This window comes from Pelmatolapia mariae, linkage group LG20 (genome assembly GCF_036321145.2).
Source record: "Pelmatolapia mariae isolate MD_Pm_ZW linkage group LG20, Pm_UMD_F_2, whole genome shotgun sequence".
In the NCBI taxonomy this organism is placed as follows: domain Eukaryota; kingdom Metazoa; phylum Chordata; class Actinopteri; order Cichliformes; family Cichlidae; genus Pelmatolapia; species Pelmatolapia mariae.
This window is the reverse complement of record NC_086244.1, coordinates 23,211,345-23,331,389: the sequence shown is the minus strand read 5'-3', so window position 1 is coordinate 23,331,389 and position 120,045 is coordinate 23,211,345. Positions and strand designations below refer to the sequence as shown.

The 120,045-nt window shown below is 38.9% G+C and overlaps 1 protein-coding gene across 1 annotated transcript; it reads right to left on the bottom strand.

Annotated features, from left to right (window-relative positions):
* Nucleotides 1-9,149: 9,149 nt before the first annotated feature.
* opn7b (opsin 7, group member b) lies at nucleotides 9,150-91,931 on the bottom strand. The gene is made up of 6 exons (XM_063464605.1): nucleotides 91,619-91,931; nucleotides 24,890-24,977; nucleotides 24,643-24,805; nucleotides 23,289-23,416; nucleotides 15,997-16,331; nucleotides 9,150-15,889 (listed from the first exon to the last, which is right to left on the bottom strand). The coding sequence occupies exons 2-6, from the start codon at nucleotides 24,975-24,977 to the stop codon at nucleotides 15,389-15,391; spliced, it is 1,215 nt and encodes a 404-aa protein (XP_063320675.1). The 5' UTR covers nucleotides 91,619-91,931; the 3' UTR covers nucleotides 9,150-15,388.
* Between the last annotated feature and the right edge of the window lie 28,114 nt (nucleotides 91,932-120,045).

The following is a 120,045-nucleotide window of genomic DNA, read 5'->3' as shown; positions in this document are numbered from 1 at the left end:
ATTACCTTTACAGACATTATTGTCATTTGAAAACAGTCATTTTCAGAGGCTCAAAAGTAACAGGAAAATTGTATTATATGACTAGCAGAGTCCTTTTTGTTCCATGATATACTAGGCAGACAAAAGATGTTGAGTTGAACTTGTTTTTGTTAGCAGTTCACTGGAAGTCAATGATATGTTGATGCACGTTAGGGAAGCCATCATCATTAATCTGAACAAAATACAAAACAGAATAGACCTACTCGAGAGAAATCAACAATCTGGTACATTCTCAAAAATGAATGAATGCACTGACCAGGATAACGGTCCAAAGCCTGGTGCAAAAGCACCCCAAGAGTTTCTCAAGGCAAATAAATTAAATATCATTCAACGGCCAAGCATGCTTTTCAGAAACTGAAGACAAAACTTAATGCAGAAAGACCCACAAACAAGGAGCAACTGGAAGTGGCTGCAATAAAGCAGAGCATCTCAAAGGAGGAAACACAGCATTTGGTTGTGCCCATGGGTTCTAGGCTTCAGATGGTCACTGACTACAAAGGATTTGAATCTAAGTATGAAAAACAATCCTTATATTTAACATTATGTTTGTGTGCCCAATTAATTTTAAGTCTCTGAAGACAGTGGACTGAACTGGGTCCAGTTCCTCAAGAGTTAATGCAATATTTTGTTAAACCCTCTGCACGTCAATCACATCTAGATTGTCTTAGTTAAAATTAAAAAATGTCCAAAGAGTTATGAACATAAAATGCTAAAAATCTTTATGGAATATTATGCAGAAACACAATATTCCTCAAAATTGGAAATATGTCCCAAATTACTCCATATTTGCTACAGACTTTATGTGAGCGTTCTGATCATATGTGACTTTATAACTGACAGCAAAGAAGTAAAATGATAGTAATACGTCAGACTGAGAGCTTAATTTACTGCTCGTTAGTAAACTGTTGTTGATTTGTGAATGAGTGGATAAAGGGATGATTTTGAACACAGTCCAGAGGCTTTATTAAATCAAGTAATCAGATTTTCACTAAATGCTATCATGAGAAAGTATAACATGTTTGGCTGAAGACTGACAGAAGCTCTTATCCATCGTCAAATGAAGTGTTTGAGAGATGAAACAGAGATATCAGTGGCGGAGAGAACATTTACTCTATTCCCCTAAACACTTACTTGCTTAGGTCCTGCCCCGATCCTGAAATGACATCCATGTGAGTTGTGGTTGATGTGAAATGTGCACAGACCTGTATCCCTTCAAAAAGGAGTCCTAGAAGTACACATACACACATCTGTTAGTGTTTAAGAGACTATTTTGAGATGCTCCCCAGGCTTAAATGTTTAATCCAGTTAAATTTGTACTTCTCAAATTGTTAAATCCACCATGTGGAATGTCAGCTGAGTGTACAAGGTCAGCAAAACGTTGAAAGTAATTATTCAGTGAAAGGGTAACACACTTTTTCTCCTGCTTCTGCTTCAGCCAAAACAAGTTAAACCTAGTTTAATTTACTGCCCCTTCATGTTTTTCAGCTTCTGCTACCTTTATAAATACAACTTTAAGCCTGTAATGATCAGTGCACCCCCCAAAAAAACCCCCACACCTACAAGCAAAAGATGGATTACAAATTTAGACAAAACTTTCAGACAAAAGAAACATTAAAACAAAAGCAGCCGTCACTTTCAATTAATGAATAATTAAATATAAAATGAAATTATATACAATATACTGTCAAGTGAGTTCATTTTTCTAGACATGTAGAAAGTTAAGTCACCACCACATTTTAAACAGCTAACTAAAGGTCCGTGTGTTTTCCAGGTTGATAGAACAAATCTTGCAAAATGCCACCTGAAAGCAGTTGTGTGTTACATGAATGCATTGAACTGATAGATGCTTTTTTGCCTTTGTAAGTCTATGTTGAACCAACCCCTTTTTCTCCTCCTACAGAAGTGACTTTCACTTTCCCACACCGTCAAGCTGATTGTGACATCACTGGTCTAATCCAATCATCTTTCTGCCAACCTTCTTCAGGCCAATCAGCCTTCACACTGCATACTTTAAATCTTACTTTGGATCTGTCATTCTCCCTTGCCGACGCATTTGTGCAACCCACCTCCTCCCCATCACCATCTCTCCATCATCACTCAGACTCCATTCAAGCCTCCATCTTCATCTCCTCCACCAACGTCATGACTCCAGGGGGTCCTGCACTAATTCCTATCACTGCTGGGATTCCATTCTGCTGTGACGGGCCATCGAAGTCTAGCCACAAAATACCTCAAACTGAATTCTGTACATCAATAAATCATGTTCAGTTCCTTCTAATGGCCTCTACTTATTGAACTACAAATACTAATAGTAAAAATGTTGTATTATTTAAAAACTACACAAAAAATATTCTACAAATGTAACTATTCAAAAGTAATAAATAAAGTGGAATCATTGCACAAAGAACAAAATGGAAACATTATTCATAGAACATTACTATTCATAGTATAGTATACACAGTAAATTACTATCAAACTGAATGCAAAGTATAATGTGATTCAACAGTAAATTATGTCTACTGCAGTTACAGAAACTGTACCAGATGGTTGAAGGACTTTAGCAGGAAGTCGATGAACTGAGATCTCCAAATTTTGACAGCATCCACCTCTCTACATCTGTATGCAGAGGGTGGAACTCCACCCTCAGGACTAAGCTATTGCCCACCTTCACCAGACCACAGCATAGAAAACAGCATTCACCACCACAGTGTTAAGACTTTTCACAGCATCTACTAAAGACTCACTTACTTATATTGAAATTTTGAGGCATTGCCGGCATTGAAGTTAACATGCCGCAAGTACTGTTCTGCACATGAAGCAAAGCTGAGTCTGACAGGAAATTAGTGAAATGCTGACATGAAATGAATGCTGATTTAAATGAAGTTCACATTGAAACTGTCTGTCTGCCCTTTACACGTTAGCAAACGTGATGCCATCTGCATGTGACAGCATAAACAATACAAGTTGCGAAGTGCAAGCAAAAACTAGAGACAGAGCTGTTGACAAAACAGAAAAACCAAGCCAAATCAGATTATTTTTTTTTACTTCTTCTCTTGTACTGATACAGTTAAAATACATACAAGGATATGTTTCTGTTTGTATGATTGTATGTCTGTCTGTATGTTATATTGAGGTTTCACCACGTGAAGCTAATATTACAGTTACAGGGGTCACGTTAATTGGTGATTCTAAATTGCCCATAGGTGTGAATGAGAGTGGTAATGGTTGTCTGTCTTTCTGTGTTAACCCTGCAATAGACTGGCGATCTCTGGCCTTATGACTGTTGGGATAGGCTCCACCCCTGAAAATGTTGAATTGGATAAAGGGAAGAGAATGGATGGATGGATGTACTCTAGATACTTACATTCTTGATCTCTCATATATAACACGGCTAAACATCCTTGAACTAATCAGTTATAGTGCATTTTAGGAGGCGCACAAACTTTCCCACACAAATTTCACAGGCTACGATTTAAGAGAAGGATTTTAAGATTAGAATGATGGAACAAGACAGATGGTCAACTTTATAGCATTGCCTGTCCAGTCCTGATAATCACATCTGACACTGACATGCTATTATGAAATCATATCATCCCACTGCAAGCAAAATTCTGTTTCTGAACTGCATGAATACTGTTGATCGTTGCAAAATTATTCCTTGTTCCACCTTACAGTGAAAAAACAATGACAAAAAAACATGCAAATATTGCAGATAATCATCAGGAGGTTTTACACACATCAATAAGTAACTGCAGGCACTGACAATAGTCTGCCCAAAGAGATGAAAAATACCTGTTTCTGGTTTCCAAATCTTACCTTATTCTATCTGAACATGACAGCATTTTAATGACCAATCATTTTCCCCAAGCAAAGATAAGTGTCTACAACATCTATATTATAGATGTATCATTAATATTAAAGACATACAGTAGATTAGAGGCATTGGCACTGTCACACATCATTTGTAAAATTAGTTTTGGATGTCTACATGAGGAAAATATGCCCTGTCATTCAGTAACTAGGGGGAAATTACATAATGTCCATGTGAATAACAATAGGAGCTTCTCCAAATGTGGACCTTAACATGAGCGTGTATTATTAAAAATAGATCAGAAATGGCCTCTTTAAAGCCTGAGCCATGAAATAATTGCCAGAAAAACATGTTTATTGATCACTCTGACAAATTTTAAAAAAAAATGGGGAGGGTGAGCACAGTGGTGATGTATGTAGAAGTGTCAAAACTCACAAAAACCGCCGTATCAATATGTCACACATGGCATTACAAGATTATACACCAGTATAAACAGTATGGCAAACAGTAGTAATAGTATAAATAGATTGTTTTCATTTGACAGTGGATTGCAAGTAGTTGTGTAGCGGTTGAGCAATATCCTAAACATCTGGTTACTGCTTTTAATCGATTTTAGATTTTTGTCTAATTCATAAATACAGACAGTGCAATCAGTCTGAGACAGTCTGTACCAATAAGTGCAGCTTGTCTGTGACATCGCTCTTTGCAGTGGGGGACTGGACTGAACGGGTTTCCAACAGGTTGGATTCTGATTATATTTCCATAAAAATGCAAAGCTGCTGTGTGCCTACTATATGGTTTGGTTGCTACCTGTTGACCAACTTGCCAACCGGTCAGAGAGTAGACATGTTTCCTTAGTGATTGGAGGTTGCCAGAGGTTGCTGACTGGTTGCTTGGCTTATGTGACTAATTGCTTATTTAACTTCACTCAATCATGATTTATTTAAATTCTTTAAAAAAGACTCGGTGGCTGCTTATTATATGAGAAATAACCACCGACCTTAAAACCAGAATGTTTATTACAGTGTATTGTTTTTAATAGTCAGTGTTTTGAGTCTAGGGCAGCACGGTGGCAGCACGGTGGTTAGCACTGTTGCTGCACAGCAAGAAGGTCCTGAGTTCAATTCCACCATCAGGCCAGGGTCTTTCTGTGTGGAGTTTGCATGTTCTCCCCGTGTTTGTGTGGGTTCCCTCCGGGTACTCCGGCTTCCTCCCACCATCCAAAGACATGCAATTAGTGGGGATAGGTTAATTGGTTAATCCAAATTGCCCATAGGTGTGAATGTGAGCGCGAATGGTTGTCTGTCCCTGTGTGTTAGCCCTGCGACAGACTGGCGACCTGTCCAGGGTGTACCCCGCCTCTCGCCCTATGACAGCTGGGATATGCTCCAGCGCCCCCTGCGACCCTGAAAAGGATAAGTGGAAGCGAATGGATGGATAGATGGATGTTTTGAGTCTTAGAAAATCATTTAGCCTTTGGCACAGTTAATTATACAGTTACCTCAGTGGCTGTGTTGTTATTGCAGCTGCAGACTGGTTCACTCATGTGTTACACTCACATTTTAAAAAATTACTGTTTGTGTTTCTGTATATTTTAGGGCGATTTACTGCAAACTACAGCTTACGTACCACGTGCTATTTTCTAAAGCACCCAAAATGTTTTGGGAGTGTATAAATTAAATCTCATGCCAATTAATCTGTCAGAGCAATAATTTGTAAGTCATGTATAAATTTGCTTAAGCACAGAAAGGTATGAGTTTTCTTCTAAAAGTCTGGTGGGAAAACATTAATGCTTAACACAAGCATGCTTCAAAGTAGGCAGCATCTCACTCTGTCTGAGGCACAGGAAATATCCATAAAACCTCTCAGAGGTAACAATTATCCAAACACACTGATGAGCTCAGAGCACTTTGAATATCACTTAATTTCTACACATATTCTCAAGATATTAACGTTTATTGAAACATTCTGGGTAATCTTTGTGTTGAAAAACTTAAATCCTATTTAACTTTTCCTTGCAAGTTGGGAATGTAAATAAAATACATAGCGTGGCTTAGATCCAAATTTGATGTCAGGAAAATCTTCAGAATGAAACGAGTGATTCATTTTGGCTTCATATCACTGTCACCAGGGTGTAGGATCTTAAAAATGAGCTAACTGTTGTTGGCAATATTATGACAGATGTGACTAGAAGAGACGTACTGGTCCTGGATGATGCTCAGGTGACTGAATGGGAAGATTAAAATGACAATATTTCTTTGGTTTTCAGGTGGGTTCTTCTTCTTTATTCACTACCGCTGGAAGGAAACGAAAATAGTGTTTCTATTACAGCTTTTTAATTAACTCTCTGTCCTGCGTTACTGTCTGCCTCTTACTTGATTTGTGGCAGCATGCCTTGCAGGTACAGGAGGGGAGGTGTTGGCAGATGGTAACACCTCTATAACTGACAACACCTGAGCCCAGTGATCCATTTAAAACAGTTCTTGAAGCTCAGTTTCTGTCCTAGCTGACACTTTTTTTGCACCATACTGCATCATACTCAACCTTCTATCCCACCCCTTTTCTTACAGCTTGTCTTAAACAAATTGGCTTGTGTACGTCTTCGTTTGTTCCCCCAGCTTTGCTGGCCAACTTTGTGACAGCTTCTAGACTTCCAGACTTCTACTTTTACAAACACAGCATACAGAAAGAGATCGCCATTGTGTTCCTTTGTGATGTGGTTGTTTATTTTAGTTGTGTCTAACCTACTTTACTCTTCCAGCCAGAAAATCAAATTAGACTAATATCCTGTGTTCGTGGATGACTTATTCATGTATGGGATATTATTCATTGATGAAATTATTGTTACTGGCAGTGTAGTGTAGTTTGGGTCACTGCAGCATGCAGACTGTGGGAGTGAAGACAAGGGTAGGGATTCTAAATGAATTTTAAGCAGGAAATGATGACTTGGCTTAGGTCTTAATGAGGACATTTTTCACATCATGAGATTTGGAACCAGGATCAGAGAAGAAAGTATCCAACAAGTAAATAAAATGCGAGCATAAGTGTGAAAGCACAAAGGAATTGATCCCTGAAACTATTAAAAACACTGCAAGTACTGGCACTTGGAGAAGAAGTTTATGATTAAAAGCTGTCCCTGAAACTGAAGCCTTGTTAAGATTAATTGTACTTCATTACTTTGAAATAAAGAAGGAGGGAAATGTAATAAATTCACATTTTGCTGCTTTTTGCTTCCAGTGTATACAAGGACATTGGGATTCATCTACATATGCGCAGCTCTGTATATGCCCCCAGTTCACTCATTATTTGGCTCACTAAAGTAAATTTTCACATAAAGGTACAACAGTCAGGCACCCTTCCTGGTGCCTTGGGCAAGATTAGGATTTGATGTGCAGTGATTTAGGCAATTAAGTAATTTATTATTCATATTCTTCACAAAACAAACCGGATGATGTCTGTTAGTCTGGATTCTTATTGATCAACCAGCTGCAATTACCATTGTAACACAGGCTGTGGGAAAGTTGCTAGATGATTGTGTTGTCAATGTGTCAGGACAAGAAAGTGGAGGACAAGCTTGTTGCAGATGGAAAAAGATTGCTTTATGTGTTTGAATGTGAAGTGAATGTGTCCCTATATAACCTGTATTTATTTATTTTTATTTTTAGTAAATCTAATCTCAAAGTTTCTGATAATGAAAACCTACAAAGTAGCAGGATGCATGAGATATAATCTTGTTCCTTCTAGCTGAAAATCATAGTTTAAACCACCACCTCATTTGTCTCCAATTGTAAACTTTGCTTAGTGTGTTTGTGCTTTCTCATTTGCATTTTGCTTTACTTCAAAGTACTACCCTGCAAGGTGAAAAAGCACTGCTAAAGGGGTACCCAGTTCACTGAAGTATAACAAGATAGGGTCAGAATGTGACGAGCCGGCAGTGAGAATGTGTTGACTTAGCTTCTGCAGTCACTCCACGATCATACTTGCCTCCCCGTCCTGCTCCTGGCAGAGTGTAGCTATTTTGGCAGATGGCGTTCAGCAGGGACATCTTGTTAAGGTGAGGTAGCCAGATCACGTCCATCTGTTTGCATGGAGTCCAATTGCTCTCAACTATATCTAAATCTGCAGGGTTAATGCAATAAGCCAGGTGTGCAAGGAAAAGAATGGGGAAAAAATGATGGGCAGAAACAACAGCAGCTGATAGTGTTTTCAATCTCCCATGAAATGAAACGGGGGAAAAATATTTTGCTTTTTAACGTTGTTTCAAGGTCAAAGATGTTGCTAAAACATGGATTTAAATATATGATCTCAATTTATATTGTATGAAAGCCTTTCAAGAATAATTCTTTTTCACTTTCATAATATATGCACGCATACAAGAAAGGAAGTTCATGTAAAAACCTCTCATTTTGGGTGAATAACTGCTGACAAATAATCACCACTGTCAGTCAGGATTCGTGTTTTGGAAGTGCACACCGCTGTCGTAAATGTCAATTAGGACTAAAAATCCATGCCATCCTCTTAATTAAACCCCAATAAAACATGATGTGCATGTTTGTGTGTGCACACAAGCAGGACACAAGTTACAAGTTAGCAATGTTGCTGAGGCAGAAAGAGGCTGACCTTCACCTCAGGCAATACTTTTCTTTGGAAAGTTTTTTTTCCCTCAAACTGAAGGCTGATGCTCAAAAATACACGGATCAGTAAAGTAATCTAGTTGGCGGTCGCTTGACAGGACCGTCTGAGACATATGGCTACAAGCTGATATGACAAAAAAAAAAGTCTATTATTGACCTTTGGCCTAGGGTACTGCAGTGACAAGTGCACTCATGAGGTACTTCATGCTTGAACATGATGTTCGCAATAGCTTAGTGCAGAACAATCAAAAGCTGCTATGTTTTAGGTCAGGGAGGCCATTCTTCCCAACACTAACCTCATGTTTTTCCACTGAAGATAAATGAAACCCCACATAAAGACTCAGAGAAAGACAGATACCTGGAACTGCTGTTGGCCAACTACTCCCAGATTATGGTAAGATCCAGTAAGTTAAAGTGAGGTAAGGCTCTCCAGGAAAAACACCAGAAAGGCAGTAATGATCAGCAGGGGCTTGTAGCTATCCCGTCACAACAAGAAGCCCTGCCTATGTCTGATGCCTGAACTGCACTGGACCCAGTTTCAGTGTTTATGGTTGGAGGACTAAGTTGTTTCTTTTAGGGCTCTGCATATAGTATTTAAAAGTAGTTAAAAAAAAAACCCAATTAAATACCAAATAATATTTATTTATCATTCCATTTTACTTCTGAACAAATGATATTGCATTGGGTAAATATACTTTACACTTTTTTAAACAATCTTTAATAATTTTAAAACAAGAAACAAAAGCTGTAAACATTTTCACAGTGCATCTGAAACATCACTGACAACAATGAGAATAATTTAATACTTCTAACGCATTTGTTTAAGCCTATGTAGTTAGACAGAATTGTTTTCATATACATACATACAGACACACATATACATATTTACACAACACATTCAGCCTTGTTTGTGTCTAAGAAGCTGAAGAAAGGGGCATCAAAACTCCTGGTGTGTGTTCTCGTGAACAAAACTGCATTTCAGAAAATAAAAAGGGAAACATGGATTGATTTAAAGACTTGGCTGGTTTAGTCAGAAAATTCTAGTTGCATTGCTCAGTTACATTAATCTTTATTTACAATGCATTAATACAGCTATATGGACACAGTTCAAACAGAATGTAACATAATATTCTGACCAAGCATAGACTTAAAGGTCTTTGCCATGTTGCCAGGCTGTATCTTGACAGAATATAGAGATACAGAAGTTTCAGATACAGAAACCTTCAGAAAGAAGGTTAAGATTAATATGATTAGCAAAAGTTTTAACACACTCTAATGGTGGGAACAGGATTTATTAATGCAAGGACTAACTATAATTGCACCAAGCTTGAACTTTTTCAGACAGCTCAGACATATTGGCACTAAATTTAACCTCCCTCATTGTAAAATGCTCATATAAGCTTGTTTAACAACATTAAAGCCTTCAAAGTACTTAAATCTTTCAATTCAAGTTCACCAGATGCATGCACATTAACATCATTATAGATAAGTTTTCCACTTGGATAATGGGCTTTATATAATGGTGAGCTTGCTTTTGCAAAATATATATCCAGCCTTTTTTCTCTTTTCTATAGACATTAGAAGGGAATAAAGGAAGTAAGCAGCTCGTTTGGACTGAAACCTTGTTTGGACTGCATTTAAAACATCAAGAAAATAAAAATCATCACCATTTCAAGACACTGCAAGGTGTTGCTCCATCTCTATTTTCACTGATATTTATAATAACATACATCATAATTTGGCATTTGTACAAATTTGTATTATCTTCATCCATGCAAACAATCTCTACATGAAATCCCTGATGTCAGATATATACAATGCAATATTATTTGAAGGAGTAAAGTCAGTGTAGATTACCCAGGTAGAATGGCTAGTGGTACAGACTGCACACCTAGGTACTTGCAATATTTGTTCCTAGAGTAGAACAGAATAGAAAAAATAGACATCAGAATCAGATTTTCACAGTTATGTTTCCTGTTTTGAATGTCCTTTTTTTGCCCAAAGACTGTGGGCAAAACAGAGCCTATCAAGCACTGGACTTGAAGCCAAGTCTTTGATATGTTGTTTTTCATTTTCTTTTCTTTTTTATTATGTTAACCTGGATATTGGTAGAAAAATATGACAGTCCAAGACAGTATTTTGGCTTTGACAGTGAGTGTAAAGGTGACTGTAACCTTTGGTTGCAGCATGACAAGCAGAAACTCCACACACTTCAGTTTTTATACTACTTTTCTCATTTCAAAATGTTATAGTTACTATGAAACCACCATCATTTGCCACATATCAGAAAAATAAGTACAATCATTTGTTTCTTTCTGGGAAATGTTTACCATACCATCCTGCACACAGTTCAAAGGCTTTGTGTCACTTTTTTTTCAACCTGGAGGATGCGGAGCAAGAAACAGCAATGAGCTGCTACCCTGAACATCCAGGAACTCTTTGATATATAAATGAAAAGCTGAAGATAATGTTGTTGTCTACAACATCCTCATAAAAAATAACAACTGACTCTATGAGTCCGTGGAGAGCCTGTTGTTGTCTTTGCAAAGGGAGCAAGTTTTTGCAACATGTTTTCACATGTACAAGAGTCAGCTGAAATAAACTCGAGCTCCAGACGGCCCGAGGCGTTCCTCACCTCATTTCACAGTTAGCTCCAGGTTCAAAAGATTCTCAAACTTGAACTTCACAAGTCTGGATTAAATTTATCGCAACACTTGAAGTATATAACTCTTTTAATATGGTCAGACTCGAGATTTTCCATTGCTTTCATTCTCGTGAAACCTCATAAAATACTTAATAATAAGAACAATAAAATAAGAACAATCAGAATTATATTACAGCATATACTACAGATCTGGGCTTTGTAAACTCTGAGCTGAAGGTTGCCTGGGGTTATCCCACGCTAGAGACTGAAGCAGCTGTCACTTGGTGTTCAGCCAGAAAACATCACTGCAGTAGAAAACGCAAAAGGCTGCACTGTTGGTGGTGTGTTGCATGAGGATGAAGACGTACCAACCTAGTATCATATCGCATTAAAGTACCTCCTGACTGATCTTTAGTGTCGGTGCAGGAGAGAGTTTTTATGTGATGCAGAAAGTGTTGGCCGTGTTGGCTTTAATTAGTCGCATAACCAAAATGGATACCATCATACTTATGGCCTTCCCTTATCTTAATCACACTGTAGTTAATGAATATGGTAGGAAATGTGACTAACTAATAAATAAAACTAAACTGATCATAAAGTCAGTAGTGGATCTGATTGAGTAACATATTCATGCAAAGCTGGTTTAAGTAATAGATGAGTCCCATCAGATGGCAAAACACTGTGAAGTGATTCCTAACACCGAGACAAAAGTTAGAATTACAACACTATGAGACACGCTTCTGCAACCTACCTCTCTCATATTCTGTATTGCTGTCACATATTTAATGAGTATCTAATGAGTTATCACATTTAACCACTATTCTGCCCTAACTTGTGTCTTTTCTTTGCAGAAGTAATTTCTTTAAATGTGGTGAATGTGGCACTCATTCATATCTGTGACATATATAAGTACGTATGACTTACTTACTTTAATTTATTTCAGACTCCCTGGATTCACAGTGGTCATATGTGTTTCAGAAAGAATTCTGCTAATATTTTTCTTGGATTTTGAAATAGTTAATAAGTTTGGCAGTGTTTTTTGGGACAATTTTATTAAAGCTGCTTTAAAAAAAGTGGACTTCCCCCTCCTTTTCTTTCCTGGCTCTGCCAAGGTTATAGACTTTACTGCCTGTGCACAGTGCCAGAGCAAGTGAGGAAATAGTGTAGCTGTTTTCGGCATCGTCCACATTTGAATAATATTGTGTGCGGCTGTGCATATTCATTTTCATATTCAATAGACCTCAACACAAAGTTTTACATGCACAACACCAAAAAGAGAAGTACATAATTCTGCTGAATCTCCCACATATCAGTGCTCTAGCCTCAGCAAACTGAGCAGTGCTAATGTCAGCCTGAACACAACTTAAGTTCACAACTGAGAAATAAGCCTTGAGCTAACAAGCGTCTAACCCCAGGGCTAAGTGTCTTGTGAAAAGCCCATGTGGAGTATTATAGTTCAGGTGGTATTAGTAATTTAGAACCCATTTCTCCATAAGCTGTCCCGACTGAGGCTAGAGGAGTTATTGTAGCAAACAGCAAAATGCACCACATGTGCTGACCTGGTTGTTTTGCATGACTTTAAGCTAATTATTTCATGCCAAACTGAAAGTGAAAGCAGAAAATCTGAAATGCTTTTGTAGTTTTTGTGTGTGTGCGCGCTTGTGTGTGTGTATAAACTGCACAGAACTGCAGTCTTCGGTCTCAGCCTTTCTGTAAGAAAGGAATCGTGGTATCAAAGTCATGCCAGTTAATCACAAGTTGCACTCCAGCACATCTAATTAATTTTGCCCATGGCAGGTCGTTTTGTACTTTTGAGTTGATGGCCTATGCTGTCGGGAGGGAGGGGGTATAAAATTGCTTGTTGGACAAACATTTCAGTTAACCTCATCAATCCTCACTATACTTTTTTAAAAAAAATAAAAATAAAATAATGTTGATGGGTGCTGAGGCAAAGCCTTGTGTCTCTCACATTAAAAACAAGCAAAAGAAGTACTGAAGGCAAGCGTTCTATCCACAGGCAGGCTTTTTTCTCCCATTTTGTTAAAATGGCTCTGATTAAAAGATCGCTCAGCTTTATTACAATTTTGGGTCTTAGTCTCATAGGTTTGGTGCTCAGTGAAGCCAGTAATAATAACACACTAACCTGTTTATTTGCGGAAATTTGGAACAGGACAACATTTTTTTAGTACCCTAATTAAAGCCTTTTTCCAAGCCTTAGGGCAACCAAAGTTAATGAAAAAGTTTGTTTTCCTAAAGTGCTTGTTTTAAACCAAATAACCATCTCACTTTTTCCTTGGCTAGTTGGGCTTCATTGTAGAGATGCTTCTGTGACATGAAAGAAATCCTAACCCAAAATATGAAAAATAAGCTTTTAAGTTCTAAATGCTGCAGGTGTTTTTTTTTTTTTTCATTTATTTATTTTTTCTTCTTCCTTTTGAAAAGAATGAAAATATGACCCAGCTCTGCCGCCAAAGGCATCCTTATAATCCCAGGCTCGGAATTCAAGATAAATAAATCAACAATCAGCCTTTTAATGTGTCTTTTCCACAGTTAATGTCATAAAAGATACTAATTCATTTGCAGCAGAAATTTTGCACAAAGAAATTTATTTTTGCTCTTTCAAACTGGTCTTCAGAAACTGCTAAAACCACCCAAACAGAATCACTGACAGAGTTCTATGTAGTTCTGATCACAAACAGGTAGTGTCCATAAGTATTTGGACAGTGTTTTCTTTTTTTTGGCAATTTTGCCTCTGCACATCATCACGGTGAGTTTTAAATCAGACAAGAAGTTTAACAAAAGTAACTGCAATAACCTAAAGTTTAAGTTCAGAAAATACAGTCATTTTTATTGTATTGTATTTTATTTTATTTTTTTCAATTTTATATGTCCCTCAATTTTAGAGGCTCAAACGTAACTGGATGATTTACTGTCAAAAGGTTTCATGCCCAGATGAGACCTGTTCCATCGTTACTCCACGACAAATTAAAACTGATGAAAGAATTGGAGTTAATTGCTCAACATGCTTTTTGGTAGCTGTTCACTCTAAATGTCGATATTTTTATTGCACATTAGGCTAAAAAGTCATATAAAATCTATCAGAGAGATAGTCTAAGGAGCTTGGAAAGAAAGTGGCTGAACTTTTTTAAGTTTTGTGAAGATGTTGCATGAAGACTTTTCACCTCTTCAGTTCTGAACTTCAGAACTGAAGAAGCCTCTTGGATGACAGGTGAAAGACCTTCAAAGAAGTCCAGTTGCTTTCTTTCCAGTCTCCTTAGACTACCATGACCTGGATTACTGAGAACCTACACGGACATATCAGGAAAACATTAGGACCGGTGAAATCAACAACCTGGTGATGTCCATGTTCTAGATTTCAGGCAATGATTGACTGCAAAGTATTTTCACCAAAGTATTGATACTCCAATTACTTTTAAGTCACTGAAAAAGGGCTTATTATAAAAAATGGCTGAAATGCCTAAACAGCTGACACTCTTCACTCCATCATGATCTTCTTGCCTGGACAGTGGTGACCAGGAAAAATGGAAATAGAAGACAACATCTCCTCCCTGCAGATATACCTTCTGGACAAAAAGATGGCTCACCAAGCCAAATCTTTCCCTAAGTGCTTTGTATTAACACCCAAAGTGTCTGCTTTAACTATAGGAGTAGAGGTTTTGATTTCTCCTCGACAATGAGGTGAAAGCACTCTTTTCATTTTAGATACAACAACAGAGACAACAACAATAACAATAACCCTGTGGTCCTTCAATTTGAGGCATACATAAATACATAATATTTAAATACAGTACTTGTAATAAACAGATAAAATGTGGTTCAGGGAGTAGGAAGTTTCATCGTCAGTTCCTCCCTCCAAGTCCAGCGTAAAATGACTTGCATGGTGACTCTTCAGTCTTGGTTATTTGAGTCTGAGTTTACACTCGAACCGATCAGATAGTTGTTGACACTTGTTAATTTGACCTGATAAAATGCTGATGCACACACCAGTGAAATGTTTGGCTTGCTTATCCTCCTGTATTGGCTTTTAACCACATATTTTTTTGGCAGTATCACATATTTGAGGCATGAAAGTAGTTTTAAACTTTTTTTTCTTTTAAATCAGTCTTACCATTTTTGTTTTTGATTGCATTTTCACTTTCCCCCCAACTTGCACTTACTGTTATTTGGGCTTCATTCGTGCCACTTTTTGCTTCATACTTCATTTTTACAGTGACTTGTTGTCTAGTTCCACTTGTTCCTCTAGAGAAAGTCACTCTGCATCTCATTGGAGAGCTGGCTGACAGCCACTTCACTGTGTACGGATCCTTGAAGTATCCTGGCGGTTTGCTGAGGACTGTAGTCTATAAAATTTTCTCTATTACCGTTGTCTGTTTCTGGGCAAGGACAGTGTCTGCAGGTCCTGTGGTTCTCTGGTAACCCATTGGATAACCTTGTAGAGTTGCATTCTTCTTTGTGATGGGACTGCCTGCAAATTCCCTTCTCTGCAGAGCCACCCTGGCACAAACATCCACAGAGTCTCCTTCTGCAATTCGCCACATCTCGACACAAGGACTTGCGAAAATTGGGCTTGAAAGCCAGGTAGACGATAGGGTTGTAAAGGGTGGAGGACTTGGCAAAGATAGCTGCCACAGCAAAAGCTATAGGTGGTACAGTTGTTGAGTTACCAAACGCTGCCCACATGGACACAATAGCATATGGACTCCATGCTGTCAGGAAACCGATGCAAACTGCCACTGAAAGCTAAAAATAGACATGATAACACAGCAAATAACATGCGATGCAAACATGAATTCATGAAGGAAATAATATTTAGTATAAATCATTTGAAAAGAAAATAATGCACGTACCTTAACGATAAGCGTTTGTGCATTGGTGATCTTGTTCTGTGGGGACATATGCTGCTGCACAGCCTGGTGTGAGCCACGGACAGTCAGCAGGATGAATGTGTAGGAAAGAAAAATTATAGTGCAGGGCAAAATATAGCAGAAGAAGAAGAGACAGATGATGTAGCTCATAGCTGCAGAATTATAGTTCGGCGCATGCCAGTTGATGCAGCATGCTGTACCATAAGGCTCAGGCCCGTACTCTCCCCAGCCCGACAGGGGACCGACAGCAAAGACTCCAGCGTAGCACCAGATGCCTGCAACCAGCAGGCATGCATGGACATATGAAAACTTGTTACCTAAGGAAGAGTGTAAGAAGGCAGAGGGAGGACAAGAGAAAAGAGAGTTTTAGAATTGATTATTGACAGATAAGGACATAAAGAATTATCATATAGAAATAAAAAAACTGAAGTTGTGCCTATTTGAAAACGTTGCCTGCCTGCAGCACTCCGTGAGAGACGTCTGTCTCGCCCTAGCAGCACCTGTCCCTGTCCTCTCCTCCTCTTCAGTTCGCCTCAACATACACTCGTCATATTCTGTGATATGATTTACTGTGAGGTGTTTGATGAGGTTAGTGGTGTTGCCACAACACCTCACTGTCTTGCCACATGTATCGCAAACCACATCTCGGCTGTTTGTGGAGGTAAAATATGTCCACGCATGACTCCATTTACGCTCAGCCATTGTTGTGAGTGCGCACGCCAAGGGGCTGCGACACATTTATACAGCCTTATTTCGTACATGACTATGAAAGGCGGAACAGGAAGTAGTTCCTTCAAAAGTAGACAATTATATAGTTTCTTTCCACTGTGTTCCTGTTAAAGATAAACTACAAATTTACCCTAAATTACTAAAATATCGATATTTTAATATGAGAATCGATTCTAGAACATAAATGACTGTTATCGGAGGAATCGATATTTCAGTATTGATCCGCACATCACTACTGACAACAGTCTTCTAAAGTTGATTTAAGGGGTAATAAGTGAACATGAGAACAGAGGAAACCTTACTCATGACACCACACAGCCGCTTCAGCAGGATGCCAGCCCTTTTTTATGGTTCAAGCTGACGGTGGGGGGAGGTCATTTTGCCCCATGGCACTCACTCAACTGTGTCAGCGATTACAGTTGGCTTTTATCTGATTTTGGCCATCCCTTTCCCAATCAGAACTCCAGCTATCCATGTGGCACATGAAGGAATTATTATTTCTAAGAAAGTCCACAACTCTCCCTTTTATAGTCTAGCCCACTGGAAGCTATTAGAATCATTCTTACATAAAGTAGCATGAGGCCAAGGATTTCTGAGGAGCAAATATGTTGGAGGCTTGCTCTGAGTCAATAAATTGCACTTATTCTTGGTCTAACCTTCTGCTAGCAGATGGGATAAGTTGGTGTGAAACTCCTGTCACTGCATGGTTGCAATTATTGTCTGGATCCAAACATCCACATTGTTTTGTTTGTGTGCTTGTTTGACTAGGAGGGCTGTGTAACAGTGTATAAAAGCAAGAAAACAACACATTTGAACAAAGTTTCTTGCAGAAAAAATATATAACAGTGTAATTATTTGTGCTCATTTGCATTTCAAACACATTTTCTTGTGAAGCTTGTAGTCTCTTGGCTTTTATTCTCTGCATTATAGACTGCACGCCACTAAAAAACAGACAAGAGGAGCTATTTCATAACACAGCCTTCAATTATAATGTGCCTATTAGCCGCAATCCTTACACCAACTAGAATATGAAAAACATGTCTAATCTATTCAAGCTTTGTGAAATTAGGACAAATCATGAAATATCTGCAACATATACTGTAAGTGGTCACTTTTCATCAGATGTATATAATCTCCACCTGTATCTCATAACTCAAACGGCAGCACTACATTAGTTTTGTGCTCTCTGTGCTATTTTTTCCAGCTTGACCTGCTTTCCTATTATATTATAGTACTAGAACATGCCTGTTAGGCAGGGTTTTACCTAGTGGACTATAAAGATGATCGATGCAGCATGTGTCAGCCCCCAGTTCTGTGAACCCTGCAGTGTGTATGGGCAAGTGTGCAAAGGATATAAATGAGAATATTGCTTAAATCTGGCACTTAATCAGCACACCCATTCATCGAGTGAGGATAGTAATAAGGGTTTCTAATTAAAACTAAATTACAGGTTCTTTCAACTCGTATCAATTAATTTATACTGCATATTCAGTGTTTTTTTAAATTATGATTTATAATTTATAAATTATAAATTATAGTGAAGTGCTGCTTTGGATTATCAAAGCTTCAAATATTAAAGAAAAGGATGGTTTAATGAAGCACATACAAGTGAATGATAAGTCTTGAAAATTAACCTTTATCAACCATGAATTCAGTGCTTCTTGGATGTGCTAACAGTGTATTGAAATGTTACACTGACCCAGAATCAGCTATTTGTGCTGGTTTGGCTTAGTCATAGACAACTGTGTAGAACAACAAATGCTCAGAGCCCACAAAACGTAAATGTACTTTTTAACATTTTGTGGAGGAGTGCAGCAGCGGAATTTCCCCCAGTTTACAGTGTCCCATAAAACCCTTGGTTTCTATGGTTTCAAGAGGAAAGGGCACCATATTACCATCAGATTTGTAGCAGTACAAACGCCAGCATGATGGTGAGAACTACAGAGGTAAAATCCAGGATTAAAAACAAAATGCTAACTGTGAATAATTAATATATATGACACACTGAAATTTTAACTGGTTTGTCCTGTCCAACTACACAAACATGAATGTTGCAATAAATGTTTCTCTTCCTTAATTCTGTTCCTGTTTTTAGAATTTAATTTAAAAACTTTAACATGTGTAAATCTGGTCTTTTTTTCAATAATCAGTCTACTTTTACTCTTTTACTGTTGCTAATTAGCAAATAGCTGAACCTTTTTAGTTGTGACTGGAAAAAATCTCATTATTCTATCTGAACTCAATGGGAATTTTATCTAAAACTCCTACCCTTGAGATTTTTAGACTATGGATGCAAACCCACAAATAAAAGAAGGTGAGTAGAAGTATGATTAGTGAGGCCTCGTATAGCAATAACACTGAGAGGAGATGATCTAAGAGTCTATTGGTATATACTGAAAAAATTACTCACTATAACCTGTGTGAAGAGCTGATGCTTTGAAGAAGAAACTGAGATTATTATTATTATTATTGTTGTTGTGCAGCCAACTCTATGATTATCTTAAGTACTTGTATGAATACGAAGCAGACCTTGAGTTAAGCTAATACAGATAAATAATTGAAGAGGTGAAACTGTGAAGAGGTTTAAAAGTGAACACGTAAGGACCATCGTAGCTGAACTAAAAGAGCTTTCAGACAAGCGTGGCAAACAGTGTTGAAAGGTTGAGATCAAGGAATCAACACCTTGATTTTTAACCCAGAATAAAGATGCCTTTTATGCTTTCATGATATTTAGGTAACTGAAATACTGAAATGTTACATTCATTACAGTTTTTAAGAACAATCACCAGTTTTTCTATAACAAATCATAGTGATCTGAAGTGGTAAAAATGCAGATGTGAACAACTAACATGATGACGATTAAATAAATTGTGACAAAAGTGCAGACTTTCAACTTTAATTCAAGGGGCTTAACAAAACCATTAAAATAGTACAGCTATTTCTGGCCTTCATAATCTTCAGTGTAACCACTAATTTAAAACTTGAGGAAACAATCTTGTTATCTAGTCATGAAGACATATATTGACTATAGACATATTTTGATTATAAACCTTGACAATGACACGCAAACTACCGTGGAGACGGAAGAGTTTTTCTAAACCATGGAAATAATTCTGTCATCACGCACTTTAGTTCTCTTCTGTGGTCTTTCATGCCTTTTGGTTGTTGAGCTGAGCAGTGTATTCCTTCTTTTAAAAAATGTACCAAACATTCAAGCCTTTGCTTCAGGAGAATAAATCTGATGGTTTATTTAGATTTTTCAACCTAAAGATAACCCCTGTCACTTACATCAACAACTCTTGGGATTGTTTATTGAAAATTCCAGTGGAAATATGTCACTAGAATTTTCAATATCTGAAGTTGATTGATCTGAAGTAGAACATTTGGAATAATAAGTTAATGAAAGACTTTTGTTAAACCCTCTAAATTAAAGCTGAAAGTTTCAATCACATCTAAAGTGTTAAAATTAAAATGCAATGTGGTTCAAGGAAGGTCAACTGATGAAGCAACATTGGGGACATTGGTGCCCATCTCTTCTAGCAAAAGAAAATGACTCGGGTTTCAGTAACTGTACTATTCTGTAAAAGACCAACACAACTCTGAATTTATTAGTAATCCTTACAAGAATGTAGCTAAGCATGCTGCCAATAAATTGTGAATAACTGTGTATTTTTCAAGTATAAGACCTTGTTGGAAAATACATGTTTAAAGATGGGGAACATTTGAAGGCCCAGCAAACATCTTCTTCAATAAATATGATGCAGCTGCAAGAGGTTAAAGCCTTGAAAATTAACATTGCTGCAGCATGCCCCCTTACACTTTGTAATGAGCTCTTGAGTTGCTGGTGTACTTTGATTAGTTTCTTTTTCCAGAATCAAGGAATTTGCCTTCAAGGGGGTCAACAAACATCATTATTAACAAAGATCAATATGGGCAAAGCCAAACTTCAAAATAATTACTGTCAATAAAAGAATACTCATCATATTTGTAAAGTGCCTAGTTTGTTTGTAAATGTGTACTTTTTTAATGTGGGCTAGAGCTAGCACAGAGTGAGAGGAGGAGTACACCCTGGACAGGTGACCTATTCATTTATTAAACTTGTGTACTGTGTTACAGTACACAGTAGCTGCTTGTACAACATAGAATTTCACATCTATATGAGCAGGTTATAGAGTTAGATTATGAGATTAAAAGTGACATTTATGAGAACTGTCAGTGTCAGGAATAATGTCACTTTGCATAGTGGCCCTAACAACATGTTAGGACATGTTGTTAGGGCCACATTATTCATAATTTAAACATATACATATATCACACAGAACCTTTGGGGATGTATGAAACAGAATAAGAAAAAAAACCTTCTGCAACAGTAATTTTTCTTGGTCTTCTTAGAGCTACGCTGGAATTAAGCTATATCTACACTGGAAGCAATTTGGACCAGAGACCATTTGATGACTTCAAGTGACTATTGAGTAAATGGAAATAACTACTGGTGATGCGAATGTGGCAGGATCACAGATAGATTTTTCCCAACTTCCAGGCAAACAATTGGTAAATAGATTGGTTTTTGCACTTTTTTCTATCCTTAAGTGCTTTCTATCTAACATTCACATTCTCATGAATCTATAGATCAACAATGCAGACCAAGATGTAGCACCCAGGGATCAAACCACCAACCATATGACTAGTAGACAACCGGCTCTAATTACTAAGCTACAGCCAGCCCTTTGATTCCTTGACCAAGTCAAATAAATAAGGTAAGGTATTTAGTGGCTAAGAGGCCAAATGTGGATATCAGATATGACTTTTTCATCCTAAACTGTAACAAGAATGGAACAAAGTATTTAATCATGTCATTCAATGAAGAAAGAAGAAATATCTGTTAAATGTGCAGGAATGAAACAGAAAAAAAGAGAGATGCATCAGTTTGGTCTCATTCCAAGGGCATGAAACATTGATGTTGTGTCAATTTGGTAGCATCTCACAGATATGCTCCACGTGTCATTTTTTTGTCAGCGCCTTATGCGCACAGTCTAGGCAGCAGTAAGACAAACCTCTCACTCACATGTTTGTAATAGACTCCTGCATATCATTTTAATGGAAGGGGTAAACATGCAGGGAGGTAATTTCCAGTGCCAAAGCCTATTTTCTCTATCTTTGACTAAGGAAGAACTCTATACAACACAACCTAACCAATGAGTTAAGTCCATCCATTCATTCTTCCACTCAATCCAATTCAGGGCTGGAGCCTATCCCAGCTGTCTTAGGAGAAGAGGCACCCTGGGCCTGGACAGGTTTCCAGTCCATCACAGACCTAACACGTAGAGACAACCACTCACATTCACACCTATGAGCAATTTAGATTTACCAATTGACCCCAATAATTGGATATCTTTGGACTGTAAGAGAAGCCAGAGACAACCCACACAAGCACAGGGAGATGCACATGCAAACTCCACACAGAAAGGCCCTGGCCTGATGGTGGAATTGAACTCAGGACCTTCTTGATGTGAGGCACCAGTGAGTCAGGTGAGAATAAAAAATAGCCACAAATGAAACAAATAAAAGGGTTAAAACAAAGCCAAAGCCCCAAACTCAAATATCCAAAAGGAGTATAAACAAGAAACTTGCATACTCCACCACCACTCCTCTCAATGCAGACTTTTTCTAGTAACATCCAATAATGCTGCTGCTTTGGCAGCCACTTAAAAAACAACAACAACAATGACAACAATAAAAGAACAAAACAAAACACCTTCTGGGTTTGCTTGTGATGTTATCTGCATCTAACAAAAGGATATTACTTGATGCACTGCAATGTGTATGGGTTGGGAGTGTATGTTGTCTCTCTATGCTTTTCTTTCTCTCTTCTTCTCATACTCCCCAATGGCTACAGCAGATTGCTCTCCCTCCCTGAGTCTGGGTCTGCCAGAGGTCTCTTCCTGTTAAAATGAGTTCTTCATTCCCACTGCTGCCAAGTGGCTGCCGGGATAGTTGGATTGTTGGGGGTCCTTGGAATAATACTGTAGGGTCTTTAGTTACAGTATAAAGCATCATGAAATAATTATTGTGAAATGATACTGGAAAGTGGCAAGGACACTTGCATCTTATGCCAACTGCAGCCTGAGAACTCCCATACAGAAACAGTTTGACACAGCAAAGTAGTTCATGTGAGTGAGTGAGCATAAGTTTGGTTGTGATTCATAATGAGTCGCAGAATGTAAAAATGTTAAATGGAAAACACCTGAAAACTTGCTAAAAGGTTTCTGTAGATCATCCATGGAAAACAACCAATAATGGAATTACATTTCAAGCAAACTCACTGGGATCACACATGCCATTAAAGCGACTCACACAGAATCTTATTTCACTGGTTTCACAATAACCGTAAACAACCATGTCTTTGATTTTCTTCATTGCCTCAGTTTGGGTCATTCTCACGGGTCACTAAATTCCTTAGTGTTAAAATAGTGCATTGTTTCACTATTATGATAATAACTTTATGCTGAATCGCAATGTAAAGCATTAAAAACTGGTGTTGTTACCGTAGTTAGGACAGCAGACCTTGAGCCAGCAGACACAGGAGAGCACCGTTAGGTTGGTCAGACTGCACAGGCCAAACAAAACACCACAAAAGGCATACACAGTACAGGCTGTCTTATTAAACAACCACCTGAATGGAGAGAGAAAGAAAACAGAACATGTGTTACTGTGTGATATTAAGTGAGGGTTTGCCTGCAAATTCCCTTTGGTGAATTTCAGTCAATGACACTGCAATACATTTTCTGGTCTCCTGGGTCATATTCAAATGTAGCATGTGGTGAAGCACTCTGACCCAATAGTGGTGCATATGACAGCTATCAGCAGCAAATGGTCAGAGAATAAGACAGCAGGCAGACAATCATAGGAAGAGACAGAAGACAGACAAAGGTACTATGTAGGATGCATGAACAAAGGAGACATGAATGCTTTCCACATTATCTAAAACATTTTTATCAGTGCAACACAAAGAAAATATTACAAAAATAGGAAACATGTTATTGTCCAAAGCTCAATAACAGTGGAGTTAAAAAGACATTTGCATTGTTTATTTTTTTGCACAAATACTACTTAAAATCATACACCTGGAAACTTCACACAGAGTTAAACTGAGAATGCTGGCTTTGCATCTGCACTACACAGGGCCTTGCTACGCTACTTGTGTCTTTTTCAGCATTTTTTCCAACCTTGAGTAGCATCTGTAGTCATCTTTTCAGGCTGCAGTTGGGCTCAACAACCTTGTAAAGCCTCAGAGGCAAAACTCTGGCCAAAAAGTCAGAAATCACTTACTGCTTCTTCCCAAGGTCTATGCTATGAGCACACAGCAAGAATTACAAGCAAAAATGATCTCAAAATTAGAATATCAACATTTTCATAAATGTGGAGGGTTTTTTCAAATTTTGATTGTTGAAGACACTGAAGACATTGCTCTGAAAGATTAAAGTGACAATATCAAATATACCATTAATGTGTTGCAAATCTAGCATGATAGTATATTTCCACCTCCATTTTATACAAATGGAAAAATCATAAAATCCTTTAAAAATGCATTTATTTGTATTTTATCTGTCGTATCCACAAACAATCAAATATGATAAATTTATGTCTGCAAGCATCTGCTTACAAAACCTTAATTTGTCTTTTAATGTATGTCGTAAACTACTGCTCAGGCTGTTAAAGCCCTGGTTTTCGTCGCTGGCAGCTACAGCCTTGCCTTTCAAACCACTCCTCTAACCTCACTCTTCATCTGTCATTTTCCTTCTGTCCTTGTCTCTATATGAAGATAAAAAATGTGAAGATGACATAAAAGAGGACTAGATGAAATTTTTAAAAAAATTGAAAACCTGAATTGTCACTCACATGTGTGTGTAGGTTGAAGGTATTGCAAGTGGAAACAAGGTTACGGTCATGCTCAGGTCACTGATGGACAGGTTTACAACAAAGAACTCTGCTGGCTTCAAGGAGGACTTCTTTCTATAGGCCACGAACAGCAGGATGCCATTCCCAAGCACAGACAGCACACCTAGGACACAGAGCAATATAATGTAAAGAGCTGAAGAATTTGAGTCCACATTAAAAGGATTGACCTTGGGGATAAATCACTCACCAAAAATGGTGTAGAGAGTTCCCATGATGAAGTCATTGTCTTTTGATATTTTAGACATGAGCAGAAATGTTTCGGAGGCATTTCCCATCTAGAACAAAAATTGAAAAACAGACAGGTATAATAAAAAGGAAGAAAAACACAGAGAATATGTGTTTTCACCCTCAGGCATAAAAAAACAAAGCAAAAAACACGACGGCAAAAATATCTGCATTAAAATGTTACATACTGATATCTTTGGAAGATTGAACACAACAACAAAATAGTTCACCCTGATCAACACTGTGTAAATAGGAGGCCATATCAAGCATATTTCATCATTTATATCAGACAGTCATTAAAATTCAGTGACAAAATGAAATGGGTTTGCAATTGTATTTAATGTAACTCTCTTTCACCAACTTTCTAAAAGTGGGAACATATCAGCCACATAAGTAAGAATTCCTTGAAGCTGATGTGTTGGAGGGCAAAAATGGATAAGGATTGTAACTTAAGGTGACTTTACATGGGTCAAATCATGTTGGGGGCTGCTACTAATTTTCATGGTTAGTATCTTCCAAAACTGGTCCAAGGAAGATCAACTGATGAAGCAACAGTGGGGACATTGGTGCCCAAGGAAAAGGGTGCCAGAACTGCATACTGCAAACCATTTTGTTTCACGCTTAAATGTGCTTGTGATGGACATCAGGACTAGACCATAGGTCAATGAAAGACAGTGAGCGTGGTCTGATGAGTCATGTAATTCTTTTTCAGTATGTTTACAGGCATGCTGCTGAAGTGCTGGCTTGTCCTTTCAGTTCTCCGGATGTTAGCCTGGTCATGCATCCATTGGATGTGCAAAAAAGTTACCCTTGTAACTTATTTTTCTTGCTATACTTCAAGAGACCAAAAGTCTTTTGGTTGCATATTGTGATTCTACAGAAGAATAGGCAAGTGGCTTTAATGCTTCCCTCTGCTTCTTTTTTGAAACCTTCAGAAAATTTGCGCAGTCTCATCAAAGACTAGAGCAGAGAAGAGAACAGAAGATGGTGCAGAAATCCGATGCCACCCTTCACTTCATAATCACTCTTATCTTGAAAAGCAGGCAGAGATGTGCATACACAGCATGACCCACTGCCAATACAGTTTTCATTGTGACCAACACAAGTTGCTGAGGTAAGCTTTCTAAAGAAAATTATGGGCGGAGATAAGATGGAAATATATTCATAGCCTTTCTATTTACTCAATTACTTCACCTGTACTGAAGGGCACAGGCAAGTTAAATCACCTGGGGTTAAGAGTTGAGCTGCTTGTGTATAAATCCCTATAACCATTCACACTAGAATTTATCTTCAAAGAGCCAGGGATTTCTTTGTGTGGGTTTTCTAATTCAATTTTATGTGGCCCTTACGTGGCCAAGCATAGCTTGTAAGTAGATACAGTCCTGCTCAAGTTTGTGTGTAAGTGTAAACACTTGCTTTAGTATTTGCACAAGTATTGAGATATGTGTGTGTTGAGTGTGTGTGTGTGTGTGTGTGTGTCTCCTGTGCCACATGCACCGTCCGTCCATCAATCCACCCATCCATCCATCCATTTATTCAAATTTTTAAAATCCAATTTCAGTATTTAATTCGATTTTTTCTCATAAACTGCTGGATGTAATATGCGACAAGCTGTAGTTACTACATCAGCTGATATGTATACTTTCAAGCCAGCCAATCACAAACATCTTGTTTTGTGACGTATGATTTTTCACCTTTTCCCTTTTCATTTGTTTTTTAAGATTAAATAGAAATATGACCTGAAACATCATATTTTAAAGTCCTAAAAGTTAATTGTGAGAACCTAATTAATCAAGTTACATGAAACCATTACACTTGTTCATTTACCTAAGAAAAATAATTATACACTTCACGTTTGCAAAGGGCCGTAATAAGTGAATCCCAGATTCATCAGTATGTTTGGTTAAATTAGAATTAGGTGTTTTTAATGGCACTGGTGACAACTGTTCGTAGGAAACAATTTTTATTTAAGAAAGAAGGCTCTAATAAAATTTGATCTTCGCCTCATACCATGATGGAGAAAAAGGAGAAGGCTGGTCACGTAGTTGATAAATACTCCACTTAGACAGGGTATACACATGAAGGAAATTTAAGACTATTGATCTGCTCTTCATGAACGATCAAACGTCACTCCAGAAAGAGTTCACAAGCAACTACAAGCCTGTCTCATATTTGCTAATGTTCATGTGTCAATAATCGTGAGAATACTGAGCAACAATAAAGCACTGCGTCCCCAAAAGAGCACTTGTGCACATCTGTTTTCTGCTAAAAATGGCATGATAGGCTTTTAGAATAATGTTTTGAGGACTGATGAGACAGTAATAGAACGTATTGTCTTATGTCTGGGGAAAGAAAACCACTGCATTCCCATTTGTGGAAAATGGTAATGGTTTTCAGCCTGGAGCTTGAACACAGAACAAGTTGGAGCAGGTTATACTGTATGTGGAGCATAGGCTACCATAGTGATATATCCTAGTAAAAAGTGAATCTACCTGAAGATACCAGACTAAGGGTCTAACCCTGCCACACACTACAGGCCCATTTTGAAACGGACAGCTGTAACTGAACCTTGACAGACAGTGGGTCGTACAATATGAAGGTGGAATAGAAGACAATACTAAAATAAAACTAAAAATGGGGAATAAGACACCAGTTCTTGGTAATTGGGTGGACAGTAGCCAAAAGGGGGATGGTAACCAGGGAGTCAGGGACCAAGCTGAGAATTAAAAAGTTGATTGATATACAAATTTGTTTTTCAGAGATTCTAAAAAAAAAGAGGCAATCTTTTTTGCATGTTTTATAATCAGGTGCAGAGAATGGTGGTTCAATTTTTGTATGATGGCCAGATAGCTGATTACAGTTTTTAGTGATGAAGAAAATGGTCATCATGCTAACACAGAGGTATAAAGGAACCCAGAGTGAATGTATGCTGACCTCAAGTCCAGCAGCGAGAGCAAGAAGAAAATACTTACCAATGAATAGCAGAATTAATGAATTAATGAACATAAACCAGAAGGAATGAGTCAATGAATGAGCGATGAAGATGCATTTTTTAAATATTCATTGAAAATAAAGTGTTTTTTTCTCGTGATAAGTGAACAATTACATAATAACAATTACTCTTAGCAAACATAATTGTTAAATTGTCATCATCACTGCACAAGTTGCTGTAAAACAAAAAAACAAAAAAACAAATTCTGCTTTATATCTTGTATTTTTATCCCATTTACGTAGTGTGATCCCAAAGCAAAAGTATGCTGCATTTTCAGTCTCCTTGATTGACCTGAAATTTCAGAATCAGTTCAATAATCCACAGAATGCTTAAATCTTCTGCTTCTCATTCTCCTTCATCTCAACCTGACTCAAGTTTGCCAACTTTTCACCAAGGCAGCTCCAAATGGATATCTCATACATGAAAACAAACAAATGCATATTTATACCCTTTTCCTGTTTCGCGTAAAGCAAAACATCCCAAGACACAGCATTTGAAAATGAGTGATGGAATAAATGTGCTCTTGTTGTGCACTCAGACTTTCAGACTACATTTTATGTGCAGTTCTGAGTATTTGCAACAAGTGAAGTGTACATGGGAGCCAAGCCAAACTTCCATTAAGGTTTTTATGCCTTAATGAATAAACACTGAATATTCAGCATTCAGACATTTGTATTCAGACTTGATACCGTGGCTGGACTATCAGCAAGTTGATTCTAAATGTTTGCAAATGATGAAAAATACTCTACACATCACATGTTGGAACAAAGTTCATGCTAAAGCAAGGATATTTTCACATGGGTCAATTGGCAGTCTGTTCAGGAAATGAACCATTTAAATGAAGAATGTGGCAAAATTGAAAAGATCAAATAATGACATACAGCATACCTGGGCCTCAGAGACGCAGCTATGCAGACCTTCTCTACTAAAATGTTAACAATTTGGTGTGATCCATTTTTAAAACATTTTCATGTTTGTTTTGGTTCTTTTGACGAGTTGTTAATACTTGTTATTGCAGTAAAGTACTGCAGCTATAAAGTCAGACCATCTACAGGTTTAGTTGATAAGAAGCCTGATGCACTCAAACAGCATCATCAAGTGGAGGAAATACTATGTCATCATCACAATCTTTTAGCTTACAATGACCTGTTACTCTTCGGGGGGAATGGAAAATTCATATATATGCAATTTTTTAGCACAAAATATTAGGAAAATGTTTTCTGTTACCATCTATATTTATTTATGAGTAAACTAAGAAACTACACCACAGTCATGTAAGACACAAATAGCAGGAATTTCCACTGAGATTACTTGAAATCGTATCACCACCTCTCTGTCATTATATTATTGTATTATTAACTAATTCAGGTTCATCTTGTTGATCATTTCAGGTCTTGGGCTACCAGAATGATACATTATTTAGGTAACAACTAAATATTACAAAAAATCTAGCTGTTGTCAGTAATAACAAGCAAATGAAGTAGAAGCTGTACTTCATGTATTTGTTGTAAACCCAAATTTACTACTCTTTTGTGTATAATTTAGGCTATTAAGAAGAATGTCCAAAAACCTGCTTTATCCACCTATTTTTTGCAGCCATGACACCTCATTTCATTTAGCATGCTTCCATAAAAATCAGACATCAGCTATTGCAATAAACAAAAAATGCACACAGTTCCCTGGAAGGGGTGGAATTTGAAGTGCGAGTTCATCTTGTCTACTCTAAAGAATGCAATGTGCCAACAAAAAGAAACATTGAAAGAGCTCAAAACTGGAAAGAAAATTCAGTACAAAAGGTTGAAAGAACGTAAAGCAGATTTAATACGTGTAATTTTAAAGAACCTGGTTAAAGATAGACAATAACAAAAGCAACAAGGTTGCTCATTATTTCAGCATAATAGGTGGTTTATGTCAGGTCTGAAAGATACCTAATAGCAGGGCTGAGCATCTGGGGTTGCCTAAGAAATAGATTAGAAAAGTTGTAAATGAATTCTTTACACAAGACAGGATTTGAAGGTTTCTTTATTGAAAAGATAAAAGTGAAGGTTTTCTTTAGCACGCAAACAAACAAAACAAAACAAGAAACAAACAAAACAAACAAACATCTTCTCTACTGTAGAAGATTCATGAAAAAAGAAAGAAAGAAAAGAAATCAGACTACCATCTAAATCTATTGGGTCTACTGCTGAAGATTCCTAAATCCCTCGTCTTTAATTGCATGTTTATGCTTTTGCATACAGTTTGAACTGAGCCAAAGAATTGATCATTGTGCAATACAAGTCTGTTCAGTTTTTGTCAGGAAACAAATATAATAGTGGCTGCAGATTAGGAGCCAAGTGATGCAGTTATTCTCAAGCGATTTCAAAATGTGAGAATATCAGCAGTAGGGATGGGTATCGTTTAGGTTTTATCCGATACCGGTGCCAAACCGGTACTTTTGAAACGGTGCCGGTGCTTAAACGTTGCTCAAACCGGTGCTTAAAGAATGGAGAACACAAAATTGGTCCAAAAACCTCTCATGTTCAGCTGTTTTTTGTAAAAAGATAACAATGTTAGCCTTTTCTGCAGCTATAGGGCATATATGGTATCACTCTTGGCTGGAAGCGGTGCTTAAACAATGGAAAAAACACAAAATTGGTCCAAAAACCTCTCATGTTCAGCTGTTTTTTTTGTAAAAAGATAACAATGTAAGCCTTTTCTTCAGCTATAGGGCATATATGGTATCACTCTTGGCTGGAAGCAGTGCTTAAACAATGGAAAAAACACAAAATTGGTCCAAAAACCTCTCATGTTTAACTGTTTTCCACTTTTTCTTTTGGTCATTTTAGCCTTTTTGGCCAGGGTGAAGGGAGCATCTGCCATCAAACAAGAAGACAGCCGCATGTAACTACGACGGTGTTTGCTAGTTTACCTTACATGCATTAATTTAATAACGTGGTTAGCCTACTCAACGTGAATTACACACAAACAACATTAAACTACTCACGCAGACAAGAACGGCTGCTGCTGCCATCATCATCCGTCATCATTTCTGCTACACTGGCAGGGCTAGGGGCCAGGACTCTACTCTTCGGGTTTTTGCGAGATGTTGCTAACTCCAGGTCCGATAACAGGCACCACACCCGCAGTAGATGTGCTCGGTGTGAGGTCTCGCAGCAAGCTATCAAATACGGTGCATTTCTCGGCTTTAAAAAAAACGCTATGCGTCGCCAGGTGTTTCATCAGATTCGAGGTGTTACCTCCTTTGGCTGTACTTCGCAGCAAAAGATGCAAACTCAGCAGCCTGCAACAAGTGCTTTAAGGTGATACTGTCAGACTTTTGACTGCTTCGCCTTGGGCATTTTTAATCTGTAGCTCTGCTCTAAAAGAACGTACGTACCTGGGCCCGCCTACTATCCTCGGAAACGTAAAATGATTGGCTAGAACTGGCTCAGGAAAAAAAAAAGCACCGAAATAAAGCACCGAAATGTGCACTGCTTTTCGGTCTGGTTACTACCGTTTATGTCAGAACCGGTGCCATCATGGCACCGGACACCGGTACCCATCCCTAATCAGCAGTGAAATGACTGGACTTTGCATTGCTGCCACAAGATCTGGGCAAATTAGGCGCTAAGCTGACCATGAATTCAGGTCAAAGTTCCGCTACAGCAATGTGAAAGACTGATATGGAAAAATATTACTTCAAGTTATTGCTGCTAAAAGTGCCTTTATAAACTATTAGTGTTCTTAGATTTCCATACACTGCTTTTGTACATTGGCTTAGTTTTTGTTAAATAAATAATCACACTGTGGACCAGATATTTTCTTATATGTCGTAATATGTATCAAGCATGCTGATTTATGGAGGTGATTTATGGATTATATGTTATCAGTGAGACCAGTATGAAGGTTCATAAGATCTCACAGAATGTGATAGTTTAGTGTGAAACCATTTCCTTAAATCGGGGTCACATCTAACAGAAAACATAACTCTCTGCTGACTTCTTATCAACACTGTCAAGGCTGCTAAAACTGTCTGTCTTGACTTCAGCTTGTCCTCTTTCCATACAAGTGGCATGCTTCAAAACAGAAGTACTGTACACACACAGACACACACAGACACACACACAGACACACACACACACACACACACACACACACAGAACAGACCTTCACATGACACCGTGTCTGCCTGTCTTGGTGATTATTTACGTCACCACCCACTTCCTCCCTTTTACAATCTGCTCTTCTCGCGGCAATGTCAGGGGTACAAGGGGCAAGACTGGATTAGCAGTCTGAGAAGATGATGTCAAGGCAGAGACACTTGAAATGAGAAAATGAAAGGGAAGGGACGTACAGCAAGATAGGAATGCATGCTCACCCCCATTAGTTTGAAAAGGGGAAAGTGCAATAAAATGTAAGAGAAAGCCATAACATGATTGTCAGCTTCTAGCCGAGTTGTGGAATTGGAGCTAATCACTGTAGAGAACGTCTTGGACAGCTTAAGCCTTGCTGTCACACAACTGGAACTTACAGTCTTCACAAATTACATGTACAGACACACAGTTCAACAACAAAGAGCGAGGGCAAAATTGTCAAGGAGAGGAAGGGAGGTGGAAATGTTATAAAAGGATTGTAGGCTGGGACAAATAGGCAAGGACAAGTGTAGGATGAGAGAAATCCAATAACTGAAATTGTCAGAAGCATCGAGGGCAGAATGATGGAGATTAGTCAGAAGAAATATGAGACAAAGAAAAAATTTGTAGAAATGAAAACATCCAAGCAGCTCTCACATATCATTGAATCCCCTTGTGGAAAGAAAAGTGATTAAGAGAGCTGGACACAAAAGAGTCCAGCTTTTCTTCTGAAGTTATTTGGAAAACAGATGACTGTTTCTCATTCACTGATCCCATGAGTCTGATATCAAAGACAGCAGTAGGGGAATAACAAGTTGCACATATTTGAATTTGCAGGTCTTGAGTCTTTGGAAGAGTGGTGTTTAGCTCTCTATGGCATGGCGTCGCTCTCAGGCAACAAACCACATTTATTTGATGAAAAGAGTTTGACCTTTGACCTGAGTGTTTATTCTTCAGGACCAAATCGGCACAGGATACAATGTCAGCTACTTCTAACACTAATATCATTTTTGAAATAAGTATACAAAAACATATGTGCTTGTACATGAATATATGAAGAAGACTATTTTGCTGTTTAAAAGACAGATTTTGATTTCATTTATTTATTCAAATAGCATATTTTTTAACCTTTGTGTTCCAACATTATGCAGTTGGAACACTTTTTTAGGGCAATAATGCTGAAGCAGTCATTGATTGATATATCAACCCCAAGAACCCCAAGCTTCTAAAAATGAGGATGAAATATTTTTTTCTCAGTACCTTTGAAGATTAGCAATACCAGCCTTTTTTGAGTTGTTTATAATACTGTAAATTGCTTTACTTGTTCTTATATATGCTGCATGTAACAGACAATACATTTAACTCTACATATCTTGCTTCTCAGCAACACTGTGCTTTAATATTGCTTGCTACTGTGATAAGGACAGCTTAAATAAACAACATCACATTTTCCTGAGTGAAATGCTTGATTCACAATGAATAAAATTATCTAGGGAAGAGCTATTACACACATGATTGAATTAGCATTAGTGTTGCTCATAATTAAAACATGCCAACAAGAGGCAACCTGATAACAGATAAATTGATGTTTTGTTTTGGAAGAAATTACTGCTTTAATCATCTTTGGTAACAATGTAGTTTTCAATTTTTTGCCTTCTTTCTTCTTTGTACACAGGGTTTTGATACTACATACTAACTATCAAAGAACTTATTGATTATTGGTTTAATCATTACTGAAGTATTATAACAGAATATGATTCTGATGTTCACTTTTCAACATTTATTTTTTATCATCTTCTATATGTGGTGTGTATATGTTAAAATTGCTGTGACATCCCTTATGCCCCAGTTATGCAGGCCTAGCGACTGGTTAGCTACTGCCAGGTGATCACTGGTTGCTAGGAAAATGTTTATTCCCTGACCAGTTGGGAAGTGGTTGTGGGAGGTTGTTGGTATGTTGCTAGATGAACTTGATCACAAAGAAGAATACAATGTTGCACTGAAAACCTCAATCTGATTGTTGGTCACTTGCAGTTTGCTGTGGTTACGGCAAAGGCTCCCCAACGATTCGCTGAGTGCTTAAGAAATGACCAAAATTGCAACATAAACTGGAAACAGAGAGGGTTTGCCTTCAATCTCAGAATTGCACCTTTTGAGATAAGTTGGTTTCATTAGGAAGGTGCAATGCCAAGGTGTTAACCAGATGTGCCAGTTTCTCACATTCAATCTCCAGGGTTGTAACAGGGTCAGTTGCAACAATTTCTGAGTTCCTACTTCTTGCATGTAATCTTTTCACTACACTCTCTTTGTGAATATAGCAAAAACTTTTTTTCTACACCAAAACCCAGTTTGCACTGCACAACATGTTAGTAAATCTGGCCCTAAATACCCAAACTATAGCAAACATCTCCACACAGCCAGTTAAGGACACCTACTTTTACAGCACGAAAATTGATAATGATTACAACAAACTCACTAGAGAACTGGACTCACCTGAATCTTTTACAGTTATGTTCTTTTCAGTGATGTATATTCTCTGCTACATTAAACCGACCCTATTGTTCTTCAATACTGGATGCCAGTATGAGATTAAATAATGATGATCTTGTTCATTTCCTTAGGGACTCATTCATCCAGCTGGCCTATATCCTTTTCAGCTTGAAGCCATAATTTATTATTGCATGCCTCATTTTGTTTTCATGCAGTTATCCTTCAGAAGCGCTATCTCCAGTATGCAGTTGGCATACTGTAGTAGACAAAGCTACTAGATGAACAGAAAATGAATGATTGCCTTTGAATGAACATTTCACCTTGGAATGAAGAGGATTGCAAAGAACTTTCCTGCTTCCCCCCCTATTTTATTATGATTTTCATACCTTTATCATAGTTTTTATTTATGCAGTCTCATTCAGAATAAAAATGCAATTTTCAGAGAGATCTAAGGTTGAAATTGCAACAATTATTACACACGTTAAGAAACAATTTAAGTGACATTCAATACAGGCAATTAAATACAAAGATCTGATTCATGTGCAATTACACATGAAGAGAAAAAGCAACACTCCCCAAAAGAACTATTATATATACTATCCTTTAAAATGATTGAAAACTCATTACCAGTCCTGACAATTTCAAGTCCTTGAAACAGGACAACCACATTTAAAAGCCTTTTCCCTCTTAAAATTCTTCTGATTCTCAGGACAAACATTTGTAAAATATTGTGAGAGCTGTGCTGATTGTACTTTTTACACATATATGCAAACAGATTGGAAAGAAGCAGCTGAAGAAGAGATTTGTATATAAAATTCAACCAATGGGAAGGTCTGCAGACATACAGAGATGACCACTTACCACATCCACTAATAAAATGTAAAGCACATTGGTCTCTAAACTCTTTAGGTTACTGACCAGGTGCATTCAAAAAGAACAGATCACAGTAATACAGTAAAGGTATAAATAACTGATAAATAAATAAAAAGTAGAGACATCAAGTGTTTCCTTACTTGGAGAGATAAGAAACATAGTCCTTAAAAAACAAGAAATGTAATTTAAGTTTCAGCTTGGACTTACACACTCCTTGTCAAAACACTTGGAGATAACAAGGACATAATGAAACACTGCAAACAATCCTCTGTTGAAAAAAAGGCTTTTTGCCAAGAAAAACATACACACTTTGGAATACTTTATTAAAACAGTAATAACACCGTGATATATTTTAGACAAAACCCTGCTTTCTTTGTACACTTTTTAATTTTTGTCATACACGCCTCTGTGAAGACTATCCAGAATATCAAGAATATATTTAAAAATTAAAATGACAATTAATTGTGTTATTACAAAATCAAAGACAAAAAATACTACAGTACAATGGTGATTGTGCTGTAATATTGTAAGGGATGAGGGTGGATGGACTGAAGTGATCTCAAAGGATACACAGCTACCACTTTTCTCTCGTATTCTTATATTTTGCAACTTTATCTTTAAAAAGAGATGAGCTACCAGGGTTATATTTGCAATGCTAAAGCTTGTTCACGTTCATGTTTTCATGTCTGCATTGTTTGCCAAGGTGCAATTTTCATTTCGAGTAGATGTGTTTTCCTAATCACTGCCACAGGTTTAATTCTTTGGTCAAGTGTTTAATGTCAGAGTTTTGTTCAAAGTGAATTGTTGAATGGCCAAAGTGGAAAATAGAAAATGTTTTGTACATCTGGTGCTATTGTTTGCAGTATAGTTTTTTCTGAACACTCCTTGATCACTTAAGCACTACCTTTGAAACCATTAACACTTGGTGTTGGCTCTCTCTGCAGTAGAGTATAATTTCCTGTACCTGTTACAGCATACAATGGTGATTTTGTGTAGCTTATCTGCATAGCCAATTTAATTTAAAAACTATAAATAATGTTTTATTTCATAGTGCAATCTTCACGTGCATTATCCAAAGCACACTCTCTGTTGATTCACCTGCTAATTATATTCACAGTAATCACTCACTGTAGCTGTGTCCCAAAACCTAGGCCACATCCTTGGGAAGCCACATTTGTAGACCGATTACGTCACAGCCAGGCGACGAAGGCTGTCCCAATTTGAAGGCTGTTCAAAATGCGGCCAACAAATGCGCCCGAATTTGAAGGATGGGTCGGGTGTATTCGTGGCCCATCATATTCCAGAATTCATAGCGCGGCCCAGCCAATTCCAGTTTCCAACAATGGTGGCAGCTACTTAGTTTTAATATTACACTTATTACGCTTTCTGGGTCACAAAATAAACTTAACATATTTTCAGGCGAGAATATAGGTGTGTAAACTTCAAATATCTGCTTGGTTTATCAAGACATCGCATATTTGCAAAAGTGCTCCGATGTTTTCGGACACGTCTGTTAATCACCAGATCGATAGCTAGCCGGGGGTTCAAGGGTCACTAGAGCTGGTGAGAACACCATTTTCCCGGCACATCATTTTCAGACCTCCCACGGTCTTTCGCTTCTCAGGTTAAACATGATATATAAGTCACTCAGATAACTTAAAAATGTTATTGCTTGGCTTTTTTCAGTGTTTTATTTGTTGCTGAGTAAATCGGTTTGGCTGAGATTAAAGTTATTAGATTAGATTAAATAAAACTTTATTAATCCCTTGGATGGGTTCCTCCGGGGTTTTCACACAGCTGAATAAACATCAAACAGAAAACTGATTAAACAGAAGTGTGAGATGGTCGAGAATTTACGCCAGTGTCCTGTTATATTTTAGATAGTAAGGAGCAGACGGCTGAATTTATTAAACTCCACGGAGACAGCGGTACGCAAATCTGAAGGCTAGACCATCCCATTTCACAGCCTCGCACCGGCCTTCTCGGTCTTCGAAGGACCCGGTCCACGTAGACCGCGAAGGCCGGGTCTACATGGGACCAAAACCTAGGATGGGGCCTAAGTTTTGGGACACAGCTTGTGTCTTTAGTGTTTCGCTAGCTTAGCTTACCTTGTAGTCGACTCGCTAGCAACATGGCCTCTTCACCTGTCCCTCCTGCACTTTCCTGCGTCAGATGTTTAGTTACTCCTTGGCAATAATCATACCTGTAATAAGTGTAGCCTGTTTGCACCTCTGGAGGTCAGGATTACTGAATTGGAAACCTGGCTTTGCACCCTTAAAAAAAACCCATAGCTAGCCAAGCCCCTGTAGCTGGTGCAGCCGAAGGTAGTGTAGGCCCCGCTAGCTGCCCCCCCCTCACCCCGACAGACTGTCCTGAGCAGCTGGGAAAACAGAATGGCTGGGTGACGGTGAGGAGGAAGCATAATCCTAAACAGAAGCCCCTGGTACACCACCAGCCAATTCATGTGTGTAATTGTTTTCCCCCACTATGTGACACACCCACTGGGGATCAAACTCTGGTACTTGGTGATTCTGGACTGAGACATGTGAAGCTAGAAACATCAGCAACCATAGTCACAATTGTCTTCCAGGGGCCAGAGCAGGCGACATTGAGGGAAATTTAAAACTGCTGGCTAAGGGTAAACGTAAATTCTGTAAAATTATAATTCATATCAGCAGAAATGACACCTGGTTACGTCAATCGGAGGTCACTAAAATCAATATTGAATTGCTGTGTAATTTTGCCAAAACAATGTCAGACTCTGTAGTTTTCTCTGGTCCCCTCCCCAATCGGACCAGGAGTGGTATGTTTAGCTGCATGTTCTCCTTAAATTGTTGGCTGTCTGAGCAGTGTCCAAAAAACAATGTGGGCTTTGAAGAAAATTGGGAAACCTTCTGGGGAAAACCCGTTTTTTTGTTTTTTTTTTTATAGGAGAGACCGCAACCATCCCACTTTGGATGGAGCATCTCTCATTTCTAGAAATCTGGCCAAATTCATTAAACCCCCCCAAAACATGACTATTGGACCTCTCTGCAGTTTCTCTCCTCCTGTTATCCCCACAAAACCCTTTAGAGACTGTGTCTGCTCAAAAAACAAAAAACACAAAAATCACAAAGAAAGAAGGATATTGTATCCACAGCTGCACCAAAGAGTAAAACAGTAAAATGTGGATTATTAAACAATAGATCTCTCTCTTCGAAATCCCTGTTAGTGCATGAATTAATAATTGATCAACAAATCAATTTACTCTGCCTTACAGAAACCTGACTATAGCATGATGATTATGTTAGTTTAAATGAATCAACACCCCTGAGTTATACTAGTTGTCAGAGTCCTCCAAGCGCATGCCGACATGGGGTGGCAGCAATCTTCCACACCAGCTTGTTAATTAACCAAAGACCCAAACAAAATTTTCATTCATTTTTTGTTGTTATCTACTTTAAACAGAGTTTTTGTCTGAATTCTCAGATTTTAGTGCTCAGCTCAGATGAAATGGTGATTGTGGGTGAAAAATGACAGCCTCAACATGGCATTTAATTTATTATTAAGCTCAAAAGGCTTCATTCAAAATGTAAAAGAACATCCTAGCTCTTGTTCTGACATATGGCACAGAAACTGAACCCCCTATGAGGGTTCAGTTTCCATGATGATATGAGTATCGGGATTTTCTCTGTTTTCTTTGTAGTATTGTAGGGTCGTTACCCTACAATATAAAGTGCCTTTAGGCACCTATTGTTGTTATTTGTTGCTATATAAAAATTAAATTGAAATACAATTGAAAAAAATTAAATTGAATTGCTGTCGGTTAATTTATAAAGGGCATCACACTGGCTCACTACTGCACACTCACATACATCACATACAGGTAATACTGCTGATGCAGTATTACCTGTATGTGATGTAGAGAAAGTCTTATGACTGGACCATTAACCAGAATTCTTTTTTCCTTTTCATTTCTTTCTTGCACATTTTTTATTTCTTCTGCTTCACTTTGTTGTCTGAGTACTCTTAAATATAAAGAAGCCCACTCAGTGTAGGCAGAGATAAGTGTTAAGTTATTGGATTTTGATAAAGCTATACAGCTGCATACTGGATCAACTGGTCTTTCTGGTTTCTACATCAGTCCAGCTGTGAAGTAAAAATAATTTACAAGTCCATTTAAAGACAGAAAAGAGAACACGAAAGAACACACACACACACACACACACACACACACACACACACACACACGCACACACACACACACACACACACACACACACACACACACACACACACACACACACAGTAGCTGTGTGAGGTCAAGCAAACAGAAGCCTGGCACTTACTGAGCCATTACAAGTCTAGTTAAACTTATTATTAATAATTACAAATCTTGCTACAGTGGCCCTAAAGTGTGTATGCTTTAAATCCAAATGCACAAAAAAGAGCATAAATAAAATACCCAGCCCGAGGGATGCATCTGAGCGAAAAGAACTGAGCGGAGTCTGAATTAGAAGGAAATGATACAGTGGGAGCTAGTTACTACAAATAAGCACGATTATGTAAACAGGACATGAGTGATTATCTCCCAGAGCCCCCCTCCTCCCCCCTACATCCAGATAAGAAAGCCATGGAACATGAAGAATCCAGTGCTACGATTGCCCCCCCCCACCCCCACCCCCCCCCCCTTTTTTTTCTTTCCCAGTGTTTGTGTCTTACCCTTCTATGATTAAAAACTCATCAGTCATTCTTTACTCTGTAACCCAGTGACAAAATGCTGATGCATTCCTTGTTGTTTTCCATTTGCAACTTCGCATGAACTTGTTTAAGGTGTGGAAGGTGACCCGAGCTCCCTCTGGTCACATCACTGGTAGATTTTGAAAAATCACGGTTGTCAGAGAGCCAGAAATGTGGATATAACACGTCATAACTCACAGTAAGTGTCACTGTGAATGCGAGTTTCATACTTGCAACATTGGCAGTTAGAGCCAGCAGTATTTTCAGTGTTGGCTGCAATTCAAAAATCCAGGCTTGAGCTACATCACTTGTGACAGGGCCACTTTATCAATAACATACAATACTGTGCAAAAGTCACAAGTCAACCCACATTTCTTTATACTTTGCTTCCAAGGAGCCAGACTTTCTGTCAATATTTAAAGTGTACGTGAGTAATAGTTCTCCAGGCACTCTGGAGGTCTTTTAAAGTTTTTCTTTGAACATTTGCTTCTTTTACGACTCATTTTCACTCTTGTCCTTGTGCCTGACCATTTTGAGTGGAAAGATTTTTTGGTTTGCTGAACACTGACCTATGAATCATTCAAGCACAACATCCAAAGAAGAGCTTTGTCCTTCAAGAAGCCTTGAGATCTATTTCTGAAGATTACTAAAAGAAATTACAAGATAGTTTAGATAAGAATAAAGGTGGTCATACAGAAAGACTTTAAAGCTTAGAAGAATTGAACAAACTCTGTTTTTGCCTTTTAATTTGTAGTTCCATAGATATTTGCAGATGTTTCCCTAGAAAAACATAAAGAAATGAAAGGTGACTGCACAGTACTGTGTATCAGTTATTGAGGACAGAGGATAAACTACCCAAGACAAGCTCCATTTGGGTTTATTCCCTTCATTCCTCAACTCTGTTCCTGTTGTTGCTTCCTGCAATATGGTTCTTGATGAGCGAGGGAGAACGAAAGGAGAAAGAAGTTAAAATGTTTGTAGATGTATCCCATCGCTCCTCTTCTCTAACACAACCTCTTGTCTTCATCATTTAACATGATGTTCCATTATCCCTAAGGCTATTCATTCTTCTAGCACCCTATTTCAGCCTGTTTCTCTTACATAAATATGATTTCATTCTTTTTTTCATCAGCCTGATATCAGTTCCATTGCTGTGAAGGCAGAGTAAAAAAAAAAATCTACATCTTCTGTTAATATGATGTTAAAATGGGGACAAGGGTTGAAATGTAGCAACAGCCATAAACTCTATGTGCAGCACGTTAGTTTCATTCTCCATACTGGAACTATGTTAAACTGCATTTTTGCTTTTAAATAAATAAATGAAATGAAATGTCTTTAAACTGAAAACAACACTCATGGAGACAACAGTTTAGTGTCTGTGTGAGTGACTGAGTATCTTGAGGACTGAATTTGTAGGCCACTGAAAATCACTGGTGTGTTTTATTGATATCATCTGTCTCTATTCCTATTCATTAAGTTTTTAAGATACCTGGTGGTGGGGGAGTCTATAAATTTGTCCAAAATATGCAGAATCTGTGCAATCAGAAAAAAAAAACTTCTCTGAATACCAACACATGTATTGTTTTGTAGTTTTAACAACAATATAATTTAGGTAACATTTTAAGCAGATTTATCAAGTTTTGTTTTTTTTTGTCTTTGTGGATGATGGTGGTTTAGCTTTATAATTGTCATATTTTTGCCAGATTATTACTGAGAGACCTACTAATAAACTGTAACTGTTAGAACAGAGGAGTTTAAATTGAGAAGGAAATGCTTCCTTGGTCTTGTTCTTCACTCGTATACATATCCTAGTATAACATGAACTGTTGATGAATGAAATGTAAAGGTGTGCATTGTTTCTTTTTTGCAAATGGGTTGAAAGGTGCACAAGGTCAGAACCCTGGAAATAAGTAATTAGATGTTCCTGGGGGTGACCATGGTCCAGGGGTTTGGGAAGCTCATCTTGTAACGGGAAGGTTGCCGGTTCGATCCCCAACTCTGTCTGTCTTGGTCATTGTGGTCATCATTCACCTACTGTCTACTGGTGATGGCCAGAGGGGCCGATGGCACTATGGCAGCCTCGCTTCTCTCAGTCTGCCCCAGGGCAGCTGTGGCTACAACTGTGGTTTGCCTCCACCGGTGTGTGAATGTGAGAGTGAATGAATAGTGGAATTGTAAAGCGCTTTGAGGGTCTCGAAAAGCGCTATATAAATGCAATCTATTATTATTACTTCATCCCACGTGTAACCTGCTTTTCTGTCACCTTCCTTGACCACTTCATAGGCCCTTTTTTAAAATTCTTATTAGTTTTGCCTGTGCATTTCCACTTGCCACCCTGTGATTAGGTTTGAATAATTACATAAATGTAATGTATTAGTAAATAAATGTACAGCTTAATCCTAAAACACAAGCAAAAACACACAAATAAAAAAGAATTAATAGGGAGGCAATTACACTGACTTAAATTGATGGTGAGAGAAGACTGTGTTGTTGTGCCCTGCTGGGTGCCAGTGCAAGATGGCACACTGGCATGCTCCATCATTGAGTAAAACTCCTCAGTGACAGTTTGACCCTGGGGGACTGATTCACAAGGCTTTTCAACACTTGAACATCAATTTAAAAAACAAACAAAGTCAGATTGCTCCAGGTCCCACTCCTACCCTGATACCCAGCAGGCATAGCCAGCCTATGCACCCCAACATTGGGAATATCATCAGTGATGATCCTTGAAATGAAAGTCAGGTCACTTTGACAAAGAACTCATGTTTGCTTTCTACCCAGATCTGTGATTCTCATGCACAAAGGGTCAGAATGGGAATGCCTGGAGGAACATGTCTACATTGCTAAATGCATGGCTGCCATGTGATCAGCTGATTAGATATTTGCATTAAAGAGCAGTTGCTCAGTTGTACTTATGTTTAGTGTAACTGATGTTTGCTGGATGCATCTGTTTCCTGATGTCTTAAAGCATTTCTGGGGTGACAAAGAAAATAGAGCAACAGGAATATCCCACTGTGCTTCAATTAATTCAGTTACCAGCAAATATCAGTAATAATAATTTGAGTAAATATCAGTTGACTGGCACATTTCTCTAATGAGCAACCCAGGCCCAGACTTAATCTTAGGTTATGAAACATTGCCACATGAAAATATAGGTTTGCATGTGGGGGGTCCAGTAACAGCAGAATCCAAAGCTTTGATCCTGCTGCATAGCTGCTGGTTCCTTTTTAAATGAGAATAGCTGCTGGCAAGACTTGTAGACTGAGAGCTGTGCTGGGACACAGCCAGTATGCTGTATAAACAACTGAATTTCATGAAATTAATTACTATATGCAAATGTGTAGTTAATATATATTATATGTAACTCATTTTCATCTTGAAGTTGCCGTAATTTCAGACTTTTTCACTTTGAAGTTACTGTAGGGTGTACTATTTTAGCTATTAGCAGCTGGCTAATCATTTAATTAGATCCTGGACTGGACTGGCCTCACCACAGATCCAATACAGTGGGTCATGTTTTAAGTTAACTGAACTTAAAATTAACAAACCTTTTAAAGTAACAAAACGTCAGTTATTAAAGATTAGCAGACTGCACTGAGTTCCTACATGATATTTTACAACGTACCTGTTCCTCTTTTTGCACATCCCTTCTTCCCTTTCATTGTGCCTCTTTCCCCTTTGATCCACAACCTGCTTTTGACGTCCCTGAGAGATTTCCTTTGTTGAATTTGTTTGCCCCCACTACAAATCCACCAGGATTTGTGGGATCCCTCATCTGGCAATAAAGTCTTTGAACTGTTCCTGCTTCTTAGATCATCATTACTTCAGCCACGTGTCAGGTACATTCAACCAAGACATGATTCTGTTTGATTATTTTTGCTTAAGAAATCTCTGGAAATGCTGACTGTTGATTTAAATTACTTTCAGTTAATGTGGGAAATCGAAAAATTTTGTCTTTTAATGGCTTGTCCAAGAACAAGTGCAAAGTGAGCTATGACATTTGGGTAAACCATGTTTTTAGTTGTACTAAACTAAATCTTTTTTAAAAAAAATTATATTCACACCAATCAGTAGCAGTACCAGCTGTTCTATTGACAGCTTTTTCCGCTGATCTTTTAATCCCTGCAGATAACTGAAAAATAAAATATGCACTGCATGTTTATACCTGCTCCCCATGCAAGAATTTGAGTTTTGGAAATAACTTCAATGCCTCTACACATGACAGCCAACTGTGTTTGTATTTATTACGTCCAAATGCTTCACACATTTCAGTAGACTGCTGCAACTTCCTGTTCCTGTTTTTTGTAGGGGGCACCAGATTACAGAGACAAATCTGTTTTGTATGTTATTGCTTCTTTTTTGAGCTTTTTGTAGCAAAAGTAACATGTTTAATAAAAAGGTGTGTTAAAAATTCAACATTTAAAAGTAAAAAATTTAAAAAATCATAATTAGATTACAACTGAGAAAGTAAAGCTTTAGTGCATGGTGATGTAGATTATCTCATTCAGATGATCTAATTCACAACAAAGACACAGTAATGTAAAAATGGTCCAAAACAACAGAATTCACATTTTTCTTGAATCACTTGAAAGCGAGTGATTCCAGCTCATGGTCATCTTGTCAGCAGAGGACTCAGATGACCGAACTTATCACTTGTTGCCTCTGGTAGTGAACAACTGCTACGGTTGACTCTTTTGTTATTTCACCTCAAGATAACCTGCCTGTCAATGTAATGATTACCAGTGTAGTGAAACCAAGCTCTGCCTTTGAGGTTGGGCAGATAAAAACCTGAAAAATGGTCTTAAATTATGAAAAGAATAAGCAGGGTGTTACAGAGATTTGTCTTCAGTTGATCTAAAAGAAAATTATATGATAGCGCTCATATAATATGCTGTAAGCTGTAAAAGTGACTCTAAGACATTGAAATGCTTTCAGATCCTAAAAAGTACATTTACTCCTTAGCTAATAGAGTGAAACACAGTCATCATATTTAAAAAACAAAAAACAGTGTTTTCTTTTTTGATGGTGTGAGTAAATTCACACAGCATGTAGTGATGCATGACACCATGCAAACTGTGTGTGTTACTCCAAACAATGAAGCTCATGTAAATTAAATCCTTTGCTAGGGTTGCTTGCGCTCCACGTATACCCTGACTTCCACCTGTTATATCTCCATCTGTTCACCAGTTTGTCTCTGACAAATCTCAAATGGCACAACAACACTCATCATTAGTGTTTCCTCTTGGTGTTCTTACTTTGTCTGTAATATCAGTGAATCCAACAACTCTTTGTTTACTGTCCCATCTGCTCACCTCAAGTTAAGCTTTGGGCTGCTGTAAACACAAGGCTTGGGTATTTATTTACACGAGGGTTTTTTTCTTTGTGGCAAAGGCATATAGATATCATATCATATCTTGTTTGTTTGTCTTGTGTGTGTGTTTGTGAGTGAAAAGGAACAGGCTAGACTTGGGATTCATTTCTCATAGAAACAAGAAAAGAGTTTTTGATTGTTTACCTTCAAAAAACCTCCGAAAACCAGGGTTCAAGCAGCATCATTCAGAAATAGCAAGTTCTGCCATGTGTACGAAAGAGTTTCAGGCTAAAGGAGAACAAACATTCTTCTCCTCCTTCATAAATCATCTTCATGTTGCTAGCTTTTCCCTACAATGTGCTCTCTTTCCAACCTCTGAGTTGAAAGGCAGCAAAGAAATATACTTATGAATAATTGTCTGTTTAAATTTCAGTAGGTTAATCTAAATATGATAATTGCATGGCACAGAAAGAAGGAAAACATTTCAGTTTGATGGGCAGTTCTCCAACGAACCACCACTGCTGAATGCATCCCAAACAACATGCAAGTGTTTGGTAAAAAGAGAACGTCAAACCTGAATCTCATTACATGCTGAAAGAGCAGCATGCGAAGGAAAGGGATAAGGAACAAACCTGTCACAGGTGAAAAGGAGACTGCCAACGAGAGAAAAATGTTTATGTCCCAAAATGCAGTTTCACAAATTAGAAAGCTGATACGTTTGCTTCTTTCCAACTTTCTACAAAATGTTAAACATTCGTTTGAGAAAATCGTGATTAATGCGAATTGATGTGCACTTAATGAATAATCAGTTATTGTTAAAACCCATCTACCGGGTCTTAATTATCATACAACCAGACTTGTTGCAAGGCAAACATTAATGCTGTATTGTGTTCAGGGGAAGTGCTCTGAATTTTTTAACAACAGGAAAGATCAAAGGAAAGGGTTACTACTGTATGGAGGGAGAAACATTTTCCAATGCCATATTCCTTACATGACATATTTCAAGTGCTTTGAGTGTTTCAAAATAAGGTGTCCAGCTTTAGTTGGCGTGAGTGTACATATTTCAATTTTATAGGAAAAACTAAGACATTTTTTTCATGTTCAGAATATATATATATTTAATAATTTTCTAACATGGCAGATACCTTTTTTAATGATGTATTCTTATGTTAATATAAAAAAAGTCACTTCTCATAATGTACTTGCTGCTACAAATTTCCAGTTTCTCCTCCAACAATAATTACAGGAGACAGATTTGCTGGAGGAGGGACTAATGAAGAGCTACAACAAAACTCATTTAAAGGTTGACACTGTTAGCAAGCGTTTTTTGTTTTTTTAAACAAGTAAATCTTCATGATACCTGGTTTTGTTCAGATTGATAAACAAATTTGTTGTTGTTTGTTAGTTTGTTTTTCAATGCTGTCTTCAATTAAACTACAGCAGCGAACCACTTCCTTCATGGAAGGAGGTTTGTTTAGTTCATTGCATAAATGTGCCACCATATAAACACAGTATTGCTGCAATGAAACTCTCTAGAACATCATACACACTTTAAATACACTCTGAATATGTTTACCATTTCTATTACTATGCATACACTCTTGCTGAGGGTTTGCTCAAGTTTAACTGGTTGACAGTAGGCATATATGTTAATTTAAAACTTAATAAAACATTGTGCAGTATGGTGGCATTTTTAAAACTTCAGTGCTTTGCTCATTATTTTCCTGCATGCCTGTATCCACCATCCACCTGAAAGCTATGCTTGTTTGCTGCCACTGTTGGCAGCTTTTGAGAAGCTACACTTCAACCACAACATGCACCTGTTGGGTCTGAGTCTTGTGTTCTAAAGGTAAATTACGTGAGGTTAAAGTCAAGTTGCACATACATATATATTCCATGCGAGTTGGTTATATTAAATGCATTTAATTTGCCTCATGCATGCTGTATCACATTAATATTTACATTATTTATGAGCCTTTAGGAATTCCTCCTCCTTTGCAAACCTACATTTATGCAATTAAAAGAAAACACTGAATGAGACTAAGACTGACCATACATTCATCTGCTAAAGGAGACAGAGTAAACTCGAGACATCACAACTGTTATGGAGACCAGTTTTAGTCCCTTAAATGTGAAAGCTAAACCTGAAGACTAATTGTCATAATATCAAGAGTGTTATCCTTGTTACAAAAAAACCCCAAAAATCAAAACAAAACCAAAAAAACAAAAACCAAAAAACAGAAAACAGAAACAATTTAGAAAAAAATAAAAGTCCAAAGGAAATGAGGAGTAAACTAGAACATCCAGGGAAGGCATGCCAGCAGGCAAACAACACAGTACAAATCAGCAAAGAACAAGAGGATGACTAGGCTGTATATACACAGACACATAAACAGTGGAAAGAAAACAGATGAGTAATGAGAAGTAGTTGATAACTATCAGGATACAGTGAACACAGAGACAGGAAGTAAAACTTACACACAAAATGAAAGAAAACAAACCTTCCAAAGTAAAACACGAGGAAACTGAGGAACGCTAACACAGACATTCATACCAATACAACACAAAAACAACCTACAGGATACATACTGAACACGACCACATGAAGACTTACACTACACCTAATTATAGAAATGACACATGTACGGACAGAGAGAGAGAACAACTAATACCACAAATATTAACAATAAATAGATTTAAAAGGCTTTAAAATGACTTAGGATGAAAATCAAAACAGTAATCCAAACCCTAAGAACAGAAAGCCTATAATATAGCAAAGACTCTAGATTCAAAACAATGCTTAAATCCTTTTGTGGGAATAAAGATAAACAGAGAAAGACTAAGGATAAAACAGAAAGAGAAATAAACACTGCAAACTCTGTGGATATTAAACTAAAAAACTAAGTCTCAGAATTAAGAAGAAGTAAAAAAAACTCAAGGTTACAAGTACAAATATAAGCACATAAAGATTCCAATCAGCACATATCAAGAAAAATAATCCTACAAAACCCAACAAACAGACCAAAAATACATGTAAAGGATGCCTGCTAGGTTATAATTAGAAAAATCCCAAAGAAACAAATACCAAAAGCATAACTAGCTTTTACAAAGGTCAAACTTTAGACATGAATCAAATCTAAAGTGAGAACTGAACTCCACAAAACTCGAAACCCTGGAATGAATAAAAACTTCACTAGAAATAAATCAAAAACTAGAAACTAAGAAACTAAAAGCCCAGAATCCAAATATTAAAGAATACTAAACTCAGCACTTAGTGACACCATGCAACCAGTGCACTATGTATAAAGTTCACAGTTTGGTACAAGACAAAGTGAATAAGTTTAACATTTGTGTAACATTTGCGTATTAGAAACACTAAATCAATCTCTAATAATATTTTTTCTCAAATTCTATAAGACAGTCAATTAAATATTGACAGATTAATTTGTTGATCTCTGGGATTTTGAATGTTTTTTGTCTTCCATTCTCAGCTTTTGACCACTTCTAGCTCTGTGATAAGGGTCAAGATGTAGTACAATGTAGCTGACAGTAAGTAAGCACACACAGTCTCTCACCATTTATCATTGTGGTCAACACCTGGTTTACAATAAAAACAATGCAAATCAGAAGAAAATAACTAACAAAAAAAAAAAAAAACTTGCATGACTGTCATTTCTAATTCCTCATCTGTCAGAATCAAATTTCATTTCCCATTTTCATAAAATAGAAGCACACTTCTGTGCTTCCTGAAAGGCCGCACGAAACAATTGTGAGAAGGGCAAAATACATACATGCACACAAGGTAGAGATTAAAAAGAGCCATGTCTGGAGTGCAAGTAAAATATATAACTTTGTTTAGAACTGGTAATTTTCTTAGAAGTCCTTAGGCTTTAAATAATGAAATAAAGATAAGACAGCGTGTCTCTGCTTCTGTTTCTGGCATGTGGCTGATGGCAGCCCAGACTGCGCTTTTATTCTCTAGTTGATATCCTGAGATCTCAGTGCAAATAAAAAAGCTTTCAGAAACATTGCCCCACTCCTCAATATACAAACAGCACACACATAACACAGCCTGCAAGATTAGCTTGTAAAGCTCATTTTATAGACAAGCGTGAGCCGAGCTGAGAGAGAGATATAGGTACGGCAATGAGGCAAAGAAACATACTTCTGCACTGCTAGACAGGACGTGTGTATTTGCCCACATGCTTTGCCTAAACAGTGTATCCATATCTCATAAAATAATGATTTGTTAGTAATTTGAAGCATGATTCATTACTAATCAAAAATGTGAACATGACTCGTCACCACATGCCCTGCTTGTTTGTCATGGCATTAGGGTATTTTTAATTCTAGATATAGTGAATGTAGACATGTTTTTCACTTGGAGTGCTTAAACTGTGCCTTTACTGTCACGGCGTGGCCATCAGAAACAATAAGTGGGCCCAAGAGCAGATTCAGAATGGAGACTTGGTAGCATTAACTGAGTGCTTTGTTTACAAAGTGAACACAAGAAAGGCATCTTGAAAACATGAACTAAAGCTCTGAACAAGATCATGAATGATTAACACGAACTATGAGATTTTAGACTGAGGTTAACTAAATGCAATATACATGGACAGTGAGGTTCCGGTCTAGGGCGACTGGATTCAGGTGCTCGAGTTTGACAAACAAAATGTGGTTCGAGAGCTGGTGGTCTAGGGCACTGAAACAGAGGGAGAGGAGAGTCAGGGCGGTTCCGAGGATTGAATGAATACTGGTCCGGTTATCTGCAGGTGAAGTGATGCAGGAGGAGGAGGACGTGAGGTAGAGACCTGGGTGAGTCCAGTGGAGAATTGTTCAAAGGTTTTCAAAACAGAGGAGTAGGGAGGCAGGCAGGTGAGGCTGAAGAGCATGCAAAGAAATGTTACCAGCTGTGGGTGAGCAGAGGAGACCAACATCCAGGCGTGAGAGGTTATGGCAAGGTTGGTTAAGTATTTTCCATGATCCGAATTGGTTAGCAGACAATCTGGCAAAGGCTGGTTGAGAAATTAGCTCCAGGTGGGAATCCTGGGAGGAGCGATGAAGGCTCCACCCAGAGGAGGAATTACTGTGACTCACCCAGACCATGTTATTTACTTGTTTTTGCTAATGAAGAAAGGTAGGCCTAAGTACAACAAGCTGTTCATACCTGAGGCCTTAGAAACTCCCAAGCAAAGACTCTCAGCCTTGACAAGCTGTTCTCCACTGAACCATCCGAGGTGTACTCTCAGTAGCGGGGAATAATCTGAGAACAGCCCCACCAAGGCTGGAGACAGAGCAATACTGGAAGAGCATATTGGAGGACACAACCCATACAACAATGCCCACAGACCACAGCAACCTTCCTGAACAGAATCAAGTAACCACCACAGCTGCAGACATCCAAGAAAGAATCTCAAGCATGAAGAGTTGGACAGCACTAGGCCCTGACAAGATTTACCCCTACTGGCTAAAGAAGCAAACTGCACTCCATGAGAGTTCGGCAACACAAATGAACCAATTGCTAATGGATGAGACACACCCAGAACTGCCAAAAGCCAGACAGTTCTGATCCCCAAGGATCCACAGATGTGATCAGTTAATAGCCTCAGCACGACATGCAAGCTCCTGTTGGACAGGCACATTGCTCATTACATGAGCAGCGTCGAGAAAGTAATTGGCAAAACACCAGAGGGAAAACACCAACTACTAGTAGACTGATAGAGCACCCACTCAAGAGTGTAAGACCAGACTGACCAATCTGTGCATCTTGTGTACTGATTACAGTAAAGCCGCAAAAGAATGCCTCACACATTGATCCTGGAGAGTCCAAAACTATACATGATCAACAGGAGCAGTCTCTTGGTCTACCACACCAGGAAACCCCCCAGACAATCCATCACATGCACATAACAGCAGGGTTCAAGATGCTAGCTGGCAGGGCATCCAAGATCTCTGTCCAGAAGAGCGCAGTCCTCAGGAAAAGCAAAGACAATGCGCAGGACCCTCAAACTCCCAGGCCTCTGGTAGAGGACCCAAAGGTAAACATAAAGACGGCACACAGGGGCAAGTGAGGAATTAAATTTTTCTATTGAGAGAGAGAGAGAGAAAGAGGGAGAGCGATCAACTGCACTGTTGCTCAAATAATAGAAAGACCTTGATCTGGTCACACACTTATCTGGTTGTTTTTTGCAGCTTTTACTTCATCCTTAACTCGAATAAAGTTACCAAAAATAGTTTAGAGTTTCAGTTTAGACAGACAGAATGATAGATTTGTTGTGCAGTCTAGAGCTGCATCTGCATGGTGAAAAAGACACAGTGTGACAGTTCTTTGGATAGCCCAATGCTTTGCTGTAAGGGGCACAAAAACCTGGTTAGCTATTTAAGAACAAGTCAGGGATGAAGCAGGAATAACCTGACTTTTAATGAGTGCTTTATCAATACTAACTTCTGATCCAAAATTTAGATAATGTTGATACCAATTATATACTAAAGAATTGATGGAGAAATAATATTTAATAAACGTAATAATTCACAATTTTCCCTTTATTCATTTGTCGTTTCAGACATAAGAATTATTTTGGCCACACTATCCTGAAGTGCACAACTATCTCGTGTTTTCAGAAGGACTAATGGCATTGACCATTTCTTTTAGCTTCGTACTGTGCTTATGAAATAAATTACAAGGTAAGTTATTAACTGTGCCCATAATTCAGTCATATTGCAACATGTATTTCATAGCAGGAACACTGCAGAATTATTTTTGAAGAACTATAACATCAATGACTACACTCAATCACATTATCAGCATTTATTTAATTTAGTTTAACAATTTATTTCATTTTGTACTTGCAGCATGCTGGAAAAAAAACTTTAGCATGCACCCCATGGCTTACTCTGAGGCAATGAGTATAATGTGAATACTTTTTAGTATTTTACATATATTTAAACTTTTCTTACTTGTTTTTATTTCTTTATCTTGTATAACTTATAATGTACATATAGCTCCGAGAAGAAAATACTTCTCCTGGGAATGCAATAATAAAAGTTAAAGCAGAACAGATAGCAGATCACTCTTTCAAACTTATTTTAATTTAACTGTGTAACCCACAGCATACAACTTTACAGTGTTAATTTCATTTTGTATTGCCTGCAGCAGCTCTGTTTGTAATTACACCCACTGTAATCAGTGCATAAAAATTTGCATTAATTCCAACATTATGTTCCTCACGCCTTGTATGCTCCATCTTGAACGCTACCATAAAAAAGAAATGTTTTGCTGAAGTGAAGTAATGAATTAATTAGGTGTTGTAATAAGTTTTAATTCAGTTTTAATGCACAGTTTTAAATACCACACCCCTGAAAACAATATTTTGTATACTTAAATGTTTTCATGCATGCAAATAAAAAGAATTATGTTATTCTGGCCAATTTATTATAAAATAGTTCCCTTTTTATGACTGTTATTTGACTGTTATTATAGCCAGCCAGCAGTTTGGGAAATTGTTTTCTGATAGATTTCAAAGTATTCACTGGGTTATCAGCTTGGAGTTAAAGAAGACTCTGTTCACTCTTGCAGACAGAAACAGGCCACGGGCTTCCTTCACTAAGAGTTAGAAACAGTAGCTCTAGTGAGCAAATAACAGCGTCAAACTGTGGCTGATCATGTGGATTTTATGGCAGATCTGTGCCGTTTCGATGTGTTCACAAGGGGAAGGTTTTTGACATCTGAACAGAGTGCCTTGAGGAGCGGTCTCTGACCTATGGAGAAAGGAAAGAAACACAGGGACAGTCTCTTCTCATAATTTTTTGGATTTCTAGATACACAACTAATTATGGTTAAAAAAAAAAAAAAAGAATGAAAAGGTGGAATTTGAATAATATGTCCCCTTTGAATAAGTAAATGCCTACCTTATCATCTCAATGTTTTCCAATTTCCTTGGCTTGAAGGACATTTGTGGTGATGGCGTGTGAAGATTAAATGTCAAAGTTTAGTTGCTAGAGCCTGGGTTTGTTTTCCACATCAGGTCTCTTTAAAAATAATCAAACTCTGAACAGAAGATGGTTTATATGAAACTGTTTTAGTAACTGGCCAGTTCTGTTTATTATTATTGTGAAAAAAAGAGGGTCTCAAATGAGACATCAACTGATACACTCTGCTGACTGGGCTATCATGCACATAAAGTATCATGTGCATGATATTACAGAGACTCTGTATCTGGCTCTTAAAGTAATATTGGTTTTTTTTTTAAGTAACATTGCATGTTTGCAAAACATGCATTTAACTGTACAAATGCATTAATGAAAAGCTGAAATTTAATAAAACAATCCTCGCCCACTTAATATTTTGCTTGCTTTCAAAACTTCAAATGTCTTACTTGCATGTACAAAATTACCCAAAAAAGTCCATAAGGTTCAAGGCAGTATAAAGAAAAAGCATTCCTCTGTTCTTGCTGCAACTTTTTAAGCTAATCTGTTGAGTGCAAATGCCAGCCTTGTGCCTTGTGACTGGAGATGAGGAACAACTTTGGCTCAGGACATATAATGGGTGCTCAAGTCTCCTCTTGTCTGGGCAGGAGACTGAAACCTGAGTTGCCCCTGATGCGACTGATGTGTGAATTTTAGATTAAAAGTGCTCAGATGTAGAGAAAGAAGTGATTGTGTCAATGAGGCATGTTGTACAAAATTCTTTTGAGGGCTCAAATAGAGTAGAAAACTGTTACATAAGTACCAGACTATTTACTATTTAGTACACTTAACATAGCATGAGTCATCTGTTAGACATCTGGTAGATCATGACTCTATTGCATCTGACAGCCCAGTATCACATGTGACATCAATAGCCAACCCCTTTTTGACATTTCAGTATTTGAATGTGTGCTGGGAATACTTTCTAGAGGGCAGCGGATGTGTCAGACAGCTGCAGAAAGTTAACATGTGATTAGTTAAATTAAAAAGCTGTCAGTGTCAGCTGTGGAGTGTGGTTTTTCTGTCTTGGTAAGGTCAATATTCATATTACTGCAACTTTGTACTGTCAGAATATTAGATTTAAAAAAAAAAGTCTTGCAGTTGTCATTGTTTTGTGGTCTTTTTTGGGCATGAATTTTTGCATGTGTGTGTGCCTGTGTGCATTGCTCATTGTTTTGGTGCTCTGCATTGCTTTAAGTGTTTTGGGGATTTAGGGTTTTAGCCTTTTTCCATTATGCTTCTGCATGAAAAGAAAACAAACAGTGGCATTTGGTGCAGAGAGAAGCACAAGTCTCAGGTGTTATTTTATTCTGAGTGGTAGAATGAGGTCATTCTAACTATGAGTGATGGACAGGTGTTTATTTCTAACACCTGCTCTCACCTGCTCCTCAACACACAGAACTGTTTAAGTCAGATCCCCACCTGCAGTTGTTTGAACTGGAGGTGAATAATAAACCACAAAAAAAACCAAAATATCTGGAATTATTAAACTACGGTGGCAAAAAATTATTAAAACATGCTGATGGTGAATCTACTACTATATCTGGAGTATCACTATACTCCAGAAAAATGGTTGGCTTACTAATTTAATAGTTTTTCAGACACTGCAAGAGGAAAATTACACATCTGTGAGCTGAAATGCTTATAAATCTTATCAGTCACTGTGGTACTGCACACGTTTCTTCACTGTGACTGTAATTAAAGATGGAACTAAAAATGATTAAAGAAACAAATAACAATCAGATGCAATCTTAATATTGATTAATGTTGTATTTGTTGCATTTATGAGGAAAAATGTGACATGCATAAAAGTAATAAACACGTATCTTATCTCTCTGAAACAGGTTTGATCAGCTCCATCAGGATGGACATACCAATGTTGTGGAAATGAAGGTCTTTCCTGTTAAAATTTGGACAGTTTTGTTCAGGATTATTTTCTTTCACTAGCTGGGTCCACGTCCTCATTTTAGGTTTGACAGCGTTTTAGTAGGTAAAGGTGAATGCTTGGACATGAATTGAGCTGCGGTTTGGGGAAGGCCTAGAAGGGGACTGGCGACGGCTCCCGGGCCTGGCAGATCCCCATGTACTAAATAGGAGTAAAGAAGTTAAAGAATTGAGAACAAGGAGGGAGGGAGGGTGGGGCACGTAAACGAGAATGAACAGTTTGCAGAACTGGGTGGAACCTATATAGATGACAACCAGAAGGAGCGTGTTTGGAGGCGTGGTCCCGCTCCTGAAATTCTGATACATAATGTCCAATTCACTAGCTGGGCCCACGTCCTCATTTTAGGTTTGACAGCATTTTAGTAGGTAAAGGTGAATGCTTGGACATGAATTGAGCTGCGGTTTGGGGAAGGCCTCGAAGGGGACTGGCGACGGCTCCCGGGCCTGGCAGATCCCCAAAGAAGGCATCCCCTAGAAGCAGGAATAATTGTGCGATACGAAGGTCGAAGACGTCAGCGGAATAATTTGATTTTCGCTTCGACTTATTTATACAGCACCGAGCCACAGTGACAGACACCTCGAGACCCTGCAATGATGTCTAGAGGAAAATTCTACAATTATATGACCCCCTATGAGCAAGCACTTTGGCGACAGTGGGAAGGAAAAAAAAAACCCCAAAACTCCCTTTTAACAGGAAGAAACCTCCGGCAGAACCAGGATCAGGGAGGGGCAGCCATCTGCCGCGACCGGTTGGGGAGAGAGAAGGAGAAGAGGACGAGCGCACGGAGAGCGAACGTCGCTCCGTGGTGTGGAGTGGATGAGCTCGGACAATTCGGAAGGAATGGCAGGAGAAGAGATCAAAGGAAGCTGCAAACAATGGAAATCAGTGGATGAAAACAATGGATGAATGAGGGGAACCCTCGATCGGGTAGCGACGTGGCTCGACTTTGAGCTGAAGCTCTGACAGAGGAGAATGCTGGATTTGAGATTTGAGGTAGGGCTTGGCAGCTCGAAAAGCTTGTGAGCTTGTCTTTGAGTAGAAGACGGAGGGGGTGCTTAGCTGGTTAATTACTTCAGATAAGGTAGCAATAACGACTGAGCTGATTTCTGAATTAACAGCAGTGACAGCAGCAGCTTGTGAAGAGTTGATGAATTGAAAGACTGATTAGAGGAAAATAATCTCTATAATATTAACCCCCAAAATTGTCCGAGAGCAGAGTGCGAGTCCACTGGACTTCGTGGGAGATGATAAGCCGTTCAGACGTAGTCAGAACCGTGAGTCGACTTAGAGAGCGGTCTCGAATGATTGTGTCGAGGGTGGATGCCTGATGATGCTAGTGAAAGCACATGAGAAGTGAAGGGACGGTGGAGAGGTAAGTGACGGAAGTGACGGACAAGGTAAGCGACTCATGTTGTAACTGACGTCAGAGATTTTGGCGGAAAATTAAAGCAATGGTAGTTTAGATTTGAATAAATTCCTTTAAGCTTCAGTATAACCAAATACACTTATCAATTGTCTTATAACTAACAACATTTGTCTAAATCATCTCCAACACCCTGGAGAACAACGGGGAGAGTTTAGAGGCTCTCCAAAATTACATTGATCAGAACTTCCAGGATCTCGTGATGAAGAAGGCTCAGAGTGCAGCTTCCCCGGCCAAACCTGAGACGCCGTCGTCGAAAAGACTTCGCCCGGCAGATTCCCCCGGCACAACATCGCCAGCCGGCAAAGATATTGTCGACATACTGGAGTCAATCGACCAACGACTGTCCAGTTTCGATGCAAGGCTGTCCTTGGTGGAGATTCTTCACCGGGAATTTAAATCCTTGCGAGAGTCCCTGGAGTTCAGCCAGCAGCAGGTGGAAACGCTCGCTGCTGAAAATGCCACACTAAGGGAGTCGGTGAAATGTCTCACAGACAATGTTACTCAGCTAAATAGAGAAAATAAAAAAATAAAAGAAACAGTTATAGATCTACAAGCTCGTAGCATGCGTGATAATCTGGTATTTTCTGGTATTCCAGAAGCCGCTGGAGAGGACGCGGAGACCACGGTAAAAAGCTTCATCAAAACCCACCTGAAACTGCCCGAGGACACGGTGAAGAACATCGTCTTTGATAGGGTGCATCGCCTCGGCCCCATTCGGGCTGCGGCCGGGAGACCACGTCCTATCGTGGCCAAATTCGGCCACTACAAACAAAAGGAACAGGTGAAAAGCCGCGGCAGGGAATTAAAAGGAACGGACTTCAGCGTGAACGACCAGTTCCCCAAAGAGATCCTGGAACGACGCAGGGTCCTCTTCCCAATCTGACGCAGCTTTATCCAGAAGGGCTCCCGCGCTGTCATCGCTGTGGACCGGCTGTACGTGGACGGACAGCTCCACCGCGACCCCGACATCACTCCGTGGCTGTATTAACTTCACACCAGATAAGAATCCGCTACACCCTTTCCCCACCCACTCACACTAACTTGCATTAACATCTGTTTAACTTACTAGTATCAAATCACATCTTAGGTGTGATTTCATAGCAGAATTAACACCGTCACTCTCCGTCAATGGTTTGATCGGAATGTTTCCGGATTTTTTTTTTTCTTCTCGTTTTTTGTTCTCTTTTTTTTCCCCCTCTTGTTTTTATGCTGCTCACCCTTGTCCTTGGTTTCTTTCTTTCTTTTTTTCTTTCTTTCACTGCTTCGATCACCTGCTTCCACACTCATCCACAAACAACATCCTTTATTTGGACACATACGCACAGCACGATCACGCACAGCCATGCGCTCAACGGCAGCACATTTACATCAGACAGCGCACACAGTCGTATAGGATACACACACTTAAACCAAGCGTACTAATATTAGTAAATATGCACACACATAGTCAGACTCAGGGAGCATCTCACCACACATTTTTTCTCTCTCCCCCTCTTTTTATTTACGAACAAGTGATGTATTCTCTCCACCTGTCTAAGCGACACACACAGCGCACACCCCTAGTTATACACAGACATCTATGGGTGCACTAAGATTCGTTACATGGAATGTAAATGGAGCTGGCTCCAGAGAAAAGAGGTTAAAAATATTTAACCAACTCAAAAAACTACAGGCAGATGTTGTCCTTTTACAAGAGACCCACAGACCTCTTAGAGGTTCGAATGAACTTAAAACACCTGAGTTTCCTAATGTGTTCTCAGCTTGTTATAATTCTAGACAAAGGGGAGTAGCAATTTTAATCCATAAAAAAATTAATTTCACAGTACTCGATACAGTTATAGATCCAGAGGGCAGATTCTTAATCATTAAACTATCTATACTTGATAAATAGAAAATAATAGGAAGGAAATTGATCAGTTTTTAGACAACATAACTCTCCCAAAATTATTAGACTCTCAAGCAATGGCATTGGATTCGCCACTGACACCAGGTGAACTCCAGGAAGCCCTGATAAGTATGCCCAATAATAAGGCTCCAGGTCCAGACGGCTTTCCTGCAGAATTCTACAAAGAATTCTGGACAATTTTAGCCCCAATTTTTTACAGAACGCTGTTGGAAATCAAAGAAAATGGCAGACTCCCATCAAATATGAATTCTGCAAACATTAATCTCCTGCTAAAACCAGGCAAAGACCCTGTATATCCCTCAAGCTATCGTCCAATATCCCTTATAAATGTAGACCTTAAAATAATCTGCAAAGCTCTCTCGAAGAGACTAGAGAAAATAACCCCCCTCTTAATTCATCCTGACCAAACTGGTTTCATAGAAGGTAGGCACTCATCAACAAATACACGTAGATTACTTAATTTGATAGACTACTCATACAGTAAAAACCTTGAAACTACAATATTTTCTTTAGATGCAGAAAAAGCGTTTGACAGAGTTAACTGGAAATTTCTATTTACAACTTTACACAAATTTGGTTTTGGATCTTCTTTCATCAACTGGTTAAAAATATTATATAATTCCCCAACAGCTTGTGTCAGAACAAATGACCAGACATCCTCCAGCTTCTGTCTCCTGAGGGGCACCAGGCAGGGATGCCCACTCTCCCCTTCACTGTTTGCAATTTTTATTGAACCACTAGCAGCAGCAATTAGACAGAATTCAGTAATTAAGGGCATAAAATGCAAGAACGTGGAACATAAAATCAGCCTTTATGCAGATGATGTGCTACTCTTTCTCCAAAATTCACAAACCAATATCTCTGGGTTGATTGAATTGATAAACTCTTTTGCAAGAATATCAGATTCCTCAATTAACTGGTCAAAATCTACAGTCCTTCCGATTAATTGCTCCTTCCATAATTCCTCTTCTACTCCACTGCAATCGGGAAATATAAAATATTTAGGTATTAATGTTTCTCCCAAGCTTGCAGATCTAACTAAATTAAACTATATCCCACTTTTAAAGAAAGTAGAAGGCGATCTGGCTAGGTGGAAATGTCTACCCATATCACTCATGGGGAGGGTTGCCGCTATAAAAATGATGGTCTTACCAAAAATAAATTATTTATTCTCAATGATCCCAACTAAACCGCCACAAGATTGGTTCAGATCTCTAGATTCATATATGTCCAAATTCCTTTGGAAAAATAAGCCCCCACGTATAAGCTTAAAAACACTACAAAAGACCAAGGATAAAGGAGGATTAGAACTACCTAACTTTCAGCACTACTTCTTAGCCAACAGGCTCCAATTTATCTCAGGATGGCTAAAACATACCCTCTCAGATGAACCTTGGCTAGATGTAGAACAAGCACTTTGCAATAATCTAGAGATTTCAGATCTACCATTTATCAGCTCAAACATTCAACGACATGAATGCTTCAAAAGCGTCAACATTAGCTCCTCTCTGACAGCATGGTGGGAGTTTCTGAAGTTGACAGAGTCTTCATTAATCCCATGCAAACGTACACCTATCTGGAACAACCCTGACATATTACAAAACAATAATATGATAAACTTTTCAGATTGGAGTGGTAAAGGAATCAAATATTTAGAACATATACTAGAAGGAACAGAATTTATTTCATTTGACAGACTAGTTACACAATATGGGATCAACAAGAAAAGATTTTTAGAATATCAACAAATTAAATCCATAGTAAAAAAGAAATTTAAACCGGGTCAAGTTGAACTACAAACACCACCAAGTGTGGTTCAATTTCTTACTCTTAAAACCCCCAAATTACTATCCAAAATATACAGAATGCTTTCTAAAATAGATGAATCAATATCACTTCCTATTGCAAAATGGGAAGCGGATTTATCAGTTAACTTAGACCAAAACTTCTGGTCTCAGATTTGCTTAAAAACCTTTCATCTAATTAGAAATCCCAGTCTTCAATTAATTCAATACAAAATACTACATAGAGTGCACTATACAGGTCATCGGATGTTCAAGATGGGCTTTACGTCTACCAACAACTGCTCACACTGCCAAACCAATTCACCGGACAATTATATCCACGCTCTTTGGTTCTGTCCACCAGTTCAGAAGTTTTGGCGTGAGATATGTGAAGACTTATCGAAGTGTCTGAAATGTAACATTCCAACTTCTCCTTTAGTGTGTTTGTTGGGCAGCTTAGATAATGTCACTTCAGAAAAGAATATAGCCCACATGGTTTTCACTGCCCTATGCATAGCCAAGAAAACAGTCCTCATGAACTGGAAAAATAAAAATAATCTTAATTCTAACCAGTATAGAAATTATCTATTAGATTACATTAGTCTTGATACAGCCTCTGCCACCACATCAGATCAATTGCTCTGGGCTCCTTTGATAAGCTCCATCACCTAGCGGGGGTTGGGGGTCATAGTTTGGTCCCACCTTCACTGTTGTGATTGGTGTGGGGGTAAGGACAGGCTTAGGGCGTCGGGGGGTTCCCCAGGAGCATCTTCCTTGGGGGCTCAACCCGGGGTAGCGGTCATGGCCAATTAAGGGCTCTGTTGGCTCTTAGGTGACGGTTTCCTCGTGGCTGCGTGCAGCGGGGCTAGGGGAGGGTCTGTGCTGACGGACGTGGGTTACTGACCTGGTAGCCTGGCTGCCCCAGGGTGGGTCCGGGACGGGCGTGAGGTTCTGGGGGCGCTCCGTCTCTGGGCTGGGGCCCTGGCCGGGCCTCGGGGGCTCGGGTCCTGGTTGGTGTGTTGCTGGGGTTGTGGGCGGGTGGGTATATGGGGGCCTAGTCCTGGCGCAGGGCGCCGCCAGTGCATCGAGCCACCTGGGGGACTCTTCAACTGGTGGGGGAGGTTGTCACATCTTGCAGGAGCTTTCCTCTCCTCAGGAATTCTCTCTGCAGGAGGGGGAGATATAGGAGAGGTGGAGGAAGATCTCAGCCTGGGCGTCTATTGTCTTGTGTAGTCTGGAAGATGAGTGGATGATGGGGTGGGTGCAGTTTTCTCTGTAGTGGGGTCGGGTGGGCTGTCCCGGGCTCTGTGGGGCCGGGCGGCGCTGCTGCACTGGGCCCTGGTCCGGATGGGCCTGGGCCCCCTTTCCCTGGCGGGTTGCAGAGCATGGGGGTGCCTACTGGGGTCAGCGGGGGAGCTGGCCCCAGGGAGGGGTCACTTGCCCCTCCCTTTCTTCCCTCCCCATCTCCAGCTGCCTCCCTCTTCCCGCTCCACCACAATCACCCACACATGCAGGGCCTTGGGGTAGGGGTGTGTCACCAGGGTGCAGAGGAGGCATCCCCCCCCTCTGTCCCCTTCTGGCTGCCTCTGCCTCAATTTTATCTCACAACTTAGACATTCACATTACTCACACTCTCATAACACATACATATAGGATCTTGGGGGTGGGCTCACAACACGGACTCCAAATTACCATCAGGGTGTACACCTCACCCCTGGCGTCGTTGCCCACCTCTCAATTTTAAATACACGTAGACATTGAGGGCTATCAGGAGGGGCTATGCGCTTACCTGCTGCTCTCTGGCAGGTAGCTCCATGCCCTCCTGGGTTTTAATTGCACCTTAGAACACATATACATCAACACTACATATGAGCGGGTAGAGGGAGGTTTGGAGTCTTCTCACACCCCCGGTCTCTGCGGCCTGCTGGAGCGGGGGGGCTAGGAGGAGGAGTTGGCCGTCCGACTGGGGTCTGGTGTGTGGGGCCTCCCTGCTGCTGCGGAGTCGGGGCAGTCTGCTTCTCCCCACTGCAGGGAAAAGGGTAACACCACCTGGGTCTGGGTGCAGTTTCCCCCTCCAGGGGCAAGGGTACCTAGACCCGGTTCTTAGAGTACGCTTGGGGAGTGTGATTGTGTGTACAGCGTCTCTTTATGTCTGTCTCCACGTTGGTTGAGTGTGGAGTAATTGCCTATGAGAGCATGAGGGTGGGAATGGATGTTTGTATTTGAGTGTGCCTGTATGTCTGTGTCTATATGTCAGGTTGGGTATCAGACACCACCTCTCTGGGGACATCTCAGGCCCTCCAAGGTTTGGAGGCCTATCTCCCCCCACCACTTCCCCTGCCGGTGGCAGACGCCCTCAGACATCGATGCGTTGGTGGTTCTTTGTGTCCGGGGGTGGGCGTCCAGGTACACACCGGCTCACTCCTTGGTGGCTGCTTATCGGGGCCTGGAACCTGGGGCTCGCTCGGGCCACTTCGGGGGTGGGGTGCCCTCGGCCTCTCGGCCTGGGGCTCGGTCACTCAGGCACAGCTGGCTGCCGGCGGAGCTCACGGACACGTCACTGCAACCCCCCTGGCTTCTGCTCCGCGGCTGCTGAGTGATCCCTCATCTGGGACTCTCCTCAGCTCTTTCTGGGACAGTGGCGCGGCTGCCCCTCTGTTGGTCTTCCTTGGTCTCTTGTGTTCTGGGGGCCTCTGGATGTCTGGAGTTTTGATCTCCTCCATACCTGCTTCATGCCCTGGAGGATGGGACTGTGGCCCCCCACACCCTCTAGCAGATCATTACATTAAGGAACCTTTTAAATACAAGCGCGCTCATGCTCACAGGTGTACACACAGCTGATCACACACACAAACTACACCCTTTTTGGCTCCTACCTCAAAGCACACTGTGCGCTGTCGATCTTACGTGCTGCACAATAATGTTTAATATTAAGTATTTAGCGTTATATTCCCATATATCATTGTGATGTTGTTTATTCTATTACTCTCGTTTTCTTCTGCTTGTTTTCTTTTTTCTTTCCCAACAGGTGATCCAGGTGATCGATATATGTATTTTTTGTCTGCTTATTTTGTTGGTTTTTGTTTTTTGCCCTTTATCCCCGTCCCTCTTCTCCGCTGTTTTTTTTTCTTCCCCCCTCTTTCTTTCTCCCTTTTCTTTTCCCCTGTCCCGTATCTAGCAAGTAAAAAAAATAAATAAATAAATAAAATAAAATAAACAATAAAAGGTAAATCAAATGGACCATTATGGCAAGGCTGGGATGGTCCATTTGGTAAAGTAAATCCGTTGGGCATCTTTCTTCGCCTTTAGACAATAATTCTGATGGCAAAAGAACCAAACGGGACAGGTTTAAAAAAAAAAAAAAAAAAAAGAGAAGTGAAGGGACGCCATGAAGAATTATGCGCATGATGCAGTTTGGATGTCTTAAAAGGAGCGATAGAGGACAGAACCTCGCATCTCGGTGCCACAAAGGTTCACCTTTTCTTTGCAAAGGCAGGAAAGATGGCAGTGAAACTGGCATCTCGGTGCCGGAAGCATGCTGCTGCATTTGCGAATGAGGGATAAAGAGAGAACCTGGCATCTCGGTGCCACGAGGTTTGCCGGTGCTTTGCGAAGGCAGGAAGATGGCAGCGAATCTGGCCTCTCGGTGCCAAGCAGAGAAACTGGCAACTCTATATTAGAAAGCGTTCTGCTTCATTTGCGAATGAGGGATAAAGAAGAACCAGGCATCTTGGTGTCAAGCTTGATATTGCATTCGTAAAGGATTGACAGAGGAAGAGAATCTGGCATCGCTGCTTGCAATGATAGAAGCGGAGAAACTGGCAGTTCGGTAGTAGGGAAGCTAGATGCTGCATGCAAATGGGGGATGAAGGAAAACCTGGCAACCCAGTGCCTTTTTATTTATTTGTCTATGCAGACAACTGCCAAGCCGATGGTAGAAAGCTGCTGCTGCTTTCGCGAATGAGGGATAAAGGAACCTGGCAACCCAGTACCGCCGTTTGCTACGGAGTTTAGCCGAGGAGGGAAGAGGCTGGGAACCTGGCAACTTGCTGCCGAGGTTTGCTGTAGAATTTTGCGAAGGAGGGATGAGTGGCTGAGAGCCTGGCAACCCGGTGCTGATGTTTGCTGCAGAGTTTAGCTGAGGAGGGAAGAGGCAGGGAACCTGGCAACTCGGTGTCGATGCATGCTGTATTTGCTACGGAGGGAAGGAGTACTGGCAACTCTGTGCCCTTTTTTTTCCCCTTTAACTATGCTGAGAAACTGGCAACTAGATGGTCGAACAGCTTGCTGCTGCTTTTGTGAATGAAGGAGAAAGGAACCTGGCAACCCGGTGCCGAGGTTTCCTGCAGAATTTGCGAAGGGGGGGGGGGTGTCTGAGTGCCTGGCAGCCTGGTGCCGAGGTTTGCTGCGGAGTTTAGCAGAGAAGGGATGAGTGGCTGAGAACCTGGCAACTCAGTGCCGATGCATGCTGCAGAGTTTAGCAGATAAGAGGTTGGTAACCTGGCAACCCGGTGCCGAGGTTTGCTGCGGAGTTTAGCAGAGAAGGGATGAGTGGCTGAGAACCTGGCAACTCGGTGCCGACGTTTACTGCAGAGTTTAGCAGATAAGAGGTTGGCAACCTGGCAACCTGGTGCCGAGGTTTGCTGCGGAGTTTAGCAGAGAAGGGATGAGTGGCTGAGAACCTGGAAACTCGGTGCCGACGTTTGCTGCAGAGTTTAGCAGATAAGAGGTTGGCAACCTGGCAACCCGGTGCCGAGGTTTGCTGCGGAGTTTAGCAGAGAAGGGATGAGTGGCTGAGAACCTGGCAACTCGGTGCCAACGTTTGCTGCAGAGTTTAGCAGTTGAGAGGTTGGGAACCTGGCAACTCGGTGCCAAGGTTTGCTGCGGAGTTTTTTCTTTTTTTCTTTGTGCGTGTCGTCTTTCCTGAGAAACTGGCAGTTCGGTGATAGGGAGCTTGCTGCTGCGTTTGCGAATATCAGATAGGGAAGAACTGGGCATCCCAGTGCCAACTTGCATAAGCATTTAGCGAAAGGAGGGATGGAAACATCACGACGATGGAGAACAGTAGAGAGTATGGAGCTAGCGACAGATTTCCAGCTTGCATTAAATGGTGTTAGTAGGAAGGAGAACAGAGCTGAGCTTCCCCCTGCTACCTGGTGCTGGCGGGTGGGTGGAGCTACGAAATACGCTGTAGCTTTTGCTGTCGGAGCTGCGATTTGTTTGGAAGCGTGGGTCTGTGACCCATTTCGTTGCAACGTGAGAGGAGCTGTGAGTTCTGCTGGCGGGCAACCTCGCTGGTTTTCGCTGAAGTGGTGGGCAGCCGGAGTTACTTCATGACTGGATTTAGCGGAGATAAACTAATTGGATGGATGGACGTAGCAGACTGTATGTCGGGTGGCGAGAAAACTGTTAGGAGGTCGTCAGCATTCTGTTTTTTGGATGCGCCGCCGTGACGTTCGGTGTGTTTCTGGGATTGCTGGAGGAAAAGCGATGGATGCAGAGCTTGAGTAGTTGTTCGTCTGACGCGCTGATGAACGAGAGGGCGATTGTAGCGAATGGAAGGATGAGTAAAATTACGTTACTTCTGAGAGATGAGCTGTGTTTAAAGGTATTCGCCGAGAATGGACCCTGTTTGCACGTAAATGAGAATGAACAGTTTGCAGAACTGGGGGGAACCTATATAGATGACAACCGGAAGGAGCGTGTTTGGAGGCGTGGTCCCGCTCCTGAAATTCCGATACATAATCTCCAATATGCACCTCTGAACTCTCTTTATTGAAACTGCTGTTTTTACATCTCTTAGTGGAAGTTTTGCAATGTGCCTCTGCAATGGGTGCTGGATCTCTAGTGTCAAAACAGCAAGAAAAATAGTAAGGAAAGATAGTTACAGGTAACTAGCAAAGGATTCAGTAGGAATTTTAAAAAATTGTCAAACTGTCAAATGTTCTCACCCTTCACCTTCCACACTACCTTCATGCTTGAAAATGGTGGGCCGTTTAACTGAAATGTTTTTGCTGTAAACGGTTCTCACCACCAGTGATCATCCTTCACATTAAATTCAGGTCAGTTTGAAGCAGAAGTTGGAAGTGGTGCAGCAGTTCAAGTGGTTAGAACATCCAGGGAGTATCATAAAAATAAGAACCACCCTGGAAGCTTTCTGGACATGTCTGAGAAGATAACCATAAACTTTTTAAATGCCAACTGGAACCAGAGAACCATTTCAGATTGGAAATCAACATTTTTGATATGCACACATTTCTGTCATGATAAATGCAAAGCATAAAGGAACCAACTTAAATAAGTTACAAATACTAAGGTCTTTTATGGGGAATATTTATTCTTTTTGGGTATTTAAACTGTATTGTATAGTATTGTATGCACACCAGCCACAATATCAAAACCACTGACAGGTCAAGTGAATAATGCTGATGTTATTAATACGAAGCTATTTTCTGTTGGATATTTTTGGTTCCTGGCATTCATGTCTATATTATTTTGGCATGCATCTAAACTCGCTGTTTCTCGCCAAGCAAACCCACTCATGGGAATGGCATTCCCTGACACCGGTGACCTTCCTCTAGCACAATAATGCACCCCACCACACTGCTCAAGAATAGCTTGAAAAAACAACACAGCAAAACTGCCCTGATCTCCATCCGATCGAGTGTACAAGTGATGCACCAGAACAACCCTGATCGTAGAAGACTTTACACACAGATCTGCTGCAAACATGTGACACCCACTGTGGATGTTATCAGTCCAGATCCTGTATCCATGTGTCAATGTGTCAGGGCCTGTTTAGTCATGTAACATGACCAGTGAGGACAATAACTATATCATTTCGCATCATTACATCACCCAATGACAGTATTCGGGTAAAATAAAAGCATTTCATATGTTGTATTTGCAAAACTAAAGAAATAAAACAGGATCACTTGCCAAGGAAACACTTTGAAAAGAGTTGAATGCAAAATCAAAGCTGCGCACTTTTGCACTTTTGAGCATGTCATTGCAATTACCATGTAAACCACATCTCTGCAAGCCACCACAACTTTTAGTAATCCGTTTCCCCGATTCGCTACAAAATCCTCTGTTGTTCTAAAAAAAAAAATTATAAAATGTTTTCTTATATTACAAGTTAGCCAGTCATGAACTTCAGTATAACAGCCTTCAGGGCTCTAACATCCTGACTGCAATGGAATGAACAGAAAACAAAAAAAGTAAAAAAAAAAAACGACTTACTAAATGAATCCCAGAAGACATTACCACTGTAACCTCAGGCGGAGTCACTGCTCTACAGATCTCCTTAGATGAGGTCAAGATAGATAAGGTTGAACACTTCAGATCAGTGCTTTATTTTAACCTCAGAATAAACAACAAATTAAGTATTTGGCCTGCTGTTTTCCACGAGGATATCACTGAGGAAGAATAAAACCAAAACACACAATAGCATTTTTGTTTGTTTTCTATGAACTGCTGAACTGACCAGTTACACAGAGAGGGGGAAAAAAAGGGTCACAAATGCTTTTATAATATACAAGGAGCCTTGTGTAAGACAATAATGAAGAAGCTGTTTCAAAAAGTGTGCAAATTTCATAAGACACTGCTTAATTTTGTAATTCAATAAGTAAAACTTTAACGACAATCACATATTTACATACATCAAACACATGTCGTATTTACACACATCATGGTTAAGTATCTCCATATTTCACAGGCTGTGAAGGATTACCAAAAGGGCCCAAACATACAAACACATCCAAAACTTGGCATTTTTATATACCATTTTCCTTGTTTGATGTCCCCTGTTAAAAATGTTTTCTTAAACTCTTAAACTATCTCTTTGTTAAACTATCTATGCATTTAATCAATGAGATAAAAGAGAAAGAAGGACAATTTCAACAGCATCTCTTAGTTTCTACGTGATAAAGAAATGCTGCTGTAGTAAATGAAAAAAATTGTAAATTTACTTGTAAATTGTAAGAAGTAAAATGGAAAATTACAGAAATCTATAAATTAATTATCTTGGTGTATTGTGAATGGCTATGGGGGAAGGCTTTATTGGTAGGAAAAGCTCTAAAACTTGTTAAAATACAGTCCAAAATTTGTACTACTTCATATTGTCTGAAGCCATCCAGCGGACCGAAATTGAATCTTTATCAGGCCAATTCTGACCCCCGGACACTAGATTTGACACCCTGGCTACTCACCCCTGAGTAAAGAAAAAAGTTTATGGAAGCCAGAGAACACCTTTATAATAAGACACAAGACAAAAATATCTCATACTTGAAGGAACATATACCTTGTACCTTTATGTACTCTCTAGGGAGACTTGATAAGAACACTGCATATGAAGGATTCATGCATTCAGGCTATTGTTTAACGTCCACATGGGAGCTGAACAATAGGCTATACTATGTCATAAGAGATCAGCCAAAGGAGTCTTCTTGAACTATAATAGTTAATTCAGTCAGCTGATGACAGAATGAGGACATTAATGGGATCTCTTTTTTTAGCAGTATTACACAATCAATGACTTTATTCAATGATGTGGTTCTTTCCGGTACAAAGAAAACTCAAATCCTTGTTTGGCACAGTACTTTCTTCCCTTTTTCCAGAACCTTGGCACTGAATATGTCATACGCTTTAAGTTATAAAATATGTATGATGATGTATGCGGTTCTGCTTTTCAACCGAAAACACTGACTTTCAATCATAGTAATCAAAATATATTCTGTTGTAGTCAAACTGTCGAGTTTGTACTGAAAACTTTTCTAGCGTTTTTATTTTAAACTAAATGTCAGCATGCTAATATACACACTTTGCAAGAATGCTGATATTTACTGCAGGAATAGAGATTACAATGCATTTTGTATAGTAAAGATCACAAACCACAAACAATTAAAGCAGATGGAGTCATGGAGTCATGTTTTGTACATAACTTGCTATGTACCATAGTGCTGGAAAGAATGCAGACCCGCTGAGGGCTCTTCCTGAAAAGTCAAAACCTCTTTTAAGTTGTTCTTCCTGAAGGAAACAAAAGCTTCTTTTTTCTTATTCTTTTTTGTGGGTTGCAACAGCAGAATCATCTACCTCCATTTCACCCTATCCTCTTCTGTCACGCCAACCCTCTGCATGTCCTCCTTCATTACATTCATGAATGTGGTCTTTCACTTTTCCTCCTTCCTGGCAGCTCCATCCTCACATCCTACACTTAAAACAGTCATAACACCTGAAATAAGATTTAAGTTTGCTTTTATTGTACTGTGCAGTGAAGAGGAGAAAGAGTGGGGGAAGACAAGAAAGCAAAGGGCCTCAGGTTGGAGTCAAACCCTGACTGCATTCAGCCTTGCAACCCAAGGTCACCTGCTAAGCCTGTGAGCCCAGCCAACTTCCTGGAAAAAAGGATATTTTAAGGGTTTTCAAGAAAATGAAATTTATCTGTGGGTAAGGTTGCAATTGAACAAGCAATATATATCTTAATTAACATTGCAGGACTCACTTTTTTTTCTGTTGCATTAAATATGAAGCTAGATGCTGAAATCAACACACAAATCATCTGACAGTTATTATAATCACATTTATAGTTTATAAGCATTTTACCATGTTGGCTTGGCACATTAGAATACTAACATTGTCCAACACATAGTGTAGCGTCACAATTCATCCTCTGGCAATGATAAAAGCCTTTGTTACACTTACAGTACTGACAACCCACACAAGATATTCCAGTTAAATTTTAAAAAAAATCAGACTAGGAAAAAAAAACATATCAAAGGTCCCAGTAGCATTCTTCTCCTGTCCACAAAATGTAGAAAATTTCATAACAGTCTAACTAATTGGCCAACATTCCCTGGAGCCATGCCTCTACACAAAAAGCAGAGGTGTCACAGCGTGCCTTCAAACAAACATCAAACTGATTTCAGCCTAAATAGAAGGAACAACAACACATAAAAGACAATCCTGTTAGTGTATCCAGCACCAATGCTTATGAAGAGACAACTTGCCAGTTTGCAGTGTTTTCCAAATCTCATGTGACCGCAACACGATGCATCCAAGTTTTGACAAAAAACACCCACAGATTCTGACTTTTAAAGGGGATTAGTTGGGAATTATATGACTGATACTTTATGAGAGCTTAGGGAATCACACAGAAGCTTAGGTATTAAACCTGTATGCTAAATATTTGATGTTTTCTCTACTTCAACCAATATATAACACAAATTGCCATATAAAAAAAGGTGTATGTAAAATGTATTACTATAAAAACTATACAATTTTTACATTTTTATCCAGTAGTAGCCATGTGTTTGGTGAGTATATACTTTAACAGCGCTTTGTTCCCTTTGAAACGGCACAGCCGCACTATTCTCATGTTGCAGAGTGAAGAAGTCATTTATTATAGCATTCAGTGACCCAGGGGAAGGCTTACACTGAAGAATCTAATTTTGGTTAATCAAATGGCTACAATGGAGAAAAGCTACACCTCATTTGCATTGTCTGTTGGCTGATCCACTGTAATGGAGTGAAAGCTGCAGAGCATGTGCATGCCAAAAAGCTTCAAGAGAGATAAAGTGCTGGCAAGATGCCAGCGTTCGCTCACACCCAGAGCTTGTTCATAAATGTAATTTACACCCATCTCGAATCAAGGTCAGACATCTATAACAAAATATTTCACCGATGTTTCACTCCTAATTTCAGACCCTTTCTAAACTCACTTCTAATTACTTTACAAGCTGGGTTATATTCAAAATTGTGAGTTCCATGGCAAAGGAAATAGGATTTATGGTGACGGACAGCTTGACCCTGAATTTTTGGTATGAAACTGACCAAAGGAAATGAAGTAATTGATAAAGGGGGGGCAGAAGAGAAGAGATCATTAGACTGATTCAGTGGCAGATTATTTCTAGGACAGATGGTGACAGAATACTGAAATAAACAAATTAAACCAGACTCTTGAGACTGCTCATTGAGTAGATTTTACCAAAGTAAAGCCATTGACTTCCAAGCATTTGCTGTACCTTGAATTCAGGGCTGTAAGCAGGGAATTATTGAGGTCCAGAATTTTGTCTCTTGATCTGTCATATTTCAAATTTAGCACCTGTGGTCCAATAAAAAAATGAATAAGGCTGTACTTCTAAAGAGACAAGGTCTTAGAGATGCAATATAATCAAAGCCAGAAATTTAGAATTTAGAAGTCTAAGGGACTTTATTTTACACATTTTCCCACTTTAGCTGGAGGAGCTGTTTATATAGAAACATGGAAGATGAGTGCTGTTTGTATAAAATAATCAAATAAACTGAACCTTAAAAAATTATTCCTTCACTTGAGATTTAAGTAGCTCAAGAGTAAAAGTTATTCAATGGCTCTGACCCTACTCTGCCTCTCATTCCCTCCTGGCATCTAAATCAACCAATTATCATTCCTCATGAGTCATGCGTCAACCTAACCCTCTAAATACAATCAAATTAGAGGCACTGTGGGACAGGACATAATTTAGGAAAATTCCTGTTGAGTCTTTTCAAAGTAAAAGCTATCTCAATCCAGATGGATTATTTACCAGGCAGCTGAGGGAAAATATATATCCACAATGACAATTTTACAGTTCCACTATACCTGAATAGAGCATTCACTCACAGCTTGTCACATACGTTGGTTAATAAAAAACTTTGAAAAACTTTTATTTCAGACATTATAGTCCATTTCAACATAAAAGAACCCCCCCCCCCCCCAATAGCTTATTTGGAACACAAATAAGCTATTGTTCCAATGTTAGGATGAGTCAAATCTTAAAACACTGGGTACCCTTTTTACAATGTACAGTCCAATGGATTTCAGCAGAAGTCTATCAGATGTTGCCTTAGGCAACTGCTCTCTACTCGTAGTGTCAATGTTACAGTGCGTGTTGGTTAAAAGAAAGTCAGGAAAAAAGTCTTGCGTTTGTTCAAAGTTGTGACAGGATGTATTAAATTGAAACTATGACGTGTTTGGTCGTCCAGAGAGAAATAATTTCATTAGGAACAATCCTTTTATTCAGTCAGCATTTGTATCCTGCAGCCCAAAGACCAGTCTGTAGTCAGTGTGTCAAAGCAAAATTATTAGATTGGCCATAAAGATCAGTGTTAGACAAAAACAATGCTTGTCTAGTTTCTTATTGAACTTATCTGACATTAATGTATGCACTGTTTTCATGTTGTGTTAAATGAAGATACTTATTACATATAGGAAGAGAGAGTAAAATGTCTACAGGTGGATGGTAGGATGTAGGTGGAGGGGATGTGACAGAACTGTCAGATGGAGAAATTTGAAACTTTGCAGCCTAAAAACAACACCAAATTGTAAGGCCTGAAGAAACTGCATGTTACCTATGTATGATGCAGTGCTGCTTGGGATCTTCAGGCTCACTCCATTTTGAATATCCAAATACAAACTGTTAAACCGCCAAAATACAAGTCAATAAACATCATAAATGTAGTGTAGCGTTGTTTCTGAAACAATTTAAGAAGCCAAAGGAAAAGAGATCAGGTAGCCCTGACCTCTGTGTTATTGTTTTTAAGAGCTTTCATTACAATGTGAGGAAGTGAAATTGCTGAAAAACTGATGGAAAAAAACTAAATGTCACAGTTTACATTGGCAGACCGTGTAGGGTCGAAGAGGACCCAAATGCAGACACTTGGAATAAAACTATAATTTAACAAAAGGTGAGCCGTTTATTTGTGGCCGGGAAAAGGTACAAAACAAAAGGCAGATGTACACTGAGGCAAAACTAACTAGAACTAAACTGGGAAAACTAAATGCTAAACACAATAGACAAAAAAACAAAACCTTGAACATGATAAGAACCTGGACATAAAAAAAACCTAGATATATGAAGACATGAAAACCTAACAAGAACTCAACAGATGACCTGACACTAAACAAAGGAAGACAGAGGACTTAAATACACAGAAGGGTAATGAGGGAAGTGGAAACACCTGGGGAAACACAGCTGACACAAATGAACATGACACCACAGAGGAAGCAAAACTAAACACACCTAACATGGAAACAAGACTTTCAAAATAAAGCAGGAAACATGGAAAGACGTGAACTAGGACATGCAAGCTTGACACAAGAGACAGAGAGAGGGGCGAGAGAGGCGGAGGGTCACAGAGGAGAGAGACACAAGGGGAACCTACACAGACAAGGAGATAACACATGATAAACATAAAAGACTCAAGTAGACATGGACTCAAAACAAGTAGACATGGAGAATAACATAAACTAGACTACACTTCAACTAAGATGAACTAATAAAAACCCCAGAACTTAATCTTATCTCATAAGTAATCAAAAAACACAAAATAACTCAAAATGCTGGGTCACAGACCCAGCCCCCTGACACAAATATTCCCCTTTGAGGTTGTCACAAGGCAGATGCTACTGTCACTCAAAGAGCGCATTTATCCACTCAGATCTGATTATCTGTCTGTCAAGTTCAATTATTCTCCACTTAATTCTCTGACTCTGCTGACTAAAATGGGAAAATTCTTGACATATTCATAAACAGTAAATATATAAATTTGTCTTAACCTTTTAGATGCTGCAAACAGAGGATTCTCAATTCATGCTAGTCACAGAAAGTAGGAAGTAGAAGGGAGATTATGAGACTTTGTGGTTTGGTCAAATGTCTCAACAGTTTTTATGTAGATAAATAGAGTCTAAACATGTTTGACACTGTATCTGAACTTGTTAAGTCAAACCTAAGGAGTAAAACAATACACTGGTGAAATCCTATTAGAGTCACTGTTATTTTCTATTGGATTGTAGCCTCATATGAATTTTGATATGAATTGGTTTTTTGTATGTATGTGTTGGCGTCCCAAATGGTGCACAGCTCCAAGAGACAATGGACGGATTGGAAACATTGTATACAGTGTATATAAATGGCATCAGTGACACACATATTCCTATCAATGCCCCCAATGATACTGCACCAGCCAAAAGCAAATAGAGGGGGTGGCACTCTATTTTCCTCCAAGCCATTGTCACAAAAGCAAGTAAACTCCACAACCTCCTTTACTATCATTTGTGTCATGAATGCACTGTATTTGTTGATCCCTAAACTCCCTAAAGTGTTTTTGCTGATCACAGGTTCACAGATTTGTAAGTGCATTGCTTTAGTTGCATGAATGATGCTATATTTTGTTCAACTCACCCTTCCATAGAAATGCAAAAGAGAAGGTGGCAGTAAAATATGAGCCTCTAATATGAGATACTGGAGGTATTCTTGTCTAAAATATACTGTTATTCACTGACTTGTATTTTTACAGTATTTTTTTGTTTTTCCACTATATAGAATAACATCATAAGAATATTTTAGTCACAAGCTTTGTACAACAAACAATGTTCATTACACAAGACACACTGTGATAGAGTATTTTTATTTTACTTTCTCGGATGTCTGCCGCTGTGATGGTTTCTGGATCTGGGGCCTTCGTAAGACCTCAGGCACCGGGGGCTTGGTGTATTTTTAGGCAGCCCTTTCTTCATCACACCTTTCTACAGTTCTGACAGTTGGCTAACGTCGGTCTGTGCTACCTTGATCTTGGCCTCCATGGGGGGTACTGCTGCTGGGTACTGTTCATCTTATTGCCAAGCTTCTCAAGGATCATATGTTGTTGGATACTTTGGTTTCAGTGATGGATTGGCCTTAAAGCAGCATTCACATCTTCTAGCAGGCTTTCAGAGAGTACTTCATGTAGTCTTGGTAGTATATAGACTCTTTAAATAAGTAAATTGTGAAATTCTGATACTTTGGCAACAGTGACAGATTTCAACAACTAGAAATTACACCCCTGCTGCAGGTGGTTTTAGCACTTCTATGAATTTCTACAATTTATGGGTTCCTGGAGAATTTTGGCGTGATGACATTTATAACTTTTTCCTGTGAACACTAATTCATTTTTGCTGCCTCAGACCTGTCAAGAATTAATCATAAAACTTAGCTGACGTATGACTTCTCCAGGCCTCTGTAGCACTTTCATGTCTCTTATCTTTACAGTATGGTGTGAAGGCTTTTTAATAATATTTTTTGTTCTGGATGTTTTAGATTAGGAAGACATGAAGTCCTGAGTACCTTTGCTAAATGCCAAATTATTAGGTACAAATAACTAGATAATCCCTGAAACTGCATAACTTTTGGAGCATTTATGGTCAGCAGGGATATTTTTTATGAGTAATTTTCTACAAAACCCTGACATCAGGGTTTTGAATTCAGAGTGTGTCACCCTCAGACCTGACACAAATGAAGTGGTTATAGGTTGATAGAAGGTGTGGGGTGGTACTGGGGATTTGGATCTGTGTCAGACATGAGAAGTGAATGGCAAGAGGGAGAATAGCACAGAGATGTGATGTAATCTTTCAGAGGAAAAGAATATGAGAGATGAAGAGGCAACACTGTAAGATATGTGGACTGTTCTACTAACTGCTTGTCAGAATCCATAGTGAATCCTAAATGAGTCACCTCGAAGTTTACGGCAATGGAAAGCCTGTGTGCATAATGCATGTGGGAGTTTGCAGTGCACAGAGTTTCTCCACCTGAATCTGGTATTCTTGGTTTTATATATTTAATCTTGCATAGGTGTTGCTGATGCTTTATTCTGAATGACTAGAGGGAGGATTATGAAAGACAACAAATGGGTACTTCTCATTTGTGTTGCCATGGATGCATCTTGGGAACAAATTTGTTGCTGTTGCAAATTGATTTTACTTGAGTGATTGGACTTGCTTTTCTTTGATGATGGCAAAGTAGTAAATATTTAAATATATCCATATGTATGTGTGTGTGAGAGAGAGAGTATTTCTGTTTGTGTATGGATATGGATTTACAGATAGAAGAGAACTGAAAACCAGACAAAAGACACATACTAACAGGATGCTACATGCTCCAGCTGTAAAGACATGATAATCAGTTCTAAATCCAACAGTGTGTTTTTAAATGTGTTGATTTTATTATACTTGCTGGCTAGGTTGTTGGATATGTCTATTCAGCTTGCCAGCTTAAATTTGTTTGCCTAACATTAGTGTAGGCACATTTTAATAATCACATATAGACAATATATGACACATGCTATATGAAACACAATAATATAGTTATTGTATTGTAGCTTCTTAAGTGTGGGAGATTACAGCACCATATTTAAAGAGGAATGGAGACAGACATCTGGCAAGTATGAACACAACCTATTAAATTACCAATATAACTGAGTGTGTAAATGTGATGGAATTTAGCACACAGGTGTGTGTGTATATGTGTTTTTTTATGCATTTGCTAGTGTGCTGGTGTATGTGTGCAAAATCATGTTCATGTTGTCCTTAGAGTCTAAGCTGAGAGTGACAGCCTCATACATAATGCATTAAGAACATGAGGATAAGGATAGTTGACATTTGGTTGCTCGTCATTTAGGATATTTCTTCCCTGGGGGGGACCACGCTCTCAGATAATTACACATGGGTATTAATACACACACACACACACCCTCAAACACACACAAGTGCGCTGTACATAAGCCAAAGTATACAGTATTTCTCATCCGGGTACTGTAAGTGGCAGATGTTCAAGACAGAGTCAAAGGCTTGATTCAGCTCTGTGTAACCGTATTAAACAATAGCTGATTAAACAGCTTAAAGCACAGTGTGCATGCAGCACACTGCTTAGTCTACAATGCTCAGTCAAATGTGAGAGTTACAGTCAAATATGTATAATTCAAGCATTTTTAATTCTTATTTTTTGGTTGCAATTACGACACAGTTACATTTTTTTTTCATTTTAATAATATTTGTGCAGAATGTCAAGTGTAGCCACACTGCATTAGTTATGGTATTTAGCCATAAACCAGCATGTTACATAAGTTCATGTTGTCTACTGAAGCATATACAGTACATAACACACATAACTCTGTGACACAGACATGTAGGAAGCAGCTGCACAGCCAGGGCTTACTGCTGCAAGAACACTTTTATTTTTAAACCGTCTGTTTATTTCAGCAAGAGGAGATCAAATGTGGGGAATGATATGAGCATGTCACAACAAAACTTAAAGAGCTGTTTGAACATTTTAAATTTATGTTTGTCAGTCATTTACCGGTTTACTGTTTTGTATAGTTAACTAAAGCCGTGCGTTGGGTGAACACTTTTGATTATAGAGTTGTAAGGTTAAAGTTTGTGCCAGAAAAGATTTTTATTTTCAACCTTTGACTCACCTGAGTTAATCTCCTTGTAATGTGAGTAATTTCAATTTTAAAAAGGCAACACAGCACATGAATATCGTGCCACTTGCGATAATGTCAAAATTGCACCATACTAAATACATCAACACTTAAGTTGTGTGCACGCTGAGGGCAATTTTTATAGCTAGGGACCTTGTGGCTATGGGTGAGAGTATCACTAGAGATGGGAAGTGGGTTTGGAGCTGAACTCAAGTTACAGGTGAATATCAGCTTCAACTCAAGTAGCAATTTTGCTTTTCAAAAAGAAAACTATGCTCAAGATGTGCTGTACGACAAGCCAAGGAATTTCAGAAGACACGGTATACACTGGGGGTGTGACGCAGTGTTTAGAGAAAAAAATGAAAAGACAACCTCCACTAAAGGTGGTTATGGTGTGAGCATTAGGCTGAGGGTTGAACTCCCTAATTGGAACACAGTTGGGTATTTAAGGCATTTACCATTGTCATAATTAGCAGACCCCTGGTACTCTTTGCCCTCAGTGAAAACTTTACCTGTGACATCCTCAAAATCCCAATTAAAAATGATACCAATTCAAGAAACATGAAAATTACTTCTGTGCTGTTTAAACTCTGAAATGACTGTGAACACAGAAGCTTTTTTTTAAATGTTGTACACAGACCATTTAATGTAGGCAATTACTGTGGCCACAGTCTCAGCATGGTAGGTAGAATTTAATTCCACATCACATGATCTCCTTTTGTAAAGCTAGCAAGCAAGACTGTTTTTTTCCGCGAACAGCTTTACATTGTGTAACCTGGAAATTTTTGTATAATAATTTCAATTCTACAGGGTGGGCCATTTATATGGATACACCGTAATAACATGGGAATGGTTGGTGATATTAACCCTCTGGGGTCCAGGGTATAATTGGCCGTTTTTAACTACTTTTGATTTTACCTCTATATTTCACCTTTAAAATATGTTTTTCTTGCCTTGTTTGGTACCATTATTTTCAGCATAACCTCAAATATCTGAAATTTGAGGTATTTTTTCATTTTGGTATACTATATTAGCACAGTTGATCTAAATTCAGACAAAAAATTTAAAATCCGAGTAGAAAAAAGTTATATTTTTTACTGTAAAACCCACAAACATGTTTAACGAATCATTTTCATAACTTGAAATGCAAATAGAAATTGTATATTTCTAAAAATTGTGCACAAGTTTTGCAAACAACAAAGTTATATTGGTACTATTCACCCAAAAATGCAACCTAGGCCTCAGGCGTTTTTTTATATAACCATTTAAATCTATTTACAGAACAATCAGGTGTGCTGCATCAAATAAGAAGGCACACAAATTATTTGTGCCAGTCCAAAAAATGTAGTTTGTGTTGAGTATAAGACAGAGGAGAACACCACAGGCCTAAACCCTGCAGGTCTGACAGCAGGAGGTGCATCAGTCCAGTTTTCCATGTGAGAACAGCGTTTACACTGGAATCTGCCTTTGACGGCTTTTTTTGGAGAAAATGTGAAATTCAGCAGTCTAACTGACACACAACACAAAATAATAACTACACAACAAACTAACTACAGCCTCCAAACACGCTAAAAGTCACTAATGTCTCAAATATGAAAACTCTCTCTCTCTCTCTCTCTCTCTTTCGCTCGCCCGCTTTGCGTCGCGGGTGTCACTCCTAAAAACGTCCCCTTCTCCCTAAACAACCAAGTGTCACATGTTGCCCTATCATTTTTTTGATTGGCTGACATGGTAAACTGTAACACCAATAGGGGTGTTTTTTCTTTTTCTTTTTTCACTCGCAAAGGGAGAGTGTTTGCTAGCGCTGTCTGTAGAAAACGCCGTTTTTACCGTTCTTCCCGCTGTAAACACCACTGTTTTGTTCAGAAAAAAACATCGCGTGTATTTTTTATCATAACTCTTGTTTTACGTGGCCTATCGACACAATTCAAAAACTGGTACATAGTTTGAAGTCCGCACATTCAACCCAAGTTGAAATGGAGACTCTGAATCGCTGCATCTTATAGCTGTGTCGTCTTAAATTGGTCATGTGATTTTGACGCGCCGGCGCGTCCGGCGACCCCAGAGGGTTAAAGTCCTGTTTGTGGCACATTAGTATATGTGAGGGGGCAAACTCCTCAAGATGGGTGGTGACCATGGTGGCCATTTAGAAGTCAGCCATCTTGGATACAACTTTTGTTTTTTCAATAGGAAGAGGGCCATGTGACACATCAAACTTATTGGTAATGTCACAAGAAAAACAATGGTGTGCTTGGTTTTAACGTAACTTTATTCTTTCATGAGTTATTTACAAGTTTCTCTTTGTTCACAGCCATTGACATGTCGAAGAGGTTAACACGTGAGGAGCGGATCGAAATTGTGTTGATATCTGGTGAACGCAGTAACTGGGTCATTGCAGCAGATTTCAATGCAAGACACCCTACGAGACCACCCATCTCCCATGCTACAGTTAGCAAACTGCTTGCTAAGTTTCGTGAAACTGGTTCAGTGTTGGATTTGCCAAAATGTGGACGCAAGAAAACTGTCACTAATGAAGAAACATCAGTGGCTGTCCTAGCTTCATTCAGCAAGAGCCCACAGCGTAGCACTCGCCACATGTCACTGGAGAGTGGCATTAGTCGAACATCCGTTCGGCGGATATTAGCTACTCACAAATGGCACCCTTACAAACTCCAGCTACTGCAGCATCTCAACGAGGATGACCCAGATCGGCGCACAGAATTTGCAGAATGGGCAAAACAAAAATTGGAACAGGACCCTCAGTTCACGCAGAAGATTTTGTTCAGTGTTGAGGCAAACTTTTATGTGAATGGTGAAGTTAACAAACAAAACCACCGCTATTGGTCTGACACTAACCCACATTGGATGGATCCCTCCAAGACTGTTGGAACAACAAAAGTGATGGTTTGGTGTGGTATATGGGGTACAACGATAGTGGGTCCATTCTTCATCAATGGAAACCTCAAGGCCACTGAATATTTGAAATTGCTACATGATGATGTGTTTCCCTTCTCTCATCAGTGTGTGAAGAGTTGGAGAAGAGGGTTGCATTGACAATCCAACACAATGGGCAACACATTGAACACATTTTATAAGTGGTCAGAAACTTGTAAATAACTCATGAAAGAATAAAGTTACGTTGAAACCAAGCACACCATTGTTTTTCTTGGTCTGTCACCAATAAGTTTGATGTGTCACATGGCCCTCTTCCTATTGAAAAAACAAAAGTTGTATCCAAGATGGCCGACTTCTAAATGGCCACCATGGTCACCACCCATCTTGAGGAGTTTGCCCCCTCACATATACTAATGTGCCACAAACAGGACTTTAATATCACCAACCATTCCCATGTTATTACGGTGTATCCATATAAATGGCCCACCCTGTAGAATTGAATATACTGACAGACCAAAAGCAGCCACTGAAATTCCTCATGGATTTCTTAAATTCACTGACTACAGCAAAAATTAGGTTAACAATTCACAGTATAGTAAAGGAATGACTGAACATGTGAGTCTTTATACTGCAGGCAGTAGTTGGCTGTTGCTATTACTGTAACTTTATCCATAGCAGATTCTGCAGAGTTTTGCAAAACTAAACCCATAACCAATTTGCAGCTACACAGCTGAGTAAAAACACTCTATTTGGACATTTAACTCTGGTTAGCTCCTCCTAACAAAACAGCTTAAATGGTTCAATGCTGGAAATTACACAATTCTAGGGGAAGCAAAAAGAAATTGCCAATGTTTTGATGAGAAAGGGAGAGAGCAATTGGCATTATTTCTTTATTCAGGGAACCGTTATGATCTGATTTTATGCCAAACACGGCATGAGCCTGTGAAACAGCAGGGCACAGTCAAAGGAGCTGGTTACCGTGCTGAGAAGTTGGATTCCGACTGTTGCCTGCAGCTCTTCATCTACACCTCAGTGTGGAAGCTCCTTCTTGTTCCACTTCACCCTGCATCATCTTAGACTGATTCACTGTTAAAATTGTAGAAAATGCCAGTTTTTTTGTTTTGTATGCAGTTTCAGTGATATAAGATTGCTTACAAACACACTGCAAAGTTTTCCTCTGACTATTTCATAATACAAATGCTTTTAAATATAGCTGTTGTTAAATGTGTTCAGCATGATTTCTTTTGAAATCCTGACTGTTTAATTTCCATTATCATGACTAAAAACATTTTGTATGAGGGACATCAGCTTGTAGTGCTGTAAATATTACAGCATGTTTATGATAGCAGCATGTTCTCAATCACCATTTGGCAACAGTGTAAGTCACTAATTTTATTTAGTCAATAATTTAATTTTAACATTTTAATTAAATTTCATTCATTTATTTTTTTTATTTAATACGTATGTAATCGTAATTTGCAAATTTAATTTTAAAGAAATTAAAATTAATTAATTAATTAATTAATTTTTAAAGAATTTAGGCAAGGCAAGGCAAGTTTATTTATATAGCACAATTCAACAACAAGGTGATTCAAAGTGCTTTACAGAGACATTAAAAAACAAAAACAAATAAAAAGCATGATTTAAAATTGATTAAAAAAAACAGTAGATAAAATCAGTAGTTAAAATGTAAGTTTTGAAATTTAAGCTTAAAAGTGTGGATTTGGTGTTTTATTCAAATGCAGCTGAGAACAGGTGAGTCTTCAACCTGGATTTAAATAAACTGAGTGTTTCAGCTGATCTGAGGCTTTCTGGGAGTTTGTTCCAGATATATGGAGCATAAAAGCTGAATGCAGCTTCTCCGTGTCTGGTTCTGACTCTGGGAACTGATAAAAAACAGGATCCAGATGACCTGAGGGATCTGGAAGGTTCATACTGGGTCAGGAGGTCACTGATGTATTTTGGTCCTAAACCATTCAGAGCTTTATAGACCAGCATCAGAACTTTAAAGTCTATCCTCTGACGGACAGGCAGCCAGTGCAAAGACCTCAGAGCTGGACTGATGTGGTCCACTTTTTTGGTCTTAGTGAGGACTCGAGCAGCAGAGTTCTGAATGAGCTGTAGTTGTCTGACTGATTTTTTAGTTAGACCTGTAAAGATGCTGTTACAGTAATCAAGCCTACTAAAGATGAATGCATGGACTAGCTTTTCCAGGTCCTGTTGAGACATCAGATCTTTTATCCTTGAAATATTCTTGAGGTGATAGTAAGCTGATTTTGTTATTGTCTTAATGTGTTTTTCTAAGTTTAGGTCTGCATCCATCACTACACCCAAATTTCTCGCCTGGTTTGTGGTTTTTAGGTGTATAGGTTGAAGTTCTCTGGTGACCTGTGATCGTTTTTCTTTGGCACCAAAGACTATTACTTCAGTTTTGTTTTTGTTTAGCTGGAGAAAATTGTGGCACAACCAGTCATTAATGTCCTCAATGCATTTACCAAGAGCCTGTACAGGGCCTCGGTCTCCTGGTGACATTGTGATATATATTTGTGTGTCATCTGCATAGCTATGGTAGTTTGTTTTGTTGTTCTTTATAATCTGTGCCAGTGGGAGCATGTAAATGTTAAACAGAAGGGGTCCCAAGATGGAACCTTGGGGAACTCCACATGTGATACTTGTCTGCTAAGATGTGAAGTTACCTATTGATACAAAGTATTTCCTGTTTTCTAAGTATGTTTTGAACCAGTTTAGCACAGTTCCTGAAAGACCTGCCCAGTTCTCCAGTCGTTTGAGTAACATGTTGTGGTCAACTGTATCAAATGCTGCACTGAGATCCAGTAAAACTAAGACTGACATTTTTCCACTGTCTGTATTCAGACATATGTCATTAAACACTTTGGTCAGAGCGGTTTCAGTGCTGTGGTTCTGTCTAAAACCTGACTGGAAGGCATCATAGCAGTTATTCTGTTTTAAGAAGTAATTGAGCTGTTGAGAAACTGCTTTTTCAATGATCTTACTTAAAAATGGGAGATTTGAGATTGGCCTGTAGTTGTTCATTTGTGTCTTGTCAAGATTGTCCTTTTTCAGTATAGGTTTTATTACAGCAGTTTTTAGTGGTTCTGGAAACACACCTGACATTAAAGAAAAGTTGACGATCTGTAACAGGTCTGACTCCAAAATCTTTGAGACCTTTTTGAAAAAACTTGTTGGCAGGACATCTAAGCAGCAAGAGGAGGAGTTCAGTTGACCTAAGATGTCCTCCAGGTCTTTGCTGTTAATAGGGTGAAACTGTTTGATGGTGTTTAAACAGTTTTTCGGTGGACACAGTACATATCCTGAATCTGCTGTTGATGTACCAATTGCTTGTCTAATCTTTTGGATTTTTTCTGTGAAGAATTTGGCAAAGTCATTGCAGGCCATGGTCAAATGAAGTTCAGCTGCCACTGACACAGGAGGGTTTGTTAGCCTGTCAACTGTAGAGAATAAGACCCGAGCATTATGACTGTTTTTGGTGATGATGTCAGAGAAGTAGGACCTCCTTGCACTCCTCAGTTGTAAATTATAATTGTGAAGTTTCTCTTTCATAACGAACCTGGAGGTTTGTTTTTCTCCATCTGCGCTCAGCTTTCCTACACTCTCTTTTTTCATTTTTCACCAGTGTGGAGTTTCTTCATGGAGACTTTTTCCTTCCAGAGATAACCTTCACCTTAATGGGAGCAATAGTGTCCATTACATTTAACATTTTAGCATTGAAGCTATTGACGAGCTCATTGACTGAACCTCTGGACAGGTCAGGTGTTAATGGGAAGACCTGGTTAAAGATCTCACTACTGTATTCAGTTATACACTGTTTTGTGATCACTGCTGTTGATATATTTGTGTGTGCTGAAATTTTACTTTCAAAGAAAACACAGTAATGATCAGACAGGCCACATTTAGTGAGGCCACTAAATATCAGTGAGGCCAGATATTTAAAGAGTTTAGTTAAAACTCTTTAAACTTTGCCATCGATGGTGAAATGTTAGTACAGGTTTTGGATTCAACATGTTCTCATCCAGATAATTTCAGGCAAGGCCTTAAATAAACAACATATTGCAGCCTTTCACCAACTGAAAATATCTGGTGGCATTTGCATGATGAAACAAATGGATACAGCTGGACTGTTGAGCAGCTAGACTTCTCTATCAGAAAATAATGGGACAGCATTCCTCTCCCAAAAGTCCAGCAGCTGATCGCCTCAGTACCCAAACATTTACGTACTGTTGTTAAAAGAAAAGGGGGAGCTAAAGAGAGGCTCTGTTTTTTGAGACATGTTGCTGTCATGAAATTGAAATGTCCCTACCTTTTTTTTTCTTTCTTCAAATGGTGCATTTTTCCCAGTTTAAACATTTGACATTTTGGTCACTGTTAGAGAATTGTGGATCAATATGATTGTCATTGGCGCAAGATGATTAGATCTTTAGCAGAGTGATTACATCTTTAGGATGAATGCTGACTTCTGTTTCCTACACAGACACACATACACATATCACTGATCACATCACATGCTCATAGACACACACATATCAGATGTTCTCTGTTGCAGACACACATGACACATGTTCACATGTGAGTGTTTTATCTGTTGCATGATTAATGAGATGTTTGTGTGACCACAGAGTTAATAAAAGGCTGCAGGGGAGGCTGGCTCTTTGGAGTTGTCTGGGATCAGGTGAGGAGCTTGCAGCTCCAAGACCCTGGTCCGATCCACTCCCCTTACAAGTTAAAATGGATCGAGCTCTGTCTTGCTTTGTTCACGGGAATAAGTCTCTAAACCAGCGGGGCCTGCGAAGCGCAGACCTAACAGTCACCCTTTCTATTATTGCTCGGTAATAAAGTGGTAAAAGCAGGGTAACAAGGCAAAAATGAAATCTAAATTATTACTGCTCAATTACCAAAGTAATAACCACTGAATATCCAAGTAGTATCGTGGCAGCAACAGTGGTCACATTTGTGTAGCATTACACTAAAATTAATATAATTGGATAATAAGGGCCCAAAAACTGGGGGTAATAATGTGGCTGCACTGCTCGGTAATAAAGTGGTAATAGTAGGGTAACAAGAATGTTATAATGTGTAATTTCTAAGTTATTACCACTAATTACCTGTGGTAGTTTCTGTGTGATAAGCAGGAACCACAGCTGCAAAACTGCCTGTTTCTAATTTAATAACATATTAATAACCTTTGAAAGCGAACTTAAACTGGCAATTTAAAGTGATGCACACTCACTATTGACTTAATTTCATCTAAATCCATAATAAATCAAAAATAATCTGTGTACTTTTTTTTTCCAGCCATACAAGCACATTATCTAACGTGTAAATCTCTAACGTCCAGTGAATTGAGCAGTCTCCGCATGTGTGTGTTGCTGTACTTTTTCTGAGAACCGATTATCCAGGCATACTGCTGGGGACTCAAGTAAGTGCACCCTGAAGTTAGAGGTCGGCGGTCTTATTTTAGGTGCCTTTTCGCTGTTGCTAGGCAGTGAGTGTAGCCTGTCACTCTAGTTGCTAGGCATCATCACAATCAAGGGCAACATATTTCATGTGATGATGTCACACCTAGTATTGCAGGATATGGTAACTCAGAGAAGTGATTTTTTATTAATGAGCGTTTTAAAGAACCATTACTACCTCAATGAGTTGTCACAGCTACTGTCAAATTACAGCCACTTTATTTCAATTGTTTTATTGGCGGGCATTTGACTCTTGCCTTACACAGCGTATATTCAACTTTCAGAGTGTTTACATCTGATGAGAAGCAAGAAGTGCAATGTGTCTGCCTTCAGCAAACATTAGGTGTAAATTGCATGCAAAATATTAGCAATTCAGTAACTGATATTCATTGTAGGTCGGAGAATTGAGAGGATTTTCGGTGTGTTTGTTTTTACTTGAGCTCCAGCAGCTGCAACAGAGCAAATAGTGAGAAGCAAACATGATTTCCCCTTGCAGCAAAAGTAAAAAGTCAAGACATGGTTAATGAATGTCACAGAGCAGCAATTGCCCTACTGTACAACCCTTCACCACATTAGTAACTCCAAACTGGATTCATTTAATTAAATGCTGTAAAACCACATTCCTACACTCTGAAGTTGCAGATTAGGATACTAAATTGCAAAGAAATGCTTTTTTGGACACACTGAGGAAGTAAACAAATCCTTAACTTTTGTTAGCTCTTTGTGTTTGTCCTTAAAATGCAATTTCATATGGTCCACATACAAAGCATAGACTAGAGATAGTGCTGCGTACAAGGAAAAGCTAAGGATTTCAAATTAAGTAGTCTATAAATAGACTGAAGAGGAAAAAAATGGTCTTTTTGATGTAAATCGGGGTTCTCAGCCGTTCTGTGTATTTGTAATGTATTAAACTCTCAATGTGGTAAGAAACAAATGAGAATGAAAGCAAAGAGTGTATTGTGCTCTTCGGCGTCACATTATCCCTTGGGCATGTCCTGTGATTTCTGCTGATTTGTGCTGGGAAGAAGGGGAAATCTTTGACAAAATTGTTATGGTCTTTAGAAGCTCAGACTCCAGCTAAAAAAGCTCTTTGTAGAAAACTATGTGCTTTACACTTGTTCTGATTCTCATAATGCCCTATGCAGCATTTTCCATCTTTCTTTTTAAGACACTCTTTGAAATGAAGCTGGGATTTGTGATCTGTTATTTATATGGTTTTGTATTGGTTTTTATTGGGTTTTTTTTTTTGTTTTTTTAATTTGGAAAAAAGTGAGCAGTGTTATTGAGGGCCAGATATATAAAAGATTTATTTTATTGATCCTGTTATTTGGTTTTAAGCCTGTAAAATTTCATATAAAGGATAAAGATTATAAAAAGACTGTTTGAAATTTTTTAACAGGCAATAAATAATTTTGATTTTTATTACTTTATGACTGTAAGATAATAATATTATTGTTGCATTAGACTAAACAGAGTAATAAAAAAAACGAGTTGCTGTTCTATCACCCAAGACTTGGACTGATTGTAATAAAACAAAAACAATGCACAGTAGTCTGTCCGTATACACTGTAACTGACTAAATGCAATTATAATTTAATTATACCTACGTAGTTAATTATGGTAGAAGCATATTAAGATGTACTAATACATCAACTACCAACAGTAGATTATCATTTAATTTCCTGTCAGATTCTTAAACATTCATTCTGCATCTTCATTAAATGTGCAAAAAGATGAGATTCAAATGACGGACATCAAGTTAGCAAAAGTAAATGAAACATGATTTAGTTCGCCCACATCCACAAGTTAATGGATCAATGAGCCTTTCCGCCAGTTTGTGTGTGAACATAATAACCACATGTGTGACTTTGCACTGGAAACATGATGAATCTTCATTCATAATGCACTCCTACACACTGTCAGTGACCTCTTCCACTTACATCTCACCATAAAAACAAGGGTAATAAGGCTTTTTTTTTTGAGTGTGTGCGTGTTCATGTGCGTGTGCATGCCGTCTTTATTCATAATCAATGACGTAACCTTGACTGTGGTTCTAGCATGCTAGCACTTTTCCCAACTAAATAGATTACATTAATTTGTTCTGGCAACTCTTTGACCCACTTTAAAGGAAAGATGTAAAATAACAGGAGCAAATAGAGGAAAAAGTAGTAGTCCGGAAACATCAGGACACCAACATGATGTAATCACCTTGAAGAAAGAGCAGATGTGGTGAGTGGTCAATATAAAATATCACCTTCCTAATACAAAGGTACTTGGGAGTTCTCCTTCATCTGCTCCATAAACCTGATTTATTGTGGACTCAGCCTTTCACACCCACTGGCACGTCACTGCAAAGCGCCTTCCCTCCCACATTGATGTGGAAACTGAAGCTTGAAATGACACCTCCATAAAGTCACAGAGTGCGACTAGCTGGGTTATATCATGGGTTATAAATAAATAAAGTCAGAGTCAGATGACACATACATACACGCATTCATCCACACACGCCAAACATGTGCCACGAATAGGTGTATACTTTCATAATAAGTAGGGCATCAACCAGCGATTATTATGAGGATCTTAAATGTCAGAAATGAAAGACAAAAAAGATTCAACATTCACTAAAGTCAAAGGGATGTCTTCATAACTTCATGTTAGACCTGCAACTAATAGCTCAATTTTTATGATTAACAAATCACTTGGTCTTTAAAATGCCTGAAACAAAAAAAGGTCACAAAGATCGTTGAGGATTCATAATGAATTTCTGATAAGGGTGAAATGCTTGCCAGTCTGAACAAGACTTTAATTTTCTCTGATTCTCTTAACATTACTTATCAGATTCCCTCTAATGTTTGCTCTAATGATAATATTCTCAGAAGTTATTCCTTTAATTTTCTTCCAGAGACAGTCTCACAGGTGCATAAAGCCCTCAAACATTTAAAAGCCAGGAAGTCGGCAGGTCCTTTTAACCTCAAACTTTTACTTTTTAAAGCTAGCAGTGGATTTTATTACTCTGCTTTTGCCATATCTTTTTAATCTCTCTGTGGCAACTTATACAATTTATCCAGATAAAAAAAACAGCATGCAACATTGAGCTTTTTATTGACATCTATAAAGCTTTTGACTTTGTGGATCAGTTTTAAACTGAAGACTTGAAGACCCATGTAGGAAGGCGTTGAATAATTTCCTGTTGGGCAGATTTCAATGCAATCGCCCAGAGTACCACTTCTAGCTTCCTGGGCTCATCTGAAGATGTGCCCCAGGAATCGGTCCTTGTCTCGGACTGATCCTTCTATTCATTTTGATTAAAATATTTGGAATTCAAATGTCAGCTTTTTCACATAAAAGTCTACTTTGCAACTGCCTCTAGTCAGGTTGTTTAAGTCCCACTACAAATCAATACTCCACAGAATTCCCTGTTTGATTTAAAACCCGGTGTTATTCTCAAATGCTAAACCTTCCACTGAAATTCACTGAAACTTTCATTTATCAGTACTTTTTCTGTATCTCAGATATTTATCATGTTCATTTTTAAAATCACTACTGTGGCTACGTAGTGTTTTGTTTGCCTCTGCTGATATCTTATCAGTGGAGGCGTTTGTGGTCCTAGAATCCTTAACATTAATCTTTTCCCATGTCTGATCCTCATCATTATACAGGACATATACAACTACCAGCTACTGACAGGTGAGATTAATTAATACTGTTACAAAGGTGTCAGTTATGTGGAGGGGGTGGAAGCTGGGGTATATATCCTATTAGAAACAGTCATTCCTTGGAGCGCTAAATGTGGGTAAGTGATAGGACCTAAGAGATTTTTGAAAAGAGACAAACTGTGATGGGTAGAAAGGGTCAGCCCATCTCCTGAGGATCAGATTTTGCGAGATGGCCATGTTCTGCAGAGGTTAGTAGCTGTCAAATGTTGTAGAAGGAAGGAAAACCAATGCATAGGTAACAGGGATGTGGGCATAGTGATGTGCATGGGAAGTAAAGGCTGGCTCTGATCTCTAATGTTGTCACACTGCAAGAGCTGTTGAGGAATGGTTAGAGGACACACCAAAGACTTCTAGGCATTGACTTGTTTTCAGTTCGATCTATCTTCTGTGCTGTAAGAACAACCTTACAATGTGACTGCTGCTAAAGTCTTAGTGCCTAATGCTACAAGTTGCCTTTAGAGTCTTTGTTTGTTTTACAAGTCAAATATTATGCAGCTGATTTGTATATAGCCTCCGTAAGTAATTAAATGTCTCTTTGCTTTGCCTGTCAGGCATTTCTAGTCTTGTCAGCGATGCTGTGATCATCAAATTAACAGACGCACAAGCGGTTAGATTTCTCCCTGTGATACTTAATAATAATAATCTCTAGCACTAAACACCTTTGATAAAGATTTTATCGAGCCGTGATTAAATTAGAGAACCAAAAAGCTTGAAGGCAATCATATTTGATTTAGCTATTTGGGCAAGCTTTTGCGTCATACAAGGAAGCATCATTGTAACTGAGTAGAATTGATTAGATAAAATCAAATCGAGTATTCAGTTTGGTTAGCTCATAAGATAGAGCGCATTTCTAACATAAAGGATTTGTTCTTAGCCCATTAACATGAGAAAGAAAAGTCTCTATTCACATTTGACCTTTCCGTGTCAAACTCTGATGGCAAACTCACCATAAAACACCAAAGCAAATAGAGTTAGACACACTGGAGTCTCAACATGAGGCACGCAGACACAGAGAGAGATTCTGATAGATACAGCTGGCATTACTGAGGGAGCAACGTATCTTTGGGGAAGCTCCTCAGGAGAGACACTGATGATCCCTATTTATGTTTCATGAGAGTCTTCACTACAAGTACATTCACTGACACAATTTACAGACACATCAACCGGGAAATCCGAGTCGCATGTATGGCAGGGATACATTTTGCTCCATGTTACTCAAGGTTAATCAAAGTTTAATAGAATCTTTATCTTATAAAATACACTCGGTGTACACAGTAAATGACTCAAATGTGTTTTAGCCATAGCTATTGTGATTCACATGACAGATTTAAAGTGACTTTAATTCAATAGATGATGAAACAAGAAAACCAAATAACTCAACAGCATAATCTTTTAAACCTACACTTACACGCTCACCCAGTCACCTTTTATTGCATTAACTCCTTAAGGAAAAGAGTTACTCTTGAATGTAAGAACATAGTAGGATTGTGTTTACGTTAGAATCTCACCGATAATGTAAGAGCTTTGGGTTTTGAGCACTTGATATAAGCAAGTATAAAAATGTGTGTACATGTTAAGCAGGTCAGACCAGTCACAATAAACAGTGAAACTTGAGCTTGGAACAAGCTCAAGATGTACTTGGCTACATGTAGTTTATTTATTTAAAAAAATATATTATTCTAAATTTCCAAGGCTTGTACAGCAATACTTTGTTATCAGAAATTCAATATTTGAGCAAAGAAAAAGAAAAGTTGTACGAGTCTGGTTAGAACACCAAACACATCCAGTCAGTAAAATAAATGATCTCCTTACCTTAATGAGAGGGTATGCCAGGGTTGGCTGGGGATCATGGGTGTTGAGTCAGGTCCAGTGCGAAGCTGGTTAAATCTTCTCACACGTGTGGTAGAGCTATGAAAACCAGTAGAGTTGAACATGCATAGCCACTGGTAAACTCTGGTGTATACTACGCGCTCAAGCGCTCCCTCACTGAGTGAGCCGATCTGCACACAAGTCGGCAGCAGCAGCAGCCCGGCAGCTGTGCTCGGGGAGATCCAAGAGTCGTCAGATAGAAACAGACATGCTGCTGCCTTGTGCTGCCGGTCTCTGCTCTCTCCAGCACTCTCCTCTGTCTCTCAGTCTGCAGCTCCCACTCTCTCACCAGTCTCTGTTGCTCTGCTCTGTCTCTCTCCCCCCCCCCCCTTAAATCTCGCTCTTGTACACACATGCATTTTCCACACTGCATCTGCTGCCTCGCTCTCTCTCACAAACACACACACATGCACACATCTCTCTCAATTTTTATGTTCCAGCATTTTTCTTCACACACCACACTCTCCTTGTAGTTACCCCACTCTATACTCTACTATACTCTATATTTTCTGATTCGTTCTAGTTACTTTTCCCTCTTTACAATCTCTCCTCCCAGTATTTTTTTTCTGTTATCACATTTTCACTTTCAACCCTAACCCTTGATGTACATTTAATTTTAGAGATTTAACATACTATACAGGAGAAAGACAGAGGCACTGAAGAGAGAAAGATGAAAACAGAAAGCCAACCGTGAGAATGCAAAGGCACAGTGACACACACACAATATGAATATCTTGATGTGGGGAGTTCTCCAGGGTGGACTGGGGCACAGGTTTGACTTTGAAGTGCAACTGAAAGCAAATTGTCATGCTTAATGTTCGCTCCCTTAGCACAGTTTATTGCTACCAGCAAAGTCACACCAGTGTGGGTACATTTGCTCCCCAAGTTGCTTGAATAGAATTTCACAAGGCTGGAGAAAAAGGGGTCCCAAAAGCTGCAACAACATAGAATTTGCAGACCACACTAATTATAAACTCTTTACATTTTCATACACAAGATAAAAATACGTCTCAGCTGGAGTTAAAACGCATGAAAATTTCAGAAGATTGTGTGACGGGGGTGTAAAGTGGGAAACGATTAATTTCCAGTGCCCCTTATTCAGCATTCATTGGTCTGAGCGCATGCATCTCAGCAATAGCAACATCACCATGTTAACAAAATCTATCCACATATAGGCAGATATATATACATCTGCCAAATTACTCTCTGTGCTACTTTTAGCTACAGCAGGTGTCTTCAGATCCACATGTTGCCACTATTACACAAACACAGAAAGACAGACTGAAAACAATGCCAGCCATGCTGTCGCAGCTGGCTGAGATGTCACATCCGTCTTCATGACTTGAATGTGTGACATGACATACTGATGGGCAATGGCATTACAGAATTTTTCCAGTCTTTTGCCCTTGACCCCACTTTTTTAATATGCATCGCTTGCAGTGTATTGAAAATGTAGCTATGGTTATGAAAAAGATAATATTTCTCAAATTAAAATTTCATATTTAGTCTTTTTCTTTCAGTTATTCGCCACAGTAGATCATCTCCCTTCATCTTACCCTATTCCTAGCATCATCATGCTGTCATACCAACCCTGTGCATGTCCTAACAGTGGTAAAAATTTAAAACAACACACTGTTGTGTGTCTCAAAAGAAGGCAGACTGTAATAGTTTTCCAGGCTTTCTGATGGTCTGTCAAAGTTCTTCAGTCCAGTCCTGTACCTCACCATTTTCAGATTCAAATTACTGTAAATGTAAAAAAGGAAGTGACTAAACAGAGCCAAAAAGAGAGGGATAGATGCTCTATTGGTCTTGAACTGCTTTTTAGCCAGTGGTGTTGGCAATTTTGACAAAATTGATGGAATTATGAGTGCAGTACAGTCAGTACGGTCCGATCTCGGTCCACCATCCAGTACCATCTAGAAAACATCTGACTGGAAACAACTTAATTCTTGAGCATGACAGTGGTCCCAAACATACTGCAGTTAAAGCATACATGAATATAAAAACACACAACTGAGCAAAGTCTGCCTACCCAGAGTCCCGGGGACCATTATTTAAGCAGAGAATTGAACAAAAGGTAGCCAACACATTCAAAACACTTCTGAAGAAGAGTTTTGAATGTCCTTCAAGAAGCCCAGAGAACTATTCTTGAAGACTACGTATAAATATTACAAAAAAGCTTATCTAACAGAGTTCAGGCAGTGTTGAAGAATAAAGGTGACCAAACCAAATACTGACATTGAAGTTATTCAAAATTGTAAAAACCTTGCTTTATTTCCATTTATGTCTGCACCTATTTCCCCTTTTCCTAGAAAAATATATATACATGAGGGAGGATTTTAGACTTTTGCATGTATTTTGCAGAATAAGACAACTGTTGAAAGCAGAGTTCGTTCCACTGTAGACAGACATAGGGACAACACACAGTGTTGGACAGGTGCATACTTGACATGTAAACTGTAAGGACAAATGAGACAGGCTGTAGGTAACAAATGCTGAGTGCACACATGGTGATACCCCATAGCCCATCACTGATAGCCCATCTAACACAAGAATAAGGATGTGCAATTCTTCTCTAGTACTGGATAGAAGAGGGCCTAACAGTGGCTACCTGTCACCCACAGCAAAAAAGTTCTGCATTTGAATTTTCTGCAGATGGGCCCTTTGGTACGGAGTTTGCATGTTCTCTCTGTGCCTCGGGTACTCTGGCTTCCTCCAGAGTAAATAGAATAAAGTGCTGTATGGGCAAATGTTTCTTGTAGTCTAAAGTCCTTTGAGTGTAATGATTTATTTATGAATGAATTGTAAAAATTTGCATGAAGCGAAGGATTCCTGATCAATGAATTTTTTGTTTATTCTGGGGGAGCCAACGTCTTCTTCATCATTATCAGCACATTTTTTAATTTTAGTACAAATACTTAAAAGTGTAGTAAAAGTAGTCAAAGTGATAAAGTACAGACTCTGAAATGTACTCACAGTAAAAAGTCTTTGGAGAACATTTCTACTAACTACTTTTGTGCAAAGAGAACAAACAAAAATAACTATAAAATATTAGTATTTGTCTCCACACCTAAACAGAAAAATGAGTACACTCAGGGGTTAAATTCATATTAAATTTATCTCAGCTACACTTAACCTGACTCTGGCCATGAGCACCACAGCCACTGTGCACCAGGGCAACACAGTGTTTGGCTGTAAATTCAAGACAACACGGCAAGCTAATCTGTTTGTCCTAATGTTACATGTGAGCTTTAAATTTCCAATTTATCAAATGCTGCAGAGAAGTCCTCAACTTTAAATGTAACCTCTCTTCTTCCTCTCCTGTCCTGCCTTTCTTACATCTTTGACCTTCTGTGAGTGAAGCCATCTCACACTCTGTTCTCTTCCTGGGAAATACAGCACCTGTAACTTTAGTTGGCAGACAAACTGTGCGAGAAATTGCACAATTGTGTGCTTTGTTTTTGAAATTTCTTGAATTGTTTGAATAATTGTGTTTTAAATTACCTGCCACTTAAAAAAACATTGCTCTCTTTGTGCTCGCTCCTCTTCTGTAGCGCTAGCTTGTTTTCCTCATGAGTATTCATTATTTTCCACATTAGTACCCCCTGTTGCTAGCCTGTCACACAAACTATAAATGCTGTTGATACAAGATAATTACTTGGATACAAAAGTGGTAATTAATTGGTAAAAACTTACACATTACTGCTCCCCTTTTTTCCACATTATTACACCACTATTACCACATTATCACTGAGTTGTGTTGCCAGGTCCTTACTCGAATTAGAAAGTAATGTCACCACAAAGTCATGAACCCACAGTCAAAATATTTCCTTTCCACCTTCATTCCTGTCATTAGCTCAAGTGTTTGCATATAAAGAAAAATCACGGCCACCATACCCTGTTTATCCTCAGAATCTAGCAAACAAAGGATTTGATTGATTTCCTGAGGAAGCAGGTTATTACAAATATACCATTTCATATATAGAACTCATAATGAGTTATGAGTGAAGTATGTGATCTATGTTCCTTCACACGTTCTCATGCCAGGCAAAAAAGAAAATCTAAGGACAAATAAGCAAAAAAATTAACATAAGTCTGCCAGACGGCCCAAAGGCTGGATCGAAAAGGCGGACCCAAAAGCAGACTCAACAGAAGGGAAGTTTCACAGGAATGGAAGGTTTATTTCATCTTTTTCTCAAGAGACTGAATCACAGGGGCAGGAAAGAGACAAGAGTCACCGGTGAGGAGTTACCGAAACAGAGGTAGAGGTGAGGTAGCTGTTGAAGCAAATATGGAAATGACCAGCATACTCCTTACTTTGTTTGGCAGAGCTGTGGAGCTTTGAGGGGGAAGGGGAGTGTCCAGGTAAGTGTTGAGGTGTCCAAACAGAGAAGGATACAGGAGGGGAATTCCTTCGACAGGTGTTTGCTGGAGCAGAGAGCCAGGCAGGTGAGTGATCTGGGGAATCCTGAGGACCGAGAGCAAGTGAGCAGGTGAGTGGTACAGGAGCCGTGGATGTTGCAAGAATGGTCAGAGGGACAGTGATCCAAGGAGTTATTGAAATGTAGGAAAATATGTCCTTAGGCGTGGAGACTGTAGCACAGGGAGACGGAATATTAACATTTGGAAAACAAACTTGAACTCATACATGGAGGCTGATTTACCACTGGGAGTAGCAGACAATCTGGCAAAGAGTGGAAGTCAGCGTTGGCCTTAAATGCAGGACCACTCATTGCTGCCAATGGCTTGCAGGTGAGACTGGGCTGGCCCTGGTGCCAGACTCCGCCCAAGACCAGCGAAGCCAAGGTGGAGGAGCCGAGTGGAAAAATAACAGAAACACAACAGTTCCCCAGATAATGGCGAAGTAAGCTTGTTTTTTCTGTACGGAGTATTTAGTGAGACTTTTTCCACATTTCAGATCCAACCTTGATCCATAAATATCTGAGAGCACTGAATGGTTTACCTGCTTGAGTTATCGGAGTCAGCCTCACTGGTTTGACAACAGGAGCTGAAGTAATGTTTGTTGCTTCCAGCTGTTTCAGTTAATGAAATATGGCATGTGACACAGCATGCGAAAGCATTATCCATAACTATTCATTATTTCTAGTCAGAACTATCAATTACTCCCGAGATAGATTCTATCAGGACCTAACAGCAAATCACAATCTACTCTGTGCAACTGAGACAGTTGAACTGTCACACAAAGACGTTTTATACACAGCAGTTGCCCTCAGGTTGAATCCTGAGCTCCATCATTGCTGTTGGGAATTTTTACAGTCATGGGCCACTTTCTCAGACCGCTTTTGCTTTCAGAACTACCTTAATTCTTCTTGGCATAGATTCAACAAGGGGCTGGAAACAGTCATCACAGATTTTGGTCCATATTTTGACACAATAACCTCACACAGTTCCTGTAGGTTTGTCAGCTGCACGTCTATGATGTGAATCTCCCATTGCACTATATCCCAAATGTGCTCTATTGGAATGAGATCTGGTGACTGTAGAGACTATTTGAGGACAGTGAAGTTATTGTGATGTTCAATAAATCAATTCGAGTTTTGCACATTATCCTGCAGGAAGCAGCGATCAAAAGATTAATATACTGTGTTCATAAAGGAGGGACATGGTCAGCAACAATATTCTGGGAGGCTGTGACATTTAAACAATGCTCAGTTGGTACTAAGGATACTACATTGTCCTCTGATCTCTGGCATCAGTAAGACTCAATAAACTCTTCAGCAAACTGTGTCTTATTTGATATTTTTCTTTTTTTCTGGACCATTCTCTGTAAACCACAGAATGTAAAAGACTCAAACCAACTCTCCTGGCATAAACAACCAAAAGTTAAAGTCACCTAAATAACCTCTCTTCCCCATTCTGATGTTCAGTTTGAGTTTCAGCAGGTCAAATTACCATGTCTACATGACTAAATGCGTGGAATCTTTTAAAACCAAGATACAACCAGTGTTTTGAGGTAGCAGCACCAGTGTTTCCTTTATATTTCCCTCAAATGTTATTTAAATGTCTGTTAAAAACACATTTCTGTAAGTATGTTTGTTCATGATCTATATTTTGGTTAGTATAAATTTGACTTTTCATGAACATTTACAGTGTTGTCTGTATTTATGTCTGTACAGTGGTGTGAAAAAAGTGATCCCATTTTTTTTGTATGTTTGTCACAATTAAATGTTTGAGATCATCAAACAAATGTAAATATTAAACAAAGATAACACTTAGAAACTGCATTTTGTGTTTACAAGTGAAGGTGTTTATTATTAAAGGGATAAAAATCCAAACCTAGAAGACCTATGTGAAAAAGTGATTGCCCATTAATCCTAATAAATGGTTGGGCCACCCAAAGCAGCAACAAATGCAATCAACCATTTGCAATAACTGGCAATAAGTCTTTTACTGCACTGTGAAGGAATTTTGGTCCAGTCATCTTTGCAGAATTGTTGTAATTCAGCCACATTGGAGGGTTTTTCAAAGATGAACAACCTTTTTAAGGTCATCTGAATTAGATTCAGGTCAGGACTTTGACTAGGCTACTTCAAAGTCTTCATTGTGCTTTTTTTTAAGCCATTCAGAGATGGACTTGTGTTTTGGGTTATTGTCCTGCTGCAGAACTCAAGTGCGCTTCAGCTTGAGGTCACAAACAGATGGCCAGACATTCTCCTTTAGGATGTTTTGATAGACAGCAGAATTCATTGTTACATTTACTGTTCTGAAGCAGTAAAACAGACCCAGACGATCACACTACCACCACCACATTTTACTGTTGGTATGATGTTGTTTTTCTGAAATGCTGTTACCCATATGTAATGGGACACACACCTTCCAAAAAGTTCAACTTTTGTCTTGTCAGTCCACAGAGTATTTCCCCAAAAGTCTTGGGGTTTACCAAGATGTTTCTGGCAAAACTGAGATGAGCCTTTATGTTCCCGTAGCTCAGGAGTGGTTTTTGGCTTGGAACTCTGCCATGCAGGCCATCTTCGCCCAGTCTCTTTCTTATGATGGAGCCATGAACACAGACCTTAACTGAGGCAAGTGAGGGCTGCAGTGTTTTGGATGTTGTTCTTGGGTCTTTTGTGACGTCTTGGACAGGTTGTCGGTGTAATTTTGGTCAGCCAGCCACTGCTGGGAAGGTTCACCTCTGTTCCATGTTTTCGCCATTTGTGGATAATGATTCTCACTGTGGGGAGAGATCTCATTTACTTTGTTTCTCATTTGTCCCTGAATTTCCTTGGATCATGGCATGATGTCTGGCTTTTGAGAATGTTTTGTTATACTCCACTTTATCAGGCAGCTCCTATTTAAGTGATTTCTTGATTGGTGACTGACAGGTGTGGCAGTAATCGGGCCTGGGTGTGGCTAGAGAAACTCAGCTTTCCAAAGTTGTGATACATGTTGTACATGATGTTATAGCAGGTGTGCTGGTGGAGTGGGAGCACAATCACTTATTCACGCAGGGCCACCTGTGGGCCACCTTCATTTAGAAACTGCATGTTGTGTTTACTTTTGTTATCTTTATCTAAATTTAAATTCTTTTGATGATCTGAAACATTTAAGTTTGATAAACATACAAAAAATAGGGAATCAGAAAGGGGGGAAACACTTTTTCACAATGCTGTATGTACTGAACAGACACCTTAAAATTGTTTTTGTTTTTGTTTGTTTTTTACCTAACCAATATCTCGGTTATGGGTGCCCCACTCTGCTTATTGTCTGTCTTTGTCTTTGTCTCTGTTTTTTTCCTTTCTGTTTTAACGATATGAGTGCTGGGACCATCTGTGGTTTTTGACAAAAACCAGAAGAAAACAGAAATGGCTCCTAGGAATACATGGAGTGTTTTGTTGAGGAAAAAAGAGAAGATTGTGGTCACATGTCAGTACACACTGGACTGTAACAAATCAATAATCCTTGTGTCTCTCTCCAGCATGACTACAATAGGACACACACTGATGCACTTCCCATGAGCTTGTCAGGGGATTGCTATTGAATAATCCATTTGACTTCTTATGATTCTTAGACCAATAGCTGTGGAATCATCATGACTGAATATATATTTTCAGATTTTGAGGAACCACAGCTTTTTAAAATTTACCGTAGATAGTACAGAATCTTAGGCTGGGGAGTATTTACCACATAAACTATTTTCTGTTGTACTTATAATGCATCAGTGTGCTGTGATAATATCACTTTTATCTGTTTCCCTATAGCAGCCATAACAGCTTATTACAATATGTGTTTTTATTAACTTCCCATAAAACATACTGGTTCAAGGATAAATTACAGGGTTTTTACTAAAAGTATAAGAGTTTTATAGAGCACCTGAACTAACTGAGTAAAAAAAAAAATACTGAGATTTCTGGTTGCCTGGTTGTGTCTTATCTTTCTCTGTGTCACTGCAGGGTCAGGTAGGGCCCCCTCCGACCTCCACTACCCAGTTTCACAGAGAGAAAGAGAAACAAACATACAGTGACAGTGAACCAGGTGCAGTGGAGATAACACACCTCTCAAGGCTTATGGGTATTTTAGTTGTGTTTTAGTGTTTTTCTGTAGGTTACATATGTTTTTAGGTTCCAATTCAAAAGTCGGAAAATGAATTTTATTTTCATTGCTTTTTAAAAAGCTGTAAGTGCATAATTGAACTAACTTTCACACAATATAATGTCATGTAACAGTATTCATTGTGACATATACATATTCAACAGCATAATAACATATTAATTGAAAAGGGAAGATATGCTGCACAGACATTTGAGCATTACTATTATCCAGTGTAAGCTCCGTATCTGTGATTCCAAAGTGTTTGTGCTCTGTTTCAGAAAGAAAAATATCTTTGTCTTAAAATGGTAAAAAAAAAAAAAAAAAGATTTCAGAAGACTCCAGACTGAGAGTTGGTCTGTGTTTAGCTATTCATCAGTTAAACAATCTTTCATAAATGGGGATGATTTATTACTGTGATACTGTTCCCTATGCTTCACTGAGCTGATTTCAAAAGAAAAATCTAAGCGTGCGATCAGCTAAAAACAAACCACTGTCTTGTACCTGTCTTGCACCAACAAAAGGAAAGAAATTCCCAGTTTTATTAAGTTAGGTGATTACTGCAGGTCGGGATGTCCTTAATTTGAAGCTGAGTGAGAATTGCGTTGCGACAGGAACCACCAATAACTGCAAACACTGAAGTAAATCTATTATAAAATGTCTTCAAACAAATAAAACCCTCCTTTTGTAGCCAGCCACAGGCCAGAGATGAACCCAGCACACATGCTGTAAAATAACCTTGAAACTAACACTTACAGTAGACAATGTTCTCCTCAGTATTGTAAAGCTACACACTCCACACACTACACAGCTATCTCTATTTATTTAAATATTGCAAGGCTGTTGAGCAGACGAGGCCTGTCCATTTATTAAATCCAAGCGTAAATTTACACTCACCCCAATGGGTCGCGGCAGATGGCCGCCCCTCACTGAGCCTGGTCTCCCGGAGGTTTCTTCCTGTTAAAAAGGAGTTTTTCCTTCCCACTGTCGCCAAAGTGCTTGTTTATAGGGGGTCATATGATTGTTGTGTTTTTCTCTGTATGTATTATTGTATGGTCTACCTTACAATATAAAGCACCTTGAGGCGACTGTTGTTGTGAATTGGTGCTGTATAAATAAAATTGAAATTGAATTTAAAGCAGTGCAAATGTTTAGAGGATTTGCTAAATAAATCAACAAAAAAGCACATTAATAATGTGTAATAAAAAGCAGCAACTGTCATTACTGAGCTATATATTCATATGTTTATATTTTTTCTCTTTTTGTTTATCCATTTCTTTCCAAAATTTCCTTTTTTCCTTTTTATTTTCTTTAAATATTTACACTGAAAATGTGCAGAAGAAAAGGTGGGCGGACTAATGAGCTATAACTGCAAAAAATATGTTTTTTTCAATTCAAGCCGTTGAATTTGACCTATGCATAGTGTCATCACCCATGAGGAACACTTTGTTGGCTTGGCATGGATGAACAGTAAACTAAGCGTTGGTTCTCACAATCATTGTCACTGTGTAGGCAGAGTGCTACACACAAGCATACCTAGAGCTGCTGAGATGTGTCAGCCTTTCTTCCTGTAACACGTAAAAAAAATGTCAAACCGTTACATCCTTCAGAATAACAATACTAGCACCATAATACACCATTAGCGTAACTAATCTTTCTTGGGCAAGTTTCCAACATGCACACAGGTTCTAGGAAGGTATCACTCAATGCAGAAAAGCAGAACATTATGTAGATTTGGAAAATGCTAAGCAGGTGATATACAGCTCTTTTATTGTGATATATAGATGAGCAATAACGTGGGCTTTGCACAGGCTCATACTGTAATGTAGTCATGACGATGATGAATTTGAATGTCAGTTCATCCAACTGAAACAAAGTGATAAATCACTAATTGAGTTTTACAACTTGACAAAGTGATAAGAGTGACCTTGCACTGGAGTAAACAAGCAAGCGTGTCCCGAGTGTGATCAAAGACGCACACATGCTAATGACTAGTGTGTGGATGTGGATGTGCTCCTACATCACGGAAACATAAACATAGCTAACATTCTTTAAATAGTTATAGCAGCATAAATATCCTTAAGAGTTTGATGCATTTTGATAATGTATGGTTAATGTGTTTGCTTGACACACATATACTTGTTTACTTGGTTGAATTTTTTCTCTTTAAGTATACTGAGGACAATAAAACAAACAAACCAAAAAATCCCAACAAGCTTGTCTCAGTTTTGTTTTTTCAACCACACCACATCTCAGTCAGTCAACCCTTCCAGAGCTTCTCTACGTGTTTTGATGATTATTTCTGACTCTTTCTCAATCCTCTGACTCATTTTCAGTCCATGTCTCCATGTCTGTCCTCTATGTAGGTCACACATGCTACTTTAGCCACTTATTTGTCTTATGTCAGATAGTTGGTTCCAGTTAATGAAGCAGAAAGCTTTGCATCTATAGTTTGTTTCTTTTTACCCTTTTAGAAAGAAGAAAATGTTAAGGACAGTTTGAAAAAAAAAAACTAAGGAAGCTTGTAAGTGGGTGGCAGAATGCTTCTCTGGTTAGAACTGTTTCCTTACAGCCAGGACGCATTGGGTTCAAATGCAGCCTGGAGACTTTCTGTGTGGGGTTTTCATGTATTCATCGTGTCTGCATGTGTTCTGTCCAGGTACTCCAGCTTCCTCCCACATTTTAAAGACATGCACAGGGCTCGGTTAATTGGTGAATGTGAGTGTGAATGGTTGCCTGGTGCTATGTGTTTGTGATAGATTGGCCACATGTACTTGGGTCTACCCTGCCTCTTGCCCTATGACAGTTGGGAAAAAGCTCTAGCTCCCCCACTGTGCTGAATTCAGTAAACAGAAGAAAACAGATTGCTGGATTTGTAAGCATTCACAGCTTTTCTAAGGTCTTGCCATAGGATGTCAGTCATGTTGAGATCTGGACTTTGACTGGACCATTGCATCGACTTGATTTTTTTTCTTTGCTGGCATTTTATTTATCTGTCAGACACACATTCTACAGCTAGTATAAGTTGCTTGTGCTGATATGCTGTGTTTGGATTTTGCCAATGTGCATTACAGTAAAATCTCCACTTTGAGCTTGTCTGTCCAAAGGATGTTGTTCCAGAAGTCTTGTAGGTGGTTCAGATGTGACACTCCACATCTGCTGTTCGTGTTAGAAAGAAGAGGCTTTTTCCTGGCAATCTTTCCAAACAAGCCAGACTTGTTCAGTTGTTTTCTGATTGCACTCTAACATCCTAACTGAATCCAGTAGAGTCTGAGATGTAGTCTGTTTTCTGTTTTCTTTGAGCATTGCATGGTCTGACCTCGCAGTAAATTTGCAGGAATGTCCCCTCCTGGGAATATTGGCAACTTATTGTTTTGAATGTTTTTCCAATTGTAAATAATCTTTCTCACTGTAGAATAGGGGCCTTCAAATCATTTGGAATGGCCTGATGACCATCCACAGACTGGTGTGGAACAACAATCGTTTCTCTGAGGTTATTGTTAATGTCTGGCATTGTTTTAAAACACACTGTAATGCTACAAACTCCATAAACTCCCCAAATCGCTGCTTTTAGAGTGGTGTTCATGCTTATTGATGATCAGCTTGTGAAGTATACAGTATTTGAATTACCAGTGCCTGTTTGCTACTTACCCTCTTAATTTCTGTGGAAGTTATAGCCGTAAGGATGTAAACTTTCGTGTGCATGCGACTGGATCTCATACTACTTATTAGCTTTTTGCCAGTCTACAGGGAGTCCCAGTTCCCTACTGAATCTTTGCAATCATCTGGATAATCATAGTCCTAAACATCTGGATTTCTCAGTGTTCTAATAAGAAGCAACTCTCATATTGCATTTTTCTTTCATCTTGCAGTCCCTTGACTCCAAATACAACAGTGTTTCTCCAGGCACTCCTTTCTCAGTCTCTGCACGTAACTGGATTGTTTGGTTGCTGCCTGTATTTCAGTAACAGACTTACTGTCTTATAGTTTCGTAAAAATTGCTGTGGACAATTTGCACTGCAAGCATTGAAAGCTTGATTTATAAAGTAAAAATAACTGACAACATTATCCTCTGTCAGTACGTGCAGGTGTCATAAATGAAAAAGCACGTGGTGTGCTGCACACTATATATTATTGATATATTGTTAACCTGTGCAGTCCTTATTGTGAATAGGACTGTGTGTGCTCTTGTCTCTCTACTCTCGTGTAAGATTAGACTCTGCTTGAGCACGTCTGGCTCTGTGTTAAGAGTAATGTTGGTGAAAGTTAATTCAAAGTTTCCCACTGAGCTCTAAAATCTTCTGTCTGCTTATCTCCACACCTACACCAGCCAGATCTGCACCTGTCATCGCATTCTTTCCTTTGTTTCACTCACCAATTCACACAGAGATTTTTTTTATTGCTATAAATTCTGTTGTGTTTTAATAAAATGTTCTGAAGCCATCTCACTGAAATTTCATACTTTTTTTCTATGTAATGTCATGGGTTAGCTCTAATATAATCACAACTGGCACCCATCATTTTATCAGATTTTTTACTTAGTATAGTGTTTTTAGGATTTCAAGACCCAGAGTTAATGATTTATGAGAATGATTAAGCCAATAAAGTGACTGGATTTGCCTCTCTTTATAAATTAAAGTTCTACATCTTTCATAAGTTTCACTTATTAGATTTGGCAGTTCCTTAAAATGAAGGTGGTGGCTTTCATTTTTAAATAATATACTAGTAGTGGCTTTGCAGTACCTACAAAGCAGTACGAGTTATGGGTTTATACTTGTACTGTAGTGTAACATTGTGCAAAGGTCTTGTTACCTCAGTTTCCTTTACTTCTTAGTATTTTGCTTAAAGGAGACAGGCTTTCTTGTTCATTCATTTTCAGTCCACTCTTTGTAACCAATCATTTTCAGGGAAGTATATATTTTTTTAAGCTACATAAAAGGTAGCCAAGTCAATGGATGAATCATTGTTTTGTCTTTTTATCTTTTGACATTTTGTTACTATTCAGTTCAATTCAGTTTTATTTATATAGTACCAAATCACAACAAAAATTGCCTCAGGACACTATATTGTAAGGAGTAAAGATCTTACAATAATACAAAGAAAACAGAGAAAACCTGACTAGTAATTAAATGCAGAGAGGTGTATAAACACACAGTGATTGGAGAAGGTGACTGAAGAAGAAATCCTCCAGCAGCCCAGACGTATTGCAGCATAACTAAGGGAGAATTCAGGGTCACCTGATCCAGCTCTAACTATACGCTTTAGCAAAAATGAAAGTTTTAAGCCTAATCTTACAAGTAGAGACGGCGTCTGTTTCCCAAATCCAAACTGAAGGCTGGATCCACAGAAGAGGGGCCTAACTAATAATTAAATGCAGAGAGGTGTTGTGACAAAGTGGGTGAGAACACCATTTGTCCTAAGTTTTAGTTAACATTCTTGTTTTGATTTAGCCATATTCTCATATGTATTCTGTAATAGGTAAACATCTACTATCCCGGGTTTGTTTATGTTTTGCATTTTTACAGATTATATAACATAACATCTTGGTTTAAATCAATTCTGACAAAATTTGTTAGGTTAAAATGTTATTTATTTTAACTGTTAATTTGTGTAGTCTGAACTCACCTTACCTACCTGTGTTCCAGGAACAAAAGGAAGAAAAATGGTTTTATTTCCTGTATTTATAGCTTCCTGGTTAATCTGAGGTCACAGGAAGAGACCAGGTGAAGAAGGGAGAATCTTTGTAATTTAATAAAGCTGATTTTAGAGTGCTTGTAGAGAAATGAATTTGTTGTAATATGTATTGACTATACCTTAGAGTTTTACTGCTAGGAAGGAGTAGCAGTATAGGTTTGAGTATTGAAATGTTTGTCTCACCTACCTAATGGAATAGTCCAGGGGTGAATGGACTATTTAAGCAGATGAATGCAGGTGTTCAGGGAAACGACCAGGTCAGTGTAGCTGTGTGCATTTTGACCTTAGTTTAGCTTATTTTGATTTAAGTTCAGTTATGTTTATTTGTACTGAGTTAACTATGGAGTTGAGTTTCTTATTTATTTTTGTAAATATTGTTTGGTCGCAAAATGGTGAATGAATCACTCTCTACACTGGACAGCATCTGTCTCCTGCACTTCTTTGGCCGCTTAAGTCAAGTTCTACCACAGGTGTATAAACACATAGTGAGTGAAAAAGGTGACTGAAGAAGAAAAACATTTAGTGCATTATGAGAATCCCCCAGCAGCCTAGACCTATTGCAACATAACTAAGGAATTCAGGGTCACCTGATCCAGCCCTAACTTCACACTTCAAAAAGGAAAGTTACTAGCACCCTATAACAAAAACACAGAATTTGCTCCCATTTCCCACTTTAAAAGTGCCAACGCTAACACAGTTTAACAGTCATGAAGTATTATTTTTGCACCAACAAGGTGATTCCAAAAGAGTAATTAGCTGAAAACCTGGAATTGCAGTGTGCCCTTAAAAAATTGAGGTAAGTGAAGGATAAAAGAAGAAGTGGCACCCGTAATAAATGATCTACACTAGATGAACAGTATCTGAAAGTCATGTCCCTGAAAATTCCAACATCCTGACGCAGGACCTGAGAGACACAGTTGACCTTCAGTTGATTCATCTGCTGTTTGCTGAAGCCCCATCAGAAATGCTGAATCTTAGTTACAATTCAAAAATTAGAGAACAATTATAAACTTAACCTCTTCAAGAAGTTATTTATTTGCCATTACTGCTGTTTCTTGCAGAACGAGGTCAAAGGGACGCTTCCTGGTGGTTCTAGTGTTAAAGAAATTAGAAAAAAACTGCTCGCAGGCTGTACTGAAGAATAAAGTTGGGTCTAATAATAATAGAATAATAGTCTAATAATACCTCATTAGACTCATTTTTGCCTCATATACTATATTTCCATTTATGTTTGCATGTTGCTTCACCTATTCCATATTTTCCTATCAAAATATAAAGAAAGGGTGATCAAGATTTTTGCACAGTTGTGTATATCCACGATAACATCTAGTTTCAAGGATTCTGTGAAGCTTTATTATTTTCTGCATTTCTAAAGTCTACATAGGCTCACTATCTTTTCTTATCTTTTCTATTAGTCTTCCAGTCTGTAGTTGCTTTATGATAAGGATTAGCCCTACCTCGAGCCATTTTATCATTTCCTATAATTGTATGTCAGTCCTTTTCACCATAGTGCTGTTGTTTTCATTCTTCCCCTGATACAACTGTATAGTACAAGACTGTTTAAATCACTGATAATACCCTAAGCATTAAGGTGTAAAGTCATCTTCCTTTTTTCCACTACACTGAGAAATGGTTATTGTAATATTACATTTTATGACAAATATTAAGCAAAATAAAACTTTATTTAAACTGTATTTGGGGGATTAAATTAGTGTCCACTAAACTGAAGCAACTGGACTGTTGCAATACAGAAAAAGCACGGTAAAACCTAAAGGCACAGTTGTCATGGTTTAGACTACACTTCTCCCTCATTTAATGTATTTCTTGGGGGTTTTTTTTCTTCTTCCCTGTGTTATTGTGAGCCACCATTTTACACCTCGGGTGCACTTTTCATCCTGCTGCCAATTCATTTGTGCAACCCTGATTCACCTACCAATCCTGCCGTTTGAACACTAAAGCTCTGTTCTCCACCAGACCATTCAGGCTGCCAGTGCAATAGCTTTTCATGCTTGTTCTTGCTACATAATCCTGTGTTTATCAGTGCCTCAGGTTCTCTTCCTTCTCTCCTTGCCAGGCTTTAGCCAGTAGTTCATCTCCCTCAGTCTGCTACCCTCCACCCTCATCAGTCAACCTGCTGCACTCAACTCTGGCAGCAGTATGTCTGCTTGGCACTCACCTGCTGCAGCACCTTCCTGACTGGTCACATTCCATTGTCAAACAGAATTCCTGCATTGCTGAAAAGCCTTTGAACTGTTACCAGCCTTGTCTGAGCTCTGCATTTAGCTCCTAACAAAGTTTTAGATAAAACAAATGGATAGTATGAGTTTTAAAACTGAAAACACAGGAGGAGACTTGCTATAATTATTAAACCAACTGGCTGGTCCTATAATGAGTTGTTGAAATATCATTTAAATCATCTAAATTTATCAAAAGGCTACTGTTTTTACTGGTTTTTTGTTTTTTGCTTTGTTTTACACAGTGTACTAAGTAATCTGCATTGTTGCAAAGCTATTTGATTTTTGTGGTAAAGTGCTGAAAATTAATACTTACAATATCTTTTAGTTGCCTTTTCTTAAATATTACTAACAAGCTCTGGTTACAAGAACATTTAGCTCAGCTGGCGTTATGTCTTGTAACACCAGGCGACCTGTTTTTTTCAGCATCTACTGAACGTTTAGCGTTGACGTCTGTAGGACCTGTACTGGCTATTTATAGTCCAAATGATGTCTTTTCAACATCAAACTATACATGGTTTTTATACTGCTTCTATATGCTCTGTGGTCCCATGTTTCCAGAGGGCGGAGGACATGTTTTCTATAGGCTACCAATTAATTTTTCTGTAGCTTTGTTTACTCTTTTGTATGTGTTTCCAGTTATCATCTGCGGCTGAGAGAATGAAATGACGTTATTGGAAAATGATGTGGAACAATGTGCCACCTTCTGAAATGGGACTAGATCATAGGGTATGAGTGAAGGAATGCAGAGTGATCAGCTGACATCTTCAAGATGGCGCGGGCTCTTGATACTAAAACAAAAGTGAGCATCTGCACAGTGGATTTTGAGCAGAAATGTCCCCGGCTTCTCAAAGGTAGTTTGCAAAATGCATGTATTGACAAAGGCTGTCAAGCAGGTAGTTCATACATACACATCTGCATAAACTTCTCATACTTTCCATCACAACTTCTCTCAGTCCAGCTACAGCCACATTTACTTTCTCTTACAGTCATGAGTTCTTCAAAATAAAACAGGATACCTGCAAAAATGAACTATATATAAATGCATGCAAATGCTCTTTTAAATTATTAAAAACATTGTACTCCTTCTCTAAATACTTTAACTATTATTATTTTACATTTTAACATGGATTTCAATGTTTTTAATATTTCTACACATTTTAATAAATGGCAGTTTTAACCTGGTTACTTAATTGGTTGATTAATTGAAATGCATTAACTAGTTAAATAAAAACATGAAAATGTAAAATAGCAAAAAAAAAAAACCCAAAAAAACAAAACCCACATGTACCAAATAAATCAATAGACTAACACATAATAAACTGTGTTTGTTTATGGGTAATCTGTATTCATGTGTATGATGTTGATAACAACAATGTTGATGTTTGTAAATAAAAAAATATTGCATTTACTAATGATTTAAACTTCCTGTACCTGTCATAGACATTCACAGGATGTTCCAAAAAAATTACTCAGTTCAAATGTTGAATGTCACAATGCCGTTGGTGGTTGGACGTCCAATGGACTGGATATAGACATGATCTGCACATCTATCTCGTGTCCAGTGTTTAGTGGGATTAATGTGGTCAAATCACAGAATTTTTTCCAGGAGCGGACAAAGCCAGTAGGACCTTTCAGACAGCAGCTATACACCCAGACTGACAAGGCTTGATACCAAGACATTTATTGTGGGTACTGGATGAAAAGTAATAATTTCAGATTCTTGAATTGGTACTCCCATGTGATTACACAGTGTGACAGCTTGCTATTTACTCTGGATCCATAACAGTGATGGGGACATGGGAGCTGAGGGTTAAAGTCATCAGTTATGGTTTGTTGCCTTTCTTTCTTCTAGCTTGCTTTTTGCCCTCTAAACTTTTTTTATATTACCTTTTTTTAAAGTCCCTGCGGGTGTGAAATATGAACTTTCCCCCAAGCTCTCTTCTCATCTGTCTTTGTCTGCACCTCTACATTTCTCACTCTGATCCCTTAATATTTAATGTTAAAGGAGGATAAACAAGGACAGAGATAAATATTGTTTTGCCCTGCAGCAAATGAGGGATGGATAACACAGGTGAAGTTCAAGCATGAGTGAAGCCAGGAAGAATAAGAAAAGAGCCTTATAAGCCTTATCCTCTATAAGCATCACTTAAGGTTTTCCTTCATTGCTTGCTTTAATATCTTGGTATCCTGGCCACAGAGCGTCTCAAAGTAAAACTCATGAATCAAAGATCAAACTAGAGAAATGCAAAGCATACTGCTGAATTTAAATGAAAATTGTTTTGTTAATGTAATCTCAGTCATTTCTACGCCAGCTTCTTTTTAATTCAGTTCAATTCAGTATTATTTTATCTATACAGCACCAAATCACAACAAAAGTCACCTCAGGGCACTTTATATTGTGAGGTAAACCCTACAATAATACAACAGAGAAAACCCCAACAATGATATTACTGTGGTGGCCCACCAGAGGGCTCCACTCACACCCAGGTCGGGAGGAGGGGTTTTGCTGGGTTTTGGCGCAATGTATTCAGTTGATGTTTGGTGATGAATAAAGTCTGAGGAAAAAGCTAGAGCTCCTGTGTCGTCTGTACGTTCACCCCACATTACCCCCTATAAGTAAGTGCTTTGGCGACAGTGGGAAGGCAAAACTCCCTTTTAACATTCTCGTGTTTTTCTAGCGATCTTCCTGTAGTAATCTTCTTGTATCTTTGTGAATAGATTTCCCTGGACCTGTCCTCGTGTTACCTGTGCGACCGAGTGTGTGAGAATTGGATCGAGCTTTGTGTTTCTTGTGGATCGGAGGAGAGTGAAGAGGAGCATGTGGCGTGGAGCGTGGACGGAGTGTGGACCTAGGAGCATGTGTTTAGTGCAAGCATCTTTACCTGTTCGTGTGGGTTCCCGGACCCATCTTTCCCCCCACTTTGTAAATAGCTCACCAGGTGTTTCTGTAAATAAAGACTCTTTATTGTTCCCGACCCAGAGCCTGCGCGTGTTCCCGTTCAGTAACGTTGTGACACTATGAGGTCATTAAGATAAGATGGGACCTGATTATTTAAGACCTTGTATGTGAGGAGCAGGATTTTGAATTCAATTCTGGATTTAACAGGGAGCCAATGAAGGGAAGCCAATATAGGAGGAATATGCTCTGTCTTTCTAGTCCCTATCAGTACTCTTGCTGCAGTATTTTCAGGGAGTTTTTAGGACACCCTGAAAATAACAAATTAGAGTTGTGCAGCCTCAAAGTAGTAGATGCATGAACTAGTTTTTCGTTGTCACTCTGAGACAGGATATTTCTAATTTTAGAGATATTGCACAAATGGAAGAAAGCAGTCTGACATATGTGTTTAATATGTGCATTGGAGGACATATCCTGGTCAAAAATGACTCCAAAGTTCCTCACAGTGTTACTGCAGGCCAAGGTAATGCCATCCAGAGTAAGAATCTGGTTAGATTCCATATTCCATCTAAGATTTTTAGGGTTGAGCATAATAAAATCAATTCTATCTGAATTTAGATGCAGGAAAATAGATATCTTTGATTTATATCTTTAAGACATTCCTGCAGTTTAACTAGTTGGTGTGTATTGTCTGGCTTCATGGATAAATAAAGTTGTGTGTCATCTGCATAGCAGGGAAAATGTACGAAACTGCCTAAAGGAAGCATGTATAATGTAAACAAAACTGGTCCTAGCACTGAACCCTGTGGAACTCCATAACTAACCTTAGTGTGTGAAGTGGACTCTCCATTTACATGAACAAATTGGAGTCTGTTAGATAGATATGATACAAACCACTGCAGTACAGTACCTGTAATACCTGCAGTATGCTCTAATCGTTATAATAAAATAATATGGTCAACAGTATCAAACACTGCACTGAGGTCTAGCAGGACAAGCACAGAGATGAGTCCACTGTCAGAGGACATAAGATGATCACTTTTGGCTTTCAAGAATAAAAGGAATCAGGTATTAAACTAGTTAGGCAAGTAAGCACTTTATTAATCTTTTCATGGGTGTGCACGCATTCGTAGAAAGAACAATAATACTCAGAAAGGTGTCATATTTGAACAGTCATTGCCTGATATTAAAATGGTTGAGCGTAAGGCAAACATTCTCCGCCTGCCAAAACATTGACACAAGACACGTTGGGTGTATTATTTACGTGATACGCCCAAGGTGAGAAGAGATCCATGTTCCTGGAAATTTTTACCAGTCATGATAGCACTGGTTTTACTTTGTTAGCTATTCTTTAATCATGGCGACATATTTAACTGGAACCCCTGCAAAGGTGATTTTGAGTGCATTGTCAAAAGGTTTTTGGGACTTCATTAATGGAATGCAAAAGCTTATGTGTTCGTTTAAAGCCTCAGTGCTCCTCCTATTTTTAGGTACCCACATGGAGTCCACTTCTGACCATTTGAATTTGTGCATTTGTAATGTGAGCTGAATCAGCAAATGTCTACTTTGGCTGCAGTATAGTCCACATTCTTTTTAATGTCTTTCTTACGCTTCATGTTTGCTATCTTTGCTAGTACATAAATAAAAAGATTCCCAGCTCCACCAGCTCATATGGGCTAACCCATAAATATATAAGAGAGAGATAATGAATCTGTTCCAGTTAAGTGACACTAATTGGTGGAGGTGAAGTCGCCAGATGGAGCTGAATGGATCAGCTGCAAGTCAAAGCAGCCATGCACCCAACTTTAACTCTCAATAAACCTATTATAACATGCATATTTTTATTCTATGAATTGACAGCAAAATAAAGCCAGAATTGTTTTTTAATACAAAAATTGTGGCTTGTGGTATCTTGTTGTAAGATATTGTAAATAAAAGAATCTGTGAAAATGTTTCACGTTTTGCGGATATTAAACTGAAACTTGAAACATAACGTGCACCTGACCAGGTAAGTTGTACAACAAAAGTTACCACTAGGATTTGGCCAGTTAAAAAGAGAGACACTTTCATAACACTGAAAACTCTGACTTTAGGCTATTGCTATATAGCTCAATAAGTCATGAATCTCGCTTCATAGTACATCTGCCTCATCTGGAGCAGGTTACATTCTTGGGAATTGCACCCAGATCATCTACTGGTTTCACTGACCAAGTGTCACCTTTACCAACTACAAAAGTTCTCCCTAACAGATATCTAATTTTGTTGTCAACATAAAAAGTGATTTATTTTAAAATAAGTGCAAGAATAATTCACTAAAAAACCCTAAAACAAGCCATTACTGCAGGCAGTAAAAAAAAATAAAAAATCAACAAATAGATAAAGGAATAAAACAAAATAAAGTCAATATATGTGAAAACTCTGGGAAGGTTGATCTATTTGAGCTGACAAAACATAAAAGTCAGCCTAATGATACATTCAAATGGCCTTCTGCCACTAAAAACTAATATTACATCGAAATAACACATACAAGATGCAAGACATGCAAATGACAACATTTGTTCCTGGTCTTAATTGGCTCTTTTAGTTTGTGGTCTTCCTCGCTAAAAAGATTTATAATCCAATAACAGTTAATTAACCTTCCTCAACTAAATAAATAACAACAAAATAATAAAACAGCCTTTAAGGCAAACATTTATTAAAACCAGAGAGTACCATTGAAAACACAGAATATCAAACAAAAAAATTTAAAATAAAATTAAGGCTTGAAAAGCAGTAGCGGTAACCCTGCAGTGGTTTAAAATACGTCTTTAACGCCATCCCCAGGTGCATTTTCAATTTAATATCAACTTTTTTTTAAAAAAAACCCAATTCATGTGGACGTTGTGTTTTCAGAGCACAATCAACTGTTTGGGGGACATTAAATCATGAAGACATTTAAAGGGTTTACCTTGACTGCTCATAAAACAAACGACCCCACCGGTTGGGCTCAGAATTCCCACTAGAACCAACTGTGTTGTAACATGTCATTTGTGTAGCGCAACCAAAGACGATTATTAGTGTTAATGAATGTAGGGCACCTAACTAAACATTTTACATGCTTTAACTTTAAAAGTGACCGTAAAGTTGCAGTAGAAACAAGGAGAGCAGGAAGGATGAGGTTGTTACATGGGTATTTATGTCTGTCAAATATGTCCAATTACAATTACAGGTTAGTATAACTGCCTTCGGTTTCTGTTGGTTACATTAATTATACTCTATATACTCTATAACTATGCAGTAACTGTCTATACTTTGCTTTCTGCTGTGGTGAATGCTGCTCGTGAATTTCATTGTATATCCTGTTTTCAATTTTGAAACTCATAATGTGCCTCACTCACACGGATAAATAGAGGTATAGAGAGGAGCATGGGAATTATGATAGTAGGGAATTGGTCACACACTTTACCTCTGTCAGGGTTCCTGGGTCGTTGACCCAGTATTTTCAGTTCATGTTCACTGTTTATCTTCTGTATGATCCACTTCCTGTTTTATTGTGTTAGCCTTACTCTGTGTGCATTATGTTCTAGTTCTCTTCCCATTTATCATTAGATCATTATGATCAGCTGTTCACTCACCTGTCTCTAATCGCTCATCATTCAGCCTGTGTACTTAAGTCCCTCAGTTACATCAGTTCAGCGTCGTGTCATTGATGTTGTCACTGCCGTTCCCGTGTGTTCAGTTCTGTTCAGTCACTTCAGTTCAGCCAGCCGTTTCAATAAATACCATTATCCTGCACCGTGAGTCCAACGTTTGGGTCCTCTTCTTCTCATTCACACACAAAACCCTGACAACCTCTTAAGCTACTATTATAATACATCTGTATAATCTTTGCACTGGACACTCTATTTCCCAAACAAATTTCCCACGTGTGGGACTAATAAAGGTTACCTTATCTTATCTTACCTTATCTTACCTTACCTTACCTTATCTTACCTTACCTTATCTTATCTATGTTGTTTGATATTACAGTTAGTTTACTTTTACTTTTAACAAGCTTATAAGAGATATCCAATGTATGATTACAACAGACTGGAAACAAATCAGTAAAAATACCTGTATAAAATTTCTCCTGCCTCATATTCAACGTCATCTTTTCAGGCATGTCCAGACAGCTTCTACCACAGCTGTTACTTTCATATTGTTTGCTGGAAAACCTGTTTCAGCTGCTTACATTTAGCACATTTCCCTTTCACCAGAAATTGAACTTCATAAAATGAACTACAGTTTTTGTTTAAAAAACAAACAAACATTGAAGTATAAGGACAACTTAACAGCAAATAAATAACAAAATTACAGTATGTATTAAACAGTTCAATACATCACAGAATTAAAAGTCAATACATCGTATAATTAAAATCAAACAGAAGAGGCCAGAGAAGATGTGTTTTAAGGCTGGGAGACAGGGAGACCTCAATATTGCAAATGCAGTGTAAAAGAGAGTTCCTAAGAAGAGGGACCAGTTAGCTTACAGCTCTAAAGCCCATGGTGGTCAGGTGAGCAGATGGTACAATGAGACTAAAAGAGGAGGAGGATCTTGGAGTATAGGAAGGAGTGGCAATGTGCAGAAGATGACAGAGATATAGAGGAGCGAGATTATGGAGAGACTTAAAAGTAAGAAGCAGAATATTAAAATTAACCTGATATTGTATAGGCAGTGAAGAACTTGACAGTAGTTCTGTGGAGCTGGTTATGGTGTTGACATGATGCTCTTAAAATGCAATTTTTGCCTTTTTTTTTTTTTGCATGACTGATGATCATCTTTGCGCTCCACCTTTATCACTCGCTGGATTTCATTACCAATTTCATTCACCTTTTCAAGAATGAAGATCAAGATGAAGACTCACCGTTTTGACATAGTTGAGATCAAGTGCACATTGCGGAGGCACAAGTGCAAGGGGAAATAACAGGACTTCCAACGAAAAATCTAAAAATAGCAGCTGTGCTGACTGATCCAGAGGTGCATGAGTTAATGACCTTGAATGTGAGATCAGCCAAATTTAAATCAGGCAAGGCTTTTGATATTCATGGACCTGTCCTCACAATTCTTTGATCAAAACCCGTTGAAAGACAAGACCCCATTTCTTTGTGACACTGCCGCTAATTGGATGGGGACTTGTCTGAATTGTTTGCGTAATGTTTTTTGTGACATTACTTTTTCATGTATAGATATCATCAAACTGCCTCAGTGCTCCCACTTTTTGCAGGTATTACCTCTATTTGAAGAGAGTCTTCTAGCACATCCCTTTTACTGTTTCTTACAAGAAATTCACATAATTTATGTGAAATTCTAATTTTATTATGAATAATTGTCGTACACGGATCGGTAAGTTTCTTTTTAGATCTTTGCCTGGTCTTACCCAAGTTGCCAAATTGTCTGTAAAACAAAGTGAAGGTAATCTCAACCCATCTGTTACAGGAATTAGCGACCCAATATAAGGACCACATGCACAGCTGAGCAATTTGCAGGGAAAGTTAAATAGACATATACTAAATTTGAACTTCACATGACAGTTATGCATAAGCAAAGTTAGTGTTTCATTCAAATTGCAGTAGATTCTCTGAGTGTGATGGATAGTAATAGCCCCTCTGTTCAGCCACCTGTGAAAGAACACAAATGCTGGCAGTTATGACTAACAGTGATGAAAAGCTAATGTGTGATCTGCGTCAAAAATGCATCCATAAATCTCAAAAGCAAAAAAACTTCTCAGAACTAGTTCTTAAAATTTTACCACTCTTAGTTATGCTTGCAGACTTTTAACCCTTTTTCACTACAGATGCAATATGAGCTTCCATTTATGATTGGCCTGTGCAGTGCACTTTCTGCTGTTTTGCAGCAAAAATGATGGTTAAGTCTGTTTTTTGTAAATCTGAAGACTTAGTGTGCAAACAAAGTGATGTCACTGATATTAAAAAGAAGCTAGATGGAGATTTTAAATCTGTGAATCAATATAGCTAAGTAGCAACATTTTTGGCAACATATCACTTTTGGTTTTTGATATTTACAGTTTCTCTTCTCTTTGATGGGATCACTGATGGATTGTTTCATGGGGACTAATCCATATGTCCTTGGTTGTGATACAGTATACTATTTCATGGGTTCTCAGCTAGTGCAATTTTGTGTGTGAGAAACAGAAATGTATGAATTTGATGGCATGAGCAATGCATTGAGCCCGCTGCTATCAAGGTGAGATGATGAAAGTGTTCAAACATTCTAAATTAATTAAATTAAATTAATTAAAAGTTCAAAGGATTGACCTCAGAAGAATCACTGCCTGTGCTGTAGACTATGCTGCTTTCTTAAACTTGTTTAAAGAATTGTTCATAATTGTTTATTTTCATTTTCATTATCAGAGAAATTTTGCTGTGGGTTTTCAAGTCTATTAAAATGCTCTCCATCCTTTTTCTGCTACTCATCTGGGTCTGGGTCACCAGGACAGGAGTCTGAGAAGACGTCTTTCCCTCTTCCTGACCACCTGCTCTAAAACACCAAGGTATTTCCAAGCAAGTCAAGAGATGTGGGTTTGACTCGAGGGAGTTTCAATAGCATCCAACTGCCAAGGCTTCTGCCTTTCATCTTTTGTCTCCATGTCTTTTCCTTTGACATTGTGTTTTGACCGCCACACGATCCACATTGCATGGGACCCTTACTTCCCTTCTTGAAGGTGTTGGATCCACAGGAGGGCTGGCCCATGTGGCTCATTTGAGTTGAGGCCCAACAACTTTGTGCTTTGTGACAGCTCTCTCCTGAAGTGGGACTATGTTACCTCTGGGTGCGGTAACGTAGTCCACTGTTTTTTTATACCATAAATGCCTTGTGAATTACATTTAGTTTGACCCCTTCACCCAGGTGTTGAAAAACACTAATCTTAACCTTTGTGATCGCAACAGAACATGGGGCAGGTGTAGAGTGGATCATCTACCAATCTGAAGGTCAGTGGAGTGATTTCTGAGTCATGCAGCTTGCTGCAGCTTAGGTATAAATAAAAGCATTGTATGTGTATTGAATGTGTGTGATTGGGTGAATGAGACTTGAAAGCGCATTGAGTGGTCAAAATTAAACACCAGTCCATTTATCATTTATAAACCCGTCAACCACGGTAAGATGGCAATTCATAGAATTCGGTTAATTTTGTTCTATGTACAGACAGAGCTTTTCTATCTTTCAAGGCAATAACTTCAATTAAATAGTGTTTTCAGCACAATGCAAAAACTTCAAGGACCACATACTTCTCTCACTTTGAGCATGCAACTTTTTAAAGGTCTTTCTTATGGTTCTCTTTTTTTTTTTTTTTTTTTTTTTTTTTTTTTTTTTAAACCTGTCCCGTTTGGTTCTTTTGCCATCAGAATTATTGTCTAAAGGCGAAGAAAGATGCCCAACGGATTTACTTTACCAAATGGACCATCCCAGCCTTGCCGTAATGGTCCATTTGATTTACCTTTTATTGTTTATTTTATTTTATTTTATTTTATTTTTTTTACTTGCTAGATACGGGACAGGGGAAAAGAAAAGGGAGAAAGAAAGAGGGGGGAAAAAACAAAACAAAACAAAGAAAAAAAACAGCGGAGAAGAGGGACGGGGATAAAGGGCAAAAAACAAAAACCAACAAAATAAGCAGACAAAAAATACATATATCGATCACCTGGATCACCTGTTGAGAAAGAAAAAAGAAAACAAGCAGAAGAAAACGAGAGTAATAGAATAAACAACATCACAATGATATATGGGAATATAACACTACATACTTAATATTAAACATTATTGTGCAGCACGTAAGATCGACAGCGCACAGTGTGCTTTGAGGTAGGAGCCAAAAAGGGTGTAGTTTGTGTGTGTGATCACCTGTGTGTACACCTGTGAGCATGAGCGCGCTTGTATTTAAAAGGTTCCTTAATGTAATGATCTGCTAGAGGGTGTGGGGGGCCACAGTCCCATCCTCCAGGGCATGAAGCAGGTATGGAGGAGATCAAAACTCCAGACATCCAGAGGCCCCCAGAACACAAGAGACCAAGGAAGACCAACAGAGGGGCAGCCGCGCCACTGTCCCAGAAAGAGCTGAGGAGAGTCCCAGATGAGGGATCACTCAGCAGCCGCGGAGCAGAAGCCAGGGGGGGTTGCAGTGACGTGCCCGTGAGCTCCGCCGGCAGCCAGCTGTGCCTGAGTGACCGAGCCCCAGGCCGAGAGGCCGAGGGCACCCCACCCCCGAAGTGGCCCGAGCGAGCCCCAGGTTCCAGGCCCGGATAAGCAGCCACCAAGGAGTGAGCCGGTGTGTACCCGGATGCCCACCCCCGGACACAAAGAACCACCAACGCATCGATGTCTGAGGGCGTCTGCCACCGGCAGGGGAAGTGGTGGGGGGAGATAGGCCTCCAAACCTTGGAGGGCCTGAGATGTCCCCAGAGAGGTGGCGTCTGATACCCAACCTGACATATAGACACAGACATACAGGCACACTCAAATACAAACATCCATTCCCACCCTCATGCTCTCATAGGCAATTACTCCACACTCAACCAACGTGGAGACAGACATAAAGAGACGCTGTACACACAATCACACTCCCCAAGCGTACTCTAAGAACCGGGTCTAGGTACCCTTGCCCCTGGAGGGGGAAACTGCACCCAGACCCACGTGGTGTTACCCTTTTTCCTGCAGTGGGGAGAAGCAGACTGCCCCGACTCCGCAGCAGCAGGGAGGCCCCACACACCAGACCCCAGTCGGACGGCCAACTCCTCCTCCTAGCCCCCCCGCTCCAGCAGGCCGCAGAGACCGGGGGTGTGAGAAGACTCCAAACCTCCCTCTACCCGCTCATATGTAGTGTTGATGTATATGTGTTCTAAGGTGCAATTAAAACCCAGGAGGGCATGGAGCTACCTGCCAGAGAGCAGCAGGTAAGCGCATAGCCCCTCCTGATAGCCCTCAATGTCTACGTGTATTTAAAATTGAGAGGTGGGCAACG

Excerpts from the sequence above, each read along its gene's own strand:
- opn7b (XM_063464605.1), bottom strand. The coding sequence starts at position 24,977 with ATGGGAAATGCCTCCGAAACATTTCTGCTCATGTCTAAAATATCAAAA. Across the intron at positions 16,332-23,288 it reads GGTCTGCTGTCCTAACTACG|GTAACAAGTTTTCATATGTC; the intron begins GTAACAACACCA and ends ACTCTTCCTTAG. Across the intron at positions 15,890-15,996 it reads CACAAACGCTTATCGTTAAG|CTTTCAGTGGCAGTTTGCAT; the intron begins GTACGTGCATTA and ends GTCTATTTTTAG.